Source organism: Lepisosteus oculatus, chromosome 27, assembly GCF_040954835.1.
Source record: "Lepisosteus oculatus isolate fLepOcu1 chromosome 27, fLepOcu1.hap2, whole genome shotgun sequence".
Lineage (NCBI taxonomy): Eukaryota > Metazoa > Chordata > Actinopteri > Semionotiformes > Lepisosteidae > Lepisosteus > Lepisosteus oculatus.
In genome coordinates this window covers 8,837,378-8,951,365 of record NC_090722.1, presented here as the reverse complement: position 1 = coordinate 8,951,365, position 113,988 = coordinate 8,837,378, and the positions used below count along the sequence as shown (strand labels likewise).

The 113,988-nt window shown below is 36.5% G+C and overlaps 5 protein-coding genes across 7 annotated transcripts; 4 read left to right on the top strand and 1 right to left on the bottom strand.

Annotated features, from left to right (window-relative positions):
• Positions 1-18,801: 18,801 nt before the first annotated feature.
• Positions 18,802-20,757, top strand: irgq2 (immunity-related GTPase family, q2). Its single transcript, XM_006641643.3, has one exon. It carries the CDS (start codon positions 18,805-18,807, stop codon positions 19,936-19,938), a length of 1,134 nt encoding a protein of 377 aa, XP_006641706.3. The 5' UTR covers positions 18,802-18,804; the 3' UTR covers positions 19,939-20,757.
• A 1,138-nt stretch (positions 20,758-21,895) lies between these two features.
• On the top strand, positions 21,896-52,703 carry LOC102687463 (B-cell receptor CD22). Its single transcript, XM_069184877.1, has 19 exons — positions 21,896-22,056; positions 26,588-26,666; positions 27,759-28,157; positions 28,990-29,265; positions 30,308-30,577; positions 32,078-32,350; positions 34,159-34,416; positions 34,740-35,000; positions 35,713-35,985; positions 36,627-36,878; positions 38,213-38,482; positions 39,560-39,823; positions 40,680-40,764; positions 42,043-42,112; positions 43,340-43,470; positions 45,850-45,907; positions 46,622-46,743; positions 48,011-48,089; positions 49,657-52,703. The coding sequence occupies exons 2-19, from the start codon at positions 26,627-26,629 to the stop codon at positions 49,858-49,860; spliced, it is 3,585 nt and encodes a 1,194-aa protein (XP_069040978.1). The 5' UTR covers positions 21,896-22,056; positions 26,588-26,626; the 3' UTR covers positions 49,861-52,703.
• LOC102687669 (myelin-associated glycoprotein-like) lies at positions 52,189-67,208 on the bottom strand. 2 transcript variants are annotated; one of them, XM_015336516.2, is made up of 11 exons: positions 66,704-67,208; positions 66,148-66,256; positions 65,863-65,938; positions 65,050-65,403; positions 62,882-63,193; positions 62,338-62,604; positions 60,633-60,902; positions 59,253-59,546; positions 57,131-57,230; positions 56,671-56,770; positions 52,189-54,640 (listed from the first exon to the last, which is right to left on the bottom strand). In XM_015336516.2, the coding sequence occupies exons 3-11, from the start codon at positions 65,903-65,905 to the stop codon at positions 54,017-54,019; spliced, it is 2,364 nt and encodes a 787-aa protein (XP_015192002.2). In that variant the 5' UTR covers positions 65,906-65,938; positions 66,148-66,256; positions 66,704-67,208; the 3' UTR covers positions 52,189-54,016. The 2 variants fall into 2 exon arrangements, with proteins under 2 accessions (XP_015192002.2, XP_069040979.1); XM_069184878.1 differs by lacking the exon at positions 66,704-67,208 and having other exon boundaries at positions 56,683-56,770; positions 66,148-66,380.
• Positions 67,209-71,501: 4,293 nt separating this feature from the next.
• LOC102687868 (free fatty acid receptor 2) lies at positions 71,502-72,443 on the top strand. The gene has a single exon (XM_006641646.2). It carries the CDS (start codon positions 71,502-71,504, stop codon positions 72,441-72,443), a length of 942 nt encoding a protein of 313 aa, XP_006641709.1.
• Positions 72,444-88,011: 15,568 nt separating this feature from the next.
• On the top strand, positions 88,012-112,288 carry LOC102688075 (free fatty acid receptor 2-like). Of its 2 annotated transcripts, none has more exons than XM_015368705.2 (2): positions 88,012-88,090; positions 108,132-112,288. In XM_015368705.2, exon 2 carries the CDS (start codon positions 108,182-108,184, stop codon positions 109,172-109,174), a length of 993 nt encoding a protein of 330 aa, XP_015224191.1. In that variant the 5' UTR covers positions 88,012-88,090; positions 108,132-108,181; the 3' UTR covers positions 109,175-112,288. The 2 variants fall into 2 exon arrangements, with proteins under 2 accessions (XP_015224191.1, XP_015224192.1); XM_015368706.2 differs by lacking the exon at positions 88,012-88,090 and adding an exon at positions 105,649-105,863.
• The last annotated feature ends 1,700 nt before the right edge of the window (positions 112,289-113,988 follow it).

Here is a 113,988-nt window from a genome sequence, read left to right as displayed (position 1 = left end):
AACCTTTTCCTGTCCAGTAGAATCCCCAGGTTATAGTGTTAATATTGATGTGATTTTGCATTGCAACTTAACTTGATTTCAATGAATTAAATGGCACTGAAAACAGCAGCTTCCTTATGCGAATATGCAGACATTTACTTTATGAAACAATGTTGCAGGGACAGGTGGAAAACAGAGTTGTGGGAATTACTGTATATTCTGCTTTCTGCCTGGCTTATATTAATACTTTTAAAGGTGAAGGCCCTGTATGAGACACTTGAAATTCTTTAGAAAGTATTCAACATATCATAGTAACAGCATTTTTCTAATAAGACATTGCAAAAGACAGCCTATTAGAACATATTGTTTATCCAGATTTCTGCTTTTATTCCAATTCCTGAAATGTTAAGGTTCTATTTTTGTAGAGGGAGCCTTAACTCATTAGCAGGAAGTGAAAGTGAATGTTAAATGACATTTTTTACGCAGCAAACAGTCAGCTCTAGGAGTAAAATTCAATTGCAATGTTAATATAGGGAAAGGAAGAGGTTCTAGACTTCCTCTTTATGCTATGACTGACAAAAACAAAGCCTCGAAAAGTGGTATTTAGAAGTTTTTTTTTACCTACCCTGAAGATGCACACCTTAAATATGTTAATATTAAATATTAAATATTTTATATTGATTGCTAAGTCGTGTGTTTCTCATAGTATGTCAAACATATTAAGTTGTGTTTCTAATAATGTGCTGCGCTAACACGTCAGTTCAGCTATTTTGCACACACACCACTAACATTCTTCCGTATTTGTCTCATATCCTTTTACAGAAAAAAACAAGCCTCAACGTTTTCTGTAACATGTAGACATGAAGAATGGATTCCTTCATTCAATGAGGAAGTAAAATAGTTTTTCACCATGCATGCCAAAAAATAACATTCTTTCATGTTCTTATTGTAAAAGACAAGTACATTTCTAATATTTCGATTCTGTATAAACAGACCTGAAAAGGCAGGAATACAGGGCAAAGAAAGTGTCCTACATACGTAAGCAAGTGTCACTTCTTTCAAATGTCTCAACCACGCAAAGTGGTTGTTTAAAATGTACTGTAGGTTAAGCTCTATAATCAAGAAACCTTGAGCATAAACCTGTCATGTGATTAGACAAACGTGACCCACCTGTAGACATAACTGTAGATTAAATGACTTCTGGTAATAGGCCTTGGTGTGAATGTGTGCTTGTCTGTGTCTGTGTGGGCCCTGCGGAGGAATAGCAAATTGCTTGCAGGAAAAGGCTCTAGAAGCCTCCATGCCTCAGAATTGGAAGAAGCTGTTAAAAAAAGGATGGATGAAATACTTTCAGCAGATGACTTCCAGGAACTGTGTCGGGATTGGCCTTACTTCACTCCTGTTGATGCTTATTCTCCTGTTAAAAAGTGAATAATAATAATAATAATAATAATAATAATAATAATAATAATAATAATAATAATAATAATAATAATAATAATATCTATAATTAGTATAAGGATGTTATTATTATTAGAAAAAAGCATACAATAAATGTCTCAGTGGGTCATGTGTAGTATTCCTCTATATCTTAACTCAAAGTCTTGAATCTTAAGACCTGTTAAATCTAAATTGGACAGGTTAAAAAAGAAAAAAAGAAAAGACATTGCAACAGACAATTTGGGTGAGCATGAAAGGTGCTCGTGAGGATGAAACTGAAAGAGCTTTTAACTCGTGGAACCCTCAAAACAAAACTGCATTTGTGTCTAAAAAGAGTCTCAAACCAATGCATGTTGCTGCCTTTTCATGGCAAAGGACGTGTAAAACACAGGCTCTAAATACAAACATAAAAAAAAATCAGAACCAGAAAGTTTCAAGTTCACGTGTGGAAGGTTCTGTAAATCTCTGTCTCAGATCAATGGGCAATATCAAAAGCATCATTTTAGAGATTGACTACAGTTCTTGTTTTTTCATGTCCCAACTACATTCAGCAGAAGCTATGAAAAGCCTAATTTTAATTGATCCTGTAATGGTAATCAATTGTTGCTGCTTAGAAACCCCTCTGAAGTCTCATTATACCGTTGATGAGACAATTTTTGCCTTGTATCTCTTTTATCTTCAGAAATTAAATTCTAGTTTAACTATTAAAAATGCAGTATTTCTCCAGACAGAACACAGACAGAGAAATCTGAAAGCTGACCAGGAAATAAGATACTTTTATTGTTTTAATATGTGATGTTTTTAGACTTTGTATCACATGGGTCACATTTTCACATATCACATTCTGTTTTTACTGTTAAAATAACTTTATAAGTCATGGTACGCCAGCTCAAGTCTGCAAGTTATATATAAGACTATCATATATTTAGAAAAATACACGTTCACGCTGTCAAAAGAGGAAAACTAAAGATCAGTTCTTTAAATAGATCATTGGTATTTTCAAAAATGTTTCCAAATGCAAATTACCCAGAGAGGCACTAGAGAAGAAAAGTGTGCAGACTTGACTCCTATGACTAAGCTGAAAGATCAGCGGGTAGATGCACAGATAGTCAGTACTGCCACTGCACATGCTAAGAAAGACATGCTCCAAATTTGATTCGCTCATAATACATTTGGAAAAAAATCTCTATTGAAGATTTTTCAAAGAACCAGAAACATTACTTTGAGAATTTCATATTCTATCACTAACTTTGGGGAAATTCATTCAAGACTTGCTTTATGAGCACAAATAAAGCACAAAATAGAGGCTGTGTCAGATATACAGTAGGAAGTTTATCTGCAGAAACGGTGTGTTCCTCTTCTCACTCTGACTAAAGGCAGGCTGACTGAAGACCTTCTGCTCAGATTCACCTCAGAGATATTTCATGAAAAAGGTAAGACAATTGTCTGCGTATATACCATTTGCTTAAAAATGAGACTAAAAATCTACTTTACTTCCAAACTTCGACATTTAGGTGAAATACATTAAGAAAAAAACAAGTGCATTTCAGTTCACCATATGTAATGAAATAATTGTATAGTTTTTTAAATGAATATATAATGAGTTCACATCTACCTGTTTGTTGAACTTGGCTGGGGAACTGCATTGCTATTTCTAGTATCGAGCAATGCAGTCACATTATCGATATAATGTAGTTTCTATCCCCTTTGGTTCTGTTATTCACAACGGAAACATTTAAACATTTTGCTTCTTATAGCTGGAATTTCTGGCTTGTTACCCCAGGGAAATTCCAATTATCTGAATATCCAACAGGATTCTCTAATTATTGTTAATTTATTTAGATGGGCCTCAATCAATATGTTATATAAGAAAAAAAAATTATGCAAAAATATAAAGGCACCACAAACCAAAAGGAAACATTTAATGCAATACGTCAATACAATGTCTTAGCTAAAACCCTGCAACACAAGGTACAGGAATAATTAAAATATCTAAACCATAAATGAGCGAGAAATGGTGAGCTTGACAGAGGAAAGAAATACCTCTGAAAAAAACTTATAGTTAAAAGTGTATACTTTAGATCAAGGTTATTAGTGCTGTGTTAAATGTTTTAAAAATAATAGTTATTAAAAATATTCAGGCAAATGCAAAAATGGTCTTTAGTTAACACTGCAAGAGGTTTACAATATAGCAGAGCTTTAATTTTAATATTGTCTGTGGCTCTGAGAAACAGACTATCATAATATTTGGTATAAGACCAGTCCTATTATTAGACAAATGTCTGAATCTTCATGTGTGGTACAGTTTTGCCATTCAATTGTCTGCACATACAAGTGTTTTAGTTTTTAGAATTTAAGAATAGCACAAACAATTCTTCTTCTGTGGTTGAAAGAACTAGTTCGAAACTTGGTGGTTAATTAGCTACTTTGGGTACATAGATGCTCAGTGCGTCAGTACTTTTGTGTTTCTGTGCAACACTTTTTTTTGGTTTAACACTGTCTTCATGAACTCATGAATGTGATGAACCATGAAGGAGTCTGAAGTGGAAAAAACACACAAACAAACAAATATCGTTTGCAATTTCGAAATAACACTGGTTAGAAACAGAATTATATGCCAGACAAACAAAAAATGTAACACATTCAGCATTACAGTAATTCTGACTCCTGTGAATGACATTACTAATATATTTTTAATATTTTCAGGGATTTTATCATTAACTGAGAAGAATGGTGACTGTCACCTACATATTTATTTGCTTCTTTTGCATTAGTAAGTGTTAAACTCTTTTAAATCAACATACGTTTTTTTGTTTTGCTTTCAAAGAAATATCACAGAAAAGCCTCCTGATAAGAATGCATTTAATAGATTTTAATACACGTTCAAGGTTTGAGATTTTGTTGAAGAACATAAGAAAATTTGCAAGTGAAAGGGTGCCATTCAGCCCACTTAACCTGTTTTGAAGTTATTAGCTACTGTTATCTCATCCAGTCATTTCTTGAAAGAAAAAGAGATATCCACTACAACAACATAGCTGGTAGCCTGTTTCATACTCCCAGTGAAATGCACTTCGCCTGCTTCACGTTCCTCTGTTCATTCTGAAGAAGTCCATTGTGTTCACTTTGTCAATGAGTTTGCGAATGTTGAATGTTGGTAACTTGAATTGGGTCCTCGACAGACTTCTCTTTTCAAGAGAACTGTTCTTATCAGTTTTTCAAATTTCACATTTCACATTTTTCCTTGTGTCACACTGCATCTGTACTACTGTTAGTAAACTGTACTACATGTGTATGATACACTGTATTCTTGGACCCACAAGTTTGTTAATACACAGGTTTTCTCAAATATGGGTTAGAATTTGCAAATCTATTTTTTTTCTTTATGCAAGTATTGTTTGAGTCTTCTGCTCAAAGCAGTGACATGATTTCTGTTTATTTTCTTTAGATTCATTAACAGAAGCCACAGGAGAGAATTCAAGTTCCCAACAGTGTGTGGATATGCAGGGCTGTTGTAAGCACAAAGTGGTGAATGACACCTGTACTGTTGGAGGTATGATACAGAATAACGGAAATGACAAAGAAACAGTTTTGTATCTCCAATAATTCGTCAGTCATGGTTCAAATTCACACAAGCCCATCTGTCCTTTTGGTAATTAAGAATAACTGCACCACACTAAATGATCTGCAGAGTTGCAATTTTGGACATTATTAATTGTGGAGGATACCCTTTACAGGAAGCATGGAGGTAACACAGTAAACCAGCCTACTTTGATATCAAGTAGAATGTTAACATTATTTATCTATATAAAACAATAGTGGTTAGTCAATAAACTTTAATAAACTGGAAATTGTCTGTGAAAATCTCAGACAGAAAGAAGCTAATTCATTTTTTATATACTTTCTTTATTTAGAATCGCAAGTTTTCAGTACAGACACAAAGTAATATTAACAAGGCCCACTCTGTCTACTGTTGGTAATACTTGGTTCTGGCTGTATTGACATTTTTTCTGATTTCCTTTTAGATTATATCTGGCAGTGCATTACTCATCCAAACACTATCTTTGGACTTGGTGCGGGGGTTTTGGGGGCTTCTTTCGTCTTCTTTATTGGATGCTGCATAAATGGGACATGTAAAAGGTCTGTACTGACTTTTGTTTCCATCATTTTTTACAATTCTAAGAAAAAAAGAAAAATAGATGTGTCGCCTCTAACCCAGGTTTTGTGTAGAGTACTGCAAGGTGGTCAACATTGTCTTTGCAAATACTGATTAGTAAGTAGTTGCATTGATTCTTCTAAGTATGAATGAGAATGTGCACTGAGAATATACAGTTTTACATTATTAACATTCAGTAACATTTATATTTGCTTTCAGTCCTTGCTTAGCTTACTTTTAAGGCAAAGAATAAAACATAAAAGTACTGCAACTATTCACTTCCTTCTTCAGTTGAATCAAATGTATACTATAACAACTTCATATGTGTATAAATATTGGTGGATATGAATATTAACATTTTATCCAGTCACAAGGCTTCAGGAGACAGCACTAATCAACATTTTTGTCTATTATCAATTGCAAGACTTGTTCGTATGTCTTATGTTTCCCTAGTCTGGAAAAGTGGTCCTTATGATTTGTGTATTGAAATATTTATGTTTAAAATTCTCCGTCTAGGCTGAGAAAACAAAGGGAAAAAAGTAAATCAGAAAATCAAAAGTGTCTTGAAACTTTTGAGATGGAAATAAATGACACACAGGTAAGAAGAGAATGTCTGTTGACAGAAAGGTTTTGGGTTCTGGGTCGTTCTTGTCACAGGCTTCGAAAGAGCTTGACTGCATTTAAGCCAAATGAAAGATTGTTACAAATTAAAAAGTGTAGTACTACATTTAGTAAACTGGTTTAATTAATTCCCTCGGGCATATAATATACATCCCTTATCAGTGACATTTACCGAAAGGTTTTCCTTAAAACATTAACACAGGATCATTTTAATCTTTCACTTGGATCAAATACCAACGTCAAGCATTTGATTCTATAAGAGGGACACCAAATGGGAGTGTAAAAATAGGACTGAGCCACTAGAGGGTGACACTGAGACACTCCCTAAACTGAAAACTAAAGAAAAGTTAACATTCTCACAAGGAAATCAGGGAACAGGCAGCACATGTGGACACTGTTCCCTATAGATAGTCAATCAGAGTAGACAGGGGTTGTCTGCTTAGATCCATCTCTGGGACGATGTGACCATAAGTCTCAGAGGGGGAGTTTTAGTAAGAGTGTGAGGGGAACATAACGCACTTTTGACAACAACCTGTTGTGATACTGATCTTTAGGTTGAGTAGCAAAGTCAATCGTTGCCATGCTGGTACGAAAGAAGGCAGATACAGAGTGGACTGAGTGAGATTTCCACTGTTATAGGTTCGGTCAGAAATAGGGGATGTTAGGAAAAGTAACATTTGGGATGTTCCAGACTACACCTAAATGTCCATATTATAAAGATTATAATTATAATAACCACCCCCTACACTACCTGTTACAGGGGATCTGTTACAGACATCTCCATATCCCTTTCAAACGACAGCACTACTTGCTATCTATATTTCTAGTTTTCTAGGAAAATCCATTATTTGGATTTTAGATTTTGAGCAATTGTCTTTGGTCTTATTTTGAGCAATTAATGAACCATTCATGACTGGCCAAGTTAACTTCGGTAATCTTTCCATTAGCTTTTAATTTCTTTATTAGCAAGAAAGGTGATTCGGCACAGATCATAAACAGGTGAAAGGCACAGAGGGGATTTGGCAATGCCCTCCCCCCATATCAAGAGACCAACAATCCCTTTATGTCACAGGGATTGGAGCAGCCCCTCAGACGGAGTCACCAGCAGACGAGCCAGGTTTTATCAAGTGATGAATCAGGGCTTGTAGACAACCCTGATGGAAGTCCATGAGTGGAAATGCAGCTATCCAGAACAATACGATAATTTCTGTGCACAGCAGATGGACAGTTAGATGTGGTGATCTGCACAGACGTGCAGTTGCTACAGCCCTCACCTGTAGCCTGACAGGATGATGCTACCCCAAAAGTCCTGGATTTAACATGATGATCTTCACATGGGTTCTTTCACACATAACAATATTTCAAAAGGATGACTTATATCCTCATTCTGCTGGAGTTACAAAAGCTTTGTTGAGATCAGAGCAGTTATAACTTGGATGTTGCATTTGCCAGTATTTGAGCCCCACTGCACATCTGTGGGATGAGGTGAGATCATGTGTAGCATCTAGGAATCAGATATCTGTAGTACTACCTATATCCTAGCTATACTAAATAGACACTAGCTTGTTAATTCATTTGCCTAATAGCTTTGTGTACAGTATTTGTTGCGCGTTAATTGAAACGTTTTCAAAAACAGGCCCCAGTGCAAGTGGACCCATCTCAGGCCCAGACCAATGAACCCCAGAACAGTGAAAATGTGGACGAAGCAGATGTGGACTATGCCGACATCGACCTCGAGAAACTCAAGGAGAAGAAAGTCCCCGAAGGGACGGAGAGGCCTGCCAACTCAGACTACGCAGAAATAAAACTCACTGCGCAGCACGCTGACTGTGATGATGCCACAGAGACGGTCTAGGAGGTAAATGCAATTGACAACTCCAGTCCTAAAGAGAAGGCTGGTGAACACAATATTTCCATACATTTAGAAAATCTAGCATAGACCACAGGACAGATAATGTGTGGGGAAGACTCTAATTCCTCTAATATTCCAAGCCGGTATATTCATTATAAAAACAGAAATATTAATGTTCAAAGAGGATGAGCCCTCCACACTCAAGTAAATAACTTCTATAATAGGTGACTTTCTATGTTTCATCGTTTCATCCTCTCCTACTGTATGTTTTTTCCTCAGACAAGATGCTTCTTAAGTGGTGTTGTGATATTTGATGCACACCAAAGATACCTTTTGTTCAGCTTTTTTTTCTTCGTGATGCTTTTTCCCCTACTTTTAAGGTTTGTAATTTATAAATTGATGATTTATAATAAATGAGCTTTCGTCTAAGGAAGTGATGTCCTGTGTCTGAAATGTGTTGTTGGGCCTGAGTAAAGTTTGCTAAGAAATGTAAAGGGTGAATGATCCTCCAATTGCTCCAAGTACAATTGGGGTGATGTAGTTATTGTGGAGTTAGGACCTCTCCTAGACCTAATGATCTTGATTCTGTCGTAGTTATTACCATAGTCAAATGTCACTGATAATACCAAAATAGATAAGCAAACACTAATCTTCAAAAGAAATGTAAGAATTAGGCCAATAAGTATGAATAAGAGTATTCAAACACTTCATAGATGGCACTTGTTGATACAGATAGCAGACTAAAAATATAAAACAAGAAAAACAATCTTGAAACCTCTCTACGATAAAGACTTTTAAAGATTTACAAGATGAAAAAGTGTCAAATCTATTATCTAGTCTATGTGGGGAAGCAATAAAAAACCCAAATAGAAGATATATAGTTAGGATATACGGTATAACATATAGAATAGGATGTACTGTTAAACGTGAGGAAGAGTTTGTGCAGTCCAAGATTGTATTTCTCCTTCCTCTAAGTGAAAAGGAGAGTTACAAAACAGAAGAAAGTGCTTCTGAGTCCTCAATGCTCCACCGGTTCATTGAGCATCAGGAAACATGAAGACAAAATTTACTTGTCACCTTAAGAAATTATTTTGAAAAAATGCCTGACAAAATTATTTCAAAGGCATTAAGTACTTAAGTGTATCTAACGATGCAAGTGGTAAACTCATTTCAAACTTGCCATGGACAGGTTTTGAGATGTTGAATCTTTAATAATGTAAAGTGAGATCTTTGTTATCCTTGTCATTAATTATAGACAACTGTGAGTGTTGTGCAGCATGGTTTCTGCTGCCTACTCCTGAATTTTAGAATTAGATTGTGTATTGTTTATTGCCATAACAAAATAACATTTACTCACCTTTACCACTTTAAATAACTATGAGTAAATATGAGTAATTTATGAGTAAACCACACGTCATCTTCTAAATCATACAGAGCTTGGGATAGGATAATGTGCTAAGCCAAAAATAGAAAAGCAGCACAAAGCTGCTGGTACTTTGTCCATGTATATTATTCAGCTGATGATGTATGATTTCATGCAGGAAGTGTGCATATACAGTACAGTATAATAATACTTATACGCTTTGGTCAGAAGATAAAACAAATACATGGAACAGAGGAAATAGCAAATTGTCTACAAATAAATTCATGGGAAAACGTTTTTTTTTCTCAAAATAGACAAATGTGCTTCAGAAGGGCTACTTCTTAGCATACACAAGATAGATATGACACCACAATTAGTACTCTGATCTTTTTATTGACCTTTTCCTGGAACCGTTTTGCCATTTCAGTAAAAGACCCACAGGACATTTCAAGGCTGTAGTGCAGCCATTTTGCAATGTTAAAATATTGTCAGAAGCTATCAAGAAATACATAGGCTAGGCTACTGTAGATAGATGTTGAATTTAAAATCAAGTGTCATCTTGATCTTCTCTGAAGAACAGCACACTCCACAAGTGTTTTGAAAAAGGTAAGGAAATGATATTTTATGTACTACAAACTAGGTACTTTCACATTACAAACGTTTTTACCTAATCCAAATCTCCAAAAATGTATTGAGAAAAGCTCAATTTAAACACGTAGATTTAAACACAAGAACAGACATAAGCTTGGAATTTGATAACACGATCATGCTCTGCTAGTTACATAACTACTCTATTCTAATCTAGAAAGATTATGGTCTGTTAACAGTAGTTGCTCAGTGGCATCAGACAATGGAAATATCTGCATTAGGTAATGTACTGTTTTTGTGGTATTGTACAAACAGTTAAGTCTTATGTGCCGAAAAAGTTTGTTGCATTCATATAACAGATAATGGGACGTGTCACAGAGGTTTCAAAATAAAAAAAATTCCCCATGTTTTACTGATAAATAATTAGGGTTAATTTTCTAAGACCCTGAAAAGTAGATGCGTTTTGTAAATGTATTATTTTTCAAGATATGAAAGTAAAGCTGTCTACATTGTTTTAGTTTAAAAGAAAATGGAACCACAATAGTGTATTGTTTACCTTGAGTAAACATAATTATTCTGATCAATGCCAACTAAAAACTGCTACATGAAAAGCGTGGCTTTGTGTACTTTGTTAGATTAAATCAGTCTTTGAGAATATACTGTATTTTTAACAAACAGGGGAATCTGAAATTCTAGAAGAGAAGGAGTTCTGTAATGACACTGAATTATTAGATTACTTAAAAAGTGTACCCACTTACACTGTATGAAATTAATGGTTTTTTTTTCTATTTTCAGAATCTCATTCCGTAAGAAATATGACTGGCATTGTTGGCATAGTAATCTTGTTCATTGCCAAAGCTAAATAATCAGTAGTACTACATATCAATAATTTTCTTCCCAACAGCTTCAGTTAGAGGAATCTTGCCAATGACATTGCCATATTCATCAATAATTCATGTGCACTGTAGCATATCATCCTGTATATTCTAAAAAAATAATTCTTACATACTGTACAAGACTTCCTTCATCTGTAACTATTTTATTCCCATCTCATGGAAGTAATCACAAAACAAAAAGTATTCCTTCATATATTGTGTGCATTTTTCAGTTCTGTATTTTCAGAAGTATGTCTACATATGTTTACAGTATATTAATTATATAAAACTATGTTTACACCAGTTTACACCATTTTTTAATGCAGAATGGTGCGATTTTGCACAATATGCTGTAAATAAAATATTTTGTATTTCAGATCTTCTAAGCCCCACCTCAGGACTGATAACAGGTGTCAATTTATCCTTTAAATGTGAAAAAAAAAGCAACCCACCTTTTTCAGGCATCCTGGGTTATTATTTAACTAATGGGACACCCCGTCAACCTATTGAAAATAGATACTGTACTATTCAAAGCATTTAATCGAAACCCATGTCCACATTTTCCCTTTGAATACCTGTAGGGAACACCATGTTATTGCTGCAGGTGATGTTTGTTCACCAGTAGGTGGCACTCTTCACTTTGGACCAGAATTATAAGTCACCATGCTCTGTATGGTAACCAGAGATCCAGTGAAGATGTTAAATCATTATTAAACTACAGCTTTAACTACACCTCTGCAGACATTGTACTTTGTTTAAATTAACATTGTGTAAGCAACACATTAAGCTAGTAGAGATTCATTTTCTTTTAAACGTGTAAAACAAGCTAGGTTTCAACAGGAGAGACTAATCTTACTTTTCAGCATGGAATAAACCTCTGCTTATCTGTTACATTGGCAGTCAACATATTCAACATCTACATCAGAATCCCTTAATATTTTTCACTGAGAGAAATGGGGATCTGAGTCGATTTAAGTTGGATAGAGACAACCTCTATAAACTCTTCAGCAGACCTTGTTTGATATTTTTACAAGCTTGTCACACATGTACAGGATGAGCAATCGCCCTTCCAGAAGGCTAAGGAGCCTCACATCATGGGTCATAAACCTTGCGCCGTGGAAAATAGACCCAGACTTCAGCGCCAAAGAGGAAACGGATGTGTAATACGCCAGGATAGAATTTGCTCGACAGAAGAAGAAGAGCACCCCTGCAGAGAACAAGTCTGAGCCCACTGCTTCAGTCTACGCAGAAATAAAACACACACAGGAGAGAGGGAAAACCCAGAAATGAAGTCTCTCGAGAACCGCAAGCCTTAAAAGAAAAAACTGGCTGCCAGTGAAAGTGAACACAAAGGCAACAGCAAGAACAATATTTTTGCAAACTCCACCCAGAAAGGCCTGCGACACTAGAACTTTGAGACCACAGCACAGACTTCCTCACCACTGTGCCACCCCTCTGCCTGTGTACACTGATGGCAGAAACTAAAATCCCCCTCATCAACTGAGGTAATCTTGTACAATAAGTAAGAACCAACTTGTGACAAATGGGTTATTACAAAAAATGTGTAATACTGAATCATAACCAACTTGAACCTCCATTTGAGACCTTTAGAATAATTAAGAATTCTTTACAGAATTACTTTTTAAAGGTTAACAGTATTGTCTTTTTATTACATTCACAGCTGGTGTCGGAGTGTTCCACTCTAGAGCAAGTCCTCTTTAAACCTAGAAACTGCTAAATAGAAAGAAAAAATCTCTATAATGCTATCCTACTGTAACTGTATATGCAAATAAGATTAGGGTGGTGTTGCAAAGGCTTTGCATGGGTTGCACATCTGCAGGGAGACAACAGACATCTCTACACATACTGTAGCATGAGAAATCGGGGAGTGGTTTATTCCATTCGTAGACTACAGAGTACATTACCTTCAAGATGAGGATAAAATGCAAAAAATATTTCCAGAATACATTGTAATTCACAGAAAAAATCATACTACAAATCTAGATCTGCACAGACATATGGCTAGTGCTTGCAATTTTTTTAGCATGTTACAGTACAGTACAGTTCATTGATTATACACTATAGTTATCCAAAACACCAGCAATTTTGGGATTGCATGATGATTAGAATTGCTAGCTTACAAGCACTGAGACCTGGGTGCAAATCCAGAGTGGGATGTGTTCTGTATGGAGTTTAGAAAACCTGCAAGAAAGTTACTGTACTGTTCAAATTTCTTTCTAAACAGCAGAATAAAACACAATATGTTAAACAAGAGAAACATACTCAGGAGGTTGCATACAGGTTACATACTCAGGAGCAAGGTGATTTTTGTATGAAATCTGTTTTTCTTCTTTAAATTCTGCTATTACATTTGAGAAAGGATAAGAGAGATGGCTGCTGCATCATTTGATAATTTCCCAGAACAGGTTAACATTCTTTATGCAAGTACTTATCTGAAGTTATTCAAAGTGTGGTCGTTAATGTAATGTGCCTACATTTTTTTAATCTGTTTCACTTTAGAGTAGTGCCAAGACACCCAACTTCTTGGTCATTTAACTATTTATTTATTTAACTAAGTTCATTATACATATATACATTGTGTATTTACATTATGTTATAGATTGTGAATATATTAGAGAATTGTAATTGCAAAAACATAGCTGTACTTGCCCAATCCTATAACTCTGTAGTTTGTATAAAGACCTTTGCTAGATTAATACTAATAATACCCATATTAATTTAATTCCAAATTAAACCATGAAAATAATGTTATTATTGAGAAGAGCTATCTTGCTGTGAAATTCTGCTACGTCCTATTTTTAGTATTTCTGGAATGTGTTGGACGAATAACACATTTTATTTAACTTGGGTTTACTTTAAAGCTATAACTTTCTTTCAATATGTGTAAAATACTCATATTTTATACGTTATGCAGTGAGTCGGGAGAAGGGCTAAAAGTGTCAAGGGTTTGGTCAAGTGATTAATTGCTAAACACTTCAAATATGAGTATCAGATATGAGTGGAAAATGCCTCTTATTAAAGCAGCTAAAATGATTATGTTCTGAGAGTTTAGACATTGCTGATTTGAGGAGTTTACCTGCAAGATTGTGACTCTCTGGCACAGCGGCTTAAGTTGCCAACATAATGTTTTAAGCCAATTTCTTACATACAAAAGACAAGCAGCAAAACCTTAAGAAAAAAAAAGAAAAAAGAAAAAAAATCTGTGGACAATCTTGTTAGCCTCTCCACACATGATCACACAGTATTTATTTTGTGTTCCAGAAGGTTGATGAGAATGCCTGAAACATTTATAAGAAATATAATTGAATTCTATAGTATATATTCATATGTCTCATATTAAATAAAATGCTTCAAAAATATTATGAACTCATTTTGATTGATTATTTGGGGAATTTGATTTTTGGATGAGAATGTATTGCAAGCTATGTTCTAAAACATTAACGGCAAACATAGTTCTTGTATAAATCGTAAGCCAGCAAGTATGTAGTCATGTAATCCATAACATTTCCTACAGGACCTATAGAATATTTATGCCTTCAAATTCAAAAACTTAGGTTACTACAAATAAATAACCTATGTCATGCTTTCTTTTATAATTGGCCATGCAAATTTACAATAATTTCTTTACAGACTGTTCATTAATCTTGTGTTACTACTTTTGTTTAACTTTTCTTTGCTCCCACTGTCTATCTACAGTAGATACAGCAGGACAGTTCGGAGCTAAGGAATCATCTAGAAATCTGTAAAACACCTACAGTACCTACTATAGTTAAACTGCTTTCAGTTTGTGATGGTGACAATCGTGGCTCAAAGGATTGTAAATTTAAAGCCAGACAAAATGGTTCTACTTTCTTTTCCGGAGTTAGAGAATTACCTTTCATATCCTTTCTGATATAATTAAAATAAAAAGATTGTACTTGAGAACTCAACTTCAACAATGTGTCCCCTTTTTTAGGACATGCCACAATTTCATCTTTAGCGGTCTCAGTTCCTCTTCCTTTTGGATCAGTGTGACATATTAAATTACAACAGAGGCGTGTGACAGAATGATGAGGAGCTTCTTTGCCAACACACTATCTTGACCAGGCCCATGGATTACTGTAGAGGCAAGATGGCCACTGGGACTAACTAATACAGCTTGTTCAAGTCAGAAAAAGAAAGGCATACTGTACATTTCTAAACTCACAAAGGACTACAGTTGTCTCTGTGGCTAAGGATCTGCGCCTGTGGCTGGAAGGCTGCTAGTTCGTATCCCGCGGCCGGCAGAGGAATCCTACTCCGCTGGGCTCCTGAGCAAGACCCTGAACCCCAATGGCTGACCATTGGTGATTGGTGCAGCTATCGGGGCAGGGAGTTTTGGTTCTGTCCCACCGGTTTGATGCTTGGCTGAGCAGATGGGGGACTGGCAGTAGAGCAGGTTTGACACAGACAGAGACATTCCCATGCAGGATTCAGGCTGAGTGTCCTTCTGAAATGCAGCACTGAGGTTTTTCTGCTGCAGGAGGTTAGTTTTGAAGCCAGTGTCACTATTTTTTTCTTCTTCTCTCTAATCTATTATTGCAACCATACCACCCATGTGGTTAACCTCTCACCAAATGTCTGAGTTTCAGGCCTATTTTTGCACATCCTGACTTGTATCACGTGCTGCTTAGGTAGTCCTTTGTGTTGAAAGCTGTGTGAAGATAAGGCACAATATCTGACCACATTTGAACGTGAAGAAACAAGAAAAGTGTGCAAAGCAGGAAATTGCACTAAATCAAGCTTTTCAACAAAAATCAGAGTAATTGGACATACTCAAAAGGAAAAACACTCCCTTCGTGGCTGATGCATTATTATTCCAATGGTTGTCTTTTCATTAACTGGCCATCACTCGAAAGGCTGAAGGTTTATACAGACTGAATAAAAGGAAGAGCGAATTAGGCAACTGAGCAGATAACATTCTTTTTAAAGATACAACAGTTGACTTAGAAATTGACTGTCACCCATTGGAGAGCACAGAAGGGAGAGTAAAACTTTTCTCCCACAGTCAGACATACTGTACATGCCAGCATGCAACAGGTGCAGATGTAGGATGGTAAACAGAAGTGCCACTTCTAATTAGTGACTTACAGTGGGATTACAGGATTAGATTTAGCGTAGAGAGTCATGCACTATTATCACAGCTAAAGGCCATTATTTATAGTGTGCAAAAGACAAGCCTGCATATCCAGAATCTTTCTCTCAACAACCATTATACCTCCTATATGTATTCTGTTTAATTCAGAATCATATATTATAATGCATGTCTTTTAAAGCTGTCAGCCTCTGTGGATAAGGCGTCACAACGGCTGTGTTTCCAGATACTTTAAACTTAAGGTAAGTGTGTTGACAAATAAATGAATATGAGCTTTTAAAGAATCAGCATCCTTATTTTTAAAATGTTTTTAAAAGGATGGTGAAGTGTAAAAATGATTGCATTTGCAATTAATATTGCCTGATGGATTGAGGGATATTTTATTAAAAGCACTTCCAGAAGTGTTTTTGGCAAGGCCTGAAATTTATTTGAAGACGTCATATGCATACAACACAGAAGACAAGCTTTTCTTAAAATCATAAGCGGTAGGGTGTCAGGTCCTGCAGTTCTACAGCTGACAAACAGTCCATGATTTAATTGTTGCCCCAGATGGACAATTGTTCAAGGTCTTTTAAGATTGATGAGATAAAACAGTGGCTCCCAACTTTGGTCCTGTAGGACTTTTATGTCTTCCAACTTTTAACCCAGCTCAAATTGTTAATCACAGGCTGATTGATTTCAAGTTTGTATTTCAGGCCCTTCAAATCAGCTTTTTAAAACCTTCATGGGATTCATAATTGTTAGCAACTTTGTACTAATTAGTGGCTTTCAGAGCTACCCTTAACCAAGCTTCTCAACAAAAATCAGAGCAATTGGACCTAATCCAAAGGAAAAAGTCTCCGTTGGTGCTAGCTGCATTATTATTCCAACAGCTGTCTTTTCATAAAATGGTCACCACTCAGAGCTTTTTAGTCAGAAAGGGAGCCAATTCGCTGTTAGCAAGCTGAGCAAGACTACACCAAGTTCTACGTGCAGATGAAATTGGAAGCAATGTGCTTGGAAGCATTTTTGAAACAAGGGACTGAGTGTACAAAGAAATACTAAACAGGGAAGCAAGACAGCTACAGGAAGGAATTTTTTGTCACTTTGTCAACGGTGACAGAGGGCCTGTCCGGAATGAAAACCAACAGAGACGGGGCAAGACAAATGTCTCTCAAAGATGAACTGGCAAAGCGTTTTGTGAATTTGGACTGAAGTGATCAATATGAAAGTTATTCATATGCATATTCATATTCATATTCATATTCATATTCATATTCATATTCATATTATTATTATCATATTATATTAGATTATTGCAGCACACAAATTGTTTGCCATAATACTCATTATGTGTTTAAAGAGAGTTGACACTGTACTTACAGTACATGTTTTAGCACAGAGGTGCAGAACATGATTCAATTAGTGTGTAGACAGCACTACACTCGTTGAAATTCATTGCCAAATCAAAGAGATATATGAAGTGATATATGTCACGTCGCAGAAACAGGTGTGGCTGTGGTGTAATTGCAGTGTCTTTGTCAGAACGAATGTTCCCGATAATCAATGCTCAGTGCACATCAGTACCTTCTTGACAGATGACAAGATTTCCCTCAGATATGATTGGAATTAGGAATCAGATGCACAAACAGTAACATAAAACATTATGAGGAATCTGAGCAACCGTATTTAACACTCTTTTTTCCTAGCTGTATAAAATGTACATCACAGAGGATGTGCTCATGTTTGTGTACAGTGTATGCGTGTGTGGGTCTGTGTGTAGGTGTATGTTTGTGTACATAAATGATGAACTGCAGCTGGATGTCTGCTTAATGTCTGAACCTTGCAGATGCACAAACAGTAAAATGAGTTAGATGCTTTATGCTTTTAACCTTAAAATAGATATATGGAAAATGTAACACATTGTTCTCTTTTTTTTATATGTGATATAATGTCAGTTAATTAAGGAAGTCTTTTTGGCGTGACACTGAATTTATAGCACTGTAATTAATCCTAAAATATGTGACTAGAGACATATATTTATAAATGTGTTCTGGAAGACATAAGGAAGAGTTGCTCATATGCAATGGTGCATAAGATCACGTCATACTGGAGCACTGTGTCAGTTCAGCGTTGCATGATTCCTTCCATCTGTTTTTTAAATTCAGTTTCTAAATGAATAGGCAGTTGAATGTTCAATCTAGACCATAAAATGGAACACAATGTAGAATTAAAATAGTACTCCTCAACGAAAGAAAAAAAACACTATCCCACCAAACACCAAAAAACACAAAATTAAAAATGAAAAAAAAAATGGTTAGCATTCCTGATTCGCAACCATAACAGCTTAAAATAAACATTAAAAGCAAAGAAAAAATGCAGTGGGATCTAATAAATTCTGCTGATATTTCTTTAGGTTGACCACTATATATTTTCATTTTCTTTTTACAGTTCCTTATTAGTTTCATTTAATGAAAATGATAGAGAAGCTAACAGCTCTCTCATACCAGACATATGCTGTGCACTAGAATTCTTTAATTATTTGATAACTAATGAGAGATTGCATGGGACAATTGTTAAATGTGCTCATCACAGAATGGCAAACATTGACCTTTGATATTAGTGGTTAATCAGGATTAAATAACAGTTGCTTTTGTTTATTAATTATTCTTTAAAACCCTTACAGAAGTGACTTGATTGACAGCTTGTAGACTGAAATATCCATGCAATCAATTTGTTCACATTTGTCTATGACATACAATACGTGAGAATCAGAAGGACTAAGAATTTGCTCTTTCTGAAATGTTTATTTTTAGGTTCATGATGGCTGAAGTGTTGAAGAACAGCAAAGTTCTCCAGACTATTAAGGACTCCCTGGATAAGAATACCATGTCTGACATCAAAGCCACTCTGGAGGACTTGCTGAGCAATTGTCTTAACATTGCAGTGATTGGTAAGAGAGTGCCAGAGAAGATGACTTTCATTAACTCGCTCAGAGGCTTGGGGGATGATGATGTAGGGGCAGCCCATGCTGGTCCTGCCGATACCAACAAAGAACCTATAATGTATCCTCACCCCCAACACTCAGATGTACGAATCTGGGATCTGTCCATGCCTGAGAGCAATGAATGTAATCCCAATGAATATCTGGAAACAGTGAAGGTCAATCGCTATTGTTCCCTCATTTTCACCGTGTCTGAGCGTTTGGCAGTGGCCTGTGCTGCCTTATGGAAGGAGCTTCACAAAGGCGAGAAGGAGCTTTACTTCATCCTGCTTACATCTGTGACGGATTCGTCTGATTCATTACTGGAGAAGAAGAGGTCCATCATGGAGAGTTTTAAGAATCAGGGGGTGAAAAGTCCTCAGGTGTTCCTAGTTTCAAGCTCAGCCCTGCACCAGCTGGAGTTCATGGACCTCCTGGAAGCCATGGAAAAGAATATTCCGGAGCTAAGGATGAATGCCCTGCTTTTCTCTCTCCCAACCTTTTCTGTGCCGATCCTTAAGAAGAAGAGAGCTGCTTTCAAAGCTGTGGTGTGGACAGCGGCGTCTCTGTCAGGAGGAGCATCCACCATTCCCCTCCCAACAGTGTCTTCTGTTCTTGACGTCAACATGTTGATGAAGATCTTGAACAAGGCCCGCGACTCCTTCGGCCTGGACAATAAGTCCCTGGAGAGGCTTGCCAAGCAGGCGCGCCTGCCTGTGGCAGAACTCGAGTCAGCCCGGACCTCGGAGCTGTCGATTGAGATCAGCAAACTTGTGATCCAGAGGAAGCTGGCCCTGGCGGAGAAGGAGAGGAGCCTGGGTGCCAAACTTGTAGATACTGCTCTCACTGGTTCGGTGAAATCCATGACAAAGTCATTCACGACCATGTACTTCATGCTGACAGCTTCGTTGGACGAGCTGGAGGAGGATGCAGTGAGAGTGTTGCGGAAAGCCTATGGGGATAATTATTAGGAGCTTTGCATTAATTGGCCATTGATCCATTGGCCAATGGTATCTTTCCTATTATTCAGTGCTCAGTGCACGCTGGTGCAACATCCTTTGTGTGTGTGCATTTTTCTTAAATACTCCAATTTTCTCCCCCTTTCTCAGGACATGCTAGGTTGATTAATCGGTGTTTCTCATTGTGTATGCTTACCATGCGCTTGCATCTGCATTCCACAAATTGATGTCCCACCCAGAATATGGTCCTCTTATGTACCCTGTGATTGCAGGATGGGCTTCTGGTTGTTTGCCGTGACCCTTATCAGGAATACGTTTCTTGTATAATGGATGGTTGGATACTAAATCTCATTTGATCTTATCCTGTTTTCCATCCATGCACTATGTGTAAAATTGCACTAGTTCCTGCATTGTCCTTCCAATTGTTCTTCCTGGATTGGAGGGAACATTGTATTCTAATTGTTAAAGGAAGTTAAGTTTTTTTTTTTGGCCCAGAAAAGAAAAGATGTAAAGATGTCCAGCAATAACAGTATTCATAGGTATTGGGGTATTCAAAATGCACTGTGAATAACCACTGAAGTAACAGGTCGGAAAAATATTCACAACTCTTTACTGTCTTCTTCAAACTGCAAACCACAAACACTGTTAAAGGTATTTTATGGTGGCAGTAATGGAGACTCAGTTTCATTAAACATCCCTTTGAGTATTATGCTAACCTTGTGATCCAGCTAGACTCCTCTAAACAGGAAGATTTTAGCTAACTGTGGCTTACATTGTACTATAAAACTATAAAACCTGAACTATAAAACTGTGCATTATCATATGTGTAATAAAAAGAATTACTGTATATCGGCTGAGAGACATTTTGATTCGCTTGTTCAAGTTTTTAAAAAGGGAATCATATTATCAGTAATAAAACATTGCTTACTGAACGTGAATGAAGTATATTTCAAAAGCAGTGGAGCATGATTCCTCCCACTCTTAGTTTGCTGTGCAGAAAAATGTCAGGGCAGACAGCAGAAACTGATAAGGACAAAGTATATTCATGTTACTGATGGAGACTGAATTATTGCCACCTATTGCCATTAACTGACAGTTGCTAAAATTAATGAGTTTTCTGTATCAATTTCATCACTGGGATTAATCTCCAGCAATGCTCTTGTAGAGCTGGACTGCAACAGCTGGGGAAAAGTATTTCACTAAAACTACAATAGGAGTGTCTGCAACAGTGATTTGAACTCACAACCCACCAATTAAAAGACCAGAGATTACACACTAAACTATACTGCCAGCAGTAATACAAGCAGGACACATACGTTCAGTAACAATACAATTTCAAAAATGACTGTATGTTTTGGTTCCTGACTAAACCACATTGATACAGTCCAAACAGTAAGTTAAAAGTACTGACAATTTAAAATTATAGAGAGACATAGAGAGACAGCCAAGAACTACAAATTGTATGACACCCTCATTTCTTGTATTACTGTACAGAGGCCTAGTTGATGAAGTTTTGTCTTTTGGAAATCAAATATCTACTGTATGTGAGAGGACATCCAAAATCCATGACTGGCACTGGACATTATTTTCCAACACTTCATATTGGTTTATGAGCTGGTTGTAGAAGTTTAAATAGAGACTCAACTAGGAATAGTTGTATTTTATGGACATATTGGCCTATTGAATAAAAAGCCTGTGAGAAAGAGAAACTGAAAGAATCCTTGTCAGAATTAGAAATGACAGGTCAGTATGAAACAAGAGGTCTGATTAACTCATGTTAGATGATGAGGTGCTGCAGGCTTTAGAGTGACACTCATCTCTAAAGACTACCAACTGTGTGCTTAGCCTTCCTGTGAGTATAGCTGCCTATCAGCTGTGATTGAAGCCACTGTTGATAATTAAGTGTGAGATGGGGAAGCAAAAGTCTTAGCCAGTCACTTGTGAACTATACCAGGAAGCCAAAGTTTCAGCCTGAAAAGCTTTTTCTTTGCGCCATTAAACATGCAAAGCTAAACAGAAAAAGGGTTCCTCCTTTTGTTGAGCAAGATGCAGTATTGTTGGTCCAAACATTTTCACCCAGCATCACCAGTGATAAAATAAGATTTGCGAGCTGTACCAGACAAGTTAGAGGTAAGTTAAAGTTCATGGTTCTTCTTATTCTCGTTGATGTCACTGTAGCTAACTGTAGTACATTTTCCAAGTCTCACATTTTCTTTATAAATCCTCTATCAGAACCAATGAAAGGCGTATTAGATAGAAACAGTCTATGCTTCATGATAATAAGATAAACATGCTTGCTGTACCGTAGGTCAGGGCAGTGATATGGTTGTTAGTGCTGCAGCTTCATGACTCTTGGATCCAGAATTTGACTAAACAAATTGTTGTTTTTTTGCAAAAGTCTTCGACATTCATGGTTACAATACATTATATGTATGTTATGAAAATCAAGAATTTACTCCAGTTATGTTTTGTACTATCATAAACAACATTGACTAATACAGAGTTTTTACAGTTTAAGGAGCAAATGTTCATTAATGTGATCACAGCAACTCCAGCTTAAACTGTAAATATGGAGTACTGTGGCTAATACATCACTTTTACCAATCAAATCTAATTGATTTATTGACTTATTGACTAATTCTAATGATAAATAAATGTATTTATCTAATTTTGTTAGAAGTGTAAATTTGCACATTAGTGTGTCTCAGAAGAATTTGAAATAAACCAGAACTTGTGACAAAGGTCCCCTAAACTGTGAGAAACTGAAGACAAATTACAACCCAATATCCTCAAGACTGACACAAACAGAAAAATGCAGCTGGGCAGCAGTGATGCGGATCTACTGTGAAAACAGTGAAAAAGAGGTGTGTGTGTGTGTTATTCATCTTGGTTTTACTGCTGTGCATGCTGAAGGTGAGGAGCTCCAGGATGATGGCATAGAGTTTACAGTAGACCAAAAAGCTTATAGTGACACTGCAACAAGAATACTTTGCACTTTTCAATTTAAGACATAACCCAGAGGGAGTGTTTTATTTTGGGATAAGATCCTGTCCTGTTTTTCATGCAGACACATGCTGAGCAATGCACCCATTCATGCACTAGAGCATCCATGCACTATTATACAGTGGCTTGTTTCTGTGTTTTAAAAATGATTTTAATGTAGAAAGTACTCTTTCAGCTTAAATTACTGTACCTCATGCTAGACTTGTCAACTCATCAAGAAGACCAACTGTCTTACTAAGTGTGTGGAGGATAAAGACCTCTGTAATTTCCAATATTTAGGACTAAAATTCATGCTAATTCACTTTTAGTCAAGGTGTAGCTCGAGTTATTTATTAAAATGTGTGAGTATGAATTTCACTGTAATATACAGCATTTGTTTGTCATTAAAATATTAATATTAATAATCGCAAATAAGTAAGATGCAAGGCAGGATAAAAACTATCTGGCAATATTATCTGTTCTCTGTTCATGTTAAAAGTGACTTACTTTGGCTTTGCATTGATTTAATTTCGCTAGAGTATTTCGCTAGAGCAATCTTAGTGAAATGCCTTTCTAAAAGGTACAGTTTAGATTTGAAACTGGAACCTACCCATATAACAGAACCCTAACTTCAGAGTGCTGCCCTGATGCAGAATGGATTGGGTTTGTTGAGGTTTTGTTATTCAATGCTTTTTAAATGGTCTTTTCTGTGATTTCCTATGGTTTTAATATGCTTTACCATATAAGATCACTTTATATACCATATACAATTTCTAGTATTAGGAATTTGTCTTTTTGCAGACCCCAGCTTGCTCTCCATTAGACACACAGGCACACAGACAGGGAGAGAATCTTGGGATCAGAGCGCAGGGTCAGCCATTTGTACGGCCATTTGTACGGTGCCCCTGGAGCAGCTGGGGTTAAGGGCCTTGCTCGGGAGCCCAACGGAGTAGGATTCCTCTGCCAGCCGTGGGATTTGAACCAGCAACCTTCCAGCCACAGGCACAGATCCTTAGCCACAGTCCCACCGCTCCGCCCACAGTTTTTTTTTATTTTAATTTATTTTATCCGGTCCGCCAATAGATAGTATATTGGACCCTGCGTGAGGCTAGAATATAGGGTAGAAGGAGAAGGGAAAATCCAGTAATCAAAATCCCGATCGTTGAGCAAATCTGTAGTGGAAGTAGGGCTAAGATCTGTTCTCCAAAAGGTCAATAATCACTGGAGAGAACTAACTAAGGAAAGAGTAGGGTTTTGTGAGTGATTCCTCAATAGTGACCATGGAGTAGTGCGGTTGATGGGCTTGAGTAGGGAGGAAAGTGGAAAGTGGTTGGATAATAGATTAATTGTGGTGAACAGTGCACATTGGAATGTGGTAGTGAGTGCGTGGCTGCGTGGTGACTCTGACACAAGAGAGGTTTCTGATGAAAGTATATCAGGGCCAGAATTTCTAAACCAGTGATGCACTGAATGACAGGGGATGCCACATTGAGGAAATGTTGTTCTTAAGATTAGAAATGTCCAAAAGTTCAGTCCATGTTGAAAAGAAGACAAAAGAACATTTAGAATGCTAAGCCCTTTTCATTTATGAGCTAAAGGTATGACATCTATTCAGCTCACATGTGAAACAACCTACATTTTCTTTCTGACTACTTTTTTGGAATTAACTTTTGTACAGTATGTTTCTTTGCATCCAACCTGCAGAAACAGCAGAATGTTAAATTGAGTTCTTGAATGCATGTGGAAATTAAAGATCTCGTTACAATATTAGTGTAATCCTCACGCTCTAACTCCATTTCATTCCCGACATTGTATAATAATATTTACAAATACTGTACATTCACCTGCAATCTGCTTTGGACCTTACACATGTTCTAACAAAATGAAGAAATGAAACAGGAATTACCCTCTGGGTGGATTCCTCTCAAGTATGAACTGTGATATTGTTAGACCAGTTTAACTTTTAGGTCACAGCTGTAAGCAGAGCAAATCACAATTTGGGATTGTGTTTTTCAACAAGAGTAATAACAAATTTAATAAGGCAGTACCTCCATTTAAGACCTTCAAGAAGATCAAGGCTGGCAGACTAGTTCTTGAGTAAAATAAATGAACAATTCTGAAATCTTTTATTTAAAACCTGTTTATTTTGTGATTGCAAAGAGTCAGGTTTTGTGCAAAGAGACAGGTTTTGATTTTCACCTACTTTATGTTCATTTATTACGCAATTTAAATATGCAGTAGCTTTGGCTCAATACAAAATATGACTGTTTGAGTGCAATCTCAATTCTGTGAGCTGTAAGTGAACAGTCTAGTCAAATGAGTGGTTAGTTATTCTGAAAGAAGATTCCGTTGCAGTGTGTCTCCTTTTATCACTGTCTGTGACAGCTGTGCCCAGGCTGGTTAACCAAAATGATTCACACACATCTGTTCTTGTCCAAAGAAGCCACCATAAGTGAGAAGAAAGTAACATCTTCACTTTACAGTTAAAAGATCCAATGCAACTATATGGAAAGTATGTAAGGTTACAGATGAGAGGGGGCATTTCTGAGTCAAAGTCAAAGTAATTACCAGCAAAAGCATTTTTTCCTTCAACTGAAAAGAATTTATTCTTCTGAACTGAAACGACAACTCCAATATACATTAGATCCTCAAATGTCTGGCTTGTTGACTCAGATGCAGTTTTGTGATCACCGTTTTGTGAAAACCCTGGAAAAAGTACCGCTTATTGATAGCCAGAGTTGTTTAGCTGGTCAACACAGGCTTTGAGGGTATTCAGGATGTCATTAAACCTCCAAGAATATGTGGAATTTTTGCTGTTTACATTCTTCTCTTCATCTGTTGTATAACATTTCAAAAGATGTTGAAGCTAGGTGGCATGAAAATGACAATATTGGTCAGTTTTCAACCCAGTTGTTTTAGTAATTTAGGCATGCTTATGTATAGAGCATTATGAGATTTCTAACGGCATTAAGAGACTTTGAAAATTCTCAACATTTTGTAACTTGTCAAATGCTAGGAGTTCCAGCAAGGAGTTTAACCATTGTTAATTGAAGTACTGAATAACACTTAGAAATATTTAAAATGGTGTGGAGATGATCACACACCTTAGCTTTAGTTAATATCATTAACTTACACTTGGGAAAGCCCATCTCCTAATTTTGAGTTGTCCAGTGTGTTGGGATCAATCAATGAGTTAAACTAAGATTGACTATGAAACAAAAAAAGCACTTTTATATAAACTATATATAGGGTTAACCCTATCTTAAAATCTGTTTTCTATAGAAAATTAGGGGAAACCTATAAGGCAAATAGGCAAATTACAACCCACACACAGAATAAAACAAACAAAACACCAATAACTATGACTGTGCATTGGTTTTCAATGGGCGAAAGTGTTTTTTCTTTAGTTATTCCTTTATCTTTCAGTGAATAATCTTAATAATCTTGCCATTTCATACATTATAATGAATGGCCATTTATGTCAGATGTCTCTGAGTGTAAGATGAAACTCTTATTACAGTGTTTTACTCCCTAAGAATCACACCTTCTGCAATTTCACAGACCACACTTTTGGCATCGTAAGTTTAGAGTTTATCTGGGCTGTGTGGATCAAGCTATCATACGTTTCACATCTTAGTGAACTTGACAGTCTGATTCAAAATAAATGTTTCTTTTTTAGGTCCTGAGTGATTAAAACTCAAGAGCGAGGAAAAGAAAAATGATTCACTTCTTGTTGATAATGCTGTGCCTGTTTCATGGTAAGTTGAAATCAAAATGGTAATGGATAATGGTCAGTGTTTTCTAAGTGGATAGTTAGATAGGAGCTGTTTGCCAACTGTAGCTTTAAAAAGGCATAAGGAAGCAATCCATAAATGGGTATATAATGAATGACATTACAGCAAAACTCTTAAAACCCTATTACTTAAATCCACTGAACTTTTGTAGTCCAGTTTTTGTATTTTCTTACAATCTTTGTTCACATCAAATTATTTTCATCATTAATATTGATTTTCTGAGAGAAGTTCTCCAGAAGACCCATGACATTCTGTTCTCTTCCATAAGAGCTAGTAGAGATTTTGACAGCATGTTAGATCTGTGCTAAAACCTTCTTTAAAATACATTTTTATTGAGGTTGTTTACCAGGGTCTTTCCTGCCTTTGTATCCAATGTACTTCAAAGTTGTTTTATTTCACTGTTAAAAATCTTGAGCTGTTCTTTTTCCACTGTTTCTTAAGAAACAGATTTTTTATATTACTCATCTTAACAAAAACATTTTAGCAAGTGCATCATTGTAAAAGACAGTTTTCTTCCCAGTTTTCTTCCCAGCTGACATAGTGGTTAATTAATAGTTAAATAAAATGTATTACGTTTATTGCTAATAGGTGTATAAAACTGTTTAGTAAAATTAGTTTGTATTAAAAAGCAAATGGAAAAATATTTTCCCTACTATTAACAAACATTTCTCACTTAAGAACATATATTATTTGAAATATGTTCTGTCATTAAAGTGGTGTTGCATTCTTATAATATCAAAAATAAATACTTTAATATTGTAATTACTAACAGTACCCAGCCTCCTACACAACATGTCCTGAAAGCAAAAAACAAAGCTACAGCACTGGAGATCACTCCATAGATTAACACACATTTAAATGGAGAGAAACATTTGTGACTTCAAAATGCTATTGCTTTTTTGCATTTTCTATTTGATTTTTATCATTTTGTGCTGCATAACACACAACGAGTCCAATAACTAGATGCCTGTGGAAGTATGTTGCTTGGAGAGAATGAAAAGAATTTGATTCATTTTACAAACAACCATTAAATTGTTTTGTCTTTTTACTTCAAAGATTCCTTTTCCCGTTTAAAAATTCCAAATACCACCATATCAGTGGATGAGAGCTCTTGTGTAGTAGTGCCATGCTTCTTTAAACCAATGAATAAAATACAGTCTCAAGAAAACCATCAGCGCATCATATGGTTTAAGGATGCAATATACAATAACGAGAAGAAGGATTTTGAGGGAACAATTGTATTCAGCGATATCATATCATCTGTGGACCCAGAATTTGCCAGACGTGTTGAATACCTTGGTGACCTTAATTTTATAAGAAAGGCTGAAACCTTTACACCCTGTGATGTAAAGCTGAGTGATTTGAGAAAAGAAGATACTGGAAAGTATTCATTCAGGTACTATGTGGGTTCTACTTACAAGTGGATGAGCGATGGAGTTCTGCTTACAGTCAAAGGTAAGTCATTTGCTAGGCATATCCATTACAGTTCAGAACAACTTAAAATAAAGTAGCAATATCATGATAACTGACTTTAAGTTTTTAACACACGTGTTAGATTCCTAGCCTGGGCTAAATGTTTGGAGAACAATTATCTAATGCATGCCTGACTATGGATTCATTTATAATTAATATCTCACCACTTACAGTTGTATAACCCTAAAACAAGTAGAATGAATTTGTCCTCCCAAAGAAGAAATCTCATAAAACCTCCACTTACATAGGATTTTGTGTGCTCTTTGGAAGGATTCTCCTTTTATTCCAGTTTGTGTGCTGATGTATTCCTTATTCCCCAATGAAGAAAAAAAACATTTTAGATTATAATCTGTGAATTGAGTTATAATAACAACAAGTAGAAGGTCCCACTATCAATATTGTACAAATATTAATAGGAAATGATATTGTCTTTGAATTCTTTAAATCTACTCCATGGTAAATATCCAGAACAGGAGTACATTCTATTTTGTGAGGTAAAAAAGTAAAATTAATCATACTATTGAAGTAACTTTATTCCATTTACTTTTAAGATATTTATTTGATTGCATAAAGCAGGAACATGACTACATCACTGGAAACTCAAGTCTACCTAAAGGCAGCATTTCATAGTTAAACTTCACATTCATTATTTTAATTTTCCTTTCATTGAAAAAATGTCCTGTTTTCTAATGTTCTCTTTTTAATGAACAACTTAAGCAGTCAAACATAAACTGGGAACAGAAATTGTGTGTTCAAAATATGATATCCCTCAGTCCAATCCAACAGCTCTTTTTGTTTTCAATTTTTTTTTAAGAAAACCCTTGTAGCATTAGTCTTGAGGGAAACCCGGTCAGCCATGAGGGAAAAAACATCAGCTTGACTTGTAGAACTAAAGGCTCTTGTAATAAGGGTCTCCAGTGGCAATACCCTCCAGATGGTATACAGAATCCAACAGAAGTGGAACAAGGCTCTAAGGTTAGATATCTGACCTTTACTCCAACATGGAAGAGCCATCAGAAGACCCTTTCATGTCAAATTCAGGGAAGCAAAGATGAGTGTGCTGCCAGGTCCATCACATTGAACATTACATGTGAGTACAATGGTGTATGTTGCTTGTGCAAAGGTGTTTCCATAAACATGGAACAAAAGCTGCAACTACTAATGCATTCATTCATATTCATAAATAGTGTGGTGGGCTTTTAAAAGGATGCAGTTACAAGAATGGCCAGTAGAGGATTCAATAAGTCTGGTATTCTGTTGTAAGGTAGAGATGAGTTCCTGATATTGGAATGTTAACATCCTGTTTTGTGATTTGGAATAATTAGTGAGAATGCAACTCAGCTGAGAGGAGGGAAAGACTTTGTAAGTTTTGAAGACCTTGAAAGTGCTTTAGAAGTTTAATATAAGCTGGGATTGTTTGGTAAACTGAAATGATCTTGCATGATGAAGTGGTAGATTTGTTGTGTGCACATTTGTCCAGGGTAGATATCGACTCCCAGTGCAACAAAAGAAATGCCAGAGGTGTGTTGAATCCTCCTTCAGGAAACAGGCTCTGCTCTGGATGGTCCAACCTCTAGTAAGCAGGAAAATCTGCAAGGGGCTATAAGTAGTGAATTGAACTGTTGGATTGAAAGGAGTGTGGTGGGTTTAACTGGAACCCAACCAGTATGACACCACCAGGAACAATTCTGGCTATGAAACATTAGAGAGAAGTGAAATCTGCTACTATGGGAAGTGCCCAGGACTGTCTGGACCATGGCTGATCCACCATCACCCATCAGTGACACTGTGAACCCTCATAGCTATGTCTGTTATGCAGGAAGTTGATACCCTGATAGACAAACCTGCAGTAGGCTTTTTTTATTGACGTTGTCTTGTAACCAGCTTGTAACTGTAGAGGTCAGTATTTCACCACATTTGTATAAGGACAGCCATCTTTGAACTGGCCTTGGCATCCCCGCAGAGAGGAATGGGCTCACGATGAAGCACTTTTACTGTGGATTTATGCTCCTTTTATAATTATTTCATGCTTTCACTGTCCTTTACTGTTTATGGAATGCAATGATATACCATTACAGATGTAACTGATGAATCAACAGTAAAATATATTTTATGAATTTATCTACTTACAGTTGCCCCTCAAGTGGTAAGAGTAAAAACTGACAAACCCATCTCTGAAATAATAGAAGACAGCAGGGTGACACTGGTCTGTGAAGTGGAGGCTGCTAACCCAAATGTCACCATTTACCACTGGTACACGGATGGCGTTTTAAGGAAAAATGACACCTTCTCCACCATAGTGTTTCAAAACATTTCCAGACATGACTCTGGAGAATATTACTGTATAGCTTTCAACCAGGTGGGAAATGGAACATCGGAAGCCTTCTCTCTGGATGTGCTATGTGAGTAATAATATGCAGTACAATAATGGTCATGATAAACCACTTTTCATCTAAACCTCATCCCTCCCTGATCCCACATATTGGAACGAACCCACTTCTGTCAGCACTGAATTACCCATCTGTGTGACATGTGGCAGCCATTCGGCTCCAACAGTCCGAGTAAAAAACAAGTCTGATGAAATAAGAAAGTCTTTTAGCAATCTAATTGGGAGGAAACTTGGGGTGGTCAGAATGTAAAAAAGCAAAGTGGTCATTATCTGGAACACTAGAGCTTCTGGTCTTAGTAACAGTGCATGGGATCTCTTGGAACCAAGTAATCAGGGTTAAGAATCCTATGCATGACTGATAGGTCAGCTTAATATCTTATACAAATAATGGTGCAGTCTACAACCCATTGTCTCCATTCAACTTATTAGAGGACAGTTTTTACTAATTTTGGTCCAAGGGGAGGCATGCCACTAACTGGTCCACAAACACGCCTTACTGCAGCAAACTGGTTTTACATCCCAGTAGAGATTCATCCTCAGCTTCAGAACCCATTAAACACATGAAAAAGGCTGCAAAATTTCCATGTTTATATTGCATACAATAAATCAATAGAATATAATCAATGACACTGAATATACCGCACACAGTGGACCTACCTAGTCATTTGTGGGATAAAATACCACCCCTGAAAACCACATGATATGCATGTGGGAAATATTTGCAAGCTAAATCGATCCCATTCTTCTAGCAGGATCATCATCAGTGGAGGTTTTGTCTATGATAATTGCCCACAACTATATCACCTTGCAATTTACAACTGGAAACCCACTGAAGCTCAGCAGGTGTGAGTCTGGCCAGTACCTGGATGGGAGACAACCTGGGAAAGCTGAGGTTGCAGCTGGAAGAGGTGTTAGTGGAGCCAGTAGGGAGCACTCACCCTTCTGTCTGTGCCCCAGTGTAGTGATAGTGACACTATACTGTACAAAAGATGCTATCCTTTGGATGAGACATAAAACAGAGGTCCTCTGTGGTCATTAAAAATCCCAGGGTGTTTCTCAAAAAGAATAGGGGTGTTACCCTGGCATCCTGGCCAAATTTCCCCCTGGACTTTTCCAATCATGGCCTCCTTATAACCTCCATCTATAAACTGGCTTCATCATTCTGTTCTCCTTCCCACTGAGAGCTACTGTATGGGGAGCGTACTTGCACACTATGGCTGCTGTCGCATCATCCAGGTGGTACTGTACATTGGTGGTGGAGGGGAGTCCCCATTACCTGTAAAGAGCTTTAAGTGGAGTGTCCAGAAAAGCACTATATAAGTGTAATAATTATTTTTATTAACTGCAGTAAGGGTATCAGGTGGTAAGAATGCTGTATCTGATATAATCAACCCCAATTTAGTTTGGTTTCTGTTCTGTTCATAACATATACAGTAAAGTGTATAACTTGGGAAAAAATATGCTTTCTCTCCTTCAGTGTGTGATGTGTTTTAACTCTCTTTTACTTCATCAGACAAACCTAAAAACACCAGCATTAAGGAGTCTCCAGACTTACCTAAGGAATTAACAGAAGGCGTGGATGTGAAGATGGTCTGTCTTTTTGAAACCGGAAATCCAAGCACTGTCACCATCACATGGTACAAGAATGACAAAGTCATCAGTGGAAAAGACTCAAACCTCAACATCAACAATATAACTTATACAAATAATGAAGATAAATACAAGTGTGAAGTTAAAAATGCAGTCGGGATGGATGTATCAGACATAGTACAATTAAGAGTTTTATGTAGGTATCCCTTTCTTATCTTTCACTTTGTGTGGAATAATAACACCCTGTTTTCTCAGTCGATATACTGTGCATAAATATATGTCCTTGACTTATTTTAAATAAGTTTTAAATTAGTCCATGGGCACAACATACAAGTATATAGTTTAATTTTTTAGAAAGTGAGTATGAAGATCAAAGGTCTCTCCAAGTCAAGAATTCTTAATTTTATCCCTTCCAGTCATGATTGTATCGATTTTTCTGTCACTGTTTCTTGGCAGTGATTCAAAGATTCACTACCAGAAGGATGTCAGAAGCCAAAAAATCCATAAACACGGTTCACAAATTACCCCAGTGATTAACTAATGTCCACCTACATTCATTTACAGATTAATGCCTTCCATACCTTCCCTAGAATTTGTCAACATATTTTCATTTCAGCCTGATTTTTTGTGTTCCTACCTGTTGTCAAGGTTTCCCTCTCCCTTGTGCTTTTTAACACACTTTTGCCTTGTACTGTATATCTCCCTCACATGTCCCATTCCGAATGGAATTAACTTCTGCTTGGGTCTTTGCAGCTCCCTGCTCAACATAATTAGATATCATACTGTATGATTGCTTCAGAAAGTTCTTATTAAGCTGTAAAACAGAACTTCAGCACCATCTAAGCCATTTTTGATAAAAAAAAAACAAAATAAAAAAGTATTTTTACTTGTAACCTTGTCTGGATTTTAACATAAATCTTGTCTTGTTTGTTTCAGAAATAACCAAAAATTATACCTATTTCATTTAAGTACTTGAATGTAAACCTACAGATATTATGAAGAAATCTGAAAATGTTTTTTAAAACCTTTAGCTTTCAGTTAAAGATTCATGTTCACTCCTATTTTTTTTATTAAAATGCAGTCGGTGTTAAGGAAAAATAAATAAAAGAATCGAATAATGGGGGAAATTTAGCAAATTTTAATCTGGTGGGGCATGCTCTTGAGCTACACTTTAGGAAGTTATTATAGAGCCTATAGCAGGCTGGATCCATCTTTATTGTGTAGCATCACTTTCCATGTGGCTCCAGCAAATGAAGAAAAGTGCCTGATTTAGAGTTAAAAATCGAGATTTTGAAGAAACGAAGAGGTGGGTTGACAGTGACCAGTTTGACGCATATATACTCGTAGGACAAGACGTTTCTTTGATTCGTGCAATTCGAGACAGGAAGTAGGCTATTCATGAGAACTTTGCGTCAGCTGTGTTTTCTGCATTGTATTATAATTAAATTGTATTTTATTTATTTTGTATACTGTACACTGTTGTATTTGCTGTATGACTGTTTTCATAATAGTTGAAACTACATACTGTACACATACTAATACAATTCTGGTCAATTTAACTTAAGGGAGGGGAATTTCAAAATGTTTCATTTTCATCACATCTAGCATCTAGACACCCCTTTTCTAGGTGTTTACACAATACAGGGTCATGGGGCAGCCTGAGTCTATCATTACAAGATGTTAATATTTCGATTGTAGTTTGTGTATTATTCTAGAGGGCCTGTTTTGTAGGTTTATTTGTTATTTTGGTATAAAAAAGCAATTATCTTCCACAAATCTTCCACAAAGTTTAAAGGGGATATCCATTTTCTACCTTATGAATTGTGCACATTTAGTCAATGAACAGTAATCGAATTTAATTCAAATATTTGCAAAGATGTGAAGTTGTGCGTCCTACATAATTTCCCACTACACTTTGTGAATATATCACGCAGTCCAGATATACGTGCATAAAAATAATCTTATTTCTCCAGCACTAACTTCTTTAATGTATTTCTTTCACAGATCCTCCTAAAGAGACAACAGCTACTATCAATCCTGAGTCTGTGAATGAAGGAAATAAAGTTACTCTCTCATGTTCTAGCAAAGGAAATCCAGAAATTCTGACTTACACCTGGTTTAAAGAGGGAACAGGAATCATAGGCTCTGTAAACAAATATACTTTTAAAAAAATTCAAATTGCAGACAAGGGAAGATATTTTTGCCAGGCAAAGAATGCCTTAGGGATAGCAAACTCCTCTGTCGTTGTAATTGATGTCAAATGTAAGTGAATTATTGATCATCATAACACACAGTTTTAAAAGACAACTAACAAGATTTCTAAGTGTCACCACAGTTTGCTGAAGTTGAAGAAGTAAAATCTTCTCCCTTAACTGCTTTGATCACATCACAATTTAACCTAGAAAGAACTAGATGGTCATTTTCCAGGAAAGTAATCTATAGAGGAAAAATCTAAATATTGACACTATTGACTTGCATAGGACACCTGATAAAATCCAAACCTAATGGAAAACATTTATAAGCATGCTTCGTGTACATTCGTGATTGTATCTTTACAATAAATAATATTGCTTTCTCATTTCCAGATGCTCCTAAGAATGTCACGATTGTGATGAATCCATCTAATGACATGATTGAAGGAACCAGTGTCAATCTAACATGCACCATAGACTCCAGTAATCCTTTCAAATGTGAATTTGCATGGTACAGAGGAGAAGTATTTATAAGAGCTGGAAAAACTCTGTTTTTCAGAAGCATAGAATACACTAATGCTGGTTTTTATTCTTGTGTGGTTTCTAACTCAGTGGGTACTGGGAAGTCAAATACAACACACGTAAATGTTTTGCGTAAGTCCTGTTTCTTTACCTTATTCTGAATACGATACATATTTCATACGATTTTCAGTGATTTCTATTGTCAGTAAAATCCCTGTTTTCCTGCCTTGTCTCGAATCTGAAAAGTATTCCAGTTTTCTGACACTGCTAGCAAAGCGAGATCACATTAGTTGATCTCTATCGCATTTCATATTTGTTCACTCTAATATCTCACATTGGCTTGCCAAATTTACTGTACTTCCAAACGGTAGTTAGAAAGTGAGCAATCATTTTTATTGAACCTTCTTGTTCTTATTTCTCCTACTGCATAAAATACAGTGTTTTGTTTCTCTCTAACCAAGATCTGAATGCAATCAAGTGCAAACCTACTGTGATACAACACTGTTTTTTCGTTTTTCCATTCAGACTCACGGTAGTGTTTGAACTTCTGCATCTGAATAGCAATGTGAAAAAAAACGTTGAAATGTGTTAGATCTTTGATAGTAATAAGCAGTGCCCCATATCTAATACACTTCTTGTACATAATGCAGTTCTTCTAAAAATACAAAAGGACACCTTGTGGCGATCACGAGAAAGCATGAACTTCTAGTGTCAGCTGCATTATTCCGCCTTTGTAAAAACTAGGCTTTCTGATACACAATTTTCTCCTTGACATGTGCCCTTCGGCCAACTGAAACCATATTCACCTTGTGTTAAAATGACTGCCTTTTTTTTCCTTCTCCAGATGGCCCCAAAGAAACAGCCATTAAGATGAGTGTACCTAATGGAACGGTGAAAGTGAACCAGTCAATGATTTTAACATGTGTATCGCGTGCCAACCCACAACCCAAATACTACTGGTACAGAAAGGAATCTGGGTCTCCCGTAATGCTTCAAAACACATACCATGAGCTACAGTGGAAGCATATCTCTCCAGATGATGCTGGAGAATACCACTGTTGTGTTGAGAATTTCTTAAATGCAGTTAACTCCACCAGTGTAACAGTTGAGGTACTCTGTGAGTAAACATGATTTTTTATGTGACCATTTTGATAGGGGTATAATGGAAAAAATAAAATATGCACAAGAGCAAAATGGAGGTATAATTGCTTCATTCAGTAGCTCCAGGATGCTGGGTTTTGAAAGGCTTTGGCCATTTGTCTGTATAAAGTGTTCGGATGAATCTTAGCTCAAACCTGTCTTGTGCCTTAGTCCATGGGTTCTCAATTCTGGTTCTGGAAGTCCATATTGCACTGGCTTTTGTTCTTACATAACTGAGCTCTTAATTGATGTAATAATTAAGTGGTTTGACTGGTTTGACAATTCTTCCACATGCAGGAGGTTGCCTTTAACTATCAGATTTCATAAATATAATAAAATCCCAACAGAAAAAAAAAACTTCCATCAAGATTTTTTGGGGGTTCAACTAAGGCAAAAGAAGCTCTGCTGGAGGGAAAACCAGCAACAGTGTGGTCCTCAAAGACCAGGGTTGGGAATTCCTTCCCAATGCCTCTGAGACAGGTTTGCATGACCCTCACAAGGATAGCTAGTAATGGAAGGACAAAATTCTGATATCGTATGAAGATTGGATCCCCTTATGTATTTCTGTTCCAATTTACAAGCAAACAGCGCATGAACTGTGTCTGTGACTCTTGACAGACCCACCCATCACACCCAACCTGACCCTGCAAAGTGACGTGATAGAGGGGTACCAGATGACCATTTACTGCAGCGTTCAGAGCCATCCTCCATCTGTGCTCAGTCTGGTACCAAGCAAGCACAGAGCGACAACCTCCTCTAACTCAATCACCGTGGCCTTCCATGTTTCGTTTGAGGATACGGGAAAGTATGTTTGCATTGCACAGAATTCAGAAGGCAAATCCAAAGCAGAAGAATATCTGAAGGTGAAATGTAAGTACAGCCATATTAAGGTTTATCTTTACGCAAAGGTGCTGGAAACCATCTTCAGTGAATGTAACAGCTAGGCTTCGGTTGATGTAACCAGGGCTGTAAAACAAGGATAATCAATTTGCACTGCTGTCATTTTGTACGACACTGGTACTGTATTGCAACAGGTCTAATGGTGAGAATTGGCATGAACTCCTCAGAACTCTCAAGAGTGTTTTACCCCATTATGGCAATGAGTCTATCTTTTGGCATACATACTGTAGGCTCTGCTGATTAGGGGTGGGTGAAATTTGAAGTTTTATCAAACAGATCTCTGATTAATCATAAGCCAGGTTTGGGGTTGGTTGTCATATCAGAAGACCCAATATGTTTGCTACTTGATGTGGATATATGCATTTGAACTCTTCAACAGTTTTAAAATTGGATTCACCCCTCACTATTAACACCTATTTCAGTTCAAACAAACCTGTTCCTTTCAGACCTTGAAGGTGAAGGTTTTTAAATTGGTAAATCCTTAACAGGCAGAGCTCAATGAATAGTAATATAAATCGGCTATATAACTTATTGTCATGATCGTCATCCCTCCTCTAGAGGGCGCTCCGACTCTTTTGAATTTTGTATTTTTCATTATTACGTTCGCCTGCCCCTTGTTCCCTGTATTATTTAAATCCTGTGCCCCGAAGCTTGGGGCTCCGCCCGGAGACCCGCCTAGCACCAAGTCGCCCCACGTCCGCGGCTTGAGGGCAGAGGCTTCCAAACGGTGTCCTGACCAGCTTAGTCCAGGGATCGGAGTGCTTGGCCTCGTTACCTTGTTTTTAACTTCCTTGTTCCAGTTTCTGATCCCGTTCCTGGTTTTAATCGTTTGTCTTGAATGGATCTCCCAGCACTTGGACCCTGGACTGCACCCTGGTTTCCCACTTGGACTTCCCTCATCTGGACTTGTTTGCCTGCGCTCCCCCCCATGCACCTACTGTAGATCACAGTCGGCACCGCCCCCTGTTCCCCATCCCCTTCCATTCCTAACCTTGTTTTCCCTGTAGCCCTTCTCCAGTCTCTTCCGGAATATACCGTCTGCATAGGGTCCTAAACTACGCACTACATGGGAGTCAGGACCGCCTCCCATAATTCTTATACTTCCTGTCTTGATATATAATGACTTTTCTCTTCCCTAATTTTAGCTTACTGGTTAACTAAATCATATTTTATTTGTATTTAAAGTTTTGTGTATTTTTTAGCTGAACTGGTTTCTAATATGATCAATTAACTAAATAATTTCATATACAATTATGAATAAATAGATCATAAAGTAATTCTGCACCCTCTCTGCCCTCTTACAGATGCCCCTAAAAGCACATCTCTGGTAGTGTATCCTTCCACAGAGATTAGAGAGAACCAGGAAGGGAGGATCTCATGCAAAACACAAGCACACCCGCCAGTGACTGAATATTCCTGGTTCAAAATCACAGACCACAAGGAGCACAGAGTGGGAAAGGGGGCTGAATTGAACTTTAAGGAAATTTCCTTCATGGACAGCGGAAAGTACTTCTGCCGAGTGAAGAATGACATTGGAGAAAACAAATCAGCAGTCACCGAGTTAAAAGTATGGTGTAAGTGTCTCTGTGCAAAGGACATATTCCAAGTTTGCAAGACTTTTCAATAGAGTAGAACATCACTTCATTAAGGGGGTGATTATATTAGAAACACTGAAACCAGCTATTTCATGTTTACAGGTCTTGTGGATTTGTAAGCAACTTAAAACATGAATCTTAAAATAGTTTGAAGCTCGTTAGCTTACACTCCTGGAAATATTAAAGACACAAGGAAGGGTTTGAGAGAAGGCCATAGGCTCACTGGGGTACTAGTAGCTAATCAAACTGGTGATCACTCGTAGCTTCATTTCTTGAACAGGCTAATTCCAGTCTCCCACAATTGTTCTTGTTCTCAGTTTTAGATGTACTCCTTAGTAATTTCCAATTGCTCCTCTGATTATGAAGACGTCCACTGGATTCCTATAAATGCCTGAGAATTTTGATGATTCAATCAAGTCCCCCCATATTCTTCTAAATTCATTATTACAGGATTCAGTTATTTAGTCTTGTCAACTTGGAGTTTCTACTTCTATGCTCTGGTTCACATTTCAGTTGCATATACTGTACTAAATAATGAATATAGTTACATGTATAACATTTATAAAATACAAATAGCTTTTGATTATTAGACAGTATGTACAGTAGTATTTGCCACATCATCTAATCATAAAATTGTACTGAACTTTACAAAATAGAATACACTTCACACACTAATTTAGCTTTGCTTCTATCCTAATTAAATTTAGAAGCCATTACAATGTATTTCACCAACGGTAGGTAGCTGCGTAGGCTGCAAAGGAACAAGTACAGGTTTATTCCGTGCTGAAAAGAGAAGAAAAGCAACACGATAAACGAAAAGGAACGTTGTGTTTCATTTCTTCTCTTTTCAGCATGGAATAAACCTGTACTTGTTTCATTTTAATGTGTATTACATTTGCTTTGTTTTCTTTTTTTTGTATGAATAAAACGATACAATAATATACTGTAAAGCACCATGGGAATATGTAACAAAGGTAATTTACAAAATGTGGTGAAATGACAAATCCAGCTCAGAATTGTATTGTATCACCATACATTTGTGTTTTACTGTCCCAGATGCTCCCAAAAATACCACAGTCGTGTACAACCTGAGTGGCCAGAAGACCCCCAAGGGGATGATTTGGTTGATGTGCAGTAGCAAGGGTTACCCTCCTGTGAACCGCTACAGGTGGTACAAAGTGAATGATCGCAAAGTGGAGACTTTCGTTTCGCACGACCAGAACATCACTGTTACCAATGCTGAACGGGTGTCCTACTACTGCATAGCCTACAATGATGTCTCCAACCAGCAGTCCTCGTTGCAAGCACTGCCCATCTATTGTGAGTGACCTCGGAAGACTTTTATTATACTGTTTGAAAAGACGACAATGCAAACAAGAAATGCCACAAAAAAAGGCGTGTATCTAGCAATTTGTGCTCTTTTAAAAGCAAAAACATAACAGAAGATAGGACAGGAAGCAACAAAAAATGTTTTGCGCCTCATTGAGTTGGTATACAAAAACCAAGCACTGCTTATCTGGAATTAAAGTATTTTAATATATTTGTTCTTTTATCAGAGCAGCTTGAAATGTCCTGACCCTTTTACAGAAAATAAAAACTAAACAAAAATGGCCTTTTTACTCTTTTTAATTCCATGTTGACAATGCTCAGATTGCCAAAAAAGTAATGGGTAACAAAAACAAATTTGTAAAAGGGAGTGTAGCTCTGTCCTGCTATTTTTTTAACAAGAGTACGCCAATTTCACAACCATATGACAAAAGTATTCTCTGAGGATAAAATGGCGACACTTTAGGTTTTTAAAGAGCTAAAAATTCCATTTAAAATTCTTAATAACCAGCTATATATAATTAGAGTGGTAATAAAATGTCAGTAACCGGTAAGAATTAACAATGGTTAACATACAATTGTCCAGCATTCAGATTGTTCTTATCTAAAAAAGCACTATCAGTACTTTCTTGAGTGTTAGAAGCTTGATTGCAATTAATTTATAAAGTGCAGTTTGCAATTGCTAAACTAAAAATTACTAACAAAGGATATAAAGCATTTTTTCTGATTATATAAGATACTATGCAGAAACAGGAGGTATTGTACTTAATGTGGTTTCCCCTAGAGTTGTATATTAATGAAGAATTCATGACTTGAGGATTTAAGTCTGATTCGTTTTCCTTATTTCCAGATGGCCCATCCCAGATGATCCTTATTTTCATACTAGTTTTCTCTGTGTGCCTTCTGATTCTTATTGTCGTCTGCTTTGTCTTCAGGTAAGACAGATTATAAGAACATAAGAACAGTCACAAAATAGGAAGCCTTACTTATAGTTAACATCTTGTGTCATGTCTTGTGTCTTTGAATCACAGTTGGTCCAGATTACGTTCTCTGGGCTGCATGTCATCTCAGAGATGATGCACCAAAAAACTATATAACTATATAAGTGAGTGATGGAAAAAAGAGAATTCAGTGAGTCAGTACATATTTTAAATACCCGTCTACTCTGTTCAAGATTAAAAAGACATTCAACATGCAATACATTAAGCACTCCAATACCTCTGCCTGTGATTGTAGGATCTTCTTTTAAATCCAGAAATGTACGGTACGTGCTTTTATCTTCTGTTGATTCTAAAGACTACCACTGGGTTGTTGCTGCCTCTGAAGATTTTGAATGCTTGCATCAGGTCGCTTTGAATTCTTCTCTGTTCAAGACTACTGAGACTCCAGCCCATCAGTGTAGGATATTCCTTTAAACCCAGAAATGTACAATATACACTTGTGTCCTCTGGTTTGTGCTTCAGTATTTACTCTGATGAAGTCCACATGATTAATGCCTGTGAGGATTTTACTTACATCATGTTAATTTGATGTGCTTACATTAATATGAGCGAGGAGAAGCTCCTGAGTGACTCAGCTAGTTAGGGTTTTCACTTCAATACTCAGGTTAAGAGCTTTGGCAGAGACATTGCAGGTTCAGGCCTGGGTTATGTTGCTAGAGCCAGCACTCTCAGCTGTCTGCACAACTAACTCTTGTGCATTCCCATGAAGAAATCTAAGCAAATTAGAGGGCAATTCTGCCCTTCTGCTCCTCTGTGTCTGGTCTAACCTTCCTTTATGGTGCTGTGGAGCTTGTGATGTCTCCAAAGATGAGATGCAGGACTGCAGTACAGAAAACATAAAAAAATGAGACGCAAAACTTTGATTGGAGATTCCAAATTGGTTGGGTACAAAATGAAAAAAAAAAAAGCTGTTAAAAAATAGGTGAGCAAAAGTGTGTGTTAAAGAGTGGTGAAACTGGCATATAGAAACTCAGTGCTGTCCTGAATGAGAATTAAGTGTAATTCACATCACAGTCACAGACCTCAGGTGGAACTTTTAGCCTGAGTTGTACAAGTAAGAAGATGTTTGTTTTACACCTCTGGTCCCATTTCAGATGGTGTACATGGTCCTTTAAATTAGAAAGCAATCTCTTTAGGTATGCTGAACAAAAAATAGGCATGTGAAGCACCCACAGTAACCATGAGTGCTGAATTTAACTTTCTCATTTTCAGACAACAGAAGAGAAGAGGTACACAGGGAAGTGAAGCAGATGACGTTTGTTTTAATTTGCTGCGATACATGGTACAGTTTTATTTGGGTTTTATTCTCTTCTTTTCTTCTGGTATCACCCAAGACAGTATTCTGTAGTTATTATCAATGTTTTTTTTAAAGAAGAGCCCGCATTCGCAGGAACATTCTCTTTGTGTGTTGTTCCCTCTTGTGGTCAGATCGAAGAATGCATCTTACGACCTCGGACTTGCGAGCTCGCTCACAGATTCTGAAATTTCGAAAACATTGTGTACTTCTACACTAGTCACACAGAGTTCAGTTGATGTTGAAACTAAAGTATATAAATAAGAAAAGAACAAAATGCAATACTGTCCCATGATTATCTTTTCAAAGCTCTCAAGCACACATTTTCATAAAAACAAAGGTGAGCATTTGACTATATAAACCTTGTTGCATAGATGCAGCACAAACGTTTTCAAATGTAAATGTACTGATTGTAAATGTACTGTATTTTGTTACACAATTTTTTTTTCAAAGAACAGTAGGCATTAGCATTCTGTAACTACAAAGCTAGAACAGCAGTTCTTAATATGCCATAAGGAAATGCAGATTCTTATTTCCTATGGTGAATCATTTTAGGCTATTTTATGCATCAGTGTGTAAATATATAAGTATAATACAGGCTCATTCTGTATGTAACATACAGCTTGAAAAAGAACAAGCCACTGCAAACCTACGGTGGTACAGGAGTCTCATAGATTTGGCTGTTGAGCTACTGTACCTCTTAACTAAATCTTGCAGGTAGCTGCATGTACTGTAGCAACCTAATCCTTTCTTATGAACGTATGAACTTTAACCTTGTCGTTACTGTTGTTCTGTGTTTAATTCCCATTAAGGAATCACCAATTAAACACAGGACAACAGCAACAATAAGGTTGTTGTATTGGATCATGCATGCAACTAAGCACTTCCTTGCAGTTGTGCATATGACAAACAAACTGAACTCTGAATAAACTGAACTCTGATATTAACATAACAATGGGACACCATTGGAGCCGTCTAGCCCACGTGGTAGTTAGTTGTTAGCTGATCACAGGATTTCATCCACTTGTTTCTTGAAAGATGCATCAGCTACAACAACATGGCTGGGTAGCTTGTTCAATCCAGTCTTTAGGTAAAGCAGTGTCCCTGTTCTTGGTTTCCTCTTGTGCACTTTCATGTTTTACTGTCTATTCAGACGAAATCTGTCAGGGTGCTAATTTAGTAAGTCAAGGTTTGTTCTTCTTCTTGATTACTTAGAGTTCCCAGAATGACACTCAAGAAACCTTGATGCTGGAGGGGGCAGGGGACTCCCACAGAAGCAGAGAAGACCTTGTTGGTGGAATCCACAATCCTCATGGTCCACAGTCTGGAGCTACTCTGCAGCTAATGTGAGTCTAACCCCCACATAATTTCAACTGCTGTAGTGCTGCATCTGTCCCCAAACATGACAGACAGCAGAAATCAGTGTAAAACCACTGCATCAGAGACATTCCTATATCAAACTGGATCAAGTAAGCTGGCAGTACTCTAGGATCCAGCTGTCAAAAGCTAATCAGTAGTGCTCTGTTTCTTCTTATTTTTATTCTTGTTCACTGCAGGCAGGGTCTCACATATATAGTATGTGTTTATTTTTAGATTAAGAAACAAAAACAGAATATTCTGTGGGTAACCACATTTGTTTTGCTACACCCAAGTGTTGTTTGTGCTCAATGATCTAACTATGCTTTTTAAAAACGAAGCACATTGCTATGAGTAGCTATGACTACTCCTGGCTTCAGTTTAGCCCTGTTCTTTTGATATGCGATTCTTTCATATACTGTACCAGTTGTGGTAGTTTCCCGGTTAGTTACAGTACTACAATTTCTAACTTTGAATTCAGAATTAATCATAGTCAGGCTAATAAATAATGCGACAATCCTTAAGCTTGAAAAAATGAACACCTCTTCTTCTGTTCAAGAACACAGACACAAAGATGCTCTTCTTTTTTAGCTTTTGAAAAAAAAAACTACTTCCTCCTCCTCCCCGCCTCCCCAAAAAGCTAGGCCCACGACTCCTCCTTGTTCACCATGTTCAAATGTGTACTTCCTTCTGCCTCTGCCTCAGGACAAGGCTATTGTCTCTTAACTTTTAGCCTGATGCAACATATCTGCCATCTGCATTAAGCTGCAGTGTGTCTGAATTAGGGAAGGCTTCGTTCGTCTTGAAGGCTTCGGTCCCCTGTGGATCTTATCCCACTTCTGGTTTGAATTGCTTTATCAAACGTTTTGGATGTCACATCCAATAATGTTAATACTTTAATAATAGAAAAGTACCTAGAAAATATACAGAACACAGGACCCCAAAACTTCCTATCTCTTGTATTAATCAAAGCAAATGTACTATTTTAATACGCAGGCCATAGGTAATTAATGATTAAGCTTATTAAAATTTATAGTCCCTAGAAGGCATTATAAGAAGGTTTGAAGCTGAATTTTTACCCCAGTTATAAAGTTAGTTTGCAGAAACACACAATTCAAATAATGCTACAAAATTGGTATGTCAATAATTTTCCAGAAAGACTTGAAAAAAGTATTTTCTTTCTATTGTCTTAAAGTTGCCTCATTTACAGTGTTGTCAGGTGATTTGTTTGGAAGTTTGCAATAAAACTTTCATAACGTTCTTGCAACAGACATATTTAGTCACCTCGAATAAAATGGTACAAATAGGATGTGCTGTATCGTAACACTTTCCTGAGGTCTTATAACACTCTGTGACAACAGGTGGTTTACGATTACAGAATGTATTATGGGCCAAAGCCGTTAAGACATTTCTCAGGTGTTACGAATGGAGAGTGACAAATAGCAAAAGCAGGAAACATCATTACATATATAATGTACATTAGTGATCCAAATCAACAGTGTGAAAATGGAAAAGTTTGTTTCAAAGCTAGCTAGAAGGTGAAATGGAAAGTTGCATTCAGCCTGACGTTAATATGTAAAATCAGTGTCCCTAATTATACTGTATGATGTTTGTAAAGACAGTTGAATCACGTATGTGAATTCGATTCTCCTCTGATTTCTTTGCTCTTTAAAGCCTATTCTGTTACTGGACAACTTTGACTCAGTGCCTGGGATTTTTTAAAGCTGCTCTCCTAAAGGCTGTTGCTGCTTTAGAAGAGCAAAACTTTAGAAGAGCAAACCAATGGATAAACCTTAATATCCATTTCCAGTCTTTATTATTGTCCTTTGTAATGGCAAGTTCTGCCAGTTCCCAATACTGTTAAAACAGCAACGAAAGCACACTCTCCACACACTGTAGCTTCAACTGCACAGAGTAGCCCCAGTTAGGGCACAAACAGTCAGTAGCTGTTTAATGTCTTGATAGCTTGTTTATCTTTGAGACCTACCAAAGCAAAAAAGCACAAAGTACTGTCCATTCATTGATCCGTTCACTGGTAGAAGACTATTCCCCATTTCTTTTCATCAGACATTTATGTCTATCATCCCATATGCATTTCTATCAATGCTCTTCAGGCCACTTCTGTAGGCCAGCTGGGCATCAGAAAAGGCTATACTGCCATACAAAATCTACTACTCAATATACAGTATGCTGCATTTTATTAACATATCTTTCTAAGGCGCAAATAGACAGATGCAAATTTCTCTGATGCAGCACAGATTAGTTATCGTTTAGTAGCTTTCTTCTCTGTAGCAACGTCAGAGAATTATCAACTGAATTTTATCAACTGAATTTTTGTTTGCTTTCAAATGCCTTCGCAAAACATGAAGACCTTGCTCTGGATCAACAGTGTACAGCACTTTAAAGCAGCCTGATGTTGTTCTGGTGGTAAGTAAGACAGAACTATTTTACAGGAGTCATTGCTTCTACAGTTACTGCCCCCACAAACACATTAAGGAAACCCAATGGAAACATGTAATGTATGTTCTTTTTTTAATAAGGCCTCTGAAGCTAAATGTGAAAGCTGTTTTTTTATGTGTCAGATGTTACATGGTAGAGGTAGTGATTAGGCTTCTTCTGTACTGGACGTTAGTGGGAACAAATCCTTAGTTGGGCACTGCCATTGTACTATTTACTTCACCCAGATTGCTCCTTTTAAATACTCAGCTTTATAAATAAGTATACATCTAAGATACTTTAGACAAAAGCAAAAAAAACATTAAACCATAAAACCATGTCTTAATTTCACACTTTCAATGAAACACGCTTAAAAAGCAAGTCCCTGTAACTTTAAAATCTTGGTCATGTGAGCTTTTTGTGTTAATTGTGTCATCTGTATTATTATTGGTATGTGTGTCTGCATATGGACTAGGGTGCCATCTGAAAATGTGTAAAAATGGCGGTGCTCTGACTCTCACTCTCCTCTCAACAAACTAGAGCATCCCACCATGTCTCTGCCTCAATTAAATTACTTTCCATCTGTGCCAGGTGATCTCTATTAGAACTATTCAAGGCATTTCAGGAGTTACACTTAACTTTAATGTGTGCAAATTTGTAAACAGTCCAAATTGACACTATCAAACTTTTTTCCACACTCTGCAGGACCGGGGACAGAGAAAGAGACCAACAGATCCTACTGGAAAGGGTGGCTCAGAAGATACGGATACAGAGACTCTTAAATATGCTGCTCTGGCATTCCAAAGGAACCCAGAAACATCAGAAAGGTTAGTACTATTAGATGAAAGAAACTAGATGGTAGGAAGAATGTCCCATTTACACAGCTATTGTTCCTAGTTCAAAAGGGCAATCTATACCATGGTGCATTTATCGTGCATGACATACATTGTTTGATAGAGATACTGTAGATATGTCATGGCGTTCTTTGTAATTAATATTTAACACTAATTGTGTTTTACATAATTTATAATTTATACTTTATATATGTCCCCTTACTGTATGTAACCACTAATTCAAGAGCATGACACTTGGATTAATTTGTGTTAATTGTGTTTGTAAGCAAGATGATAGGCACATAGTACATGCACACTCTGTGTACAGTAATCTAGGATGAGCAGCTCCGGATCTTGAGAACCATCTTATTGCAAGTTTTTGTCAGGGAGAGTTCTTTCCGGACTCTATGCAGACGACATGATCAAGGGTTGAGTGAGAAAACACGAGGAAAAAAGGCATGCAGGATACGGGGATGAAAACAGGGGGGGCATGTCCATGAAGTGCTGGTGGTCGGGGGAGGTGTGGCCGAGGCAAACGATCCAGAACGGGAAATCCAGAAACAGGGCAAAAGTCCAAGGCCAGGCGATCCATCCGGGACAGACGATTAAAATCCAGAACCGGGTCAGGACCAGCAGGGATCGGAAACAAGAACAGAAGCTACAACCATAACGGAGCCAGGCGCATCCAGGTCCCGGGCTCGCATGATGCGGGAACCAATGCAGAGCCCGGATTAGCATCTGTGATTGGCTTTTAAGGGGGAACTGAAAAGGGGCTGGAACAGGAAGCAGGTGCGGGAGATGAAACTAACAAGGAAGGGCTGGAGCGCCCTTAAGAGGAGGAGTTGCAATCGTGAAAGTTTTAGGTACTTCTTAATTGTCACCTGAGACCTAAAACAACAGCTGATTTGCCTTGATTTGCAAATTACAAGTTGGATTAAAGTAATTAATTGTGGAAGTGAATGAACAGTCCCAACAGCAATGGGTTATGCAATTATGAAACAACTTACTCAGCCACGCTGTTGAAGTCCACACCCTGTTTTTTTTCAAAAATGAATGAGTTCTACTACAGTAAATATCAAACAAGCTAGATGGACCAAAGATCGTTCTATTGTTTGTAACTGATCTTATGTTCTTAAATGAGTCCCATGAGTTTTGCAGTTGCTCATTTCTGATCATCTTGAGAACACCTAAAACAAAGTGGGAAAGCATAAACTATTGATATTGGTAACAACAATAAAAATGTGATATTGTTTTCTTACAGAACAGCGACAGACGTCTCAAAGAAGGAATCAGGCGATCCTGTGTATGCCAAAGTTAACAAACCTGGGGTGGAGAAAGAGGTACAGTACTGCTTGCCTTTTATTATAATGCTACACTTTTATTTTACACTTCCAGATTACATACTGTATATGTTTGTTTAATGTATTAATATTGAGATATTATTCAATTCTAAGGTGCAATGCCTCACCACCAATGATATTTCCAAGAGATTAGGCAGGTAAAGCAATTCATTATTTTACCAACAGGGCATGGCAGTTTTAAAATTTGCAGTTTAATTACACCAGGTGTTTTTTTTCTCACACTGCTTGGCTGACTTTTTTTTTCCGTGTTTATTTTTTGGGTGATTCGTTTCATTACTTTGTATTGGAGCATACATACAGTATACTTGTATTGGAGCATACATATAAATAAGTAATTTCATATCACTTGTGCATATGACAAATAAACTGAGCTGATCTGAGGTGTAATTAGGCTAATCCAGGTATAATTACCTTGTGTTCTCTGTTCATGAAAACCACATTGTACTCTCTTGTTAGAGAACACGTCACCAGAACTCTGTGAGCTCACAGACACACCGAAGGCCAAAGGGGTCACTGTTGCAGCGAAGTTAACTCTGGCTGACTCAAACCCACCCACCACACAATTATGGTCACTGTTTGAAGAATCCAAGTCATACAGTAGCTGACTATACACACAGATCCTCTGGCTTTTTTGCCCTTTTGCAGAAACAGGGCAGTCTTTCTGATTGAATTTGTAGTAGTTTTTAGCATCGACATGTTGCAAAATGATTTAACGGGAACATTCATTTTACATCCTTGGGGGATTCGCAAGCTGATGCTTCCCAAAAAAAAAGGAAGATGTCACCCCCCTCACTTCCCCAAAGCAGATGAGTTTCAAAACGTGTGAATTGCACAATGATGCAGCACGCTGCTTCCATCTACCCTGTTTCTAAATCTGCCCTCTTCAGCTCAGCTCAAAATAAAAAAAAGCAATTGATTCTGTTCCTTGTCTGTCTATTACTACTACTCAGAATGAAACCTGAACATTTTAGCCACCTTCCTACAGTATATTCTAGATGTTTTCCTCGAAAGAAACCTCCTCAAGGACAAAAAACAAAACAAAAGAAAGGAACTATTCACTCTCATTGAACACAATGTTACATTGCATTTATAACAGGTTTCTTTTATTTTAAGGATCATAAAGATCTAGATAAAGCATAGCAATCTGATTAGCATCTATCCTTACTAATATATTTCTATCTTAAATTTAAGGTAAGAAAACTGCTCTCTAATGTGGTGGCACTCCTTTGTCCAAACACCTGAGAGCAATTGGATAGATCCAATTCAGCTAGAAATTTCTCAGCATACCATACATTTCTATTTTCAGACTTAAAAACACAGCCTTTTAATTTCTGATGGTGTCCTCTGGTTTCATTGTTAATATTGAAGTAACCTTTGTGTTGATGTGACACAGGGTTTTGCATATAGTAGCTGTACCAATTTATGGGGAAATGTGAGGTAAAGTTATGTAAATGTAATTACGTAAGACTTCTGTAAGAGAAGAAACGGATAAGGCATTGTTGAGTGGGGCAAATAACTTTCCCTGTTTCCCTGTTTTTGCAACCAGTCATCAGGGAAGACAGATTATGAAAATCTGAAGGGAACCCTGAGCAACCAGAAAGACAAGTCAGAGGAGAACGAGAGTGAAGAGATCCACTATTCCAGCGTTTTTGCTGTTCAGCCTTCTCTTGGCAGGACTCTGGAATGGGAGTCAGAGCCAGATTCCGAAGAAGAGGAGTACATCACAAGATACTCAGACGTCAAGCCCTAAACCATCTCATGGTTTAAATGCACCTGTGCTTCTCAAATCTGATACTTCAGCCCATCAGATGTCCCTGGTTTGCACACTTTCTTAGCTCTTCTCGGTATTCTTTCAGTTAAACCAACATGACCACTTTGCTTCAGTAGGTCTAATCCAGGCCAATGCTGTAAAAGCATTTAGAAAGTTACTGTAGATTGCACCCTTTTAAAGCAGGAATTAAGGAGTCCTGGAATGCAACAATTTTATTTTCTTGTAGGAGTCGCTCATCAGTTTCTTTAAATGCTTGTAAATTATTATTAACATGCAAGACAGACAAGGCACAGTGACTAAAACTGCCGCTTTACAGCTCCTGGGTACAATACTGTTCTTGGAGTGGAGATTGCTTGGTCTTCCTGTATTCATATGGGGTTTTTTCCAGATCCTCCTTCTTCCTATCTTCCAAAAAGGAGAAGGGAAGATTCAGTTGGCTATTTCATGTATTCACCCTCTGAGGGAGGGACATTGAATACTCTACCATGACAAGAGAGGTCCTGGTGTTTAGAGTACAGTTACGATATATAAAATACAATATATGTATAGTATTTTAATAGCACAGTCCAGAGGAAAGTGGAGGAACAAGCATTCCAATCCTTGTTAATGTACAGATCACAATTTGTCAACCTTGCTTTGGCATCCTGAAGATAGACAAAAGTCAAACTCCAGTTTAAAGTCTCATTGGTGAGTCGCTACACAGATCTTCCTGTGCTTACCTCCCACATTTGCTAGGAGATAATTGACAACACATAACAAACTCACTCAAATAGTTGTTTTTTTCTTGTTGCTAATGCAGTTTGTACATAAACAGTAGAAGCTTAGTCAGCAGGTGGAATGACTCAGAAGTGCAACATGGAGGGATTAACTAAACCTCCAGGGGCATTGAAAGGGTAAACGTTCAGAGGAACTGGACTAGAATGTCTGTGTGGCGCTGATGTGAATTAAGCAATCAGGTGCTGAGCTCTTAAAAACAGACCGTTGCAAGCAAAGACAAATCTATCAAATGAATAGTGCTTGTGTATCCTGTAAATGTAACAGCTTTCAAATATATGTGTATTTCTGTACATAGGTGTGTGGGAATCCCAGTGGCATGGCACCTATCAGCACTGCTGCCTGAAAGTCCTGAGTTTAGATTTTGGACAAGGGATCCAACTCATAGATTTCTATTGGTGCTCCAGTTTCCTCCCACCTTTAAAGACATGGTGGTGGGTTTAACTATTGTCACTGATTGTATGTGTTTATCTTTTAACTTGGGGACACAACTTGAGAAAATTCCCCTCAGAGATAGTAACCCATGCCACAAAATGAGGGAGTACAAGACTTTCTGAAAATGGATGGATGTATTTATATGTTCATGAAACCCTTGAAGGTTAGCTCACTCTACCTACAGTAGTAGGTGTAATCAATATTGTGGGCTATGTACAACCCACAAAAAATAAGGCTCAAAGTCCTTCAGAGGCCTCAATTCTTACACTCTGCAAAAATGTTCAAAGTGTTTTTGAAAGTTTTTTTTAAATGATTTTGATTGCCATTCAAGAAATGTGTACAGTAACTGCTTGAAAACTGTATTCTTGTGGACTTGCATCTCCATAAAGTACAGTTTAAACTATCTGACATTTAGTTTATGAAGAGAACACAAAAATATGAATCCCTTTTTAACTAAGGACATTCCAACTGCTGGAAATTGGAGAAGTTTGCAGAATTTTTCATTTTCTTCAAATCTATGTCTTGCTACAATGTATGTGTAATCCAATTTTCAAGTTTCAAAATATGTCTCTCTAACAAAAAGATGACAGCTCAAATTTTTCAGCATGTTCTAAGATAAGGTCTAAAATGGAAAACAATTCTTAGTTAACAGTTTAATGCTATTAATATAAAAACAGGAACTATATTTGCAAACATTATGGGTTCACCTGTACAAATCTGCTTTTCTGTAGTGCTGCCAAACTTTAGCTTTGTTTGTACAAAATAAAAATACTTAATACTTTTTTAACAATACTTAGAAAAGAGTAAACTTAAAACTATAAAAAGAAAAGCCTTAAAAAAATCTTATTAACCATATATAAAGATATACATTGCATAAATATATTTGTTTTTCCTTGTAGTACAAGTTTCACAAATTAAAATACTGCTAAAATGTGACAAGATAAATTGTATTTTTATCTGGGTTGTGAAACTGCCCTTCTAGGTGAAAACCTAGTGCCTTCTCAGTTTTCTTCGGACTTGCACAGTTCCTTGTATTTGTGAAAGTGTAATAGAGATTTAACTTTTAGACACTTTGTAAGAACAGACAGAACATTCTGAAACAGATAAAAGAATTTAATTTTGTAGTTTATATTACATATTAAACATACTAATATAGATACACTGAGCATATATAATCTTAACATTACAGCATAAGTGGAAATTTACAGTCTACAGAAACAATTGTAGTATTACTAAAATGCTTAATGACTACACAGTAGGGTACTGGATTAATCTAATGATGTTTATTATTCTTTTTTATTTTTACAGTTAATAGCTTAAATATTCAATAATGATTACTGGATATTTTGGAGGGAATTAATAAATGCCCCCAAATAATTAGATTAATTTGTTAAACAGCTCATTTCCTTTCTAAAGCAGAAACCAAAAGATGTAGAAGCATTCAACCTTTATTACACCCAGGAAATGAATGTAACATGGCATAGTTATCAGTGAGCAATTATGAATTTGCAAAAAGAATGTTCTTTCCAAAACAAATGTATATTCAGTATTTGCCATCAAAGCTGTCAGAAAAAAATATACTTGACACATTAAATTTTATTATGTTTGTAGCACTTCGTGTGTTTTTCTGTCTTTTGTGATATACCAATCAAAACCAGGGAACCCTTAACACAAGTTTTTTTTAATTCCAAATGGAATTCTCAGTTAGTTATAGTTTAAAAACTGTAACAATAATTAATTAAGCTTCATGTTTTAATGTTTTCATCTGAAAATCAACTGAATTTCTCAAAAGAAGAACAGAGTCATATGTTAGTTTTTTCTATATATATGTACAGGATGTTACTAGTTGTAAACAAAAAAGGCATAGCTAAGCAAATCACTAAATTGACTGAGGGAGTAATTAAGAAACTGAGAGTTCAACATGATCAAAAACTTGAAAACGCTGTGATCCCAAAGCCCAAAAACCTTGAAAAACTTGAAAGATAGCACTGAATGTCCCTCAATTGGGCATTCCACAGGAGAATATCAAATATTCAATGGTCCTGAACTTTCCCAGTCTTGGTGACCTCATTGTCACATTGACTTTTACTGTAGCCCTAGCTGAGCTCATGATTATCTAATTGAATTCCACATTTAACTCATAATTTACCAAACAGACATTTTCATTTATCACCAATTTGATAACTGGAGTAACTTAAGAATGTCATTGTAGGAACAGAAAAGGGTCGAAAAAGGATTAGTTATTCAAAATATGACTTCTATTACGGGATTTGGGCAAGCAACAAAATGTCTAACTGCATTGAAAACCAGAAAATAGTAGGGTCATTAGGACCAGAGATGGAAAACCCTGTTCTGCTGATTCTAATCCTATGTTCAACGATCTGATTTGATTTATTTTTATTTTTTATAAATTGACCTGCACAGAAAGAAAAGTAAGGCCAGGTGTTTGTCCACCCCTGCTTTATACCCAGTACTACAATGGGTTTAATTGTTTAATAGACCACTCAGGTTGGAACAATAATCAGAAAACACTAGACCTTCCAGTAATTGAACTCCCCTAGTCTAGATACTCTAATGGATTTATGGAGAGTGCTCCATAAATTTGGTGCACTATAATAGTCTATCAGGCTGAACTACAGTATACTGCATATAGTAACAGTTGGTTGTCCTTTGTGCACAACCAAAACAATGTTTTTTTAATTATAAAAATTTTTATCAGAATAAGGACGTTCACATCTTAAGTTTATTTAATGTCAAGCATAGAATTTGTAGACGGTATGACTGTGTCAATCATTCCATTACAGATTCGTTTCATTTAAGTGAGATGTTGTATATTTCCTTGTAACTTTAGAAAAAATTTAATTGATCTTTTTTGTATAATGAAGTGATTTAGTAGGAGAAATATTGTCTGATTGATATCTGTTGACTATTTAGACCGCTTAACCTCTGCGTATTCATTTTCTTCTTCTACACAGTGCTTCTTGGTGTTGCTGGTTGGAGGGTGAAGTTGTACAGAGTCATTCAAAACGGACTCGGAAACGTTCTGTTCTGACTCTTCTTCATTATCCCTGCTGTCATGTGATTGCAGCCCAGCTGGCAATGGCTGCTTTTTAGCTGCCCCGGACCGCTGAATATTTCCATATTCACACTCTTCAGAGGCAGAGGGGAGAGAGCTCGCTCCCTGCTCTTCGTTCTCGCCTTCAGATGGATCGTCTTGATCTGAGGGTTTGTCAGCGGGCCGTGAAACAGGCAGAGTCCCAGCTCGCTTGTCCTCCACCTCGTTTGATCTGCGGACCTCTGCGTAATTTTTCTCATTTGGCGCCGACTTGCCACTTGCATCCACTCCGGCTCTTTTGATTTTGATCACAGCGTAGTCCGTCTGGTTCCCTGACGATATGATCACAGGAGAAATTGCCCCGTGGTCTTTGGGTTGGAGTTTGGAAAAATCCACAGTGGTGTAATGAAGTGTGTCTGTTGGGTGTTCAGTCCATGCATCTTTCGAGAGCTCTTCTTTATTGGCATACACGGACTCATCGTCTTGTGGGGGATTCTGCAAAACACGCACGAGTTAAAAACGGAGAATCAATTTTAATAAGAAAAACGACTAGCCACTATAGATAATATGCTTGGTTTGATGCAATCTTCCTATTTTAGGATGCAGAACAAAACGCTATACAGTAAGTGGGATAATAGCTTCAGTCTCAAGATAAAGAGTCTTTTATGAATGGAAAAACTTCAAATATGGTCTGCACTGGTACAGTGGCAAAATCAAAACTAGCAAATCAGCCCATGCACAATGAGTTTATAGGCTTTGAAAGTGATAACTCAAGAATAAAACAGATAAGCACTCCGTTTATGTCCTTCACACATAAAACAATATTTTTTACACGTTTCTTGTTTTTCAAAACATGTTTATAATTACACTGGATACTTGGACACATACCGTACATTGCATTGGCATATTTAATACCTGTTTAATGTAAAAGAGTGAAAATGATCAGCTCATTTTCTGAGTTTGAGCTCTGTTCCCTACATAGCTTGAGTGATGTCAGTGAAAGACAGGCCATCCCCTCAGTCAGAAATAACCCTTTGCTCAGTTGCCAAAAGATCTTGCAATGTGATAAAAAGTCAAATGGCTCTGATAAATGGACTGGTCAGAAGTCAGTTCAGGGGTCATTGCTGTGAATTGAGATGTAAAGAAACAAATGACGATTCAACATTCAACAAGTATTAAAAGAGAACAAATTGCTAAGAATAACTTCTGGTCAGCTCAAAGTATTGTTGCTTGGGTGTTCTGAACAATTCTGTACATCAGTGCAAGCCTGGGGAGGTCTCATTTTTCACAATAAAAAGAAACACAAACAGAAAGGAACTTCCAAGTGGTCATTAACAGTCACATTGTCTAAATGTGACTGAAATCACAGAAATTGCTCAACATGTGTCATTATATTGACAAAGAAAAAAAAGAACCTTACGTTCACCCCTATACAAAAGCATTCTACTGTTTTTAAATGTTAGTTCATCCTTCAAAAAGAAAATACAGTACAGTTAAAACTGATATGGCTCCATTTACATATAGTTGACTTATTTTTCCTTCTTATTCCTGATTCAAACTTTGACCTACTCTATGTTGCAAAACATAGAGTATGAGAGGCATTAAAACACAATAAATGCTCATTGTTCCAATACTAAACTGTTTCATTTTAATACCTCTTTATAACCACATTATATGTACGGTATATATGCTGGTGTAAACAATAAAAAAGTCATGCTGTAATAACTGTGAACACTATATGTTAAGACTTTATACAGCATATTTTATAGTGCTACAATATAAAAAAATCTAAACAGATTATGTAATCTGAATCTGAAGTATATCCACATTTATATTTAATAAATATATTTAAATATATTTATAGTTAAGGTGGATGCTGCACATTGGTGGTGGTTGAGGGGAGTCCCCATTACCTGTAAACGCTTTGAGTGGAGTGTCCAGAAAAACCCTATATAAGTGTAAGCAATAATAATAATAATAATAATAATAATAATAATAATAATAATAATAATAATAATAATTATTATTATTATTACTATTATTATATTTTAACTGAAAATCAAACCACATACAGAATATAGTGGATTTAAAACTACACATACTGTATTGAATACAGTATTGAATATTGCTACTATTATGACCATCTGTGTTTAGCAAATAACAGAAACTGAGCTATCTAACTTATATATAATAATATATAATATACATATAATGTAACAAAATGAAAAATGATCAGGAAACATTTTGGTTAACTTTCAGCATCGGGTAGTTCAAACGTTCACCAATAACAGAAATCGCAAAACTCCAAACAAATATTCCAGCCTTTGCCAACACATTTCTCACATGTTTGTCATGATCCCCAGTGTCATATGTCTCAGGAATATTTTTTTTTCTTAAGTGCATTACTTAACAGTGTAATTCACCTTGGTTGAAGTGAGCCAAGATTTAAAGAACCAACTGGTGATTTCCCAAAATACAAATATTAAAATAATAATAAAATAATAATAAAAAAGGCACACTTTTACATTTGTTTGTACCTGCTGTTCTCCATTCATGTGAATCAGTTCAGCTGTGTCCTCCATGCTGGTTTTGGTTAATGATGGCCTGAGAATATCTTTTTTTCTCCTAAGAACAGAACAGTATACTGTTAAAATATGTAACTTCATAATGAGAAAAGAAGTCCATACCTCTGGCCCCACAATAAAGACCTGCTGCTGTACATAGAATGGGTACAGACAGTGGCCTAGAGGAGAGATTATGATTTTCTTAGAGTTTTCCTGTTTTTTTATCTCCAACTTTATTTTCATTTTGCTCTGTTGGTGTGTGTCCTTGCAGCTAATGTAGGAACTTTGCTTATATTTGTACACTAAACTGACCTAAATTAAACTAACACAGGTCCTGGTCAAAGACTTACAGTATAAGTCTATCCCAGCTTACATTCTGGCTTACAAAGGCTCTAACAGCCGAAAATCCGAATGGACTTACTTTTGAAAACACTGCAGCAGACAGCAGAACAATGACATCAACACAGCACCAATAGCCCCTCCAATCAGCAGGGTTTTCCAATTCAAAAGGTTCTCTGGAGCTAGAAAAATCAAAAATAATTAGCTAATAATGTTTGCTACCTGTATTTGTGCTGTTTACTTCTTATGTAATGTTATTTTCTTCTGACAGAAACCCCCTGAGGTGTTACTCATTGTCTCTTCTGAAATCAAGGAATTGCTACTGATATTGTAATATGTCATTAGGGCTCTTCCTAAATTGGTTCTTTGTGTTTTCACAATGAAAGATACATGGTGAATCTAAATGAGGAATAAAGTGAGACTGCTGTGAGAGTAATTTGTAGAAATCTTAAATAAAGTATGCAATGTGTACAGTATGTACAATTTCTCAACATTAAAAGGGAAATGTGGTGCTTAACAAATATCATATGAGACTATTATTATGTCAATGTATAATAACTGTATGCTCTGATAAAGCTCTGTAATACCACGCTGTCAATTTCAAACAATACTTTTCTTTATGGAATCTTCTGAGCCATGAGAGAAGCCCTCTGTACATACTAGGACATTTAAAGGCAAAAATGGATGCAGTTCTTTGTTCATGGTAGTACAATGAGTATTTATGTATCTACCTTAAGCCAGGAAAGTATACAGTAGGTGTATGTAAATATTTTTCTTATAAAGAGCAAATAAGATAAGTAGTTAAAATAGTCAATGTCTATCTTATTTATTTGTGGTCTTTTTGTTTACCTGTTATAATGTAAATACTACTGTACATATACATTTGCTCCCCTAGGTGTTTATATATACAGTAGTTCAGGTGGGTAGCTGCGTCGACACCTGAAGAAGGCTCCACGGCCGAAACGTTGTGTTCTCTTTCTTCTTTTTTTCAGCATGGAATAAACCTATTACTTGTTCCTCTATATATACAGTATACTGTGTTTAACAATCAAGGCACAATGACCAGAGATTCAATTTTGAATGCAAAATATCACCACTTAATCAGTACTGAGAGTGCTAATGATCTTTGGTGTTCAGAGCTAAAAGCCAGTGTTTTATACTGATCTTGTAGTGTGTCTACATCACAGATACCACACACATCCGTGACACATCTACAAGGGCTTCACTGGAATGAAAGGTTTTGGAGACTGACACTGTGGAGCTGGTGGATCATGTACTGTATGTTAACAGCCTAATAAGTTCTGAGCTTCAGTTTAGTATGCTTTTTGTGTGATTTTAGTTTTGCACCAGATTTCCCTTTTGAGTAAAATCTTGTATACAGATAACAAGAATATGGAGATACTGTATAGCAACAGTGATGTACTGTCCAAGCAACTTAAGATTAAACAGACCAGAGCCAGTGTTTTAAAAAACAGAAGCTGAGAAAGCAAAGCAGAAGACAACTCTTCTCCTTAGCATACACCTTCACATCACCACAATCACATCCTGTCTCATGTTAAACTGCCTTCTCATTTTCATTGCACACCCACGTTGTCCACTGCACGGACTGAGGTACAGTATTCTGACTATATCTACTACATCCTTGGAAATAGTTAGGAAAGATCTATGTTGACATACTGCACAGTAAAAAGGAATGTTGATGGGATATTTTGTTCTTGCATGCCAATAGCAAATTATATCGTATATTTATTTTATATCATGGTGGCTCAGTAGTTCAGCATTGCTGCCTTGTAGAACTGGGGCCCTTGGTTCAAATTCCTCTTTTGCTCCCTGCAATAACTTTGTTCGCCTCTGTTTATGTGCTTCGTTTTCCTCCCACCATCCAAATATGGTTCTGTAACATCGGATCTTGTCTAAGTGTGTGCTTGTGTGTAAATGTGCTCTGAAAAGGACTGGTGTCCCACCCAGTGTGTATCCTGTCTTGTGCCCTTGACTGCCAAGCTAGGCTCCAGCTCCCCCCTTACCTTGTATTGGATAAAGCGGTTTAGAACATGAATGCATGGAAGGGTGGACTCGAAGACATTGGTATTTCTAGGAATGGTTTTGGATGGTAAAAGAACTATGAATCAGTACGTACGAAAGAGTACATTCTAAGGCACGACATCACAACAATTTCAAGAAAGAACAAAGATGTTATCTCTTACGTGATTCTGGAGGAGCTACGTAAAATTGTAGACGGTAATATCCGGCGTCATTCCTGCTGACACACTGAATATCAGCAGTGTTTCCAGGTGTTATCTGTAGAATAAGGGTGCTCTTCAGGCCTCCGCTGGCCAGCTGCTCTTCCTTAATCACGTGGTCAGTAGAGCCATTGCTGACTTTGTGTCCAGAGAGGAGCCACTCAATAGTGGGTGGGGGCTTACCCTGGCTTTCACACTGGCAAATGATGTCACTTGTTCTCCTGATGCAGCTGGAAGTGTTCAATATGTTTGGTGCATCTGCAGTGAATAATAAATAAATGCAACTTATTGCACACATAATAAATGTACACCCTTCAACAGCGGTTAATATTATAATTACGTGTATGTACCTAGAAATTCCGTGTATCTGCATTACAGAATATACAGTGCTGTGAAAAAGAATATACACCCCCATACAATTCTATGGTATTATATATTCATATATATCTGACCTTCACCTAGTGCTCATCAAGCCCTAACAGTAGATAAATCTGACCTCATGGGACAGATAACACACACACACATTTTTACTTTATTGAATTGTTTTTTAATATATATATTGTGTTATTTGTGTGTGTTACTGTTGGAACTAGGTGAAGGTCATGGCTTAGCTTAATATGTAAAACCATAGACTCTTAAGAGGGTGTAGTTTCTTTTTCACATCACTGTACATTATGTGGTACATAATCTGTATTACAATAATATAAAGTCCTCAGTCTACTAAGGTACTCGATAGTGTTGGAACCCTTTAATTAATGGAATTTTGCTGTGTTTTATCCCATTCCATTCTTTTTCTGTCCTAGAAGAAGCAAGCTGTATAAGATACTGATCGCAGGATATCATGTTGTACATTGTAAAACAACCTGCTTCTTTCAGGCTGATGCATTACTAATTGCCTTTTCTCTTGCATTTCATTGGATTCTCCTTTGAGATAATTAGAATAAATAGGCCTAAATGCCAGGTGGGATATTTATTTTTGCCTTTCTTGACACATTGCAGAATAGGTGCAGTCAGGACGGCTGGCTCCGTATGGTTGCTGTTGCATACAAGATGGTTTCAGGTCTGCTCCTTGCACAATTAACTTTCTTTGCAAACATTTGGTAAAGCTTATGTCTCTGAAGCAAAGTCTGGAGAAGCATTCGCAATTTATCTTGGATTGATTCACTGTATTTAGCACTGCTATTTATGGAGTACTGTCAGTTTATGTTTGCCTTTCTGAGAATGTACAAATTATTAAATTTGGCCTAGCTGTAACATGGGGTACGCATGCTTCACAGTATCTTTCCAAACATTGTATTCCCTAAAGTCTCCTTCACTTTAGGGAATACTTCACATTTCACTTACATTTCACAGTCACGTTGACTTCTGAAGATTTATCAGCTCCATGTTGATTCTTTGCTTCACAGTAGTACTGTCCCCTGTCACCGAATTTAATTACTTTAAAAGTGAGATTGTTTCCAAATCCCGTCTGTGTAACCTGACCTTCGTTAACTTTAAACCAGGTGTAGTTTCTCACAGGTGGGTTGGCATTGCTATTGCAGGTCAGGGTCACTGAACTGTCTTGTAATATTACATCAGATGGACTGATTGATACAGATGTGTCCTTTGGGGGATCTGAAAGAGAGGAGAGCTGCATCAATGATTTACTGCTGATGATAAATCGGAATCCTGTAAAAGTGGAGATTTGTACAGATTAATCATTGGTAATAACTCTTTTATCTGAAAGTAAGAAATATCTTTATAAAGTATGAATCAAATTCTAATATGTGCTTTTAAAATATATTACATAATTATGTTCACCTGCTTATTCATTGTTGATATTTTTATCGATGACTTATGAAGATCTGTTCTTACCATATTATTAGGTAACAAATACAGAATGGTTTTTCACACCAGAGCTTATCCATGTTACTACGGTACATTTGAAACACACAACTCCCCCCCCCCCCCTCCCAACCTCGAATGGGACAACAGTTCATCACAGGGGTTGCCCCCATCATGCTGAACCACATTTATACAGCTGGCTGGACAGGAGCAACTGGGGTAAAGCACCTCACTCAAGATACAACAGCAGTGTCTGCAGCAGAGACTTCAACTCACATTCCAACATTTATGAGCCCAGAAACTTATCCACTACACTACTCTGACTCAATATTACAATATTACCATTACTACAGCTACTCCAACATAAAATCACAATGTATAATTTTATGTTCTAGGGCACTTACTCGCTACTTGAATAAACAAGAGTATTTACAATTAATAGCAAGAAACAAATCAGGTTTCTGTGTCTTCACACACCTTCAGAAGCCATGGAGTCAAAGCAATTGTTCACAGAATGGAAATGATTTAAAAAAACAATGTGAATATTCATCTTTGCAAAGAGAATAGACATCCAACCTTATGTAATCCGTGAAACACGTACCTGCATATAACCATAAATCAAATTATTCTGTAAATTGTTATAGTGCTTATAATAAATAATCTTACAAGTTGGGGGGAACTCATTTCATCCACTGTACTGTAAAGAGTATCACACACCTGGCTGACACATGGCAGCCATTTTGTACCATCAGCCCTCTTACAACATACTGTATCCGACAAGATGTGGGAAACAGCTTTGTCAGTAGAATTAAGGAGGAATATCATGGTACCCAATTGGAGTAGAATTTAAACAAGACTCCAGGCTTAACACCTCTGCTCTTTTGAAACATAGCAAAGTAGTTAATTCATTTGTTTATAGTCCTATCTGAAGGACAACGCCTTGTACAGTATGGTGACATTGTTTCCAATCACAATACTGGGGCAAGGGGACACCCTTGGTTTTCCTTTGAGAGCGCTCATCACAGTACTGACCAGGTCTAGACTTCCTTTGTGATATCAAATGAGATCAGACTACAAGGCAGTAATACTACAGCAAAGCCAAACATCTGTTTTGAAATTCACAGTGTTTCTCTTCATGGATATACTGTACTTAGTAAAAGGAATAAAATAAGATATTATGATTAAAATATAGATTCCCATCGTTCTGAGTACAATACATACGTACATTCTGCTTGAAGCTGCACCGTTGTCGAATTCTCCTTCCCGTGTTCGTTCTGTGCTTCGCAGTAGTACTGTACACTGTCAGTGTCAGTTATATTGAAAGTGAGAGTCTGTTCAGCCCCTGTTTGGACTGTCTTACTCCCGTTCACTTTGAACCAGGTGTAGTTGGTCACTGGTGGGTTGGCATTGGTGCTGCAGGTCAGAGTCACAGAATTGCCTTGTAATATTGTGCCAGAGGAGCTGACTGAGGCTGAAGTGTTTTTAGGGGAATCTAAAAGTAAAGACATTTTATCAGAATAGTTCAACAGTGATAAACATATTTTCTAACACAGATTATTGGTTTGTACAGTTCAGTAGTTCCCAAAGTAAAGAAAAAATGTAATGTATCTGCAGAAATGAGATACCATAAATACTGCCAATACATATTGACAACAGTGGTAAGCTTCTGGCATGGGATTGTTCTGGAGAATCCCCAGGATTTAAAAAAATGATATGCGGTTTCCTTTATATGTTTATGTAGTGTGAATTATGCATTATGAATCTCTTACACCGTACTCTGATAGTCACAGTCCTCTCAGAACTCTTGGTGACATTGCTCTGTTCCAGTGGATAGAGCGCAGTGCAGGTGATGTTCAGCTCATGGTGGAGATGTGAAGCAGTGAAGGTCAGGACAGAAGACACAGATGTGGTTTTGTCCTCATTCTCTACCTCCTGTTGCTCCACAGTCTCATTCAGGCTGGGGGTCCATGTGAGGGCTGGGGGGAGTGTGGGGCAGGGGGCAGCAGTAGTGCAGGTTAATGTCACAGGGGTCCCCTCCTGCACTTCTGCTGGTGGTGGTAATTTTGGTTTCCGTGGTCTACCTAGGAGACGTGGACACTTTGACAATCACTAACAGAGCACTTGTAAAGGAAAACACTACACTATAATTATTAGTCCTCTACTAAATGAAAAGGTAAGATACACTTTATTAATCCCCAAGGGGAAAATTAAGTTTCCAGCACCGCTTATAGATATACAGTAAAAGATCACAAAATTGCCACACCACTGGTTCCCAATGCTGGTCCTGGTGACCACACACCTGCTGGTTTTCATTTCATACCACCTTAATTAGATAATTGAAGCCTGAATTAATCTAAGAAGTTACCTCAATTGAAGATTTTGATTTTATTTCACTTTCACAGTACAACAGTTAAATCTCCAACATGTTTAAGAGTTGGTAACAAACAGTTCAAATCAATCTTATTATTAAGTCAATGAAGGGTTTGATGGTGAAACTAAGGGCTCAACTAGATCTTGGAGCTGATCAGTTCATGGACTGCCATGGGTAGAAAAAACATTTCCAGGAACTCATTGTGTTGCACTGGGGAACTAAAAAGTGACATTGAAGAAGCTTTTTTATCCAAAATCACTGTGGGGAGAAGATGCTACATACTATATTTGCCACTATAGATGTGGCCTTCTTCCAGATCCACTTTTGTCCTACTGTATGTCCTCCACAGACTCCAGTTGTGTACCAACAATGGTGGCTCCCTCCCCCTTAATCAACCTGTTCACCTGTTCAGTTGGACAGACCTTTTCTTCCGTATGTTACCCCACACTCCCAGAAGGATAACAGACAACACTAGCCACCACACTCAGATAAAATACAGCCAACGTCTTACTACAGACATTAAAAGGTGAAGCTTCCTAAGGAGAAAGGGACTCAGCAGTCTCAATCTCTTCATCAGTAACCTGGATGTTAGACTTCCTTAGGAAAAGAAGCCTTGACTGCCCTTCATACACACAAAATCCATGTTTGTGCCCTAGTCCATATTTTCATCCAGATCTACACCAAGGAACTTGTGGGACTCCACAGTCTCAATCTCTTCATCAGTACCCTGGATGTTAATGGGAACAGTAGGAATCTTTCCCTTTTAATGTGCACTACCAGTTCCTTTTTGCAGTTTTGCAGATGTTAAGTTGTACTCAGTTGTCCTTACTCCAAGGCAATATTTTTGAATTTGTTTTCTTTATACTCAGTATTTTGTCTTTGGTAATGAGGCCAATTATTGAAGTATCATCAGACAAATTAGAAGAAGACAGGAAGGAATGTAGTGCTTGAAATCATTGGCATATAAGGTGAAGAGGAAAAGAGTAAGGACAGTACCCTGGGGTGCCCCTGTACTACAGTGAAACACATCAGAGACTCACATCATAGTGGTCTAGCCTGTACGTATTCCAATATCAATTTGATGAGAGCAGGGTGGACCTGCACTTCTTTAAGTTTTCTTCCAAACAGGTGGGGCTTAATAATATTGAAGGTGCTTGAGAAGTAAAAAAACTCAAGCTCTCACTTGAACTTCTCTATGTAACATACTCTATGTAACATTCTTAGGGATCAGTACGATACAGACTTCATGGTAAAGAACTCAATACTTCAGTCTCATATTTCATATCAGTCATAACCATATTCCTTAATATATTCCTTAGGAAATCTTGAGTTACAAGTTGAAACAAAAGCACTATTTGAGGTAACATATCTGCATCTGAAAGATATTCCAAAGTATCTGAAAATATAAACTCCAGTTAGTAGTTTAGATATCATTTTTAATTTAAGTTATCGCTTTTTAAGTCATTATTATATTCCAGAGTCAGCTCTGGAATATGACTGGAATTGGCAGTTTTGAAAAGAAATAACAAGAAAATTCAGCCAAAAAAGCTGAAAAAAGTATTTTACCTGTAACTGTAAGTTCAGTTCCTTTTTGATAGGTATATTTAATAGGTTCAATTCTGAAGTAAATTGTGGTGTTATCGCTTCTTGTTACGTTTCTCAGAATTGTGGTGCAGTTGTTTTGATTTAACTTGCCAGGAATCTCCCACCGGTTGTCAGGTCCTTTTGTGTCTGAGTTAAACACTCTAGATCCACTGATTCCACCCTTTATCCAAACTCCATTAAGTTGATACTGCAGAAACTCCTTGAATGCTTCTCTAACTTGGTAACTACAGGGAATTAGCACACAGGAACCAGTCAAGGCTGGTATCTTGTCAGGCATTGTAATCCCAAAACCAAAAAGTTCTTCACAAAAGACAGCTAGAAAACAAAATTTAGATGACAATGAATGTGTGTTTTGTAAATAATACACAACATTTCCATAACACAGCCAGTTTGTTACAATGATCTTATAGGAAAGTTGAACTGAATAAAACAATAAACAATAAAAGTGTGTATGCTAATGGATCCTAAAAAATGAAATAATCTTGTTACAAATCTGACCAGAGTAAGAGGAAGGTATGTCTTGAATAAAATTTTTATATCAGCAAAGAGTGTGTGAAAATGTACTCATCACAGGTGAATATCACTCTGTCAAACATCGATGTCATCATGAACATTTATTAGGTTTAAATAGAGTTTTCCTTTACTGTATTTCTTCCTGCCCATTACTTTATCTTTAATTTTGAAGGAATAATATGCTTGCGACCTGCAGTCTCCGACAGGTGTTGTCTCTAACACAGAGCCCAAATGCAGTTTAAGTGTGAAATGTTCACTCACTTTTAAGCAGACAGAAAAGAATGAAGCTCTTAGTCCCAGACATGTTCCTGAGTCAGAGGTATTGAGAACAGTTGCCCTGCAGAAACACACAACAGTTAAGACACTCTGGAACGGGCAGACAGAATTAAAAGCATTTTGACACTGAGACCTTGTATTATTCAGAATTATGTGTTCTACAGAAAGCATGAAAATATATTAATTTTAAACCAATGTGAAAACAATGAATTAACACAATTTTAATGATATCTGGATAATGAATAATGGGATAACTTGCCATTCACGAACCTCTTGAATCGTCAATGTTTCTGACTCCTCAGTGCTGAACGAGTTTCTCTCTCAACCTCACAAAGAGATTTTGCAGTGCTTCTGCCTTCTCCCTAAACTCCTTCATCCACTGCGAGTACAAGGGCACAGTGTGTAAGTTGTCCCAGTAGCAGGTCCGAGAGGAGGACAGAGGTACTGGGTCTGGGACACTGCTTCACTGCAGAAGTGAGTGAGAGTGTGATTCACTTTTTAATGGCCTTAAGGATCAAGAACATGAAGTCTATTATTTGAATGTGTATGGAGGTGATTTCCATTCAAAAACAACTATTAGTGAAATATACAAATAACATCATTATTCATATCTTGTTTTTATCTCATCCTGCTTTAAAATACAATATATACAATTGACAAAATATTGAGAATTCACATCCATTTTCTAATGGATTTCATTAATATTTTCAAAACCTTTAATATTTTATTCAAAGTTATCACTTTATTAAATGTAATTAGAAGAGGTATGAAAAGAATAGAGGCATAAAATCAAGATCTATTCATTTTCAAATAAATTTGCTCTCACCATTTAATCTGCATTTTGCCTTGTGTTTCTCTTCCTTCTTCGCCTCATGTCAGTCCTTTCTCACAGTCCCTGTACTGGCTCACTTTTGCGTCATGTTCAAAGCCCTATTTCTTGTCTGCTGCTGTTTCAGCTATTCTGCCTATATCTGTCTTCAGACACTCAGCAAGACCATAATGTGCTAATAATTAATCTAAGGCATTAACACAATTTAAATGTCAACACATTTACCAGAAAAATGTGTGGTTTTCCAAAAAAAGGTATGAAATACAATGACTGAATTCAAAGCTTTCACTGAAGAAAGAAAAATATTTTCTTTTCGAACTTTTAAAAAGAATGAAATTGAAATAAACAGAATGGAATACTTGCCTTGGAGCACTTACAGTAGATGTCAACTCTGCTGCAGCACAGTGCTGCTGTGATCTCTATCTCAGAAAGGGGAACCAACAACAACATTTCCGTCTTCATCTCAGCCCTTCTGCAGTGTAGGTCTGCTAACTGCAGCCACACTCAACTCTACAGCATTAGGACTGAGAACCACCCAGAGACACTTCAGCACTGCTGTGCCTCACTGACACCTCAGAAGGAGAGCTGTCTCTCTGAACAGTCACGCAGAGTTAAAGGGTCTACAGTATGTGCAGTACTGTCTAAGGGGCAGAGAATGAAGGAAACATATTGATTATGTAAAGGCTTAAATAAATTGTTTGATGGGCATAAAGCAAGGAAAATAGAAAAGTCAATGATTTTCTCAAAAAGAGAAAGTGCTGTTTAAGGACTGCTTTATTTTACTATTGGGCTCTTATTGTCATCTTTTGATGAATTTCTCTCTTATTTGAAAAGGAAAACCAAATGTAGCTTTTTAATTTTTATTCTCTCTAAAAATATGTTATAATAATTCAGAAACTTCTTAATGAACCATCTCCAGATCCTTGTGGTTCAATGATGTAATTACTGTACTACTGTAGGCTTGTGCAGTGTGCTCAGAGAAAGTCCAGTACAGGCTGTGTGCATTGTCACGCTGATTCACTGCAGTTTGAGACGCTAGGGGGAGTAGGAGAGCTCACTCTTCTGTCCCCTTCCTTTATTTCCACCTTTTGTGAAGGTTGAATTGTATAACTAGCTGAGATACACTAACTGGGATAGTTTAGAGCTGCAAAATCACACAGACATAATGGTGAAAAACTGACCAGGACTTTTACATGAGGCAAACACCAATATCATATAAGAAAGAATCCTTTTCAAACATTTTAATAGGAAAATATCATTTGTCTTCGGATATTCCCTGCACTTCTGTACGAACTTCCCTACTTCATTGTGAGCACCAATAAACCCTGTGTGTCTCCCCTGAACCCTGTCTATGGTCCTTTTTCTGGATTTGCCACCTCGCATAGTGTCTAAACACCATCCTCTGGGGGAGACCAACCCAGCTTCTGTGACACCGGTCCTGTAGCGTCTCCCCTTTGTCGCCTGCTTTGAGTTTCATAACTCCTTTCCACTTCCTGCCATACTCCAGTTAATGTACAACTCCCCTATATCTCTGGCGAGCTCCGGAGCGTGCAGGAGTTAATTTCTAAATAAAGATTTGAAACAGAATTAAAAGTTTTCACTGGAGAAAGAAAAGGTTTTTGCTTAAATCCACTTTAGAAGAGAAAGAAATTAAAATGAAATAACAGAAGTACAGTTCTTGCCATTCTTAGGGAACTTAAGTCTCAACTCTGCATCCAGCGCACTGCAGCTGGGTGATTAAATTTTCTGCCTCAGAAGGGGGAACCTAAAACAACATTTCTTTCTTCACACCAAAACCCCTCAGCCAATGGAATGAGCTACTGACATTCTCAATTCCACAGAAGCTGGATTGAGAGTCAGTGTTGTACCACAGTGTTGAGACACCGCTGAAAGAGAGCTGGTGCTCTGAACAGTCACCCTGTGTGAATGGATGTCTGTGGTTCACGTTTTAAGGGTCTGAAATATACTGTATGATCATAAATGCAATTGTCTGGAGAGACCAATCTTGACAATTAATCAAATTCAACACAAAAGTGAAGGCTAAAGGAATTTTTTGTACTTCATAGATTCTTGCTTTCTTGTGTGTACTGTGTGTGTGTGCTTTTCTCATCTTTCTCTGTTTTGATTTATATGAAAGGAAAACCAAATTTAGCATTTTTAAATAATCCATTTTAATTGTGTCTTATCATGACAAAGAAATGTATAAGGCTTTAAAAACTGGGAGGGTATAATTTGGTTAATACACAACATCATTAAAACAGTAATAACAAATCCCTTGGGTTTTCTATTGGGGTCACAGTATATTGTGCTGTGCCCTCAAAACAAGTCTGAGGGTGTTATAGGTGTGAGGTTTGTTGTACATTAGCCTGGAGCTCTGCGAGCTGGAATTGGCGACAGTCTCTAGGCTACTTAATGTCTTCACCTTTCCTCCTGCAAATATTAATGTGGCTCAGTTGTGGTTTGTGATAATTATGTTCATCACAACATATACAGTATAATGGTATAATGGGAAAGGTATGATTTCTACATGTGCATAATTCTGTTGTATACACCAACATTTTTCAGCATTAAATAGTGTGCATTAAAATGTTTTTTCAACAGAGAACAAGAGGAGAACACATTATTTTTCAATGCGACAGAATATTTTAATGCAGTATAGTCACAAGGTAACATTACTATGTTAAACTGCACAAATGACTTTGTCAGAATGGAAGTACAAGTTTTAAAGCATTTTATCTAATATATACAAGTAAACACTTTCAGATGTTAAGTATTACAAGAGTAAGCTGAGAGCATATTGCATGTTGGGCAAGAATGGCTGGTTATTTGATTCAAGTCAAATGCTTCCACCAACTGTCTGTTATGAGGAACTACAATTTATGAGAAAAGGCTGACTGATAACTCAAGTAATCATGTTCATTTGATAGCTGCATAATATAATTGTCCATTATATTGTAATAAGGGTAATCAATGGAAACAGATCGTTATAGAAATCCCAGTAGAATATGGAGCTTGCCTTTCACAGAGCATAAAGGTCCTGACTGCTGTTGCCAGTACAATACGAATTTATCAGTAGACAAAAAAAAGCACAAAAAAAATAAAGATGTTCATAAAAAAAGAAAAAAAAGGTACAAATAGCTGTATTTTAGAAAATGCTGAAGAGAACAGATGAGTTCTAAGCCTTGATTTAAAAACACAGATGGACTCTGCAGTTTTGATAAATAGAGATATAAGTCTCAGTCCCAGATTTGGGGAATGCAATTCAGTCCCGAGACTGCTTTTTATTCATATTAAGCAGGTGTGTAGGCAACAAGCAGACCTGCCAGGTACAGTGGGATTCTCCTATTCAAAGACCTAATTTGAGATGGTGAATCTACAATTACAGAATTGTAAATCAATATTTTAAATGGGATAACACTGTAAGAAGTTCTGGCAATTTTTTTGTCAGTATACTGTACAAGGAGCTGTACAAGAAGCTGTAAATATGATAGAGAGTAAAGTACAACTTTATCCTTTTAAGTTGTTTTTGTTCTAATTAATCAGTGTTACTGGCACCGTCACAGCACTCCCATTACCAAATATATATCTATCAAAAGGCTACAGCATTGGACATGTTTTTCTTTTATTGCTATATGAGTGTTGTTGAATTATTTGAATGCACTGACCATTGCTTCCTGTAAAGCTCATTTATTCTGAGCCATTTCACTAACTGGTAGATAATGCTGGTGCTTCTTAGCTTCTCATTGTGTGTCACTCCACCTGTAATTAAACCTTCTATTTAAGCCTGAATTTTATTGGCATGTTTCATTATTTAGTTCTGCATGACTTGGCACAGAGAAGAGACAATAAAGGATGTGACCAACAGCTCTTAAGCTTCAGTGCTGGGATTTATTGTTCATTCTGCAGTACAGATTTTTTGGGCAGACCTATTTTAACATATTTTGTGATAAGACAGAACCATGAGTAAGAATATCAACATTGCTGCTCGCTGTCAGGGTTTCACGTAAGATAGAAGATTTTTATCCAAAAGGCAAAGACGAAATAGGATTACTATCTGATCTGTAAGCCAACTTTGCTGGAATGCATCTGATGAAGAGATGTATTAGCCTTGTGGAATATATTTACATGGATTAGACTTAATCAGGTCGCTAGTAAAACAAGGAGCTTCTACTGGATGGAAAAGAAAAGTTTAAAAGTGAATCTGAAAATACTTTGTCACCGGGATGTTATGAGCTGCACAAGTCTGAATACCTGTGGTATGAATCTTCTAGGTCATGTAAGAGAATGAGGTGAAGAAGCTACTTTGGAAGGAATCTGCATATTCAGAAGAGAGTCTGAAATTTACTTCAAGATCTCTACAGCACATGTATGGACTGTTTTACAGAATAATATGGGATTTTCTTGAAAAAACAGTTCTCTTCAACAGAAAAACATTTTCTTCAGATTGACAGCACCATATACTGCATGTGTATTTGAGAGGGAAAAAAAAGACAAATTGGCACATCTAGAAAGTAAAGTTGAATTACCCTTTTCAGCCAATGATTAACAGATGCAGAAACATTCTTACAACTCTGACGCGAATCTTTTAACTGTTTTCCATCTCTTTGAGCAACAAAGTCTCTACACAAACCTGTACCTAAGAAGGAAACAAGCCAAAAGGTTCTGAAGACACTTTAAACCAAATGGAATATTGCAACATGATATATTTATGAAGTCCTTATTCAATTTTCACAGTTACTAAGAATGCCTGCATACAGAACCCCAACAAATATGTTTTGTTTTGTGATGTTCTAATATGGCTCCAGGTCAACTTGAACATAAAGATTATCTCTTTCTTACTGTCTACTCTCTCACACTACTGCTGGGCCTGCCTTCCAATATCCTAGTGCTAGCTGCCTTTGTCAACAAAGCAAGGACCGAAGGCACCACTCCCAATGTCGTTTATGTCATAAATCTTTGCTTGGCTAACTTAGTCTTTGTATTATGGCTGCCCATTAAAATAGTGGAGACGTTAAAGAGTTGGACCCTTCCTGCTCTTTTGTGTCCAATTTATAACTTCTTCCACTTCAGCACAATCTATGCCAGCACACTCTTCCTGACATCGATAAGTGTGGGCCGCTATCTCAGCATCGCCTTCCCCATCAGTTACAAGCTATATAAGAAAGCCAAGAATTCCTGTTTCGTGTGTGTGTTTTTCTGGGCAATAGTCATCACCCATGTGGCTTTGGTATTAACCGTACAGGAAAATGATGAAGACCTTTTTATCTCTTCCTCCGCGGACAATACCTCGACTTGCTACAACAACTTCACGAAAGAGCAGCTGGATTTCCTGGCTCCGCTGCGTCTGGAGATGGCTGTGGTCCTGTTCTTCATTCCCCTGTTAGTGACGTCCTTCTGCTACTTCAGGTGCATCGCGCTGGTGGTGAGGTCCTGCCTGCACACCAGGAGGAAGCGCAGGGTGATAAGAGTGGCTGTGTCCACACTGATCGTTTTCGTGGTTTGTTTCGCGCCGTACAACTTCTCCCATGTGGTGGGGTTCATCCGGCATGAGAACGTCGAGTGGAGGGGAGAGGCGCTTCTCACCAGCACTTGCAATGTCTTCCTGGAGCCCATCATCATGTTCTTCCTGTCCTCCTCTACCGAGCACCGCTTAAACCACTGCTGTCAGCTCCCGAGGGAGACGTTCTCGGAGACCAATTGCAAAGCTCCCCCATCACACAACAAGAGGCAAGAATGATTCAACTGCCATGACTGCTGCTCGGAAAGTAAACGCTTGATTTGATAAAAATGTATATTTTAAATGAAAAATGTAAGCAGCAGGAAATATGTGCAACTAAATTAAAATTGGTCTGTTGAGACCTCTTCACCTCAATGTAATTGTTTAAGTATAAAGCAATGAGCAAGATAATATAAGATTTCCAGGTTTCTTTAATAGCTAGTATTTGGAAGGTAAAATGCCAGTTCCCAGTCCTAGTGGGTTATCATCTGACTACAGTGCTTAATTACTTTATTTATTCACTTTGTTGTTTTTTCAGTACCTTTATGACCAGATTGTGTTTGAATGCTGGTTCTGAAGAAGTCCATTAGGTTGAATTTGTCCATATTTCTGCTGATTCAAGTGCTCCATGGTCTTTACTATTCAAAATCAAAAGATCCATTAACTTAGCTTGTCAGTGAACTGGACATACAGTACCTTTGAATGTGGGAATGGAGGCTCTTCTATAATGGTTGCTCTTCTCTGGACTGATTCCAGAAAAGAACTGCCTTTTACCAAAACTGTAAAGGAACTAACATGATGAAAATAATGTACTAAACTGAAAAATTAATTAAGTAACAGAGAGTTCAGATGGAACCAAAAACCAAAAGTCATGGGATGCACACACCTAATGTGAGAGTTCAAGTGACGTTTGAATTTTTAACATCCATTGAAGATTCATTGATTGTTCTTAGTTTCCACCTCCTTATCTGCTACTTTGGAGACAGGCAACTAGACATTTGTTTCTTGATCTGGGGATCTTTATGGGGATCTTATTGGTCTTCATGAATCGTGTCACATTCATACAATGCATAAAATCTAGTGCAATGTCTAATTTTAAAATGCCATGAAATGAATGTTGCCTTAACTGAAAAAGATCAAAATAGTATGTTTTGTTCCAGATGCCTCATTTTAAGAGGAAAGGTATGTTATTGACTCAATCATTTTCTCACTGCTTTGCATGTTAATTAATTAATAGGTAACACAACAATCACCTATGGCTATTATTGTACTTAAAAAAATACAAAAATCTAAACTTCTGAGTTTTGCATTGAATGTTTTCAAAATAAAAACATTCAAATATTGTATCTCAGGTTGCAAGGAACCCATTCTTAAACAGATTATACAGTATTTTTGTGTTTGTATTTAATTTCTAATGGTGCTTCCCTAAGATGTATTTTGTATTGATTACATATCTATTAATTAAGTGTCTGTGTTTTTGTTTACTCTGGCTACAAAATAATGTAAAAATAACATTCTTTAAAACATTATTAAGGGATATTATGACTGCGTAAAGAATGTTAAATACTACTGAAGAATGTTCTTTAACTAATATTAAGTGTATTTAAAGGCTGTGAGCAGAGCTTAATTTTCATGTCTTGCACAACGTGGTTTAAATAGTTTTCATGATGCAGATCATCAAAAGCAAATTACCTTGATTTACTCTGCAGATCTGACTGTAAATCTTGCTGACAAAGTAATGGGCAGTGTAGATTATGAACTGATTACAGATATGAATTCAGGAGAGGCATCTCACCAAAACTATAATGAAATCCACTGCTGACTTTTTCAATGTGCTTTAAGTGATTGTAACTGGCATGTGCAAAAAAATCTCATGACGTGAAATACACTACACTATACAAAATCATTGTATTGCAAAGTGACAAATACAGTACTAGTGCATTGCTTCCTAAAATAATAAATATTATCCTTTAGGACATCAGGGAAATTATACTTTACTGCGTGCTGTTTCATAATGGGCATATCAGCCTTCTTTTTAAACATAGAATTATTAACTCATAGAATAATTACCTATCTATGTAATTATGTGCAGAGCCTGATATTCTGGCATGCTGACATAGAATCACTTAACATTTACTCATATAGTGATCTTAGATAGGCCAAATGGTTTCGTTGATGATTACATTTACTTATCTGTTTTTTTCCTAACATGAAAATAAAACCAATACGACACCACTTAATTACTCAGACTGTTCGTTTTTTGATAGTGTCTTCCTCGGTACTGACCTTTATAATGATGGTAGACCCGTACATAAGTGCCTGTATTGGACACAGCTCTTATTGAAAATAGAATGTTTAAACGAGCAGACAGCTTAATGAGCTGCCTCCTGTGTGTCATTGCCGGTGGTAGCGTATATGTTAGTGAACACCGAAAATGCAGGTGTGGGAACAGGAAGGGTTTCTCTGCAAAGCTGTTGGGAGATTATTGGAAGACTCCTCTCATTCATTAAATGTTTTCCAGTGATTTCTCAGGTCTCCATACAAGACTCTTAATGTTGTTCTAAAAGGACTTTCATGATTTTTATTCAATCATGTTTGCTTGGCCTTTGCCACACGTTTATTGTTACAGGAATAAGATTGCTAACACCTAAAGAAAGCTCCCTAGGCAAACCACTGTTTCATCTTTCTGCTTTTCAATGTGGAATTAACTTTCTCTTGCTCCTTTGCTAGAAGTTGTCAATCAGTTGAGAAATTCGCTGACCAAGTGAATATACTGTACAGCATATCGTTTTACGAGACACTGTCTTTACAGTAGGTTTTGCCCACATTTTACAGACCTTTTGTGCCCTTGACCTGTATTTCTGGCATACATTAAAAGCAACATACAGGAATAACAGACATATTTCTTTTCAACCTAACTTTGGAGGACTTCTTTTTTTCCCCTTTTTTTTTAGATAATAACACAAAAAATCTTACATTCACAAAGAAATATTCAAAAACTTGCTACTAATACTCTTAACATCCAGTGCCATTCAAGTATGTCTCTAATGAGCCCCAAACATTCCTATACTCATTAAGTTTCCCCTGTAAATTATATGAAATCTTTTCAAATTTAACTTGTGATACAGCCAATTTAATCCATTCTTTGTATAACGGTCCTGTACTGTCCACCCATTTTCACAATATTATTTTTTTAGCAATAATACAGAGAGTCAAAAAAGTTTTTTTATATTGAATTGCTACTTTACCCTTTGATAAATTACCAAGGATACATAATGGGAGTACAGTAAGTGGAACTGAGATATTTAGGTACTGCACCTGAGGTACCAGAATGACTGTATGTGCTGACAATATCATAATAAGCGCAATAGTGATCCTTTATGTGTGTTACATTTTGAACAAATTCCTGTATTTTGCCACTTCATCTTTTTCAATTTTTCTGTGGCACTGTCTTCTGGGATGTTTTCTGGCATTTGTTTTACGGGATCATTTTGAAATGATCACATCTCAGATGATTGGTATTTGTTTTCTTATAAAACAGAGTTTTGTTACTTAAAGATGTATATGTTCTCAGATATTCTTTTCAATGTGATTTGAAATGCGAACCATAAAGTAAACCATTTGAGCAAGCTTTTTTATTTTTGTTTGCAAAAAATCCGAATGAAATAACTAGAGAAAATCATTGCTGAACATTCAAAACAATACATCTTCTGCTTTATGCACACTCGAACTTTAGCCCTTCATTTACGAGGCCCTGTAGGTAACAGATGGGTCCCATCATTTCCTCCCTAATTGCTATCTCTCCTTTGTTTACTGGTGCCTTGTTACCAAGTTTCCAGACAGCAGAGAGTTTCCATGTTTTTCACAAACTGGCAAGATGGTGCATGATTCATAGGTGAATCAACCTGGATCTTGGTGTGAAACCAAAAAGACATTAACCAAGCCAAACTAATTAGTTTGTACTGAGCATACAGTACATTGTTCACAACTGTCTGCTTTCTACGAGATTAAAATATAAGAGAGGTACAGTAACAATGAAAGGTGACCATTTGTTTTATCTTTCTCATTTGTTTTCTAGCAGTGAGGATCTCGCCCAGCCATTTCTTTGACAGAAACTAATAAATCAAAATGGATGAGTAGTTTTTCCTTTACACTGTGATATGTGTGCTTCTCCATAGCTTCCACTTGTGTCTTCTAGTTTGTTTTTCACTGTGGATTCTGAAGAAGTCTACACTCTTTGCCTCCGACGTATTTGTGTATCAAAAATAACATTTGCAGCTGTTTTCAGACTGCTATCACACATGGTATGGTAAGAAAGAAAAGATCAGAATGAGCTTTTTTATCTGACTGAAGCAAATAAATTCTGCAGTAATGCTCCAAAAATGTCCGAGAGGTTTTGGGGGTATTAATTATTATTAGACTTCCATTCTCACTACAGTCTGTAGTGAGAGTGGAAGTCTAGAACTCAACCTCCTCCTGAACTGTTAAATAACACTGTTCAGCTCTTTATGAAGCTAACAGTCTCCCCTGAGGCAAGCATTCCATGCCTTAGCTGAGGTCTTGCACCCCTATCTTCCCTTTGTCTTCTTTCTTTCCCTTAGGCATAGATGAGTTTATGAACTCCCAAGTGATCTAATTCATATTCACCAATGCGAATCCATCATGATACAGTGTATTAGGCATACCGTGTGTTGTTTTTATCCCAGGTGACATACACACAGTGGTTGCTGTCCACTCAAAGCAAAAGGCGTTGAACAGGTAAGAGACAAAGTCATCGAACAATTGAGAATAGTCGAAACCTAGGAAACATGACTAAATGCGTGCTTAAAAAGAAACTGTTTAATATGAAATGTATATTGTATAAAGGCAAAATGCAAGGATTCTCAGAGGAAACACAATAATGGCAAAAAGAATACAGGCAGTACACTGAATATGACATGATAAAGAAGTACACTGAACATAACATGATAAAGGAAAGTAACATGGTTATAGATCATATCAAACAATTCCTTTGACATTTTTTTTAATACAGTATTTGAATCAGATCACCTAAGAAGGAATGTTGGACTACCGGAGCCATTTACTGACTAAAATGTGAGGCTTATGTATAATTAGTTACTGTCTTACAAGTTTATTATGAAATAATTATTTGCATAATACAAACATAAAAACAGCCTTGTAAGAGAATTGTTTTGTGAGATTCTTAAAAAAGGCTTTGGGTTTGTACTTGGTAGCTTGAAGGAGTAATGCTCTAGATAGCATTTTATTTAGTGCTCATCTCTACATGGCTAAAATCAAGTGCTCTCTCAAGCACATACTGTATGACTCTGACCCAGGTGTAAGAGTTCATTGAAACTTCTGTAGGCTGTTGAATTAATAAATATGTGTCGAGCCGGGAGACAGGAGAGCCGCACAGCACAGCACAGATGCTGAATAAACAAACTGAATTTCACTGATGTTGACAACTGGAAACTTGGCAGCAGCAACTTTTGAAACTCTCAAGATGTCACAGGGAGACTGCAGTGAAGAGGGCAGTAAAAAAGAAATTGTTTTCTAGTCATCTTTGTGTAACCTTCAGAATACCAAAAGCATGTATTGTGTCTGAAAGATAAGATCTTCTCTGTGCTCTCACGCGTTGACAGTTGCAGTATTTACTGTTACAGTACATTTTAACATACTCTGCTGCATTCTCAAGCAATGAAAATGTAAATAATTATTGGAAAACTCTGATGATTCTGAAAAAAGAAAACATCAATAGTCATAAACCGAGAACACATTTTCTATGTTTAACACATACAGATGCAGACATTCTAGAAAGTATGCGTTTTATTACTACAATAACTAGTGTACTGTAAGTATTCACAGAAATGGTTAAAACATAATAACTTTTTACGAAGTATATTAACTTAATATAGTCAGAAGGAGCATGCAAAAACATTTCTAAAATAACCACAGTATGTAACCGAATGAAAGACTTTGATGCTTAAAACGTTTAGGAAGAAAGTGGAATACTGGTGTGTATTTTTTATTTAAACTACCAATATGAGCCATATACAGATTACATAAAATGTTTATGTTCCCAAATAAATATCATTTAGGACCTTCAGAAGCATTATGCTCTTCTTCTTTTTATGCTCAGCTACTAAAATTTCCCGTTGTAAAATTCCATATAAATACTCAATACTAAGTGGATTAAAACATGCATGGTAAAGAGATTAAATGATTAAATTGTTTCAGTAATAATCAATGAAACCACAACTGCCCCTGTTGGTCATTTTGGCCAGCCAAATCATGTACCGCGGTACACCGCAGTGCACTGTGGGTAATTTTGCGTGGTACGGGGCTGTTCTGTGCATTTTGAATGGCTGCATCTGCAGGACCACAACATTTGAAGTAACCATGTTAATTGCAATTTACATTGCATAATGATGGATGTTTATTTGATTGATAAATGTACAGCAGTTCAAAACAGACATCTCAGCTTTCCACTTATAGAAGATAAGTACAGTATCTATACAGTATTTGTAGTCCATGCTGATTGCTCCCTTCATGCTCTGAGTACTTCGCAGGAAGTGCCATATTATCAATGTATTGACCCACTTTGTAATAGCTAATTTATTTTTGAGGAACAGAGGTTAGAAGAGGTTTTATTTAGTATGGTCCTTTTCTTGTAATTAATTTCCTTTTTATTTAGTTTTAATTGCATTTTGTTGAAAGCTTTTGAGACACACTGCTGTGCAAATGTCTTAGGCATCTTAAATTAATTTAGGTGTATAAATTTACCTTAATGAACCACACAAATTGAAATCCAGTAATAGTAGTTCACGTGGCTTCAGAATACATACACCTTTCTCTGTGGGTGCCGCAGTCAATTCCTGGATTTCAAGCACACATTCCCCCAAAAGAGCAAGGAGCTTTTAAAATAACCCTGGGATAAAGTGGTATTGAGGCACAAACCAGGTGAAGGATTAAAAAAAAAAAACATTTTATAAAGCCATAACATCTCTAGTATGGTTAAGTCAGTGATAAGGTGGTGAAATGTATAACAGGTTGTCCCTTCAAATTGAGCTGCCCAGCAAGGAGGAAACTTGTGAAGGATTATTACATGCAATATGAAATAATTTATGGTAATTACATGCAATTATCATTAAATAATGATAAGTGTTCTTATCATTATTTTCATTATGCTGCTCTTCTTTTTTGTTTTTATTTATTATTATTGCAATCACAAATTCTACTGTTGTAGAAGTGATAGGGACAGGTTATTTATTACACAATCGACTCTAATCATACAATTTTATTGTTATCATACCAAGATACATCGTATTCTCAGGCTTAAAGCTGATGAGAATTTGGGCCTGGCTGGGTGTCAGGATGGCCAGCTATCGAACTTCAGCTGTTCTAAATGAGTAATTATCACTTGCAGGGAGAGAAGAAGAGTCATGTGAGGGAAAGGAGCTGATGTGATTGGCTCTGCATGGAATTAGACACACCTCTAAGTTAATTAAGAGCTTTATAAGAGTAGAAAGGGTTCAGAATATGTTTAGACTCTAAGCTGGTAGGAGCTGATGAATGAGAGCTATACTGAGGGGGTGGGAGTTGTTCTGTCTAAAATTCTAGATGTTGTAATACCTTTAGGACACTCCAAATATTTTAGTTGATAACTCTTATATAAAGGAATTTCACACAAAGGGCTATCCTTAAATTCTGCCCATGAGTGGAGAGTAACTTTTGTTTTTTAACCATATACTTGTGAAAGTACACAGTGGAGCTGTTAAACTCTGTGCTTGTAGATTCATCTGACTGTCCTGTAGCTTTAAATAACCCATCTTTAATAGCAGCTAAGTATTTGCAAAGATCTGTGAGATTTTTGTTGATGTATTAGTGATCTTTATTAAGAGGTTTGTTGGAAAGAGGTTCCTAAGACAAAAACACTCCTTACATAAACATTAATCCTAGTATGGGGAAAAACAGAATTAGTTATAACCACATGTTTAATGAGAATCCAACCAGATGGTCCGTAAACCATTGCCTTTAAATTTAATGTGAAAGTGCAATTTAGTGAATGCCCAATAGATGGAGGTATGTTCCTTGTTAAACAAATTTCTGAAGCCCTGGAGATTTTTTTTGTTCTTATCCTTGCTAATTTTAGAGTCTATTTACTGAAGGTCAGATGTTTCCATAATTGTTTTCCATCCAGACATTAAAATAAGTCATATTCAAAAGATATACTGGCCAGCTTGCATTTGCACTGAGGAATATCTACAGTTATGTCATAATCTTATTTGCTGAGATTTTGAACATCTGCACTAACTTTATAACACATACTGTCTCCAAACAATGTTTCTTCAGATTTCTTTTGAAACTCTTCTGAAGACCCTCCCAAGGCTAAAATATTTATCTGTGTACCCATGCTCAGATCTATACCAGAGCCAAAGCAATCACCCAGCCAGAGTTTACTTGATTTCAAACAGACTAAAGAGTTTGTGACTCCTCCAATGGATGGGTACATTTCAGTGCTTTGCGCAAGGTTACAGTGACAGTGTCTGCAGCAGGGACTTGAAGCTTCAGCCTATCAGTTATCTGTCCAAAGACGTGCTGGTAGGTTAATTGGCTTCTTGAAGAAACTGGCCTTGATAAGAGTGTGTGTGTTTGTGTCTGCGTCTGTGTGTACCTTGCGATGGACTGGCGTCCCATCCAGGGTGTATTCTCCATTGTGCCCATTGCTTGCCAGGATAGGCTCCAGCTTCCCCGTGACCCTGGATAAAGGGATTTGATTTTCACTTTTTACCAGCGCTGTGGTTCACGTGAAAAAGGTTCCAATTAGGGTATTTAAAAATAAGGCCAGGTATCTTGGTTGATACGTGACCTGAATGTTTGTCACAAATTCACTGATCTATCTGTTCCAATGCACCTGTCTTTCAGCATAACTTATTTTTTTTTAAAGTGGGAAGAAAAAAATGTTGCAATACTGTATACTGTACCACCCAATCTGGGAAGTCAAAATGTTCCCACGGATGTCTCGCATATATGATTCACAAATCATAAAAACCATAAAAATACCTTAGACTAGAACAGCGTTCTCTCCTCTGTGTTATTGTCTTAAAGCAGCCTTCAATCCTGTTGTTACACACTTTAGTGTCCTCTTGTTTGTACTTAGGGAGTAGCTTTCAGTTGAATAAAGCACCTAGTATTGTATTAAGCAACATTGATACCTTTCTTCTTAACTGCTTTAAATATATTCAGCTGCAAATGAAGGAATTCTTAAAAAAAGTAAAGGGAAATTTTACCGATAGCAGTGTATGCAACAGAACATTACAAACCTGAAGAATTTAGCTATGGATATGTATTTCCTTGTTTGCTTAAGGTTGGTTACTTGATTGCCATTTAATTTTATAGTTAATGTGTAAACCACAATCCCTCAGAATCAATCCCTTTAGAAAACAGCTAAGCTGCAGTATTCCACATTCCATTTAATAATTAATGACATACAGATAGTGGACAAAAAATGGAAACACCAATGTAAAGCCACTGTGTACAGTACGTGCAGCTAGTATGGTGTTATTGTATACAGTCTACCAGCAGCTGCAATTCTGCAGAACAGATGTACTGTAGTACCATTCTTCCATAAAAAAAGTCAATCAACTCACACCTGACTGATGGAGGTGGAAAATTCTATTGTATGAGTCTTTCCAGATTACGCCATAAATGCTCAGTCGGGTTTTGATTGGGTCATCTAACCACTGGTCAACGACATGTGTTCTGTTGATGGGGACACTGTCATCCTGGAAAACACCCCTTTAGGAAAGGCAGGAAAGATGTGCTGCAACATAGAGTAAGGAACTTGTTCTGAGTGCTCATCATCAAGTAGTGAACCATCAAAATCTTTGGCTGTAGGTCTTACTGTACATGTGCACTCCATTTGTCAAAAACAGAGAGAAGGATGATTCATCTGACCAAAATTTGTGGTCAGTTGAATTACAGTTGTGTTGCTTGTTTTGCCAAATGCTTGTTTTGCATTTCAAATGCACTGATGCACAGATACTATAATTCCTTTCTTGCCATAATTATAGGCACCCGGGCCTGTCCAACATTTCTATACATGACCCTAAGCATGCTGGGAATTATTTGTTTAATTAGCAGATGAATAACACCTGTGTGGAAGCACTTGCTTTCAAAATACTTTGTGTCCCATATTTCCTCATGTGTTTCAATTTTCTTGTCCACTACCAGTATTTTGGGAGTTGGCTGTGATACAGTCACTTCTCCTGTTTCAGCAAGTGCATTTCACAGAAGTGGCGATGTTTCTGGTGAAAACAGTGATGCAATAAATAGGGAGATGTAGTGATGTCATAAGAAATGTATTGCAGGGAGTCTATTTCTTTTACCAGACAACTCATTCTTTTATAAGATTCGTAAACTTTGATGGCTACCATTTCCCAGGATGAGATACAGTATGCTTGATTGGCTTTTTTCAAGTTTGTAAGTCACTCATGGGCTTGTGTGTGGAAAAACAGAAGTACAAAGTGGCAGTAAATTTGTTCTTTTACTTGTAAATCAAAACCCCCAGGGTGCTACATCTATAATTTTTAGTAAAGAAAAATCCCAACTGACATCAATAGATGTTTCAGTGTTTGGGCATCACTTTGCTCTTTCTTTATTTAAAGAAAAAATTGCTCATTTTGTTCTGATGAATTCAACTTATGCAGAAAGCTCCGAGCCACGCAAGACAAAACAAGGCCCTTACTTGTATCATTGATACTGTATTAATGACTCTCAGCCTGACACAACTAGGAACACATCAATCCAAAATCACAAGAAGTAAAGATTTATTCAGATAATTGCAGTTTTTCTTTTTTTTTTTCAGTTCCTGACTGACCATATTTGATCAAACAATTGTCACTTCCTGGCACCCTTCTCTCTGTTATTTAAAGAATATGAAAACATAACATTTTAATATCTTTATAAAATGGAAATAATAGATTTCAAAATACACAGTACACCTTTTCATTTTCGTGTTGTGTACATGCACTACTTTGCAACTCCCCAGGACTGTAAATTTTCTATTCAACTTTAATACAAGGAGCATAATACTGGTAGTATATTGTACATAAATTAATATAATATACTATGACTTTGCTGGCTAACTTAAATTTAAATTCTTCCTCAAAACATTTGAAGGACCATGAACCGTACAAGTGAGTGGTTTTATAGTAAGTCATGGTATCACAACACATGATACTCTATGATACCACACAAATGAAAATCAAAACCTTCATGGTTGCAACAGCTGTTAAGAATGCGTTATTCTAGAATTGGAGTCTAGCTTGGATTTAAGGAACCAGTAAAGGTTTATTTCATGCTGAAAAGAAAAGAGACACACTGTTTTGGCTGTGAAGCCTTCTTCTGGGTATAACCCGGATTTGGACAAAGGTAACTTTCAATCCCAGACACTGCTACTCCTACTGTAGTATACAGAAGGATTTGTTTACAAACCAAAAGAAATAAGCTTCTTTTGACGTCCTTTGACTGCAAACTATCAAAAACACATCCATCTGATTCATCCTCCAGTTGAAAATAAAAACAGGAGGTGTTCTTTTACAAAACGTGCAGTATGTTTCTGGCACAAACTGGCCATGATGTTGAAGCTGATGAACTGGGTACTTTCTGAAAACAGCTGGTTCGTGTAGGTTTTGATTACCAAATTAAGAAAAATCCCAACTGACATCAATAGATGTTTCAGTGTTTGGGCATCACTTTGCTCTTTCTTTATTTATAGAAAAAATTGCTCATTTTGTTCTGATGAATTCAACTTATGCAGAAAGCTCCGAGCCACGCAAGACAAAACAAGGCCCTTACTTGTATCATTGATACTGTATTAATGACTCTCAGCCTGACACAACTAGGAAGACATCAATCCAAAATCACAAGAAGTAAAGATTTATTCAGATAATTGCAGTTTTTCTTTTTTTTTTTCAGTTCCTGACTGACCATATTTGATCAAACAATTGTCACTTCCTGGCACCCTTCTCTCTGTTATTTAAAGAATATGAAAACATAACATTTTAATATCTTTATAAAATGGAAATAATAGATTTCAAAATACACAGTACACCTTTTCATTTTCGTGTTGTGTACATGCACTACTTTGCAACTCCCCAGGACTGTAAATTTTCTATTCAACTTTAATACAAGGAGCATAATACTGGTAGTATATTGTACACAAATTAATATAATATACTATGACTTTGCTGGCTAACTTAAATTTAAATTCTTCCTCAAAACATTTGAAGGACCATGAACCGTACAAGTGAGTGGTTTTATAGTAAGTCATGGTATCACAACACATGATACTCTATGATACCACACAAATGAAAATCAAAACCTTCATGGTTGCAACAGCTGTTAAGAATGCGTTATTCTAGAATTGGAGTCTAGCTTGGATTTAAGGAACCAGTAAAGGTTTATTTCATGCTGAAAAGAAAAGAGACACACTGTTTTGGCTGTGAAGCCTTCTTCTGGGTATAACCCGGATTTGGACAAAGGTAACTTTCAATCCCAGACACTGCTACTCCTACTGTAGTATACAGAAGGATTTGTTTACAAACCAAAAGAAATAAGCTTCTTTTGACGTCGTTTGACTGCAAACTATCAAAAACACATCCATCTGATTCATCCTCCAGTTGAAAATAAAAACAGGAGGTGTTCTTTTACAAAACGTGCAGTATGTTTCTGGCACAAACTGGCCATGATGTTGAAGCTGATGAACTGGGTACTTTCTGAAAACAGCTGGTTCGTGTAGGTTTTGATTACCAAATTAACAGGAAAAGCTAAACAACCTGCTATGCTTTGTAAGCTTCCTTATGTTTTTTTTTTTTACTTATGAGAAGTGGTTTGTTTTGAAATGTTGGACTTTTCAGACTTTCACAGTCTTCCTGGTTTACCTTCAGCCAACATTGATCGAGGTTAATCTTATTTTCTTCACATATTCATCATACATTCTAGTTGTAATAGAAATAAGATAAGGAGCCCTATTTTCTTGTTCTGCATATCAGAACTGCGTTGCCTTATTTAACCAAATGCACAAAAACATTTAAGTAAGATGCTTTAGAAATAACATTCACAAATATTTACCTCTCTGACTAAGTGTAAGGAGTGAGTCACTTCTCTGCGTTACAGTCTATAGCATTCCTGCATTTCTGAATGATAAGAAATATTGACATAATAATGTTGTACTGTATAAATATAAGGCAGTTCTAGAGTTCTGTACCACTACTTCTAGTAGCTGCTGTTATTTAAACGTTTGAACTATATGAGTGTATATTCTACAATGTAAAAAATGCATAAAAAACGCGAAAAGGAATATTGGGCTTCTGGAAACTGGAAGTGTTTGACAAGATTTCACTAAGATAAAAATGGGGAGATAAGATTATTGGGCCATGTGGAAATCATAGAGCAAATTGCAATACTTAATTCACACAACACTTCTTAAACGGTCACAGTAGCTTTTATGAATGGAGGCTGGGAGTGAGATCTTTAACTCTGGTGCCAACATTTCCATTTTACATTTTAGCATAATGCAAATTCCGAATTTCCTAATTTCTCACTTTACACATGTATATTTTATTTGTACTTAGGATTTGCTCAGAGTGAAAATTTTGTTCTTCCAAAAGGATAGGTCAATATCATTTTTAGCTGCGTCTATTTATGGAAATAACATTCAAGTCATCTTCACTTTCTCAAGTGGTTGGGATTTCCCTTATTTCTGTTCATTCCTTTTTTTCAACCATTTACACATTTTCAATTCAATTTTAGAGCAAACCATTTTATTGCACACATATCCTCACAATTTGGAATTGATTATTAAGTACCCTGTTCTCACATAGTAAAAATTAGAAAGTACAAACCAGCTAACGAGACCTATAGACCTTTCTGTAGTAAAAAAAGGCCTGCATACTCCAGAGAAGTCACAGAATTTCCTGTGTCACTAGGAACCAAAGGGGGTCTGATTGACAAATCTCAACCTTACCTTAGTATTGCAAGCTGACTCATAGAGTCAGAGAATCCTGGTCACATTTGTTTTTTTTATTGTCTGATTTCTTTTTTTTATTATTATAAAATGAAATGCAAAATACAAGAATGATACCATAAACATAGAAGAAAGAAGGCAGAAAGAGAAAATGCTAGAGGGAGGTGCAAGTCATATTGATTATACTGTATTACAGTATTTGTTGAAGCTAGAGAAATTCAGAATAAAAGATTAAACTCTTCTAAGTTTTATGTATAAAACGACTAAACTGCAATGGAGATATAAGACCTGTTGAGGGAGATCTGCTTAGAGACTAGACCAAATCACATTTTTGTCCTACTTGCTTTTTTTTAATTTCAGACTAAATCGAGAAATGGTGTTTACTCCATAAACAATTTGAGAAATCTGAGAATGTGCGAGGAGGTCGAATTCTAATGTCGAGAAATACTCTCTGGGTACCTACACACTCATCTTTTCTAGCTTCCTTTCCTTCACCTCATCTTCACCATTGTAACTGCCTCCAGGGTTCATTCTTCATAAGAATGAGCTCTGATCTCAAGCTAGCACTGTGATTTCCTAAGCCTGATGAATTAGCACCAATGTGTTAAGTAAACTATCCCTTTATATATTTTTGCTCAGTGCATCCTGTATTTTACAGTATCAGTAGATCTAATTTGATTTGTTAGTTTCCTGATTTTGTCAGTGTGATGTGTGTGCACAGGAAGTGCAGTGGTTTGAGTCTCAGGCAGAAGGCAACCGTAGTCTGATAATATGGGAGATAAATAGAAGTACCTTTTGTGTCACAAATGACAAAATTCAAGAAATATGTCAATCACATGTGACTATGGACTCCCAATTACAAAAGTATTCACTCAAGATAAAAATATCATGGAATAGCTTCTGTGGCTGATGGCTATGGGAGGTGATGGCTATATATTTATCTAACACTTATCATTCAATATTGATCAATGTATATATATTTATATATAATAATACAGTATCAGTATACCCCCTAACAATAATTGTTGCCTTTTCTTCAAAGTAATTAGACTCCTGAGATATTGTTAGAAATTTCTTATAAATCAAAGGCCATTAGCAATCACAGGATTACTCAGATTTGTATTTTATAACTAAGTTAACCAACCCTATTAAGCTAAAGTTGCATTTGCTCGTTTATTACGCCTACAAGCTGTGGGAAATTAATTTTGCAACAGACAAAAGAAGAGCTATGTCTTACAGGCGAATTTAAGTTGCACAACAATCACCAGACTGAAACAATCACCAGACTGAAACAGTCAAACAAAAAGTAACCTGTGTGTCTCTGTGTGTACTTTTTTGAGCACAAAGAGCCCCTTTACATCACAGTTTTATCACTCAAGTGCCAAATGTAAATGCAATTAGGTCCTCGGTTTCCCATGCAAGACAGTTTGCTAAGACAAAGTTGCAAAAGCAACCTTGCATTAAAGCAGGGGAAGCATTTAGTTATTTAAAACCTTTTTCACATGTAGTCCCACAAAGGCACAGGTACTATAGCTGAAATTTGACATGTCTGTATTGTGAATTTGTGGTTACGGTGAACTGTGACAGAACAGAAGTCCTGTCCCACAAGACCAAAGTGGCAGGGAGCTTGCCCTATGTTTAATACTATGCTGCAACTCCTGCAATATCACAGCTGTAAAATGATTCGTCTTTACCTTCCCTTTTCTGTAAAACCACGTGGTAGAGATATATTGCACAGTCCAGCTTTGTTATTTGTAAACCTCTGTTATTTATTATGCACATTTCTGTACTTCGTGACTCAGAAGGCCAGTGCACAACACAGGAGGATCCAGCAGAAGATTTTTCAGGATTACATCAGGTATCAGCAGTATTTCCAAGTCAAATTATAGAATTAGGCTTCTGCCTAGTGCTTCCTTGTGAGAGATGATATTAAGAATGTTATGGGTGTGTTAAAGAATTTTACCATGTACACTTCAATAGTAAGTAAGGTGTCATTAAAAATAGTATGCCTTCCTCACATTCATTTTTAGTTGTTTATTACCTAATATGAGTGTTTGGAAAGGATTGACCTAGAACAGAGTTTAACGGGATAAAGACAGTTTGCTGTACATGTGCACAATTCTTAAATGTATTAATGAATAGAAACGTCCTATAAAATAATTTTCAGTGCTTTTATTTTAACATTAGGAAAAATGTCTGCTGTTATTTCTATACTGGTAGCTGGTTTCTATGCTGATTTTATACAGATGTATTTTTTGTGTCTGGCCCGTGTGTGTTTTTTGTAAAAATATCAGAATATCTTTTAAGACAATCATTCACTTAATCAAGTAGAAGTTAAGAGACAAGAGACCTGAAACATTATTAATTTTTGCATTATTTTTACTTTTTAAAATTGAATTTGCTTTAACAATATAGAAAGCAAACATCCATTTTTACTTTTTATAACACAGCTGATGGTGAATTCATAGCAGTGACTGGCAAATTCAGGGTGTTCCTGTGTAAACACACAGAGACAAACAGAAAAAAAAAATCAAAAGTTAAGATACCAATAAAAAATCTTGTGAAGTGCAGTCTATGTGTTTGATATTAGGGCTAATATAATGTAATAGGAAGTATTTCCTGATTATCTAAAATTTTAAAGAAACTAAATGTGGAATAGTGCTGCAGATAATGTGCTGGATTTGAATTAAAATGTATTTTTAATTAAATTAACTTTATTCTCTGATTGCATTTAAAACTTGAGAAATTAATATACAGTACACACTGTACAGTATGAGCAGCCCCACAACAGATATTTGCCTATAAAATGCTTAGAAAAGGTTGACTGCACCTACAAATGTTTGCCTGGCTATCAACAATGTTTGCCATGATTAAACAGTGATGGTGGTTTACCTCATTAGAAAATCAGTGGGGTAAAATGTATTATGTTATAAAGACCTTTCTTAATCCAGTTCTAGCAAATCATCCCTGCTCATTAGTCAGAATCTTTAAAAGACATGAAAAAGTGTCTGATACAAGGTTACCACAAAACACTTTGCCTGTAATTAGTGATGGGTTCTGAAAAACTAAAGCCTACACAGACAGGTAGATTTAGGGAAAAATAAAAGCAAGAAATCTCGCATGGCCTAGTAACTAATATTTAAAAAGCTTCACCCCTGCTTAAATTAATATTTGAAGAGGGGAATAATCAGTAAATATATAATCCTGCTGTCTGCTTTGTCATTGTTATCTATTGTGTCTCCACTACATTGCTTTTCTATGAGGCTTGATGAGGCAAGTCCTGCCAAATACAATACAAAAACCTTAGGAATAACAAATTTGTCCTATATCTGATGTATCTCCATTGCAATTACTCTGTTTGAAAACCTCGAAAACCTTTTATTTAAGCTACTCTTTCTTAATATTTGTATTTTAATATTAGAAATATTATGAAAAGTAAGAAATCATAATGTTACTTTAACATTATTAAACAGTATATATACTGTATGTACAGTATGTATAAGACCAATAAAAGCAGCAGCTTTTTGCACAAACACTGTATGTGATCAGCTGCATGCAGATTTTAAATATTTCTAGAGTTTCTCACGTGGTGCCTTTCATTTGTGAAGATTGTACGGTTTTCTGTTCTTGCTACAAGAAGACATTTATAAAATAAGAGACCTAAAAATTCAGGTTACAATGATATGGTCTTAGTGCTAATGAAAAAAAAAACAGCATCACATAAAGTCTTGAAAGTGGAGAAAAGGCAATAAATACACCAGTATAATGTACAGTACATTTTGTCGTTTTATGGTGTATATTTAAATATATCAACCTGTTACCAAAAGAAATCACATAACATGTTTGATATAATCAGTCTAATCTATTCACCTTTGTTTTGCCATTATGCACATGACAGAAAAGACGTACAGTATTATTAAAGGATTTATGATCTGTTTAAAATTAAAACTCTGTGCATTTACGCTAAACTGTTTTCACTCTAATTCTATACATACAGAAAAATATTGAAATTAGATCCTTGGTCACATCTTAAGTAGGTTGGCATATAGACTCCAGAAAAAAAAAACTTAAGGGAGAAATTATTTTTATAGATTGCTGAGGGACTTACAGTTATTAATGAGTCCTGTAAACTGAGTGATAGATTTTTTTATATTCATTGTTAATTACAGTATACGTCATCGGCAGTAGTTTTTCAAAATTAAGGATCTACTCTGCATCTTTAAACTACTCATTTTCATATGCCATTATTTAACCGGAGTCTCTTATTAAATGCTGAAAAGTAATGTTCAGTATAGCCCCAATATGCTGTCAAATTACTGAAGTCATTATTTTGATCAGTGGTAGGATCCGCATGTTCTTAGTTCATGTTAATAGCAGATGTAAAATAAATGTGAAGTGTAAAGAATGAAAAAATACAAGATTGGCGTTCATGCTTATTTGTTTATTTTTGTCAATTTTATTCTCAGGGAGCATCACTTATCAGTTGAACTCAAGTGTAGTGGTATTTACTGTCAGTGTTCTGCAACTTCAAATACACTTGAATTCCATTTGAGTGTGTCCAATTTCTCTGGAGCCTGATGACTACACCAGTGGTTCCTGACCAAAATGTGTAATCCAGGAGCCCACACACTGAGCCCCAGCTGTTCTTTAAATATTTACAGTACAAGAGATCTACCCATAGGGAAGTCATCATGGTACAGCACTAATATGAACACCATAGAGAAGCCAGTGTTGTCATAGGGTCAAATACGCTCTTCCCCAAAACCAAGGGCAGGCTAGGAAGAACTGTCTTATTTTGCAGGCAACACGGTTTTGTAGACTCTGTTTACAAAACAGACTCTATTTTTGTAGACGCTTTAATTCTCATATCTTGGGAAGAGATAGAGGGCCAGTGTGAAGGCTCTCTGCAGTGGACATTTTAGAAGGTTTCAGGGCCAGTGTTGTGAACTTGTGGTGTGGTTCTGGCACGAACACTAGAGGAGCTGCATGAAGACTTTAATACACTCCTCTCAATTTAAGGAGCAAGTGTTAATGACGAGAGATATTCGTGCGGCTATCAGGGAAGAATAAGAGAGCTGATATTCTTGTCTGGGGGGCCTTCTGGTGGTGTCTAGCAGATGAGGTGAAAGTCTTTTCTCTACTACAGTGTCACAGTAGCTAATTGATCCCAGGATGTCTGTCAGCTGTTTTTTAAAAGGAGCAATGGCATACGGCTGGATAGTTTGTTACAGGCTCCCACAAACCTCTGTCTCCTGTTCTCGGTTCAAATGACTTCTCCTTCGTGCCTCCAGGGTCAGGTTTGCACTTGACTCTGAAGAAGCCCATAGGATTGACTTTGTCTTTGCCTTCTAATATTTAAATACTTGAATCGGATTCCCTCAAAGTCTTCTCTACCCCTAACAAAAAGATTTAGTTCACATCAGAGAAGGGCTTTGGGATCCAACTAATGCATCTGGTGTGCTCCAGATTCTCCAAAGGAGCTGCCATCACTGAAATACAAGCACACTTGCACAGGGTTTTTGAAAAATGATCCCAGTCACTAAGGGAACTATCCAGTCTCGCCTTCAGCAGCTGTTGAAGAGGATTGTTGATTTAACATGTTTCATATTGATCTATCTGATCAAGGCTTGGGCATTTTTATAATCCTTGTTTATATACTGTACACCGTAAAAACATTTTGGTACCTACATATACTGTACACCTGTGTTTGCTGGAGCAATCTAGATTGCTCAAGAGCACAACAGCAGCGTCCCTCTTTGGATTTTACCCCTACAGCCCTTCACACAGCAAATGAGATGTTCATAAAAGTACTTTAATTATTGCTTTCTCATCAGAATATTTATTTTGACCATACTGTATACTGTATGTGTGGCGCTTAAATAATTTAGCATTCATATAACACTAAAATGTAAAGTAACTGGGATTCTAAAGCTTCAACATACTTCTAGGGGCAACATTTACAGAGTAATAGAGGTGTATGGAAACAGGATATTTTTTTTTTTTACATTTCTGTTTTGGACAAATTAAATGCCAAAACTAGGATGATCCCAAATGCTATGTTAAGCAGGGGCTTCTAAACCCAGTGACCCAGAAACAAAACTACTCTTCCACCCTCTACATTGTGAAATGTTTCTGTAATGTTAACTCATTTATTGCATACTGTTTACTACAGACCCAAGTTCAGGATGTGGTATAGTAAGTGCAGATAAACAGATGAACATAACATTGCTCTCCAATGTAAGAGCAACATTCAGGATGCTTAATCAGAATATTTCTATTCAGAATGTAGAACATTTGTGAATGTCTAGGGAGCAAAAACAGTGGTTATTGTGTTTGATTAATTCTGTTCTCATTTCCATGTCTGGCTTTTCAGGTTCATTTGTACCTGAAATGCAGCATCTGAAAAACAGGTGAAACGCATCCATTCTATACTTCAATTGCTTCCTCGGGAGAGTAAAAATAGCCCTGAATCAAAATAAAACTTTGACTCCCCTTTCCTCTAGAGAGAGGACTGTGCAACAAGAATTGCTGCAAATCATTACGTTCAAGGGCTGGTGGGCCACAATTTAGTTTAATTTGTGCTTGTATTATATGTTTTGAAAGTCTGAAAAGACAAAAATGTCATTATTTTACGTAAAAAATATAAGATCTTCTTTTCCTAATGCTAATGGTAAAATATTTATTATATATTCATCATGTTATTATAAAGCAGAATTTAACAGTTATTAGGCAGGCTTACTTCCCAGTAATGAATCTATCATATATAAGGACAGGTCCCGGTATTGAGAAAGCCAATGAGCATTAATCATAATAATCGTACATGCAAATCATCCTGTTACTATTGATGGCTCTACTGGTTCATAAAACCATCATTAGCAGTATTGGGGGTAACAGTATCTACTTCATGCAAATGGACTACATTTTAATCAGTCTGTAACTTTAATTTTTGCTACAGTACGAAGGCAATATTTTTAAAAAAACAAACATTTATTTTCATTCTGTTTTTAAGAAAAGGACTAGTGAAGAAAAAATGTTGAAATAAAACTTAAAACTCTCTATCAACATTATGATTAGAAAAGGTCTCTCGTGTTGTAGGGAAACTACAGTACTGCACAATGTGAGTAAAAGGCCTCTTGAGATTGAATGACAAATAGAGGCACAAAGGTCTTGTTATGACAGAATGTTTCCAACAAGCAAGTGTTCTACAATGAGTCATGAATCAATCACTATTTATACAGTATCTTATCAGCATAGCTACTCTAATATAGTAGCTACTGTACATTGCATAGTAAAATTTATTTTGACACAGCTGCTGATAGAGTCTCCCAAGTGAAAAACAGCAGTTGAAACAGTTGAAGAAGAAAATATCTGCTTTAAGCTTTTTTTATCGTTGTTATTTATGTTTTGTATTAACATATACACCTCTAAGTAAAATGTACAGAACAGAAAGCATGTGGAGAGGTTAATGGAGAAGGAGACCATTATAAATATTTGGGATACATACATTAGTCATAATTTTGTCATTTTGTCACCACATTGGGAAAGAGCCTTTGTCCCTATATGTTGACTGACGGATCATGGTATTGTACCAGTCCTTTTGTGCTCTTTGTGATGAATTGTGTTGCCATAAATTAAAAAGGCCATCTCTATTCATATCCCAGATCCTCCTCAACAATCACCCGCTCTCTCAATGTTAATTTTTACAGGTCATAGCTTTCTTTCCCCTTGGATAAGTACATTAGATAAGTAAAACTAGTAAAATGCTTTAAGCAGAACACAGATTTCTGCTTGCCACAATGAAAGACATCATGGAAAAGACATAGTTGATATTGTCCAGTATTTTTCCATACATTCAGTAAAGATTTGTGCTTCTCTTGATTATCCAAAAATCTCAAAACATACTGAAACAAAGAGAATGTCCTTCAATGTGGTTTTAGTCTAAGCCAGTTTAGTGTCATCGTTTCTTAGATTGTAAACTTCTTTGATATTCTGCTTTCTTTGCAACTGAGCTATGATATGTACAGTTTTCCAAAATAAACACTGAGTGTTTTCAAAATGAATTTGCACGGATAAATATGATTGTTTCAAGCTGGAAAACACTACAGATACCTTGTTTCTTCTTTCTTCTGTAATAAAGTATTGGCAGAATGGAGAGCTTAAAAGTCATTTTTTGTCTTTTGGAAACAGTTGAATGTCTTGATATTGGCTGCACATAACTGCACATCACCAGTCTGAGAAAAATGAAAAAGTCATGTCAAACCTTCCAAACCGAAAGGACCAAATTAAATAACTAAACCACTACATACAGTATGTAGTAATAATTAAAAATATTTTCAAATTAATAGCCCAAAAATGCATCCCAAAATCCATTCATTTGCAAACAGATGAACAAGATCTTAATCTCAAGGAGGGTAATTCAAGCTAGTAGCAGTTGGGGGGCCTTAATTACAGTACTAGGGAGAGGAGCAGTCCTATCAGACAGCCCGATGGATATGATGTAGTGTAGACTTTTTGGTGAGTACTGTATATAGTTGGTTTGGGTCTATCCCCACTAATAAATAGTTAAGGGCATTGGAGTTCTTTCTTCTGCACCAATGTGTTCTAGTCATTCCATAATCTCATGTTTCAATATACTCTTCAGAAAATAGTTTTTCAATCTTCTTTAGAAGAGTTTCTGTTATACGCCTTGTGCAGAGAAAGAATGTGGTATTTTATTGTCAGTGTTACTGTATTTCTGTTAGAATGTAGACTTCGGTGTTTTAGGATTACTTGTTTACTACTCTAGCACTGGAATATTGCCGGGCATAAAATAGTTTTTGTATTAATAAAAAAAACATTGTTCTATAAGCTTTGCATAGGTAGCCAATTGAATATATGAAGATTAATATTCATCCTCAGAAACACCTCTGCACGACAGCTTTTGCTTGTTGTTTTATTGCTTATGGACAGCAGTTCAATATATTCTCCAGGCGATTTCACAAAAGTCTGGACTTTTGGCTGGGTCCCTCAATTTTTTAAGCCACTCCCGTACAGTATATCTGTATATCTTGCACTTAAAAATATTCTGCTCAGTGGTCAATTTGTGTCAAAGCTTAGGGTCTGCAAATGGTATTTTGCTACCTTTATATTCCCTTTTCTTCTGAACTGCCTTTATACAACTTTATCCCTGAGCTATATTGGAAGCTCCTTGGTCATCATGGTTGAATCTGTACTTGGAATTCTCAACAGGGGAATTTTATAGTGATACTCTAGGTGTATTTATTCTGAAATCGTGGGAACCTCTATTATGGCAAACAGATGTTATTATACCCAAACAGAGGCCACTGAACTCATTGTGTAAGTTAATATTGTGGACCTATATTAATTTAGGTTGCTAATGCAAAGGGATTGAATACTTATGCAATCATTTCTTTTCAATATTTCTTTCATATTATTTGGTTACTTCTATTTTTTTTGCTTTGAATGTGTGTTATCAATTTTATTTTTGCTTTGAATATGTGGACTAGATTTAGCTTTAAAGCAACAAAATGTGACAACTATGCAAGGATCTTCATACTTTTGCAAGGCACTGTATGTACATGCAGTATCACCTTGCACGATCTAAATTTAGTCATGGAAAAAACCTAGACTACTGAATTATATTTTCACAGCAGGTACTCATTGTGAACTCAGTGGTCAAAGGCATGATTCAATGTGGTAAAAATAGAACATGCTATGTTAGATTTTATTTTCAATCTCCAAAAGCAGCACACAGCAAAAACTGATACTGCTTCAATACCAACAAAATATGTTTAGTTCCTTGGTAAGAGAAAAAAATACAAATACGAATGACAGTACTGTGATGTCGCTGCTCTTTTTTTATGTTTAGCATTATTTGCTGGGGAGATGATTGCACTAAATTAATCATGGCTGATTGTTTTAATTAGAAAAGGCCAATGCTCTAAGTAGAAAGGGATAATGCCCTGTTACAGAAAGGTACTGAATGGACTGGCAATATCTTCCATTGCTGGAGAATAAGCAGCTCAGAAACAAATTAGTTTGACAACCTATAGCCTGACATGTGCTGTTTAAAATAATATGAGCAGTTATAGAACCTGTCTCATAAATGGTCTGTAAACCATTTACCTGCTTTGAAAAAAAAAACAGCTTGGCGTGCAAAAATGTTTCTTTTTCCTCAATCTTGTCGATGATTATAATTTGCTCATCTATAAAAAAATTGATCTGGGATCCAGAGGTGTTGGCATTTTAAACATTAAAATGTGTAAATTTGTGCCATCCAGTTCTGAAATTGCTTTGTTGATCTCTCCGTTAAGCGCAAGGAAATTAAAACATAGGGGTCAGAGTGAATCAGTGGTTAGCATCAACCTTTTGCCTGGAGAGCTGTGGGTACTTAGTTACTTTATGAGTTGCCATTGTACCCTTGAACTCAGTAGCTAGCCTAGATTGCTCCAGCAAACCCCACCATAAAAAGCAGTATATTTTCCATGCAGTGATACAGTATAATAGTGTCCTTTAAGTAAAACATGTCATCAGGCCCAGCTGCTTCCATGCCACACTAAGGAGGTACCAATGAATAGGCTTAAAACTTCTAAAACATAAAAGTCTATAACACAAACTAATAGAAAGTAGTTCTCAGATACATTTGAGCAAGAAGGTCTTTGCATACTCTTATCAGTGACCTTAAAACTCTTGATAAGAAATTTTAGAAATGCCTACAGGAAAAAAAACATTATTCAAATTAAGGTATGTCGAGCTTTTGTGCAATAGATTCCCGATTTCTAAGGTGAACGTGGGAGGGAGTGTCTTGTGCTGTTGGCTTTTATTTCTGTTTTACTTGTAATAAAGAGAACTTGAAATGAACAAATTCCCCCATTCAGTGCACTGTTGGTCGTGCCTTATTCTGGTGACTGACATGCTGTAAAGTGGAATTGGAATGAGCAGTTTATATACGCTGTCCATATAAGGGCTATTTATCATTGCAGAGTTGCCAAGAAACCTTGTGTAAAGAGCAATGCAGAGCATGGTGGATATAAGCATGCCTTATTAATTTTCCATTATCTGGCTGATTATTTAGATTGCTGGATGAGCAATCCTGCTTCCATTTTTCCTTCATACAGCTAGGCTTCGGAAGTGCCCAATACATATCTGACCATGATTTTTGTAAAACAGCACAACATATTCTTCAGAGGTGAGTAAAAGTCACACCTTTTGTCGGGATGTTTATTCAAATGGGAGGAACTAAATTCTGACTGATTTGTTTTCCTGGAAGTAGAACTATTGCTCTGAAAACAATAACTGAATTGCACTGACTTTCTTGGAGCGTATAAGACTAGGCTTAACCTAAACGTAATGTTTTTTTTATCTATGTCCTGTTTATATACAGTACATACAGTATGTGGTTATGATAGAATTAAATACTCTTTTAAAAATCTAGGTCCAGGTGTTTTACTAAATACTGTGTGCATGTGTGCACCAGTGTTTGTGTTAATTATATTTTTCTCATTTTTCTTGACAATTATGTTATGTACAGAAATATAACTACTAAATAAAGAAGGTGAATTTTTCTTGGCTTTCCTTGAGCTATACTGATAAGCACATCTGTGAACTTCCTACTGTGTAACAAACAGTGCTGTAAGTAATATTCAATTTAAAATAAAATAAAATTGGACAATCTCTGAATACGTAGACGGTTGAATATTCTGATAAAATGACTGGCTATTGAGATGTTTCCAAAAAAACTGAGATGATGTTTCACAATGACTTGATAATCTTTAAATATGATCAAATTATGTTTCAGTATGACTATTTGAGTAGAGGTTATTTGGAGGTGACAACAAACGTAATGGCATTTTTCTATCCGATACATCAATGATCCAATTTATCTAGGTTTTCATCTGTCATGTACATTAACTAATAACTGACAAAAAGTTTCCAAACCAATTACTTTTTTGATTGAAAGTAATGACAGCAGAGTGTTTTCCAATCCTGGATAGAGTACCCCTCTGACTTCTGCTTTCTTTTTGCCAACTAAACTTTGTTAGTTTGGGTCTTTAAGCTCTCTGAGCTCAACTGTTTTTTTGCATTTCTAAAATAGTTTAAGTTCATAAATACTAGAATGAGTATTTAAGAAATTAAGCATTTAGAAATTAGTATAGCTAGGTTCTAAGTTTTAGTTGTTGTCTCACTTAAGATGGTTGCTGCGTTCTGACCGATTATTGTGAGATTGTATGAACATTTCATTCCTCATCTGTGTCAGTGTTTATCATTTATCAATGCTGCACAGGTGTAAGAGTCATAAAACGGAGTTCTGCACTGTACATATCATGACAATGGCATGTGAAGATGGAGATTTGTGACACTAAGCCCTGAATGCTGAAAACAGTAAAAGATCCGCTGGGTCAATTTAGGGATTCGATAACCACAATATTGATTAACAGCTTCTGGTTTAATGAAAACCAGAAGACAAAGGGTTACTCCAGGCCCAGGACTAGAGTAAAACACAGGGTGGATTTAACATGGATTGTATTGCAGTAATTCTCATCAAATCATTACCACTTGTAAGAGAAAGTCCTGTATATTTCTACTTCAGTCCGATGGCTGACAACAGCTTCACCTGGATTCATTTAGGCAAAACAAAATGTAAAATTTTGGAACAGGCCAGAAACTGGTTGTCTAAATCTTTCATATAGAGGCATAAAAAGATAAGGTGTGCACACTACATGAGCTTTTGAAGGTCTGAAGGCTTATTTACATCAAACATGACTATCACAATCTGGCAAATAGGAAGGTGCTACAGTAGATCCTTAAGAAAGTACATTCTAAACAAAGACAAATAGCATAGAATGTTGTCTGTCGGAGCCTGTGTGTTGTTCAACAGATATGTCAGTAATATACTGTAAGTTTATATCAACTCTAATAATATGCAAGATAGTACTAACAGTAATACTAACAATTACCTATTTTTTTACATATTTTATTTTTATTTTGTCACGCAAAGAAATTATTTTTTGCATGGCCACAGTGTTACATCAGAACTGATCTGTCATTACCCACTGCCTTGCATTCAAGTTGAAGGATACTGAGCAAAAGTACAGGTTAATTTTCTTTATCGCTGCTCATATTTGCTTTTTGTGCTATGTCCTCAGTGAAGAGGGCTTAAGGAAGAAGATAAAATATAGCTGTTGTGCACCTGGCAGGGAAATTTCAAGTAGAGCCCCTGGTTCATACAAAGCGGCTTAATCAAGAGATACTGGAAATAAGGTAGTTAAGCAAACACAAAGTGACAGACTGAGGGAAATGTCAAAAAGAGAAGACTGGTGGTACCATCATTTCCTAATCAACAGGTTGCTCCATGTTTCAATTCCACATCCACATCAGTCAGGAAAACAGTAAGGAGATGGGAATAATGGGTGACATAACGGGAAAATCTGCAGCTGAAAAGCCTTTTCAGATAAGAAACCTGAAAGCTCCTACAATAGGTTCAAGGCTATACTGTAAAAGTCAATCAAAAGGGTAAATGGGAAGAAATAAGATAAATATTCATATTGGCACTTCTCTGTTCTAACAGAAAATGTGAGATTGTAGTACCTCAGTTGGAAAAATGTATTTTTAACAAGAATGCTTTTACAATGAACTTTCACATTTACAAAGTGATTTGTAAACCCATAACCTCTGGCTATCAAAAAGACATTGGCAGCTGAGGTTTGTTGTGAAAGGCTTGGTAAACAAGGACTCCTCCCTTCTTCTTCACACACTGCGATTCATCAATAACCAGTCGCAGGAGTCAAAGAAGTGATGTGGGGGACACAGAGCCACAATTTCCCGCTATTGATCTTTTGAAGATAACACTTCAAAATTCCCTAGCTGAATAACATCAAAAGTAAGCAGAGAGCGGATTACAGCCTTATCTGTTTGAGTAAAGTGCCGCACAGTATGAAAACAAGTCGAAAGGTGGAGGACAGGATTCTTATTTTAATGGATGAGTTTTCTTGCAGTGGATAGATGAATGCGAAATACAGTATGATGCATAATGGTACTTGCTACAACTGTTTCTATAGCCACTGTAGATTGTTTCTGAAATAAGTTTCATTTTTTTGCTAGTAGTTACTGGATCCAAGGATCTTAATGTAAGATGCCATTTTCTTCCTCCTGCAATACAGTACATGTTTGTTTGCACCACTCTGTCACATTTTAATCTGTTTAACAGCAACATAAAAGATAAATAGCAGCTCCTGTAACTGCAATTGTGAAACAGTGACCACATGCAACATAGGAACTTGAGTAAACATTTTACATGATGTTAAACTCTGCAAAAGCATGTGTATTTTTACCAATTATAAACTAGGAGGTATAATTTAAGAATATATCAATTAAATTATAAATGATAAGTTGGGTTGACTTTACCAAGGAAATATGCACAATAACAGCTGGTGCACTGGTGGTAAAATCTTCAAGAGAAGATTGTGGTGATTTTAATATGGCTCTATCTGTGAATTCTTGTGATAAAAGATGTGGTTCCAAGAACAGGGCATGGAGACAGCAGATGAGTAATATGTTGGTGGTGCTCAGTTCTCGTCCTCTGAAAGATGGGGGATGAAGAAAAATTTTTAAGAAAACTAAGACAGCAACACCCATACTGCTCGTTGACAGGATATCAAGCCTGGAAATATTTGACTTTATTGCTGCACTCAAAGAAGGTGCATGGGTTCAGTTCATAAAACCACCAGATGTAATTCTCTGTTCTTGGAATTCTCAACAGTTACTGTTTACTTAAGGATTAGACATCAAAAGCAATGTAGTTGTTTTTTAGAATTTCAAAAGTATTGCTTTGTTTTCTTCATTACATTGTGTAGTCCTTGTGCATTTTGTAATCTGACTAGAGTTTTTACAGGTGGACACATGATCTTTCTCTAACAATGTTGTTTACTACAGAAATAAATAGTTGCTGTATATTCTAGGCCTTGTATTTTGGATTGTAGTTTTAAATTTTACAGTTTTAGATCATTTACTCTACTTTTTGCAAATCCCCAGTGTTTTATCTGTACATGTACTGTAGGTAAAGGTTCATAGTTCCCCAGTATCCATGTATACAGAAATAAGGGAGCACTCCAATCAAATGAATTAACTATCAGTGGAAGGGAATAATATGGTATCGAACAGTCAGAAACAACCTTTTATCACCTCCCCTGTGTAACGAACAGTTCTTTCCGGACCCTATGCGGACAACACAATCCGACGAAGTGGGGGAACACTAGGGAAACGTCATGCAGGAATACGTGGCTGAAGACAGGGGGGCGTGTCCAAGGTGCGCTGGTGCACGGGGGAGGTGTGGCCGAGGCGAACAATCCAAAAGAGTAGTCCTTAGGGAATATCCAAAACACAAGAGTAAGTCCAAAACCAGGAGATCCATCAGAACAAAGAATTAAAAACCACGAAGGCCGGGTCGGAACCGGCGGACGGGGAACAGGAACGGGAACAGAGAAAATTTTACTGAAAATTTGGGGAATAAGTATTGGAATTGAACTATAGGATAACCTTAACCACAACCTCATCGGAAAGTGACACTACTGAAAGAGTAGGATTGTAGAACATACAGTATACTGTACTTTGTTCTGTTCAAGCTATACTCCTCACAGAGAAAGGCCAAGAGACTGGGGGATGGTATTTTAAGCAGGTTCATATTTTAGCTCTTACATTTATCAGGCAAGCCATGCTGTAACTCCATGCATTTAAATAAGTGTTATTGTCGTAGTCATAGCAGCATTCATGCTATTAAATATAATAATGTCAAACAAACAAATAACAAAAGCTTTGTTGATTTTATAAACAAAATAACTTGTCTGTGGTTTCACAGTGGTTACTTGGTATTTGTTGCCAGTAATGAAAATAATAATGGGAGTGTCATAAAGTAAAAAGCTTGATTATTTGAAACAAACTCAAGTGAGTTCAGCATACCACACAAAGTAAACAGAATATATGTCACAGAGTAAGATCCAGTGGAACAAAAGAAAAGCTTGTAGTGCAGAAAAGCTAAGACTGAGAAATATTCTAAATGTTGACAGTGAAGAACTGGGATTTTTGTGGCTCAAAACATGTGATAGTTTTGCCTTTGACCTGGCCAAACACATTCTTCGCACTAGTGATGAATAAAAGCATCAGGACATGAGATATAACCCAAAGTGTAGGCCATACAGTTTTGATTTTCTGTTTTCTGAAACGAAGGAAAACAATCATAAGCACAAAGTAATGTGTTTCCACCTTTTTAAATTTGTTGTAACCCCAGGGGTAATCATGATCACCATTTCACACATATTAAAAAAAAAACAGCTAGAGAAGATAAAACATCTGGTAACAAACTCCATATTGATCTGATTCTGAAGAACAAGCTGCAAAAACTACTTAGAGAGATGAATAGTAACTGAAGATACCTTTCAGAATTAAAAATGCCAAAGTAGTAGGCAGCTTCCATCAATATTTAGTCAGAGGTAAAATGTTATATACTGTACACACAATCAAAGACCTGAACACAGATCTACTATTTTTGAGATGCAGCCACAGGCTCATGTATTGCAGACCAGGATCAGAGTCCATAAAAGTACTTAAATGCAAATAAGGTGTATCATTATTATATCAGCGAAATCAGAACCCATACATTCCATTTCTGAGATTAATGTAAATCATTGTAATAGGCTTTTCATAGCCTTTTCATTAGCACTCTCTTCATAATCCCTTATGAATCCAAAAAGTAAGGGAATATTATAATTACAGTATGTTTCTGGTTTACACCCAGAAAGGATTATCTGCACAGATTCCTTATGCATTACCTTCATTTTTCAGTATTCATTTAGTTCTTTAAGTTCATTGATCAGATGTTAAAATCAAAAGCATTCTAGTTGAAACTTGCACATACTGTATAAGGTATACTGTATGCACTATGTTTAAAGGATAGCAATAGACTATGAGGTCTGTGGGACACTTTCAGTGGACTGAAGGAAAACGAGTAATCCATCCCATTACATGTTTTCAATGCTCGTTTTTCCCCATGTCCGCTTTTAAATTGTCTTCTTAATTGACTGAATTAGATTTTACTTTACTTCAAGAAGAACAAATCAGTAACACTTTTATTGTGTCTTGTGGTGCAATTGTATGTGCACAAGCTAAACCAGACACAGTTTGATAGTATTGATATTGCAAACATAAAACCATCCTTGTGAATCTGTCATTGAGCTTTATGTTCAGTATAAGGTGATTAAAACGTCCTTATACAAAATAGGTTGCAAATGTCCTTCTTTGTCATGGTGCACACCAGTAGTGACTTTGCTGTCGCTGTCTTTTTCTATGATTAAGGGGATACATTTTAAAGAGCAGAGTAATAGTTTTGGGCTCCAATACAAATGAAAGAAGCTTTTGTAGTAGCCCATTCATCACTGTGCCTGCCTTTCTGCATGCCATATCAAGGCATAGTATTTTACATACTATGCATTGCATTGAGATTTGTACTTTTCCACAATTACACTCTTCCAGAATCTTGTACTGTTTTATCATGATCAATTTCTGATACAAGGTTCCAGCAGCAGAATAGTAACTAGTGTTGTCAAGTGACATGACCCAGGCTAAAATAAGGAAAATCTGGACCATTGAGAATGCTAATTCTGCAGATTTAAAACGACAATGTTTTTTTAACTTTTATAAAGTTGGAAATTTCGTTTGGTTTTGTTTAGAGTGTCCATTCACTTCATCATCTTGTCTACTCAATGCAGTCTATGGCTCAGCTGAGACCATAGACAAAGACTACTCTTTGTAGTGAAATGACATCATAAAAAGAGGATGGATGATCACACATTCAGAAAGAGCTTGGTGTGAAATTCACATTCCAAGCACTGCAAGTATTGTGCTAAAATGCTACTCTCTTCATGAACAAGTGCTTTAGCTGTCAACTTGCATGGATAGTACCAGAAAATAGCCAACAGTCAAGACAGGGATATACAAACTATATGTTGACAGAAAGCCTGAAGGAAAGTTGAAGAGGAAGATGTTTGTGTGTAACTGTGCATTGAACATATTCTAAATTTTGTTTTCAGTTTATTTCTCTCCTGACTTAAATTATATTATTTCTATATTATTAGAATAATACAAAATGACGAGCACTCCAGGCAGCATAGTAGATACCATTTCTAACTCTCAGAGCTGGGGACTTGGGGTGCTATCTGTGTGTTATGGCTGTCTCCACATGTTGGTATGGATTTCCTCCCAGGGGCTCCGGTGTCCCCCCATAGTCCAAAGTAATACTGGTACTGTAGGTTAATTGGATTCTGGGACAATTGGCCCTGGTGTGAGTGGAATGTATGTCTGTGACTGAGAGTGTCTTGCAATGGACTGGAGTCCTGTTCAGGGTGTACCCTACTTTGCACCCACTGCTTGTGTTGAAAAGACTCCAGCTTTCCCATGACTGGATAAAGCAGTTTGAAAATGGATAGATACATCTACCTAACAGAATATTGCTTTTAAACAACATAAACTGTTAATGATGATGTCCCATCAATCAATATAAAAAAAAATCCAAAAGACGTTTGCCTTGTAGTGACTTATAAAACACTATGTGCTGACATCATACAATTGAAGCACTTCAGCAGATCTGTTTAGAGTTGACCTGCCACATCCGTCAATGTAACTTCCTGTGGCATTTCATTTGTGAAATAAAACAGCATTTTGACTGGGTAACAAATGGCTCTTTATCCTTACCTTCATAAAGAAGAAACATTAAAAAAAATACAATTCATACCAAGGGGCTAAAAACACCATCGATGCACATACTGTATGGGAAACGTTTCACTCACTGCAGTGATCAAAACTAACACTATTCACAGTATGTTGCATTTGATTGTGTGTATCAGAAGCCTGATAAGTAAATATATTTTAGTTTCTGTACTAATAGATATGAAAGAAAACCGCAACATATCCTGTACCAATAGGAAGCTCATTAAGTGAGTGTTTTGCCTTTGCATCACAATGAGACTTTTGCTGGATAGGATCTCATTTGTAGCAGACGTGAGCATGATATTTTCTATTCGGTGGTTTTAAGATGACCAGAGCCACAGAATCAAACATGAGGTATATTATTAATTTCTAGTTAAAATGAAAAACCAACACATGAGTACCAGAATTATCTCTAAATTAAAAAAATGATTTATACCTGCATGGGAAACTAGAGCATACAGTATGTATAAAAAAGGAGGATATATGATTATGTATTACTTAATAATAAATGTGTTACATTGTACATTCCAGTGAAAACTAAAAAAGGCAGTATCACAATTACTTAATTAGAAATTCTGCTAGAAATTCTAGCAGTTTGGAATTGTCACAGTGAGTACTGATGGAACACTGTACAGCAGTAACTGTTATATTTAAGAAAGCCAGAGACAAAGCTGAGTAATCAGAAAAACAAACCTTAGTATAAAAAGCACAGGAAACAGAGATGCAAGTCTGATAATGAAAAACAGCAGGAAGCGACGATCAAAGTTAGACTTCAGCTAAGTCAGTGTGTCAGTAAAGCCAGAAGAGATTGATGGGCACCCAAAACACAAAACTCCATGACTGAGAACAAGTCCAGAAGCTATCAGCTACCAAAGGTATGAAGCTGTGCTAATTAGAGCAGTAACAAGAAAACTACAATTTAAAGAACAGAGAGAGAAGTCAAAGCAGTAACTCTTAACAAAGCTGATCAGAATTAGTGTGAGACACAATACCTCTAAATGCACTTTCAATATTAAAGTGGATGAAGACCAGTTTTCACAGATGCAACTAACAACATTTATATCGCTTGCAAAGATAATGCAAAGATTAAAATAACTAGAGATGTAACCAATAAGAGTGAATTGCCTTACGAGAATAATGTACCTTTTGCAATGACTTGATGTATTGTATTCTTACAGTTATATACCTATGATAAGGAAATGATCAGCAATCTGTCCAAAGCCAACAATGGTTTCAGAAGATTATGAGTGAAGCTGGTGGACATGAAAATTAGCAAACAAAGATTTCAGATCTATAGGTCAATATTTACAGGACAATAGTTACAACATCCTTACTGTGAATATATATATATAAAGGCAGCACCGTCATGCCTCCTGTCCTCCTGTACTTTTTTTCAAAAGATACTTTGGATTGCCTGTAGGTCAAAAACAAGGCTTTGTCAAACTGTGTTCAACTAACTAAAGATAAAAGAGCCCAAAGGAGGAGAAGAGAATATTGCAGAGATCAAATCCACTTTTAATCGTAAACCTTCTGAACATATAACACCAGTCTTAGCATCTGTGCATCGACTCCCTGCGGAGTTCAGTGTCATATTGCTAATTCTACTCCTACCATTCATTTACGGATCTGAACAGTTTAGCACCAGATTACTTCTGTGATCATCTCTAAGGATATGCTTCTCCAGTCAGACTTTGATCTCTGGATTCGGATTTGTTGTGTGTCCAATAATAATCTGGAAGTTGTGCGGTTTGCTTGCTGGAGTTCTCTTCCAAAAGATTAAAAGGGCAGTGATGCTGCTGGCACCCGGAAAACTGAAAATCCATACTAATTTTGAAGTTGGGATTTTAAGTCATTTTATTGTTTGTTACTTGTATGTATAGCATTTAGTTGTTTTATTGCCATTATTTTTCTTCATGAAATGATTTTTTCTACATTAAAGAGACTTACAAAAAGAAATTTAACATCATGATAATGGTTAGTAATACCTAGGAAAACACAAAACTGGCCACACAACCATAAGAAAGATGAGTCCCTGGCTTACATCATTCCAAATAAACACACAATTAAATAGTCATAATTGTATTACAGTTTTGTTCATCACCTTTTAAAATTAGACAGTATATTCCAGGCCAGCTTTCTGTTAGATAAATGTTGATTTTTTTTTTGCTACACACAGTTTTAAAAATAGACATTATTATATATAATGAAATATGCTTATTTAAAAATGCTTTTGAACAAAATATAATGAGTGTGTTTTTCCAAAACATCCTGTTTTTTAAAGTTAAACTAGGTATATATATTTCCTCGTTCTTTTCTATTTTACAAAGTTCAATCTTGTTAAATACATAATGTAAAGTATAGACAAAGAGAGAGATTTTAAAGCACAATAAATACAGTATATTAGTCCATTTGTTGTTTTTTACTGCCTCTCAGTGTTTATGTGAGTATTATGTACAATATTTGTATCAGTATTTATGCTGAATATCATATTAAAATGTCATGGCTCTTAGTAGTATATTTGTGCCAGAAGAAACCTGATGTATAATCCCTGACAGCTGCATAAAAATATTGGGTAACCTGTCATTGCACATTACATGAATGCATGTAATTGATGAATACCTCTATAAAACTGGAAATTAAGTAATATTACAATTTGGGCACTGATTAAATATCCCTTATTTAAATATATTGTATTCTTTTATGTTTTCCTGGTTAGAACAATGGCTACAGTCTGTCAAGAATCTATGCAGAGCTTTGTTTCTATATGCTATAGAAAATACATAATGGTTTGCAAATTTGTTTTCCAGTTTTCTATTCAACTACTTGAATAGAAAAATTGAACTCTATCCCTGCCAAACTCTATCTTTGCTTTTAAACTGGAATACACTAGAGGGAGCTTAAAACCATGTCTCGTGTTATGAAGCAGAATTAACTTTAGGCTAGCAGTTCAATTCCATAAGCTCTGTGCTCTGAATGCCTTAAAATTTTCTCTTATCCAAAAGCTCATCAGATTCCCTTATAAAAACAGCTAAAATCATCAATCTTATTAGTTAATAATGTACCATCCTTTTTTTCTCGTTCTCTTCTTACAGACAGTACCAATATGTTGTAGTAATGTTTTTATTATTATTTCCTTTTTGCAGTCTTTCAGTAGCCACATTGGAAGAGAGCAACGACAACATCTGCTGACAAGATGTCAATAGGAGCTCATGAAAGTTTTGTCCTGTTTGTCTACATCATCACTTTCCTGACAGGACTGCCCTCCAACATTCTTGCCTTATATACTTTCAGCCTGAAAGTTCGCAGGAACCCCGCTCCCATTGATATTCTGTTGCTGAACTTGACTGTCTCAGACCTCATCTTCCTCATTTTCCTGCCCTTCCGGATGTATGAGGCAACCAATAATATGGAATGGAAGCTCCCTTATTTCCTCTGCCCTTTGTCAGGATTCATATTCTACTCCACCATCTACATCAGCACTTTTGTTCTGACAGCAGTCAGCGTTGAGAGGTACCTGGGTGTGGCCTACCCCATAAAGTACAAAGTTAACAGGAAGCCCATCTATGCCGTTGTCGCAAGTGTATTTTTCTGGGTAGTATCAACGGCTCACTGCAGCATCGTGTATATAATCCATTCCAAAACCCCACAAAATTATGATTCGAACAGGTCCGTGCTTTTGTGTTATGAAAACTTCACCGAAGACCAACTGAAAATCCTTCTGCCTGTGCGCTTAGAATTATGCTTGGTGTTGTTCTGCATCCCTTTTCTCATCTGTACTTTCTGCTACATTAATTTCATCCGGATCCTCTCCAACCTGCCCAATATCAGTCGGAGAAGGAGGCTAAGAGCCATCGGGCTGGCTCTTGGAACCCTGGTGGTTTTTATGCTGTGTTTCGGGCCCTACAACGTTTCTCACGTGGTTGGGTTCGTGAAAGGGAGAAGCCCTGAGTGGCGGGTCGATGCTCTTCTGCTCAGTACCTTCAATGCCTGCTTGGATCCTATCATCTTCTACTTCTCGTCCTCAGCGGTCCAGAAGACCTTCACCCAGTGCTTTTCCAGAACTTTCACTAAGTTACGGCTGTGCAGTTTTTGTAACCCTCTGTGTCCTCTTTCATGTTCAACTACAGAAGATTCAGAAGGCAGCTCAAATGTGCCCCAGAAGCCAGAAACAACGACGTACCATTAAAGCAGCAAAAGTAGCAAAAATGACCTTGGAAGATACCTCACTTTTATTCCTAACCAAAGTTGAAAACAATGACGGGTGGTGAAACAGTGCGAGATTGTGTTAGTGATTGTGCCAGTGCTAGAACAAAGAAATGTTCTGGCTGGCATTAGCCTTTGCTGGCAAAGCAAGTGTTCAGTCTTCTGGAACTCAGAGACTCAAAGTAACTGCTGTGAACTTAATAACAGTTACAAAGAAGACGGGAGAGTTCATGTCCATCTGGCTAATTTGGTTTTTCATTATTTATCCAGGGCATCTGGTTCATCTGGACAGCTTGTTACATACTCCCATTGAAAACCATTGAGTATCAGATTTTTGACATATTGGGGAGAAATCTAACCTGTGTCATTGCTACTGTAAAACATGAAACTGACTTTGTTGTGTTATGGATATACAGTACATGCTATAGTGACCTAGGTTAGATACTCCTTGCTGATGGACAGTTATTGCAATTCAGAAATACAGGGTAAAAACAATATCATGTATTAAGCTTATTCATTAATTGGGGATTAATCGTTTCCTCCTATTACCAATTCTCAGAACTTTATTTGTACATTTTATTTGCAAGAATACATCCCCTCATCCAACAGCCAACCTGTCTTCAATCCATATCTAAATGTTAATGTGCTGCAACAAAGGATAAAGTATACCGTATCACATTTGAATGCAGTACAAAAAATGAATGACTCCCATCCATCCTCAAGTTATGTGTTGGAATGGCACAGTCAGAAGCACTTTTCCTGTTTTTACACAGTTTTACTCCAAAAATACTGGTCTAGAGTAAATATAAAAAAGAAAATTTAATAAAAATGTAAATAAAAAAGTAAATATACTTGCAATATAAATGTGCTGGCAGGCCCATAGCATACCATAGCAAGGCTATTTTTATTGTGAGCAGCTATCTCAATTCACAAAGATTGTTTTATTTAATTTCACTCAGTAAAAATGTCAGATTTACTATGTAATGTGAATGGGGAGTAGAAAGGTCTTAAACAATAAACAGGCATTATTAAACTCTACTGTTTAACAATTATGCAACAAAACCTCAGGATTTTTCTTTTGCTTAATGTGTTCTTTTTCTACAGTGTTTTGAAGTAACTTTTTGTGAATGAGAACTATAACTTCAATGTCCAGACATCTAATGAGAACTGCTGAAAATCTGCGGATCTGTTCATCTGCCCCATGCTAATCAAATATTATTCCTCAGAAAAGGATGGCTTTGGGTTTAATGTTAAGCAATGCAATAATGTATACATCTGTATTAATATGTTGTTCTCTCTATTTTTCCAAACTCAGTTGCAACATAATTTTATAAAACATGCACCATAATTTGCAATACATGAAATCAAATCTGGCTATATTTATTTGTACTGGAAACAGATTAATAACGTCTCTCATAATGTTGACTTATCAACAGTCTTTTAACTTAAAACTTCTGTATGGCCTAAAGTGCTTTAAATTTATACAAGAGACCATACGAACACTACAGAAATTTAATCTCAAAATCTAACAAAATGCATATAAAAATTTAACTTGATTTACCAGCTGAGTACCATCTACTCTGTTATATACTGTACGTGTTGATTGCATGTACCGTAAGTGTTAGTTAATTAAATACTGCATTCAGTTACCACTTTGCAAGTAATGTATATAACTAAAACCCATTGATGAACTTCTATCTGCTTATACTGTATTTATATTTAATAACATTTAGTACGTCAACTGTTTTTGTTTTCAACTATAACTTATTTTGTTAAGCTGAAAAACATATTTCAAATGTTCTTTTTGTATCCTTTCTATTTATTAATTGGATTTCATATCTTGGAAAGGTTTGGAAATTGATTTGTCTTAAATCATTTATAGCTTATTTAGATATGTATATTTCATAAAAAGATGTATCCTTCTATTTCTACTATTGTGTGCAATAAAACAACTATTTGTTTTTTTATTTTTTGTTCTATGCTGCATAATTTGTTCCAGTTTGACTGAAATATTTTTTAGTTGCAGGGTCAGTAATAGACTTGACCATGTTACAGCTTGGGAATTTGACCTCAGATCCAAAACCCGGAATAAGAAGTTCAAATCAAAAGATGTGCTTCAGTATCTATTCTGAATCCATTCAGTAGTATAACATTATTAGCTATTATTACAGTATACTGTATGGCATGAAATACAACTAAACACCAAATTCATATTTAATACTACTTAATTGGTATTAAATTGGTAATTATACATGATTTTCAGTAATACTGCTATTTTTTCACGTTTTGGGCAATTTTCTAGCTTTTGCTTTTCTTTAGAACTTTCACAGCTGGTGATACACACCAGGATACACACCATCCTAGAGAAAACGCTTGTCAGAGCTTGACACAACTGTTTCATCATTTCTCTTCTGTGACAGCAGTATCGGTGGAAAGTGAAAGAGCAGGCCAAAGTTGAGGACTTACTACTGAAAGAGCAGATCAGAGTTTAACAAAGGATGGAAAATAAATCACAAACCTAAAACATAACCTACCATTGAGTAAAAAACTAGAAAGCACCATCATTGAATGTTATTAAATATATAATATATTTAAAGGGGAACAAGTAAAGGTTTACTCCAGGCTGAAAAGAACAGAGACACAACATTCGGGTGACAGAGACGAAACGTTGTCTCTTTTCTTTCCAACAGGTGATAACCCTCGACCTGTTTATTTGCAACCTACTCATGCTGACACAGCTACCTACAGTACTTGAACTTGTATAATATATTTGACTATGTGTACAAAAATAATAGGTTACACTTATGAAATAACAATATTTTTAAACTCAATTGAAATCCAAAAATCCCTTGTTGTAATATTTAATTTTCTTGCTTTAAACTTTTGGCAATAAATAAACATTTCATGTTACATTCCTATTTCATTACATTTTGATTTATGCTTTGCTTAAACAGTTAAGCTGGCATGTGTACATTGTACCAGGCAACAAAATAAACTGCTCAAGAAAACGAAACAGTGAAGCCTTAAAACCTGCTTTCAAATATGAGTTCTTATTTTTTTGTGTAGTTAATCCTGGAACATTTGTTTGTCAAGCAACATCACGTAATAAAAAAAAAATACAATTAACAAAATTCCTTTCTTGTATGCATTGATTTTTATGAGTCCAGAGCCAGGCAAAGTCAAACCAGCCAGTGAAGGAACAGGGTTGTCAGAGTTGAACCAGTGCAGCCATTCGAACTCTGGAGACAGTAAGCCCAGTCTTCACATACAGTCGTGTATCTAAGAGATTGTGCACCTGTCTCAATCCATCTCGCTGAGTGTGCTTTGCAGACTTTGTTTTTTCCTCTGAGCGTGGGTTTGGTTTGTACTGGCTCCCACCTCACCACCATTTTATAGTTTTTTTTTACTTGGTGATAAGAAATAGCTATCTCTCCCTTATCTACTACAGCCTTTTAAAATACACACATTACATGCAAGACCTCAGAATATGAGTGCATTTAGTTCCTTTAGACTTTTGTTGTCCCCTCTTTTGTTTAAACTACTGTTTAGGGTGATTCACCAGTCTTGTCTCATCTTATACTGAGCAAAAGGAACAGAGTTACTTTTCTGTTCTCTTCTGAGAGTGAGCACAGCCCTCTCTTTTTCATATTGTGTGTCGACTTCTGGCTGTCAGTCCCACTCAACCCTTCTTTCTTAATCCTGCTTTCCTTTCCGAGTTAAAAGCAGCCCAGGAGTTCAATGAAGAAAAGAAGAGTTAGAAGGCCTCCATTGCTTTGGTTTGCAATAACAAAACCAGTACTGTATGTTGCACTGAAACATTCTACTGGATAGTCAGTACCTCGTGTACAGTCAAGTACTTCTGTACTTATGGTCAATCTGAGACTCCCTGCACCTCAGTACACTTCAATGCCTCTACAGACTGAGCATGCCAAGCTGTACCTTGTGGCTAACGTGATTTTGAAATTCTTCAGTAAGGCGTCTGTTTCTGATTGCAATCTGGTGCAAATCGTCCATTACCTATCTACAATGCACCTCGTATTGCTTTCTGTAGTGGAGACAAACTAGTACTGTGCCTTTCACAGTATCAACAGTATTTCACAGTATTCACAGTAGACCCCCTGTTGATAACACGTTCATTTACTTATGCTATGCATGTTACAGTACATGACATGTGAGTTCAGAAAAAAAGATTTTCCTGAGACTAGCTTTGGAAGTTTCCTGCAATTATAGGTGATAGTATAAATTATAAGTGATTGTAAGTGCAATTATAATGATAAGAACAGCAATACTTAACTGAGATTGTTGTGAAAAAAAGTGGACATCCAAAGACAATTGCAAGTTCAGCAAGTAGCAGAATGAGCTAAACAGATTAAACCAAATCTAGATTAGCAAACCAAGGACTTTAAAATAGGATTTTAAAGCATGAGATGTAATCGCACATGAAAATGCTGAAAATAACCACAAATGTGTGAACAGCCACAAGATGCAGGCATGAATACCTTTCTGCAAACCATTTTAAAAGAAAATTCATTAACATAATACTGTAACTAAAACTCACTTTTCCTATCAGAACTCTGAAATTATTTAATAGAACTTAGCAAAGATTAAAGGTAAGGTAAACAGTTGAAACATAGTGTAGGTCCTATATTGAATATAAATCTATTGTTTTTTGCCAGAAAAGTACCTGTGTTACTTTATAAAGTTCCAACCTTTCATTAGAAAAGCTCAACAGGAAGAAACTATGGTTGGCCTCCCATCATGGCCTCAGAAAGCTACAGGATTACACAAGGATGAGCT

Bases quoted from the DNA above. Each gene is read 5' to 3' on its own strand.
- LOC102687868 (XM_006641646.2), top strand. From the start codon at position 71,502: ATGGCTCCAGGTCAACTTGAACATAAAGATTATCTCTTTCTTACTGTC.
- irgq2 (XM_006641643.3), top strand. From the start codon at position 18,805: ATGATGGCTGAAGTGTTGAAGAACAGCAAAGTTCTCCAGACTATTAAG.
- LOC102687669 (XM_015336516.2), bottom strand. From the start codon at position 65,905: ATGTCTGGGACTAAGAGCTTCATTCTTTTCTGTCTGCTTAAAA. The intron at 62,605-62,881 runs GTAAGAGATTCA...CTTTACTTTTAG, and splicing joins TGTGACTATCAGAGTACGGT to ATTCCCCTAAAAACACTTCA. The intron at 54,641-56,670 runs GTAAAAGTGTGC...CGTGTTTTGCAG, and splicing joins AACAGCAGGTACAAACAAAT to AATCCCCCACAAGACGATGA.
- LOC102688075 (XM_015368705.2), top strand. From the start codon at position 108,182: ATGTCAATAGGAGCTCATGAAAGTTTTGTCCTGTTTGTCTACATCATC.
- LOC102687463 (XM_069184877.1), top strand. From the start codon at position 26,627: ATGATTCACTTCTTGTTGATAATGCTGTGCCTGTTTCATG. The intron at 36,879-38,212 runs GTAAGTACAGCC...GCCCTCTTACAG, and splicing joins AGAATATCTGAAGGTGAAAT to ATGCCCCTAAAAGCACATCT. The intron at 48,090-49,656 runs GTACAGTACTGC...TTTTGCAACCAG, and splicing joins AACCTGGGGTGGAGAAAGAG to TCATCAGGGAAGACAGATTA.